This window comes from Oncorhynchus mykiss, chromosome 8 (genome assembly GCF_013265735.2).
Source record: "Oncorhynchus mykiss isolate Arlee chromosome 8, USDA_OmykA_1.1, whole genome shotgun sequence".
Classification (NCBI taxonomy): domain Eukaryota; kingdom Metazoa; phylum Chordata; class Actinopteri; order Salmoniformes; family Salmonidae; genus Oncorhynchus; species Oncorhynchus mykiss.
The window spans coordinates 51,480,989-51,582,688 of NC_048572.1; the positions used below are offsets into that span (position 1 = coordinate 51,480,989).

At 41.7% G+C, this 101,700-nt stretch overlaps 5 protein-coding genes across 6 annotated transcripts; 2 read left to right on the forward strand and 3 right to left on the reverse strand.

Annotated features, from left to right (window-relative positions):
- Nucleotides 1-15,091: 15,091 nt before the first annotated feature.
- Nucleotides 15,092-35,921, reverse strand: mfsd8l2 (major facilitator superfamily domain containing 8-like 2). Its single transcript, XM_021612828.2, has 10 exons — nucleotides 35,125-35,921; nucleotides 34,703-34,888; nucleotides 33,747-34,163; nucleotides 23,228-23,307; nucleotides 22,380-22,695; nucleotides 18,975-19,048; nucleotides 18,459-18,672; nucleotides 17,025-17,147; nucleotides 16,404-16,534; nucleotides 15,092-16,204 (listed from the first exon to the last, which is right to left on the reverse strand). Exons 3-10 carry the CDS (start codon nucleotides 33,775-33,777, stop codon nucleotides 16,124-16,126), a joined length of 1,050 nt encoding a protein of 349 aa, XP_021468503.2. The 5' UTR covers nucleotides 33,778-34,163; nucleotides 34,703-34,888; nucleotides 35,125-35,921; the 3' UTR covers nucleotides 15,092-16,123.
- Nucleotides 29,138-31,514, forward strand: LOC110530050 (apoptosis-associated speck-like protein containing a CARD). Of its 2 annotated transcripts, none has more exons than XM_021612829.1 (3): nucleotides 29,138-29,528; nucleotides 29,797-29,877; nucleotides 30,292-31,514. In XM_021612829.1, exons 1-3 carry the CDS (start codon nucleotides 29,264-29,266, stop codon nucleotides 30,552-30,554), a joined length of 609 nt encoding a protein of 202 aa, XP_021468504.1. In that variant the 5' UTR covers nucleotides 29,138-29,263; the 3' UTR covers nucleotides 30,555-31,514. The 2 variants fall into 2 exon arrangements, with proteins under 2 accessions (XP_021468504.1, XP_021468505.1); XM_021612830.1 differs by having other exon boundaries at nucleotides 29,809-29,877.
- An 8,357-nt stretch (nucleotides 35,922-44,278) lies between the features above and the next one.
- LOC110530051 (NACHT, LRR and PYD domains-containing protein 3) lies at nucleotides 44,279-65,946 on the reverse strand. Its single transcript, XM_021612831.2, has 9 exons — nucleotides 65,163-65,946; nucleotides 60,785-61,068; nucleotides 60,316-60,504; nucleotides 53,482-55,348; nucleotides 51,253-51,423; nucleotides 50,780-50,953; nucleotides 48,874-49,038; nucleotides 48,633-48,676; nucleotides 44,279-46,083 (listed from the first exon to the last, which is right to left on the reverse strand). Exons 2-9 carry the CDS (start codon nucleotides 61,050-61,052, stop codon nucleotides 45,551-45,553), a joined length of 3,411 nt encoding a protein of 1,136 aa, XP_021468506.2. The 5' UTR covers nucleotides 61,053-61,068; nucleotides 65,163-65,946; the 3' UTR covers nucleotides 44,279-45,550.
- A 2,128-nt stretch (nucleotides 65,947-68,074) lies between these two features.
- Nucleotides 68,075-79,804, forward strand: LOC110530929 (calcium-activated potassium channel subunit beta-3). Its single transcript, XM_036986873.1, has 4 exons — nucleotides 68,075-68,160; nucleotides 75,456-75,659; nucleotides 77,198-77,498; nucleotides 78,819-79,804. The coding sequence occupies exons 1-4, from the start codon at nucleotides 68,075-68,077 to the stop codon at nucleotides 79,251-79,253; spliced, it is 1,026 nt and encodes a 341-aa protein (XP_036842768.1). The 3' UTR covers nucleotides 79,254-79,804.
- Nucleotides 79,805-79,811: 7 nt separating this feature from the next.
- On the reverse strand, nucleotides 79,812-101,367 carry LOC110530052 (phosphatidylinositol 4,5-bisphosphate 3-kinase catalytic subunit alpha isoform). Its single transcript, XM_021612832.2, has 21 exons — nucleotides 100,954-101,367; nucleotides 99,586-99,996; nucleotides 99,202-99,411; nucleotides 98,701-98,951; nucleotides 96,410-96,655; nucleotides 96,012-96,097; nucleotides 95,771-95,876; nucleotides 95,107-95,259; nucleotides 94,706-94,840; nucleotides 92,575-92,699; nucleotides 92,259-92,340; nucleotides 86,487-86,651; nucleotides 86,086-86,189; nucleotides 85,644-85,815; nucleotides 85,281-85,387; nucleotides 84,983-85,104; nucleotides 84,730-84,808; nucleotides 83,992-84,162; nucleotides 83,520-83,637; nucleotides 83,112-83,263; nucleotides 79,812-82,809 (listed from the first exon to the last, which is right to left on the reverse strand). Exons 2-21 carry the CDS (start codon nucleotides 99,935-99,937, stop codon nucleotides 82,539-82,541), a joined length of 3,207 nt encoding a protein of 1,068 aa, XP_021468507.1. The 5' UTR covers nucleotides 99,938-99,996; nucleotides 100,954-101,367; the 3' UTR covers nucleotides 79,812-82,538.
- Nucleotides 101,368-101,700: the final 333 nt, after the last annotated feature.

Consider the following 101,700-nt stretch of genomic DNA (forward strand, 5'->3'; position numbering starts at 1 on the left):
TAGCGTGCACTGTGCCCGGCCCGCCACAGGAGTCGCTGGTGCACGATGAGACAAGGATATCCCTACCGGCCAAGCCCTCCCTAACCCGGACGATGCTAGGCCAATTGTGCGTCGCCCCACGGACCTCCCGGTCGCGGCCGGTTACGACAGAGCCTGGGCGCAAACCCAGAGTCTCTGGTGGCACAGCTGGCGCTGCAGCCCTTAACCACTGCGCCACCCGGGAGGCTGAGAGAGGGAGATTTTGTCATTTTTTTCACTTTCTGTTTCACATTTTCAGCTAGAAAATGCAGCTGGCTAGTTTAGTTACTCAAACACCCTGCTCAAACAGAATGATGCTATGTTAGCTGGCTGGCTATGACTATCCAACACAACACTGGAACTCTTCCAAGTCAAGTTAAACTTTTGGTTTTATTAAGATATTACCACTGTGGCCCGCCGGTGGAACTGCTTACTGACTATACACTGTAACATTACTGCATGATTGTAGAGGGTTCACTAACACATTAGTTATATTAGCTATGTTGACTAGGACGTTACTTTAGCTAATATGGAGACAACGATGTAGGCTGTGTGTCGCGGTTATGACATGGTTTGGCTTCGAAAGGTTTGTTCTTCATTGAAGTTCACAAACGAAGTGAAAAGGTGAGAGGAGGAGAGTGCATAGAGGCTAGAATGAGAACAACCTGGCTGCTATGATCAGGGGTGTATTCATTCCGACGATTCTGTTGAAAAAAAAAAACGTTTCTTAAATGGAACCAAACGAAACAGGGATAAAAATACCTGAATTTATAGAAACTCTTGTTTGCAGCTGTTGGACTAATGATTACACCCTAGATAAGCTAGACGCAGGCAAGAGTGTGAAAGGCGGTATTGAATGTGTCACGCTCTGTCATCTCAAATTTTTCTCTCGATCTGTGTGCACCTATGTTGCAAACTTTAATCAATAGGCTAGGTTGTGGCAACCTCATGATGGGTATCGGGAAAATTTGAGTATCATGTAGTAGCCTAAACCTATCGATGTTTCATTGAACTGGGTGAATGGAATGTGAATGACAGTCATCCAACATGCTGTAATATTACTAAGGCCATGCTCTAGAAAAAAATTAGCGTCCTCCCTCATCATAAACAGTGTTTTATGTTGTACACAGAGGATATTTGTGCAGAGTTCTGCTTGCAGAGTCTCAATTTGGTGTTTGTCCCATTTTGTGAATTCTTGGTTGGTGACTGTACCACTGAGCCCTCAAAACCATAAAGGGAAATGGGTTCTATAACTGATTCCCCCCCAAAAATTCAGGTCCTAATTGGTATGTTGAATTTTATGTTCCTTTTGATGGCATAGAAGGCCCTTCTTGCCTTGTCTTTCAGCTCGTTCACAGCTTTGTGGAAGTTACAGTGCCTTGCGAAAGTATTCGGCCCCCTTGAACTTTACGAACTTTTGCCACATTTCAGGCTTAAAACATAAAGATATAAAACTGTATTTTTTTGTGAAGTGAAGTGGAACGACATTTATTGGATATTTCAAACTTTTTTAACAAATCAAAAACTGAAAAATTGGGCGTGCAAAATTATTCAGCCCCTTTACTTTCAGTGCAGCAAACTCTTTCCAGAAGTTCAGTGAGGATCTCTGAATGATCCAATGTTGACCTAATTGACTAATGATGATAAATACAATCCACCTGTGTGTAATCAAGTCTTCGTATAAATGCACCTGCACTGTGATAGTCTCAGAGGTCCGTCAAAAGCGCAGAGAGCATAATGAAGAACAAGGAACACACCAGGCAGGTCCGAGATACTGTTGTGAAGAAGTTTAAAGCTGGATTTGGATACAAAAAGATTTCCCAAGCTTTAAACATCCCAAGGAGCACTGTGCAAGCGATAATATTGAAATGGAAGGAGTATCAGACCACTGCAAATCTACCAAGACCTGGCCGTCCCTCTAAACTTTCAGCTCATACAAGGAGAAGACTGATCAGAGATGCAGCCAAGAGGCCCATGATCACTCTGGATGAACTGCAGAGATCTACAGCTGAGGTGGGAGACTCTGTCCATAGGACAATAATCAGTCGTATATTGCACAAATCTGGCCTTTATGGAAGAGTGGCAAGAAGAAAGCCATTTCTTAAAGATATCCATAAAAAGTGTTGTTTAAAGTTTGCCACAAGCCACCTGGGAGACACACCAAACATGTGGAAGAAGGTGCTCTGGTCAGATGAAACCAAAATTGAACTTTTTGGCAATAATGCAAAACGTTATGTTTGGCGTAAAAGCAACACAGCTGAACACACCATCCCCACTGTCAAACATGGTGGCGGCAGCATCATGGTTTGGGCCTGCTTTTCTTCAGCAGGGACAGGGAAGATGGTTAAAATTGATGGGAAGATGGATGGAGCCAAATACAGGACCATTCTGGAAGAAAACCTGATGGAGTCTGCAAAAGACCTGAGACTGGGACGGAGATTTGTCTTCCAACAAGACAATGATCCAAAACATAAAGCAAAATCTACAATGGAATGGTTCAAAAATAAACATACCCAGGTGTTAGAATGGGCAAGTCAAAGTCCAGACCTGAATCCAATCGAGAATCTGTGGAAAGAACTGAAAACTGCTGTTCACAAATGCTCTCCATCCAACCTCACTGAGCTCGAGCTGTTTTGCAAGTAGGAATGGGAAAACATTTCAGTCTCTCGATGTGCAAAACTGATAGAGACATACCCCAAGCGACTTACAGCTGTAATCGCAGCAAAAGGTGGCGCTACAAAGTATTAACTTAAGGGGGCTGAATAATTTTGCACGCCCAATTTTTCAGTTTTTGATTTGTTAAAAAAGTTTGAAATATCCAATAAATGTTGTTCCACTTCATGATTGTGTCCGACTTGTTGTTGATTCTTCACAAAAAAATACAGTTTTATATCTTTATGTTTGAAGCCTGAAATGTGGCAAAAGGTCGCAAATTTCAAGGGGGCCGAATACTTTCGCAAGGCACTGTACCTGTGGCGCTGATGTTTAGGCCGAGGTATGTATCGTTTTCTCTCTCTCTCTTCATCCGACAACTCACCTCTAAAATGCAATGACACATGACATCAGATCCGTGTGGGAGGGAATAAGTGTTGAAATAGTGTGGTAAAGAATGAGTGTTAAAACAGAATCCCTCCAACTGACTGGATTCATTCTTGACCGTTAAGCTCCCAGTCACCTAAAGTTAATGGTCCAGCCATTACAGGCTGCCTCCCAGCCAGGACAAATCTTTTCACCTTCTGCCGGCATTTTTAACATGCTTCAGATTCACCACAGACAGCAGTCGAGATGTGAACACTGCGATAACAGTACCAACTGAAACCAACAGTAACAATGGGATTACATGGAGTCTTCTCATGTATCCCCTGCAAAAAAAATTTACAAGTACAAACCGAATCTGAGATTTTGTGTGAGAAAAGTTGAGTACGACTGCGATACGACTGCTATACAGTGTTTGACTCTACGGCCTGCATAACATGATTTGTCTGGAATGCGAAGGTCCATCGGTCTGGTAATAGAGAGGTGTCTCCCTGATACAATATCTGCACCCCACAAATGGTACTTTATTCCCATATGGTTCTGCTCAAAAGTAGTGCTCTACAGATGTCGGATCTTAATTTGATCACCATGTTGCAGGAGAACGCAGGAAATGCAGGAAATGTAACACTTGCAGTGTATTGAGGTTGAAAAAGGCTTCTGGAGTTTGTAATTTCCACTTTGGAATTTCAGACTTTATTTTCCCTTACTAAAATGTTTTTTTTTATCAACCCCACAAAAATATCCATTAATTATAGTCCACATAATAATTTAAATGTCCTGTTGCTGCAGCATTATTTTCCCACTGTAGCAAAATCGCTCAAATTAAGATCCTACGTCTGTGAATCGTGAGTAGGTTGCCTTTTGGGAAGCAGCCAATGTCTGCCTTGGTTGGTGAGAAACGGCAGACTAAATGCACAATGGACTAGGAGAAGAGAATGAGCTTGAGGATCTCATGATAAAGCCCACAGTCTCCATAGGGACAATAGAACTGTCATAGCATTTACTCACTTGTGATTAACAGTATTTTGAGAAGCTCTCATTAATAATGCAAAGACAATTACTGAATTACACTTTAATGTCAGATTGTATACTTAGAAAGGGCAGTACGGAAATTCAATGTAGCCCTATACTATTTAATAATGTTATAGACTGACTGGATTCTCATTGTTATTTTATGAGAGGAGGAATTCAGTGATGTGTGTGACTGTGACAAACAGGAGAGATTGAGTGCCAACATTTGTTTGTTGGGCGAACAAATGGTGACAAACGATGGCAAATTGGAGTGGAGCCCCCCCGCTGAGCTATAGTCTGCCAACTGGGATCACAATGGAAGAGGTACGAGGGGAAAATAAACACAGGCACACACACATACACACAATGCTATCCAAATGAAAGGGTGGAGTTGGGGGTGGAGGTGGGGGTGGGGAGGTGGGGGGGTGGGGTTCAATGCAGCATGGCATATATACACACAGCTCTCACACACAATAGAGGATAAAGGGATAAGAGAGCATATTCATTTGAAGGGACAGAGACACACACAACACACACATCGATGCATAAACGCTCACACAGGACCGTCTAATCCCATGTTTAAGATGAAAGAGTGTGTGCTGAAGAGCATATGCCCTAAATCCTATAAATCTATAAAATAGCGACAGATGTCAACAGAGTTCCCTGTGTTTCTGCCTCTGATCTGGAACCCTGGGAAAAATCACGTTCTCTACACCCTCTCATCCAATCCCATTCCCAACTCCCATACCATTCCACGTGGGCAAACTCAGTGAAGTTCAACAATGGGCATAGACTAGATCAGGCCTCTCCAACTCTGTTCCTGGAGAGCTACCCAACTGTAGGTTTTCACTAGGTTTTCAACCCCAGTTGTAACTAACTTGATGAATTAATCTTATAAACCAGCTAATTATTACAATCAAGTGCACTAGAAAAGGGTTGGAATGAAAACCTACAGGATGGTAGCTCTCCATGAATAGGGTTGGAGAGCCCTGGACTAGGTAGATACGGTAGCCAGAACAAACCAATAAAAAAATAGATTCGGAGGAGCTGCAGCCCATTTCTGAAAAGGGGATTCAATGTAATTGTCCAGAAAAAAAACAACGATTTTTAATTTCCCCAGAGATGCGCTTTGCCAACTTTGTTTGCCTGCAGAGACCCGTGTCACGGGAAGTGCCAAGTAGCTATCCGCACATTGTTCCTCTATTGGCGATGCTGTATCTTCTCTCTTCAGACGCCATTAGCATTAATAATGTCTGGCTAATTAGCAAGACGTTTGGGTAACAACCCCTAAGGAAGATTCTGAACAATTCTTTGTGTTCAAATAGTATTTTATGGCATGCCTATTTTTAATGTCTCGAAAATATGTGTGCTGCACCTGATTGAGCTCGCCTGGCAGCCTGGGACAATGGAACCAATGGAATAGTCCTAAAGGTGCAAACCCCAAACCTCGCCCATCTTGCACTGAAGGCAGGCTCGTTCCAATGCTCAAAACTTTCCAAAGAAAACAGATACTATTTGAACCCAGGTCTGCTTTGTTTGTGTATCTATGCTTTATCTACAGGTAACTGCCAAAATAATTAAAACACTTTAGTAAAAAATTTGGGATACAAAGTATATTGAAAGTGATTCCACACAGGTGTGGTTGCTGAGTTAATTAAGCCATTAACATCCCATCACGCTTAGGGTCAAGTATAAAAATGCTGGGCAGACCATTATTTTGGCTACCATGGCTATGCTCCCATAGGATGACAATGTCCCAATCCACAGGGCACGAAATGGTTTGATGAGCATAAAAGAGAGTTCCAGCCACTTGTAGAATCTATACCATGTTGCAAGACACTTTATGTTTGGCGTTCCCTTTGTTTTGGCAGTTACCTGTATATGACTATCAGGGTATCTCTGGCACACAGAGAACATCCACCAGGTCTACCTCGCTCTCCTCCCAGGCCACCAACACAGACAAGTCATTGTGTGTGGGCACAGATGAGATTTGCATGCATGTTAGACTGGATTACACACCCAGGCTCTGAGAACCGGGACCCCTGGGGTCCCGGTTCCCCTCTATTTCCCCTCGCTGGTGAGTTCAGGCCGGGCTAGAAAGACAGCTTCCCTCCCTTCAACGCAGAACTTCAAACGAACCTCAGCTTAATTGGCCCAGAAAACATATCAGATATAACATTAAATTCTCTGAGTTTGGGCTTTTTAGTTATTTTGAGCTGTCTCTGCACTTTATTGAAAGTAGCATTGAGACTTGCTCAAAATGATCATGCTATGCCAACCCTTACAGATCTATACTGATACCCATTAATTCAAGGTTTAGTGGGGAGAATGACAGTGTTGAAGGGGGTAATCCTTGAACTGATATGTATATTAACTACTTTAATCCTTGAACTGAGGATACTGTGTCTGAGAGGGTGGAGATAGGCAGGCCGACAGGGGCACGTAAAGCTCCTTAACTTAAGGATGTCTAGGGCCTTACAGACAACATGGTGCCTGCTACTGAGTACTGTACGTCAAAAGTCCCCTATCTAGTATAATTGAGACAGGAAATGTCAACCAGAATATACAACTTGATTGACATATGCAATTTATGGGATAAAAAAACCTGTAACATGGTTACATGGACGTTTCGGGACATCCTGCTTGAAGATTTGTGAGGAACATGTTTTTTTTGGTGGGTAAATTGTGCCCATTTTACAGTATGAAAAGCAAAATGTTGACTGTTGTCTCAAAGATTTAATGTAATGTGTGGGGTATTTTTGGAGACAAAAGTCGGTCTAGCTTTAAATTACGTGCTGGGCCCAGTCAGGTCTTTGACACATTCACCCACTGTCCTGCTGTAAGACCATTGTAACAGGTTGCAATCCAATCCTGGTCTCCAGCATGGGAACAGAAGAGCGGGAGTCTCAGGTTGGACTACTCCAAATCATCTTGGCTCTGACACACACACACAAGCTTTGCGGGTCCATCAACCCAATTTAAATACCTCTCAGACTTTACAGTAACCTGTGGATCATGAGAGAACCTTCGTAAATCAGCAGAACGTTGATAACCGACTTATTGACGTTTGATTTAGTGTCCTGTAATACTTTGTTTGAAGTAAGCAACCTGCAGCCATTGATAACACATGCAGGCTGAATAATGTAAACACAAATGTGTTAACACTTTAATTATTATTTATTTTTCATTTTACCTTTCAAGTCAGTTAAAATCCAATTCTTATTTACCATGACGTCCTAGGAACAGTGGGTTAACTTCCTTGTTCAGGGGCAGAACGACAGATTTTTACCTTGTCAGCTCAGATCTAGCAACCTTTCAGTTACCAATGCTCTAACCACTAGGCTACCGGCTGCGACACTCGGGAAAAAAATCGGGAAAACTTAGTGAATTATCACAGCTAAATCAAATAAACATTACAGACGTGTTTAAAGTATACATGTCCTTTAATCTTTACATTTTTAAAACAACACAAATACATGAAGTTTCAAAAAGTCCAGTAACGCAATTACATTGAACATTACACAGGGCTGTGAAGAGTGTAGCTTGTTCCTGAGGTGGTGGACGAATGGTTCTTGCCTCTCTGCCTGCTGGAGGTACTGCATGTTGGTCCCATCCTTAAAAGTATCAACTAAGAAAGTTAGCAGATCTGGACAAAGGCATTTCTGTGCTGTGCCAAAAATACTCTAAATGCATAGATGGGAAACTCCATTCGAGTCGTATTATTATATTAATTTACAAATCTCAGGACGTGACGATGAAACTTGGCTGTGTCTAGGGGGATTTTAATTTAGCTGAGCCTGCTAGCTAGCTAAATTTCGTTAGCTAGCTAGCAATTGCTATGAAGTCAACATTTTTTTAAAAATAATGATTGAGGTAGCTATGTAAATCTAACTCAAAACTGAACTACTACAAATGAATATAAATGAAAATAAATAAAGATTAATTGAATAGTTTTTCGCTGTCCAGTGGCACCACAAGTGGGCACATGTGTGCTCACTGCGCTACAGAAATACTGCTAACCATACGACAGTGCAATACACATGGCATGCTCACGGAATTAAAGGGAAACTACACACAAAAAAAGATTTCAACAGATTTTAAAAGGTCCTACCAACATTTTTGCTGTGCACTGTACACTTTGGAGTGTGTGTCATCCAGAAGCACAGCATTTTGGGGAAAGTCAGGTCCAATATTGGCTGTGCACCCAAGAAGGTAAGAGGTTGGGCCATCCTAGACATGTTTTAGAGTAATATAATATATGCAATTTAGCAGACACTTTTATCCAAAGCGACTTACAGTCATGCGTGCACACATTTAAGTATCGGTGAGCCCGCTAATTGAACCCACTATCCTGGTGTTGCAATGCTCCACCAAGATACATGACAAGGTTATAAATGCTTTGTGAAGCTTCATTTTAATAGAATTCATAAAGCTTCTATTAAGCAGTGCTTATGCCACCCGTTATAAAGCACAGGTTTATGCCATATTTGACAAAGTGGGTTATAGCACATTTGACTTAAAGCACATTTGACATCGGTGGTTATGTCACACAGTTATGCCACGTGTATAGAGCATGACATACGGTTATAGATGTTTATGAAGCCTTTATAAGCTGCACGTCATTTCAAACGGGACCCAAAAGTAATATCTCCGATGGGTGAACTCTACACTGACTCACTGAGTTTAGTTTTGTGTAATAGCAGTCCATTCTAGCAGTCTCACACCGTACAGTACTTGCATGACTGTGTACACTTCATACCTGTGTGTATTGCATGCAAGTGTAGCCTACAGTATGGGACCAGTGTCTGTTTATCGCTGTGTCTGTTGTATGCCTGTGTGTTGTGTGTGTGTGTTATTGCACACAAAATATCCCACAATAAAGCACCACATCAGTATAATATATTATTTTCTATGTTCAAATGTATTCGTCCCTCTGAGCATAACCGTGAATAGATAAACGCAGCCTTGTTTAAACGCCAAAAGCCCCGCAGTGCATTGCAGCCCTGAGGATTATGAATGAGAGCGGGCTTATTATTGATCCCTGGGTAACCTATGAAGCGCTAATAATTTGATAATATCCTTCCACACACACTGTTATTAATGACGTTAATGCTCTACTGCGGATAGCTCTACAGAAACATCCACGACCGTGCACTTACTGTAATATCCACTGGGAATTTTGAGGGGAGCTACATTCTCAGTAAAGACTCAATCAAATGCAACATGAGGAACACCGGTCATGCCCCTTTGGATGTTTCGGCTTAATTGATTCTATTCGTATGTCCTGGGGTAAGAGGCTATCGATTTCTGCCGCTTTTGTTTTGACTTTGTTTCCATGGTTGAAACGGTCTTTTGCAGGCAATGTGTCACCTTCTGACCATAGTTCTGTTATTTTATCTTTGTTTTTGTGTGGTCAGGGCGTGAGTTGGGGTGGGCAGTCTGTTTGTTTTTCTATGTTGGTTTTTGAGTTCGGCCTAGTATGGTTCTCAATCAGAGGCAGCTGTCAATTGTTGTCCCTGATTAAGAATGATTCTCAGATAGCCTGGGTTTCACTTTTGGGTTGTGGGTGTTTGTCTTCCGTGTTAGTACCACACGGGACTGTTTCGTTCATTTCACGTTTATTGTTTTGTATTTCGTAGTGTTCAGTTTATGTAGTAAAATAAACATTATGGACACTTACCACGCTGCAAATTGGTCTTCCGATCCTTCTCGCTTCTCCTCCTCATGAGAGGAGGACGAGATCCGTTACACAATGTTGTGAGGTGAGATGGGAGTGCCTGTTACAGGTATGTTTGTTTTTCTTATTAGATACTGTATCTCATCATTGCTGAGGAGTGGGAGGGTTGAGGTGCTGCATCCATCCACAGCGCCTTTGGCTTTTGGAATGAGGTGCTAACATTTTCCTATTTCCTATAGTTGTTCCCTATTTCATACGGCCCACGAGTTGTTCCAGAACATATGACCTGGGCTGGGAATATGTTATGGAGAGAATCTCTAACTAGCGCCCAGAATATTTCCTGGTCAAGACACACGATCAGAAAAATAGGGTTTGATTCCTCTTCTGACATGTTGCGTTACTAGATACAGTACATGCATTAGGCAGAGAGACATGAGTAAAGTTAATATTTACTGGGTAGAACTTGAACACGACTAAAGGTTTAACCCTTCATAGGACATTGTCATAACAGATGCCTTATTCTACATAATATTCTGCATCAAAATACTAGACTACATTTACTTCAGAAAATGACATCCAATCACTGTATTTCACCTCAAAAAGCAACACGACACAGATGTCCAATTCAATCCAATTCTCAATAGGTATACCTACTAATTGGCTGAGCAAAAGGCCTGAATGGATTTCAATTGGCAATGTACTACAAGTAGCAGTATCAATGAACCAGGCGTCCAACCAAACACAGGCTATCCCCCTGGGGTATTAATTTTCACAAAGGCACAGATATGAGTGTATGTGTGTGGAGAGCTGAGCCGGGGAGTGGGTGGAGGCGATTGATTCAATATCTGAGGTTGTGCCGCAGAATACAGATTCAGATTCAGATTCACGCACGCACACACACACACACACACTCAAGCGGCTTATGAGTTAAGGCAAATATACATTTGGTTTGTATTCGTTGATAGTGAGCCATGAACCCTCGCTGCCTCTCTTATTTTCACATTGTAATATAATCATCTGTAGCCTATACTGCAGGGCACTGGTCAATAGAAAATAGATTCATGTGTACAGGATTCCTTCCTTAGCTAAGCCCTTTAAAAGGCACTTTTGTTGCGTTGAATATAGGCTTGTGTGTATATCAAGGCGTATACACTGACTGTACAAATCATTGCTCTTTCCGTGACAGACTGACCAGGTGAATCCAAGTGGAAGCTATGATCACTTATTGGATGTCACTTGTTAAATCCACTTCAATAAGTGTAAATTAATGGGAGGCGACAGGTTAAAGAAGGACTTCTAAGCCTTGAGATAATTAAAACATGGATTGTGTATGTGTTTCATTCAGAGGGTGAATGGGCAAGACAAAATATTTAAATGCCTTTGAATGGGGTATGGTAGTAGGTGCCAGGCGCACTGGTTTGTGTAAAAAACTGCAACGCCACTGGGTTTTCCACGTTCAACAGTTTCCCGTGTGTCAACCAAAGGACATCCAGCCAACTTGACACAACTGTGGGAAGCATTGGAGTCAACATGGGCCAGCATCCCTGTGGAACGCCTTCAACACTTTGTAGAGTCCATGCCCCGACGAATTTAGGCTTTTTATGTGGGCAATATTAGGAAGGTGTTCTTAATGTTTTGTACACTCAATGTAGACATCAATGAATGAAGTAACCATCCAGGCAGACATTTCAAAGATGTCAAATGGATAATCCTGGCTGATCATAATCTCATGTTGTGACCCAACAGTTGATACAGTCACAATATGGATGCTGGCTGACCTGATCATTACATGCTACAAGGATCCTTCTAAGATCTTTGTAAGAACCTAATAAGCTATTGTGATCTTCAATCCTAGACTTCCAACCCGGGGATCCACAGGGTGTGTATGCATTCGTTCCAGCCTTTTACTGACACAGATGAATCAACTAATGGACAGCTTGATGATTAGCTGATTTGGTTGAATCGAGTGTGTTAGTGCTGGGCTGGAACAAAAGCCTGCAAACCATATAAAAAAAATAGGACCAGGGTTCAAGAACACTGGTTTAAGCCAACAACACCACACCATGTATTCGACCAAGAGTGACGGTATGTGACTGCGAGTACTGATGTCTATTTCAAAGCATTTAATAGACAAACCGAATCCAACCAAATCGCATGAATTCACGACAATGTATTCCTAAAGACGCAATCTATCCATCAGTGTATCTTTAAAACACACAGTTCTGTTTCTCTATAGCCAAGACTAAAATGTGAGATGGAATGAATGAAATAGCCCTGGTCTGTTTTTGTCTCTTTCATATTTCTCTTCTGACTCGTTCAATCAATCATCCACGGCCCATTAACAATCATTCCCCAAGACAAATAATATAATCAGGGAAAGGGTCCTACATAGCCTACCACTGTATTTCCAAAGAGATAATTGTAATACATCAGCTGATGTCAAATTATATGCTGTTATTCTTGCAGCTCACTTACCTTTATCTTTGTCAGGTGACTAAAAGCTCATTTACCCTCAGAGCGGATTCGCTCAAGGTAGAATATTCCCGACATGCTCGTTCTAGACACGCCAACATGACTGTAAATCAGTGCTTAGAGACTGGGATAACACTATGTATTAGAAGAGATGTATTCCTAAATGTCTATGAGGAATCAATTGTGTAATTATGGTGTACTAGGTAGTAAACTGCATTTGCATTTTGGTCATTTAGCAGAAGCTTTATCCGAAAGGACTTTACAATCAGTTCCTTCAACAAATGTAGGTAAAACAACCACGTTCAACCATCATTGCTAAAAATGGCTCCATAAATGTACTTAGGCCTACTCCTTTGTTTACACAGTAGTCACATGGTAGTTACTGGGTCATTCTAATTACGCTGATATTAGAGTAGGCGATGTCCTGACACCTGTATGACTGCAATATATGCAGCGATTATGTCATACTGTTCTGTCTTCCCTTTGTCTAGTGTCTCAAATTGTGTAGCAGCTTCATCTGCTGTAAAAACAAATCACTTTCGGTCTGAGCCTCAAATGGCTCTTCCGTGTAGGCCCTTTAATAATTCATAACTCAAGTAACTTTGAGTCCATCAGGGTATATGTAAGATACAGGCACAAGGGCATGGACTTTCCCTTTTTAGTCGTTGTGATTTTCGTCACCTGTAGACTGGAAACAACAACAAATATTTCATCAATCGGATCACAGGATTATAGCCTACACCTATGCATCACTAATTCTTCCAGGTATTATTCAAACTTGAGCAGATTTCCCTCACATTTTTGGGAGAGGAAAGTACAATCTATCTTTAAACTTTTAATGCAGTGGGCTAAATCAGGGTCACACAGAGTGTTTCTTGGTAGTCTTAAACAAATCTACTTTTGTTTCAAAGTATACACATCACACACATGGTTATGGGCTTAGAAAATAAGAAGACGCCTCTACCGTGTCAGGTATAGAGTTGAAGTGTATTACATTTTGAGTTTACGTCCCAATATTAGACTTTTATGTACATCACAGAAGACTGAAATATGAGAAAAGCGTTTGATATAGAAACACTGGGCGTTCAACTGTTTTGTTTAATAAGGTTTATTAACTATGAAATTATGAAAAATATGAATAACATTCCACCCATCAGGCCACTAGAGGGTGATTTGGTCATTTGACCGCAGGAAAGGGCTACAAAAGTTAAATATGGTACCATATCATCTGGGTTCCTGAATTATTTCTGGATTAACTGGATCTATCTGTGTGGATGTATCTGTTTAAAACTAAGGCCCCAAATCTATAAAAAAAGAAACTACGCTGCAGGTTCACTCATAATGTTTATAATACATTTTAAAGGGATAGTTCATGTTTTGGTTTTAGCTTCGAAACAGTGAACTATCCCTTTAAGGACAGGTATGGTTTTGCATCCATGTTCAATGATAATGTCTGAGAGTGGAACAGCTTGTTGGGTGTGTTTTGTTTTTAATGCGGGTAATTACACCTCCAATCGATGATTACAGTGATTACATCCTGATGGAACCTACAGTTTTCCCTCTACGTGCAATTGATCGAATACAGGCCTAAGTTCCATGGTAAATGCATTGATGTGACAATTACAAAACATGATGTTGTTAACAAGGCTAGCTTTTTCTAAAACCAAGAGTTTATCTTTATTCAAAGGTCAAAAACATTGCATGTCCTGAGCAGGGCATAGAAGTACTAGGCCTACAGTAAACACATGGTTGTATAATGCTTGCCTATGTTTCCCCATTTCATGAATACCTCTCCTGACATATGCTAAACACGCCATGCTAGCAGTATTAGAACATTGTAAAGGTTACCGAGCCTTATCTGATTGCATGGTCTAACACAGTGGAAATGGGAGAACATGGGCATTTGTGTACAGCAGGATCTACAGATCCTTGATGGTGCTCCAAGCGTTCTGCAGAACACACAGTGCTCCCTAGTGGCACATTTTGAACAGCTTATGATTAAAGGGATATTTCGGGATAATACTCTATTTCTCCAGAGTCAGATGAACTCATGGATACCATTTTTATGTACCGTATCTGCATCCAGTATGAAGGAAGTTAGAAGTAGTTCAGTGAGCCAATGCTAACTAGCATTAGCGCAACGACTGGAAGTCTATAGTATCTACTAGCTTGCTAGCAGTTACCATAGATGTCAAGTCATTGCGCTAACGCTAGTTAGCGATTGCGCTAACGCTAGTGAGCAACTTCCTTCACACTGCACTCGGAGACATAAAAATGGTATCCACAAGTTCATCTGACTCTGGGGAAGTAGATAAAGGGCTTCCTTGCCAAAATCCTGACGTATCCCTTTAAACAAACTAGGTATTAGACAGTATTTCACTGCAATAGCACCCCTAATTGATGATGCTTGTTTTTGTATTTTTTTATTACTAAACATTTTAGAGTAAATACCAATGTATATGTAAAATTATTTTGTTTGTTGACCATTGTAAATCTTTACAAATGTACATTACGAAGCACATGTTAAAGTATCCAAAATGCAGATAGAAATATGCACTTCCTCTCTACATAGGCAACACAAATGAGTGTCTTCTGTTATGTATTCTGATCTACGGTACCTCTGGGTTGCCTTATTACTAATGCTACTTGCTATTCCATTCTCTTCCTTCCTCCCTATACCCTTGGCTATCTTGAATAGCTATCTACATAAGCACTGATATGAGAGAGGTAAAAATGAGAGGTGAAAGGCACTCCTCCTGGCACAACGGGATCTATTATAAGAAATGAAAGGAAAGATTAAAGGAAGCTAGCATGGGTACATAGTTCAGATATGGAAACACAAATGTTCTCCACCAACAAGTGCACTATAAATAGCGGTTTTGAAAACTTGATTTATTCAACATCAATTACATCATTCCAAAATATTCAAACAGAGAGGAACGGTGCCCCCTTGTGTACATCCGTAATACCATGTTATATATTTATGTATACGTCTTTTGGTAGATATGAAATATTCTATCTACTACAGAAACACTACAAGCAACAATATTTCAAAGAAGTTTGCTAAAATGTGCAAAGATTCATGTTGGGATAGGAAAATGGGCAACACTTTATTTGAATAGTCCATCTGTAGATGCTCTACAGACTCAGTAACGTTTCAACTAACTATGTACTAACCCTGAACCTATTTCTAACCCTAATCTTAACCCTAGCCCTAACCCTAACCTTAGCCCTTATTCTAAACCTAACCCTAACAACAACCTTAGCAAGAAGTATTTATTGCCTTACCTCCCTTAATCCTACCTCATATGCACATGCTGTATACAGATTTTTCTACTCTATTATTGATTGTATGTTTGCTTATCCCATGTGTGACTCTGTGTTGTTGTATGTGTCGAACTGCTTTGCTTAATCTTGGCCAGGTCACAGTTGCAAATGAGAACTTGTTCTCAACTAGCCTACCTGGTTAAATAAAGGTGAAATAAAAACATTTAGAAAGTTGCTTATCAACAGATACTTTGTTGATAGTATGACTGGACTATCCAAATAAAGTGTGAACGTAAAATAGACTCCACAGAGCTTTAAAGTGGGTTGGATTAGCCTCTAGGTCATTGGTTGGATCTCTGCTGCATTGCAGAGTTTAGACACACGCCACCTTTATTGTAATGTGCATTCATTGACCTTCTCATAGTAGTTGGGAGACACACTGTATGTGTCACATCACCTCACCTTTGACCTTTATTAGGGCTTCAGTTGTCATTCAAGTTGACAGCAGGGACGTGTTCAGTAGTGCATACCCGTAGCAATATGCGTTGCAACGGAAACCCAGAAGCTGTGCTCTTATTGGACAAGTTCAGGTCATGCCTCCCCATTTCAAAACATTTTCTCCCTACTGAACATGACTCTTGTCTATTCTCCATTGTCTGAGCTCTGGGCGTGCTGCACTACTTTGGGTTCGACTAGGCGATCATAGGATAGTATCAGCATCACCTGGAAATAACAATCCAACGTTAAATTGTAAAAGTGTACATGCTAGCCACAAAAAGCCTCATCAAATGTGGCTAACATGCGCCACTTGAAAAAGTAGTGAGGTGCTAAATCCTCGTGAATGAAGTTCATAGATTGATAGATCGTAACTTCTTTAACTCTATCATGGGATTGAATAGGCACAGACACTGTGACTACTCACTGTGATCATGAGGAGAAGAGCCAGCATCACTCCAAGCATCAGGTACAAGTTACCGGTCAGTCCTCCAGCCCAGAGAGGCCCCAGGATAGTAGCCAGCCCCCCAACAGAGCGCCTCACGCCTTGACTGAACCCTAGACACCACCAGGAACACACACACAAACACAAAGACAATCCCATTCATTTGAGTGATTAATGACCTCCCCTTCCTGTAAAACAAATGGCCATTTAGTGATAGTTAATGATCATTCCCCTCATCATTCTCAGCATTGCCATGAGTCAAAGCCTCATTGCCTAGGGGGGTGAGTCAAAGAGCCTGATTGACTAAGATTAACTCAACCTTCACACAAGTGCATTGTTGGAACATTTCATTTTCAGAAGATAATAAAACAAAACCAAAGCAACAATATTTCCTTATTTTATTTCAAATCAGTCTTTAATATTAATATTTGTATTCCTTCTCGAAATAACATTTCTAAACATCATCATAAATCAGCACTATGGTGAGTCCAGCTCAATGAACCAATACATGCAATTATCACATTCGCTGACCCAACTGGAATAATACGCTATCAAACTGCTATGTCATGAGTCAAATGGCAGTGATGTAAGTCAGACACCCACCTTGCGTTTTCTCTGCAGTGACTTTGGAGAAGAGAGACACCTGGGACACGGCCACGAAGGGAAGCCCGAGCAGCTGCAGGAACACTCCGATGATGAACGTTGCCAACTCCCAGGAGTACCCGCCTGGACACAGGAAGAGACACAACCACAGTCAGATGGATGATTGTTGGTGAAATGGTTGAAATTCCCTCTAGGAAAAGAGGTGTACAGTGCCTTGCGAAAGTGTTCGGCCCCCTTGAACTTTGCAACCATTTGCCACATTTCAGGCTTCAAACATAAATATATAAAACTGTATTTTTTTGTGAAGAATCAACAACAAGTGGGACACAATCATGAAGTGGAACGACATTTATTGGATATTTCAAACTTTTTTAACAAATCAAAAACTGAAAAATTGGGCGTGCAAAATTATTCAGCCCCTTTACTTTCAGTGCAGCAAACTCTCTCCAGAAGTTCAGTGAGGATCTCTGAATGATCCAATGTTGACCTAAATGACTAATGATAATAAATACAATCCACCTGTGTGTAATCAAGTCTCCGTATAAATGCACCTGCACTGTGATAGTCTCAGAGGTCCGTTAAAAGCGCAGAGAGCATCATGAAGAACAAGGAACACACCAGGCAGGTCCGAGATACTGTTGTGAAGAGGTTGAAAGCCAGATTTGGATACAAAAAGATTTCCCAAGCTTTAAACATCCAAAGGAGCACTGTGCAAGCGATAATATTGAAATGGAAGGAGTATCAGACCACTGCAAATCTACCAAGACCTGGCCGTCCCTCTAAACTTTCAGCTCATACAAGGAGAAGACTGATCAGAGATGCAGCCAAGAGGCCCATGATCACTCTGGATGAACTGCAGAGATCTACAGCTGAGGTGGGAGACTCTGTCCATAGGACAACAATCAGTCGTATATTGCACAAATCTGGCCTTTATGGAAGAGTGGCAAGAAGAAAGCCATTTCTTAAAGATATCCATAAAAAGTGCCGTTTAAAGTTTGCCACAAGCCACCTGGGAGACACACCAAACATGTGGAAGAAGGTGCTGATTCTTGTTGTTGATTCTTCACAAAAAAATACAGTTTTATATCTTTATGTTTGAAGCCTGAAATGTGGCAAACGGTCGCAAAGTTCAAGGGGGCCGAATACTTTCGCAAGGCACTGTATGTGTGTGTGCGTGTTTGTGTGTGTCTGCTTACTTATATGTGTGGTCTTCATGTACCTCCGAGTGGTGGGTTTTATATCACTTACAGACCTATCAATAACACCTTCATAGTCACCTCACCACCCTATCCACCCCAGGAGTCTCACACCAAGCCCAGGTACAGATCTAGGATCAGCATCCCTTCCCCCAATCCTAACCTTAACTTTTAGTGGGGGAAATGTTAAACCAACCCAGGATCAGCCATTAGGTTCACCCTACTCCCACCCACTCACCCTGGGGGTTGGCCAGGAAGATGAGGCACCAGACGCAGGCAACACTGCAGATGACCAGCCCCACGGCCAGCACCACACGGTCTTCCACCTGGCGACTCAGCCCACGCACCAAGAAGAAGCCCAGGATCACCTCAACGCCACACAGGCTGTACATCAGGCTGTTGGCAAGCTCTCCGAAGCCAAAGGAGCGCTGGGTCAGAGGTGTCACCATGGTCTAGAGAGGAAGGGGAAGGGGGACATAAGAAATTACATCACTATGTCAGGGTATTCGCCATAGGGAGAGAGAAGAAAACAGGATATTACATCAGTATTTGTTTACCTCTTTATGGGAAAGAGTTCTCAGTTCCCACTCAATGAACAAGGTGTAACGTCAAAATTATATTGTGAAAAGGTATGAACATGAAAAAGAGCTTTCAGGTCTTGAAATACGGTTAGGGTTAGGCATATGATGTGGTTACGATGCAACAACAAAAAAGATGGCGTCCTTGTTTAGACTGTTGCCGCAGAAGCTCTTACCTCCAGTGCTGTCTGGTTGAAGAGGGTGATGAACTGTGCAGTGAGGAGCACCACCACCTCCTCCCTCAGAAACTCTACAGAAACAGAGAAAGAGAGAGGTAAGAGAATCCATAAAAAATGTTCACCACATATGCAGGCATACTTCAAACTTCCTTGAAAACTTGACGAAGCTGGAAAACCCCTGAATTTTTGTACATTTTTTTCACCTTTATTTAACCAGGTAGGCCAGTTGAGAACAAGTTCTCATTTACAACTGCAACCTGGCCAAGATAAAGCAAAGCAGTACGACAAAAACAGCAATACAGAGTTACACATGAGATAAACAAACATAGTCAATGACACAATAGAAAAATCTATGTAAAGTGTGTGCAAATGTAGTAAGATTAGGGAGGTAAGGCAATAAATAGGCCATAGTGGCAAAATGATTACAATTTAGCATTAACACTGGAGTGATAGATGTGCAGATGATGATGTGCAAGTAGAGATGCTGGGTTGCAAAAGAGCAAAACATTTATAAATAACAATATGGGGATGAGGTATGTTGGGTGTGCTATTTACAGATGGGTTGTGTACAGGTACAGTGATCGGTAAGCTGCTCTGACAGCTGATGCTGTTAAAGTTAGAGAGGGAGATAATAGTCTCCAGCTTTAGTGATTTTGCAATTTGTTCCAGTCATTAGCAGCAGAGAACTGGAAGGAAAGGCGGCCAAAGGAGGTGTTGGCTTTGGGGATGACCAGTGAAATATACCTGCTGGAGTGTGTGCTACGGGTGGGTGTTGCTATGGTGACCAGTGAGTTGAGATAAGGCGGGGCTTTACCTAGCAAAGACTTATAGATGACCTGGAGCCAGTGGGTTTGGCGACGAATATGTAGTGAGTGCCAGCCAACGAGAACATACAAGTCGCAGTGGGGAGTAGTATATGGATGGGGCTTTGGTGACAAAACGGATGGCACTGTGATAGACTACATCCAATTTGCTGAGTAGAGTGTTGGAGGCTATTTTGTAAATGACATCTCCGAAGTCAAGGACCGGTAGGATAGTCAGTTTTACGAGGGTATGTTTGGTAGCATGAGTGAAGGAGGCTTTGTTGCGAAATAGGAAGCCAATTCTAGATTTCATTTTGGATTGGAGATGCTTAATGTGAGTCTGGAAGGAGAGTTTACAGTCTAACCAGACAGCTAGGTATTTGTAGTTGTCCACATATTCTAAGTCAGAACCATCCAGAGCAGTGATGCTAGTCGGGCGGGCAGGTGCGGGAAGCAATCGATTGAAGTGCATGCATTTAGTTTTACTAGTATTTAAAAGCAGTTGGAGGCCATGGAAGGAGTGTTGTACGGCATTGAAGCTTGTTTGGAGGCTTGTTAACACAGTGTCCAAAGAAGGGCCAGATGTATACAGAATGGTGTCAGAGATTGGGATTTGAAATGGTCAACAATCTTTTTGAGGTAGGATAAGAGAGGTAAGGCAATAAGTTTGTTAACTTGGCTTTCGAAGACTTTAGAAAGGCAGGGCAGTGAATAAAACAGACTTAGGGAGGAGGCTTCTGATGCTAACATGCATGAAACCAAGACTTTTACGGTTACAGAAGTCAACAAATGAAAGCGCCTGGGGGCTACAGGGCCTGGGTTAACCCCTACATCACCAGAGGAACAGAGGAGGAGTAGGATAAGGCTACGGCTAAATGCTATAAGATCTGGTCGTCTAGTGCGTTGGGAACAGAGAATAAAAAAGCTGATTTCTGGGTGTGGTAGAATAGATTCAGGGCATAATGTGCATGCAAGGGTATGGTAGGATGTGAGTACAGTGGAGGTAAACCTAGGCATCGAGTGACGATGAGAGAGGTTGTGTCTCTGGAGGCACCAGTTAAGCCAGGTGAGTTCTCCACATGTGTGGGGGGTGAGACAAAAGAGCTGTCTAAGGCATGTTGAGCGGGACTGGGGTCTCGCTCAACATAAAACAATAATAACTAACCCGAAACAGCAGTAGACAAAACATATTGACATTAGGGAGAGGCATGTGTAGCCGAGTGATCATAGGGTCCAATGAGCAGCAATAGGTGAGTCAGGGAGCTGTTCGGTAGTCGCTGCTACGCTAAGCGAGCAGGAGACATGGCGTTCAGAAAGCTAGCGGGCCGGGGCAAGCAGATGGGTCTTCAGTGACATTGCAACAGAAAATCCTGTTGAAATCACATTGGACAATTACGTCGACAGACCAGTCGTGATGGATCGGCGGGGCTCCGTGTCGGCAATAAAGGGTCCAGGCCAATTGGCAAAGAGGTATTGTAGCCCAAGAATTAGCTGGTATACCTCTTTGGCTAGCCGGGAGATGGGCCTAGCTCGAGGCTAGCTGGTGCTTGCTTCGGGACAGAGGCGTTAGCCAGCAATAGCCACTCGGTTGCAGCTAGCTAGCTGCGATGATCCGGTGTAATGGTCCAGAGCTTGCGGCAGGAATCCAGTGATGTGGTAGAGAAAAGCTGTCCGATATGCTCTGGGTTGATATCGCGCTGTGCAGACTGGCAGGTATTGACTGAGCTAAAGCTGGCTGGTGTCCGAGCTAACGGTGAAGTCCACTAGCAGTGGCTAACTGCCTACTAGCTAGTAGCTAGTTAGCTGGCTAGCTTCTGATGTGGGTTCCAGTTATAAAGTGTAAAAATAGCAGATTCGTACCACATTGGGTGAGGCGGGTTGCAGGAAAGTATATTCAGTTCGTAGACGGAAAGTGAGATTAAAATATATACGAAAAATGAAGAAACCGACTATTTACGCGGGACAAGACAAACACACGTCCGACTGCTACGCCATCTTGGAAACTAACAACTAATGAATGAGAATATTTACCAAGTACAAAGTCGATACGCTTTACATTCACAACTCTTCTTCCATCTCCCTCAAACCCACTACAGAATGGGCTAAAGACAGGCAAGCATCAATGATAAAGAATGTTTGCAGCTTTTAGAATTTAGTCTCCCTTTCGCCCACAAAACTCAACACAGGCATAGAGTCAATTAAAGAGGAAGTCCAACACGCATACCACCTTCTCCTTCCAACAATCTACACACACAGAGAGCGACTCAATACGAGTGATCTGACACATACACACACACACACACACAAACACAAGCTGGCACATGAAAGATACTTGAGAGACTGAATCAATACAACTCAACAGACAAGATGGTGAGAAACTACCAATATACACATCTAAAGAGTAGAGAGAGAGTAGAGTATTACTTTATTAATCCCAACTTGGGAAATTGTTTCATCACAGCATGTTTAATCAATTACTTACAATAACACCCCACACAACATTGACCAACACATGATGAAAACTTTTTCAACACATTAGGACATAGTATCCCTGAAATAAGTCTGATTCTGTAGAGCTGTTTTCTATCTCTCCACTCACCTTGACTAGCACTGAAAATTGTGAGGGGGTTTGAGATAGTCGAAGGAGGGGACGAGGAAGAGGTAGAGTAAGGCGGCGAGGGAGGGCACTGTGAAGGGTCCTGGAAATGGTGTATCTCTGAGGAAAGGGTTGTCTCTATCTGGTCGTCCCAGACAGTGCCGTAGGTCTCCAGTGTCTCCTCTGCCCTTACCAGCGGCTCCTCCTCTTCGATCTCTCCCACAGCGATACCCCCCTCTTCGGAGCTGATAGGTGGTATGTCCCAGTACAGGGCCAGCACCACAAACTGGAGCAGGATCCACATCAGACACATGAAGATCTGGAAGAGGGGGAGGAGGGGAGGAGAGGGTGTAGGGGTGCAAGATGGTTGAGATGGTAGAGTAAAATATTTTTATGCCAGCATTTTAATGTGTGTGTGTTGAGGGTGTAGTGTTTAAATGTTTTACAATGTTTTCAAATGTCTCTATTGGTTTGATGAAGTATTTATAAACACAGTGCATTCGGAAAGTATTCAGACCCTTTGACTTTTTCCACATTTTGTTACGTTACAGCCGTATTCTAAAATTGATTAAATTAATCTTGTTCTCATCAATCTACACCCAATACCTAATAACGACAACGTCAAAAGAGGTTTTTAAATAATAACACCTTATTTATTTATACTTTCCGAATGCCCTATAAGTATGCAAGGTCAATAAAATCCTAGTGTACATGTACCCGCTAACTCTGAACAGGAGATTGAAGGTACATGCATGGGAGCTAAACGGATGTTTGTGGTTTAATATTCATGAAGCATAGAGCTGTAGTGGGAGAACCGGAGAGGATAGATTGTCTGGATGCTGGGTGTTTACCCCGGGAGAGGTGTAGTTGTTCACCACAAATGGCCCCAGCTGGAAGTCGCACAGCCTCAGGAACAAATTGAATGCTGGCCCTGCAAAATGGAGGGTCGTATTCATTAGGCATCAAACGGACGAAAACAGACAAAAACAAACAGGGAGGCATTACCTAAACTTAAGATAAGATACACATGTTTTTTGTTGTCGGAGCAGTTTGGGGGTGGGGGTGCTATACATTTGTATCGACAACGGGAGAGGGGGGGCGTTCTGGACCATAGCCGTGGGAAGTAGGGGTGCTGAAACCCCCCCCTGAAAAATCGGAATATATTTTTGAAATAATAATAATAAAATATATTTTTTCACAACAGTAGTGCACTGGGCCTAGTATTAGCAGTATTTTCAGCATCTCGCAGGATTCAATAGTTGGAACTGTCCTCTCTCTTTCTCTTCATTGTCATTCTAATGGAATGCAGAAAGAACAAAACCCTGTCCTCAAACATTTACATCAAAGATGCAAAGTTATGGGCAAGACAGAAAACACCCACATCAAATGAAATATTTTTCTTGATCAAATAACATGGAAAACAACCACATTTTGTGCGGTATTACAAACCACTTCATGTAAATGTACATGACTGTACTGTACATAGGCTGGTCATTTAGGTTTTTACCTAGACGTTCACAATGCAGTAATTGAGTACATTGAGAAATCAAGTGGTTTGTGATGATGCAGCTCAGTTATTAGCGCATGGTGCTTGCAATGCTAGAGTTGTGGGTTCGATTCCCAAGGGGGACCAGTAAGAAAATGTATGCACTCACAACCGTAAGTTGCTCTGGATAAGAGTGTCTACTAAAATGGAAAAGGAATGAATAGACCATTAAAGTTTTCAACATAGAAATACATTGCATTTGCAACGTATTTCAAAAAACTGGAAAGCATATATCAAGCAAGTGTTTTTATTTCCCACAAGTATTATCAGATGAACTGTTTTGTACAGATAATTAACAGACTCAAATTACAAATGCTGGTAAACACTCAAATACATTTAGTTACATTTTTTCCCCACAAAACTTGTGCACTGGGCCTTTACTAGTCCTGTATTAGCAGACCAATATAGACATCTTCAGTGTTGGCAAAAAAAAAAAACTGCATTCACCCAAATCGCAGCACCCCCACCCCTAAACTACTTCCTGCAGCTATGTGTTTGGAACAATGATAACAACACTAAATAAATTATAATTATTGTAACGCTTTAAAAAAAAGCCTTTATTACAGCAAAGACTAAAACCAGTTGCATTCATTCGTGAATGCAATTTCCGAAATGGAACGATTTAGGTCTATTTATAGTTTACGGGAGTTATACAATGGTAGCTTTGATATTTTATTTTAAAACTAAAATGCTATGCTGTGTGATGACATCAACAACAAAATGATTGATTGATACAGTAACCAATATAAGTATTGAAATATAGGCCTAAGTAATGTTCCCTCAAATTTTTTTGGTGCACTGAGCAAATTTCAGATCTGCTGAGTTCAAAGTTGAAGTTGTGAAAATTCTGTGAAACTTCCAGCGTGCTTTTACTGTGAAAACTGAGGCTGTACCCGCTTGAAGTTACAGTTTTAACAGTGGCCAAGTAGGCTACTGTGGCTATTTGATCATAATGTAGACCTACCAGAGTGACCTACCCTAAAAAACAAAATCCGATAACATTTTAACATGGAAATAGCTGTTCTTTCATTCAGCCTACAGCAGCAGCCAATGTGTGGTGTTCGATTTAGGCCTAAATTCCATGAGACTTTTGAAAAAACATGCAGGCTTGACATTAACCTGTTTATCCACTTGTCCTTCAGACAAGAAGGTGACTGAAATTGTTGTATTGTTTCATGCAAGAAACAACTTAACAAAATAAAATTCATTATTATTCCCATACCATTATTACAGAGAATCAGACAAGTTACCCTCTGCTTATTGGCTACTTAGTTTATTAAGGCATGTCTCAAAATACAACACTGCCCCTTTAAGACAAAAAAGCTCTTTACCTTTTCAAAGATGACTAGAGATCTACTCACCTATTGCTGACAACAAATGATCTATAACTGGGCTAATAACTCAATTACTAGCAAAGGATATGAACAAAATGTGCACAGGCGGCAACATGCAGCTCTTGCTTTGATCTCCAAATAAGTGCATCTACTCAATACCACAGCTATAAACACAGTCCAGTTCAAAGTAAATGTTAGAAATCCATATATGGCAATGGTCTGTGTAGTGTATGGGCTGTGTCTGTGTGTTGTAGAGTGCCCCTGGCTATTCGTAAATTCAAAAAACAAGAAAATTGTGCTGTCTGGTTTGCTTAATATAAGGAATTTGAAGTGATTTATATTTATTTTTACTTTTACTTTTGATACTTAAGTATATTTTAGCAATTACATTTCCTTTTGATACTTAAGTATATTTAAAACTAAATACTTCTTTTTACTTTTACTCAAGTAAGATTTTACTAGGTGACTTTCACTTTTTCTTGAGTCATTTTCTATGAAGGTATCTTTACTTTTACTCAAGCATGACAATTGGGTACTTTTTCCACCACTGAATAGAATCCTACTCCGATGCGTTCTGACTACAAAAAACATCTCTTGCATAGTTATTTTTGTTTCGGTATGTAGCATTGAAAGTGGGTAATATTGCGTTGATTTGATCACGATTGCCACAGTAGAGGCAAACTTTGATAGTGTTAACTAACAGGGAAAACTAGAAAGTTGACTGAAGCTCAATCTCGTGCTTCTCTCTGTTGGTTGATAATTCTTCTGGGCTCTGCGCGGCAATCCAGTGGGAACCGTGCGGCAGTCTCTGGGCTCAGGGGCGGAGCCAGAGGGGTGTACGAGGTGGCACTGGACACCCCTGACATCTGATTGGCCACCCCAAAATTGAATTCGCTACTGGCAGTTTGATGCTGATTGATATCTCATTTCACCTCTTGTTGAAAGAAGCATTTATTTTGACATTCGGAGGCGCATTTTTCAAATCGAGGACAAAGAAGAGAGAATGTTAACGTTGGTTGCGAGATACAGAAGAATAAGAATAAGAAGAACATACAGAAGAAGAAGAGAGCATATTTCCACAGCTCCACGAGCTCCTTTCGCGATTGGCGAAAGCATCATATTTGAAATCAGGTTTAGGTTTCCTGAACAACTTTTACGAAAGTTGAGTCGCTGTGTAAGTTAACGGTAGACCTTTGGCTCCATTAACAGACAGTTAATCAGATAAGAGAGATCGGTCCCAATTTAGCCTAACATTATGTTTACATCTGTGCTAGTAATACACGCATATACAGTGCAGTGTCGTAAGTTACAGTATATGAATGTTTAGCTAATGTGGGGTAACTAGTAGGCTACAGCTGTCAAAGGTTCGGCAAGTTAAAATTCAGCGATTTGAAAACCATTAACTCAGTTAATGCAGAGACGTTTTCAAAGAAGAATTGCAAGATAATGCAAGGGGTCCAGTCTCTCAACCCAAAGAGTACAACATTCTTGAATGATGAGCCTCTGTTTGTCTTTGCTCAGACCTTTGAGTCAGATTTAGAGGACCTCAAACATGAGGTTCATCAAACCAAGCGGCTTCTTGATAGGAGAGAGAAAAGTGGAAGGGACAGACCGTCTACTCTCCTTGACTTTGTTGTGTTTCTAAAAATTATAAAGAGGTCTTCCATGATCTATTTCGACTATGTAAGATTTCTGTTACACCAGTCAGCAGTGCTTCTTGCGAGAGAAGCTTCTCAGCTTTAAAACTGATTGAAACCCACCTTAGGACAACAATGGTTAATGATAGGTTAAGTCACCTCGGAATTCTCAGTGTTGAGTCAAGGAGGGCACGCTCCCTCAACATGGATGAGTTTGTGAAACATTTTGCCAGTTCCCACCAGAACCGCAGAATTATCCTGTTTTAAATCTACCTAGGATAATTTGGCACTTAGATGGTCCCTCTGGTCATGATTAAAACCTGCACTCTGTACTAACTAGAACACTGAGATTCTAAAATGATAAATCCAAAGGGTATCATGTCACACAGATTTAATTTGGACTTGATTTGGCCAATTCCAAAGCTTTTCTTTGCAATTCGTTAAAATAATATATATGAGCATAAATATGATACTGTAAGTTTGTGATATTGATGGGCACCAAAATAATTATTTTTCAAGTCCATTTTTGCTTGATACCTGTTATGTCAAATTGCAGTGTGTTTTTTTGTAAATGTACTTTTTTTGTAAATAAACTATGCAATTTATGTAACACACAAATGCTATCTTATCTCTTTAGTGCTTGAGCTTTATATTCTGAAAATATTTTGGGTCTTCAACACTTATAGACCCAGATTATATATTCATGAAAACAGAGTAACCCAAGTCTCTCCTGTGTGTGAGAGAGAGAGGCACTGACTATTCATAGTATGTTAAATAATTCTAGTGAACAGACCCTTCTGGACCACAATGAAGAACTCCGGGTTAAGTGAATTATCACTTCTACCTCTAATCAGCAATTATCAGATTCATTCATCCTCCTTAGATGCCAGGTTAGGGTTACATACTAATTTTCTGTCATGGTCTATGGACCCCCTGAAGTAGCCTTGGCCAACCCATGTATACAACTCTAGTTCCGCCACTGTCTGGGCTACTGCATGGCACTCTCCAGGCTACTTACTACGCGCCCGCGCGCAGTTTAGAGGGAATGTTGGGCCTAAGTAAATTACGGTATTAAGACTAAACAGGATGCGTTCTTAAGGCCTACAGTATAACAGGTGGTTGGTTATACTGGGTTGAATTCAGTTGAAGTGAAACGTTCAGATATGGAATGCTGAAAATAGAAATGTAGCATAGAGTTGAACAGATTCCATATTCTACATGATAGACAATAATATATTCCCATCTGAGCGGTCTGTAATGTTTCACACTCCTGAACAGCCCGCTGATTCGTTGCTGGGAATTATATTGCGGCCGTACAGTAGGACGCAACGTTTTGGAACGTTCAGATATAAATAAGCTATGTAGAACACGAATCACGTCGGATGTATTCATGGCATTTCTATCTTCAACGTTTGACAACATTTGGCTAATTTACATGGCGCTGGTGTTACACTTTTATTACCAAGTGATACAGTAGCCTAGTATCGTTCCATTTGGTTTTAGTGTATGATTTACCACCCATGCTGTTGAACAACGTTTGGATCTGTCCATTTTTATACAAATACTTATCTACCTATTTTATTGCTGACAAAATAAAGCAAAGAGTGACAATGCTTGTTCTGTTCAATATAATGTGTGTGATTCACAGGATTGCAGGGGACAATGTGTCACGCCCTGACCTTAGTTAACTCTGTCTTCGTTATTATTTTGGTTAGGTCAGGGTGTGACGAGGGAGGGTGGGAATGTTAGTCTTGTCTAGGGTTTTTGTATATCCAGGGTGTTTGTAAGTCTAGGTATATGTATATCTATGGTGGCCTGAATTGGTTCCCAATCAGAGGCAGCTGTTTATCGTTGTCTCTCTTGGGTATCCTATTTAGGTTGCCATTTTCCCTTTTGGTTTCCAGGGTTCTTGTCTATGTGTAGTTGCCTGTCAGCACTCGTTTTTGTATAGCGTCACGTTCGTGGTGTTATTTTGTTCAGTGTTCTTTCTTCATTAAAATAAGAATGTATGCATATCACGCTGCGCCTTGGTCTCCTCATTACAACGAACGTGACACAATGTTGTCTGTCAAATGACGTTTGTAAATAAAAACAGTACATTTAAAAATATATATTTTAAAAGGTATAATTGCCTATATACAAAAATAACAGTAAAATATATACTAATAATTAATTGTTTAAATAAATTCAAAATTATATTAAAGGGGTGTGTTGATGGACCTCCCCTTGGCCTATGACGTGATACGGTGCGATGAAGTGGCATATCTTGAAGAGAAGACAGTCAGAGAAGAGAAGATAGGCAACATATAATAGAATACACGTATCTTAATCTCACTAAAACAAGTGTAAATTGCCGTTTGGCATAAAAAAATGCCGAAAACCGTTGGCGATACATTAATTGGTGTCCTTAATGATTTGGGAATGACTAAACTGAAGTGGTTCAGACATAAACTCTGTGAACGCAAGCAGGAGCCAAAAATTCGCAAGGGCAATGTTGAAAATTTGGACCCAATAGACTTGGCAGACCTTCTGACCCGTACTTTCACTGAAGACGGGGCTTTGGATGTGGCTATAGAGGTATTGAGGGCAATTGACTGCCATGACGGCGCAAAGGAACTGACGGATTTCAAGAAAGGTAAATCGAACACAGTAGGAGGCACGTCCATTGGACATTGTAATATATATTTTAAAAATGTCATTTCGTATCTTTGAAGGGTTTAAAAAACACTTCAGTTAACCCAAAAGTATTCTAGAAGAAAACTTTATTAAATAAATAATACACGTGTTTTTAAATTGCATTAAAATGTCTGTATGTAAAACTAAGGAACTTGGCCGTACTACTTTAACTTATGAGCACATTCTATTTGTTCATATTTGTATTCAATTGGTGGTGTCTCATGGAGATTATTTTACAGCTCAAGAATCTTCGGTAATGTCGGGTGCTGCTAAGGGAAGTGCGCTTGGACCAAATAACATTATCAAAGGTAACACTAAAGCGGGTGTTATATAGCCTAATGTTTCAAATACGTTATCAAAATGTATGTTTTACTGTAATTGGTAATGGTGTATGTAGGGACAAATTCAACATGTAAAGTTTTCTACCTTGATGAACAATCACAAAAGTCCTTCCTTTTCATTTCCTCATTAAATTGGTCAGTGAAACTGCTGCCCTCTTCTAAATCTTTAACAGCATTTTCACTCCTCATATTTAATGCTGTCTGAATTACAAAAAGTGCATCATCACGCCTATCCTCCAAATTGCGCACCCTACACGCACACACAAACACGCACTATTAAAGGAGAAGTGTGGAGATATAGGCCCCTATCAAATACATTATGTATGCTTTGCAAGTTCATCACCTTTAATATTCCTAAACCATGTCCTATCTCTACCTTAGACAAACACTTTGTGGATCATCACCGGACGGCCCTGATCGACAGAGTGAGCCAGGTGGCACCCATCTTGGATAGGCTCCTGCAGAGGGGAGTCATCACCTCAAATGCCTACAGTGACGTGAGGGCTGAAAAAACCAAACAGAACAGGATGAGGGAGCTCATAGATGTCCCTCTGAAAGCATCTGGGTCCAAAGGCAAAGATGTGTTCTTAGATATCCTTATGGAACAGGAACCATACCTAATCAGTGAACTGAAGGGGGAATAATGGGGATAGGGGCCACTTGATTTTTTTTTTTAGTGCAAGGGACAAACATTTGATGATAATAATGCACTCTGTTTTACAGTATATTCTTAAACTGGGAAAATGAATTCTCTCCAAAGTCTGCAAAAAAATTAAAACAAATTATATTGACCGCTGTTTTTAAAATTTTCATGAGCAAATACTGTGTCGTGAATTCTAATCATTTAGCTGTTTGGAACTCAACAATAGAAAACATACATGTAGTAACATTGTGTTATGTAGCCTATACAAAGGAGTGCATCTGTGCTTTGGCTACGTAGTTTCTTAAACATAAACAAGCATACGGCCATTTGAATGTAAATGTCTGCTTAACATAAGAGATCCATTGATAGCCTGGTCTCAGATCTGTTTGTCTTGTCAATTAATTGTCATTGTCGGCATGACAAGGAGCGGCAAGGACTGGCATGATGGCACAAACAGACTGATAACCAAGAGTGTATTTTTTAGTTGCATTCGAGTTTCCATTACATTCAGGTATGTCCCTCCGTTTTGTTCCGTCTGCTTTTGTTTGCAACAGTTTCTTCTGTTTGGTTTGGTTTGGTTCCTAGTTAGTGAATACATGCTACCATCCATATATGGCTGTCTATAGAAGTAGGTGGGACAATCATCTATCTTGCAAATGCCGCGTTCACGTGCTGATCGGAACTAGGAAACTGACATTTCCGACTAGCTAACTAACTGGTTGTAGTTATTCACATTCCGCATTCAACCAGTTCGCAAGTTGGAAATGTCAGTTTCCTAGTTTTGACTAGCATGTGAACGTGGCATTAGCCTGTTTTTAAATGTTCCAAAGCTTTCTTCCTTTCACATCATGTTATTTTAGTTTGCGTGTGTGCCAATGCTTTGTTTGAACAAAACAAATTAACATAGAGTACCACAGTATGAGTCATAATACCCATAAAACCTAATGGTCAAACAGGGAAATGGTTCCAATCGTTTTTCCACTATTCACTTTTCCCATAGGGGATTTTAGAAGCACTTAAAATAAGGGTTGTATTTCATGGAGGCTTACTCTGGCGTGACGTTTTGATAACCGTGTAAATCTCTCTAGGACAAGATGACTTTAATCAATATATTCGCCTGTATTTACCCGCACAAAATGAAATGCTAATTAGCTGCTAATTTGGCTATGATAAAGAACTGCAAATGCCATGACGATCTGAACAAGACTTCTGAATCGAGGCAATGGGAAGAATGTTAGCTGAATGTAGTAATGAATAAATTGGCAAAAATTCTTTAAATGAACAATTCTGTGAACTGTCTTGTGCAAGTTTTAAATGGACACAGTACCTGTTAGCAATGGTGTCAGCTAGATATGACGTGCAGGAGCTGGCAGGGATTTGTAGTCTTGCATGATGTCTACTTTGATGCGAATTAGCATTTCCAAAACTGAGAGTATATAGAGCCAAACATAGCCGAGGGCAGTAGTGGTCCTGAGGGTGCTCAAGCACCCCCTAGAAAATAAATAATGATAATAATAAGAAATATATACAGTACCAGTCAAAAGTTTGGACACACCTTCTCATTCAAGGGTTTTTCTATATTTTTACTTTATTTCTACATTGTAGAATAATAGGAAAGACATCAAAACTATGAAATAACACATATGGAATCATGTACAGCTTTGCACAATTTTGGTAGTCACCTGGAATGCATTTCAATTAAAAGGTGTGCCTTGTTAAAAGTTCATTTGTGGAATTTCTTTCCTTAATGCGTTTGAGCCAATCAGTTGTGGTGTGACAAGGGAGGAGTGGTATACAGAAGATATCCCTATTTAGTAAAAGACCAAGCCCATATTATGGAAAGAACAGCTCAAATAAGCAAAGAGAAACGACAGTCTATCATTACTTTTAAGACATCAAGTGCTGTCGCAAAAACCATCAAGCGCTATGATGAAACTGGCTCTCATGAGGACCTCCACAGGAAAGAAGTTACCTCTGCTGCAGAGGATAAGTTCATTAGAGTTACCAGCCTCTAGAAATTGCAGCCCAAATAAATGCTTCACAGAATTCAAGTAACAGACACATCTCAACATCAACTGTTCAGAGGAGACTGTGTGAATCAGGCCTTCATGGTAGAATTTCTGCAAAGAAACCACTACTAAAGGACATCAATAAGAAGAAGAGACTTGCTTGGGCCAAGAAACACGAGCGATGGACATTAGACCGGTGGAAATTTGTCCTTTGGTTTGATGAGTTCAAATTTGAGATTTTTGGTTACAACCACTGTGTCTTTGTGAGACGCAGAGTAGGTAGACGGATGATCTCTGCTTGTGTGGTTCCCACCATGAAGCATAGAGGAGGAGGTGTTATGGTGTGGGGGTGCTTTTCTGGTGACACTGTCGTGATTTATTTAGAATTCAAGCCACACTTAACCAGTATGGCTTCCACAGGATTCTGCAGCGATACGCCATACCATCTGGTTTGTGCTTAGTGGTGTAGGCCGTCATTGTAAATAAGAATTTGTTCTTAACTGACTTTCCTAGTTATATAAAATACATAAATAGTAAGAGTTGTTGCCCTGTCCCTTTCTCTGCAATTGTCATTCTAATGGAACGTTTACATCAAAAGGTGCAAAGTTATGGGCAAAGACACAAAACATCCACATCAAATTAAATATTTTCCTTGATCAAATAACATGGAACCACAACCACCTTTTTGTGCAGTTTGCATTTTCCATCCTTACAAATGACTTAATGTTAATGTACATTACTGTAGACTGGCCATCCAGGTTTGTACCTACAGACTTTCCAGCACCGTGAAGAAAAGCAATGCACAATACATTAATTGAGCACATTGAGACATCAAGTGGTTGTGATGATGTGATTTGATGGTGTGGCTCAGTTGGTAGTACAGCACCCCCAACCTCAAACTACTTCCTGTGGCTATGGGCTGGACAAATCTTTCTGCCTGCACTGGCGCTGCAGACAGATATATCTGCTAATAAAGGACTATTAAAGGCACAGTGCATACTTGTCATTTTCTTTGTATTATTATTATTATTTTTATTATTCCCAATTTTTCTGAATCAGCACCCTTCCCGCGGCTTAGTGTAGTACAGGAAGGTACTTTGACTGAGATTCACATCTGGTCAAAACAGCGGTGCGCCATAGTACTAATAAGATCATGATGGCATATTAGGAAAAAACTGACTGACCAATCAGGAGGCCAGCTTGGCGACATGCCATGATGGCAGCGAAAACACCAGCGCGTTCCTCTGGCCGGGTGCTCCGTGTGAGGAAGCCAAAGATGGAGGAGCCTGCTCCTGCACCAATACCTGGAAGGCATCAACACGTGTATTAAATAGGTCTAGATTGTGTGACCAAATCAAAGGCTGTATGATATCAGGACCGTAACATTGGGATGCCATTCATCTCTCTCTCTATCACTTTCTCACACACACACACACAGACAATTGTAAATAATTCACTTAGCGTTTAAATGAGTGGCTATAGGCCTACAGCACAACAACAGAAAACCACAAACACTCCAGAATTTGTATTTGTCTCACCTGCTACAAGTCGACTGCACAACAACAGCCATTTTGAGTATCCCATAAAATACATGAAGCTACCTAGGGGATAAAATATGTCATTTCACCATTAGTTGTATCATCTGTGGCTTGCACTTAGGACTCTTTTAGTTGGTCTTAGGAATTAATTGCCTACTGATGTTGCCATGAGTTTAAGGTTTTGCACATTCATATTTACTTTATCACAACTTTGCTGCAGTAGGAGGTTGGATAGATTTTTTCATAAACACCACGAAATCTGGAAGCAAGTCTGCCCATATTACTGTAACATTTCCATTTCTAAGGACTGCCATTTCCTCACTCTCCCTGCAACATCACATCAGCAGGCTAGCTGGGAGGGTTGAATGGAATCTGTTTTTCTTTATGACTCAAGTCAATCATCCCTGTTTCAGTTAAATAAATCATGTGGTTCTTTGTTTGCATCCCAAATGGCCAGTATTCCCTATATGGTGCGCTACGTGCACTACTGGTCAAAGTAGTGCACTATGTAGGGAATAGGGTGCCACTTGGGATGCCGACTTCATGTGCCTTGCAACAGCTGGTTCCTGAGCCTGAAAACAATTTGAAGCTGTGAAGCTTACCAACAATCTCAAAAACGTTGGAGTATAGGATGATGGTCTTTGTAGTTCGGGTCCGGTCGGACCAGAGGCCGAACAGTGGGCCTGTCAGCAGCCCACTCAGACTGAACGCAGACAAGCCCAGACCCAGGAAGTATGGAGGTGCCTCCAAAATCTGGAGATACCTCCATATTGTAGGGAGGATGACAGCTGAGAGAGAGAGAGAGAGAGAGACAGAGAGAGAGAGAGAGAGAGAGAGAGAGATGCATTAGACATGTCTCATTTACCATACAAGCCCATTTGAAAAAGCAATATTTTTGTGTTTTTATTATGCATGTTTTAGATTTGAACGTGACAAAAACATACAAATCATATGACAGTCAGTCAGACATTTTTAGTTTCATTGTGGAAATATGTGTACATTTAGGCAGCCGAAACCAACTCACCGTACTCAATGCCACTTAACAGAAATATCAATCCAATAGTGAAAAAAGTACAATTCTTCTTCTGACGATAATCCATCACCTAAAATGACTTCTCTGGCTATGGCACATCAACGTTTGCCTCCTCATATCGTTCAGGGACAAATTTATCAAATTAGATTAAGCAAACAAGAGGATGATGACTCCAATCAAGCCTATTTCCCCTTGGTAAACATTGGAATGTGCTCCACTGTATTTTCGGAATAAAGTTGCATTTGGTCGCTTCGAAACTCTCATTTGCCCCACATGTAGTTGCCCCCACAGGTAGGTACTACAGCATCCTCGACAGCTGGTAAAAACCCGATAGGCCTTATCAGCATATCCCCCAGAGTCTTTTGTCCTCCATGAACCACTATAATCCCATTAGTAAATATCCCAGACGAGCGGCATCACTTCAAATGCCTGAAGGAAAATTCAGTTTGTTTTCAGTCATTGGCAGCAGGTTGACCAAGAATATTGGAGACTGTAGATCACTGCCTAAAGCCTGAGCTCTGCATATGCCACTGCAGGTATAGCCAATGTTCTTCTTCTGCTGTTTTGTGTTACAAGGTGAGGTAAAGCACACAGGACATGATATCTATTATTCATTATAGACAGCTCTCATTTCATTGTAAACACGCCACTCCAGACCAAAATGCATATACACAAGCAATGCTTTAAAATAGCCATCCAGGTTAAGTAAGTGCTACTGTAACCCTAGGCTACTAGCTACAGTATACGTAGAAAATTGCCCTCTTAGTAATGGTTTATGGGTGTAGCGTACAGTATTAGCAGCGATGGCCCCTGAACTGCATGCAACCTCTCCACAAATATACCAGCACAGAAATATGGAATTTACATTTTAGAATGTATACTGAAGTATCTGGGCCCTCATTTGTCAATGTTGCGTAGAAAAGCTTCTAAATGAACTCGTACGAAGAAAATGTAGAATGTTTGCAAGTACAAAAAGTTGGTATTCATCAAATGCTCGTATGCTTGATTTACACACACCTGTAAGTATTTTGCCTTGATAAATCAGACACGTTCTTAAACACTGTGCTAGTGCACGTGGAGTCTCATTTACATAGAGAACCGCCCTAAATGACCATTTATGTCACACTTTTCAAGCTGTCTAACATTTACTGGGGACAATACATCACAATGGTATAAATGTCATACCAAATGAAAGACGGAAGTCTTGGGCACATATTTTGTATTCATTACATCTTCATATCTTATTTCAGTATGGAGTTGTAGACCGTTAAAGAGAGTGTGCCCTTGTGACAAATTGCCCCATCAGCCGGTAAATTGTCACACTATGTCGGGTAAGTTGTCACATTGGATTATCAACAAATAGGAACACAACTTATTAATTGTGAATATTGAACCAAATTCAACTTCATTTAAAGAACTCAAAATAAAAACAATCATGCCTAGAGAATCTGGCAAGTCATGCCTTTCAATCATAGCAATAATGCTGGCAAAGCACACTAAGTGGCACGCCCACTTTACTTTGAAATCGAACGTTCTCTGGCATGCACATACAGTACATTGCAAAAGCATTCACCCCCCTTGGCGTTTTTTCCTATTTTGTTTCATTATAACCTGTAATTTAAATGGATTTTCATTTGGATTTCATGTAATGGACATACACAAAATAGTCCAAATTGGTGAAGTTAAATTTTAAAAAATCACTTGTTCCAAAAAAAAAGAAGGAAAGTGTGGCATACATATTCCCCCCCTTTGCTATGAAGCCCCAAAATAAGATCTGGTGCAACCAATTACCTTCAGAAGTCACACAATTAGTTCAAGTCCACCTGTATGCAAAATAAGTGTCACATGATCTCAGTATACCTGTTCTGAAAGGCCCCAGAGTCTGCAACACCACTAAGCAAGGGGCACCATCAAGCAAGCGACACAATGAAGACCAAGGAGCTCTCCAAACAGGTCAGGGACAAAGTTGTGGAGAGGTACAGATCAGAGTTGGGTTATAAAAAAATATCAGAAACTTTGAACATCCCACAGAACACCATTTAAATCCATTATTAAAAAATGGAAAGAATATGGTACCACAACAAACCTGCCAAGAGAGGACTGCCCACCAAAACTCACAGACCAGGCAAGGAGGGCATTAATCAGAGAGGCAACAAAGAGACCAAAGATAACTCTGAAGGAGCTGCAAAGCTCACAGCGGAGATTGGAGTATCTGTCCATAGGACCACTTTAAGTCGTACACTTCACAGAGCTGGGCTTTATGGAAGAGTGGCCAGAAAAGCCATTGCTTAAAGAAAGAATAAGAAAACATGTTTGGTGTTCGCCAAAAGGCATGTGGAAGACTCTCCAAATATATGGAAGAAGGTACTCTGGTCAGATGAGACTAAAACTGAGCTTTTTGGCCATCAAGGAAACACCTCTCATCCCCCTGAGAACCTCATCCCCTGAGAACACCATCCCCACAGTGAAGCATGGTGGTGGCAGCATCATGCTGTGGGGATGTTTTTCATTGGCAGGGAATGGGAAACTGGTCAGAATTGAAGGAATGATGGATGGCGCTAAATACAGGGAAATTCTTGAGGGAAACCTGTTTCAGTCTTCCAGAGATTTGAGACTGGGAAGGAGTTTCACCTTTCAGCAGTACAATGACCCTAAGCATACTGCTAAAGCAACACTCGAGTGGTTTAAGGGGGAACATTTTAAATGACTTGGATTGGCCTACAGTAGTCAAAGCCCAGACCTCAATTTAATTGACAATCTGTGGTATAACTTAAAGGTTGCTGTACACCAGCGAAACCCATCCAACTTGAAGGAGCTGGAGCAGTTTTGTCTTGAAGAATGGGCAAAAATCCCAATGGCTAGATGTGCCAAGCTTATAGAGACATACCCCAAGTGACTTGCAGCTGTAATTGCTGCAAAAGGTGGCTCTACAAAGTTTTGACTTTGGGGGGTGAATAGGTATGTACACAAGTTTTCTGTTTTTTTTGTTGTTTTATTTCTTGTTTGTTTCACAATAAATATTTTTCATCCTCAAAGTGTTAGGCATGTTGTGTAAATCAAATAATACAAACCCCCCAAAACTCACATTTTAATTCCAGGTTGTAAGGCAACAAAATAGGAAAAATGCCAAGGGAGGGAATACCTTCGCAAGCCACTGTAGATCCACGGTAACTGTTTTGTAACAGCCTATACGACGTATCCATATCTGACTAATCAGATTCATCTTTGGAGTCACAGTTCCGGCACACATATATTGCCTGGCCTGGGGCACACTTCACCTCGCACACTTCCCCCAAGTCTCCTTTGGACGGCTGTTTGAAAAATGGCTCCACACAGACGAGGCTGAAGCACTCCTCTTCGTCTGATGACTCTTATACGATTTTTAGCTGCCGCCTTGTTCTTTGCGGATCCAGATTTAGCTTCAGTTCCCGTTTCTTCGGAAACACCCTTTTGCTACATTGTGCCTTATTCCTTTCCATTTCTAGTGCCTGCTTCACTGGTGTGTTGGTTAGAATTCCTGTTTTAGCGCCATTTTCTTCCTTTTGCAAGCTGGTTTTTCAGGGGCTAGCTTTTGCATATGGCCATAGGTCCTCTGGAGTTGGTAGTCCAATGGCATGGTGCTAGCATAAGAACTGGGCAGGTCTGTGTCTGAGCTCATGCTAGGCAGGGCTGGAATACTGTTGGGGCCTGGCAGGGCTGGAATAGTGTTGGGGCCTGGCAGGTTCTTACTGGGGCCTGGCAGGTTGCTGCTGGGGCCTAGTAGGGTTGGGTTCTGAATAGGGCGATCTGTAACATAGGATGGGGCAAACTCGGTTTCCAGAAATACATCCCTGTTGTAATGCTGTACCCCAGCCACCCTGAATGTTCAAGGGGGTTGCAGCCAGACGATTGGCGATTGCCACAATAAATTGCCCTAACCCTAAATTGACATTGTCTTCCTGGGATTGTTCCTCATCCAGGCATCACACGAGGTGTTGATGTGCCTCTTTAGTGGCCCGTAGACAGACCTGTCTAAGGGTTGAAGCCAATGAGAATAATGGGGTGGGAATGACAGCATAATTATGCCATTTTCTTTGGCATAATTGAGTCCATCAACGGACAGATGAGACTTGTGGTTTTGTCCAAAAGGAGTAAACAGGGCTTCTCCTTTGAGCACTTCGTATGCTCAACGCAATGTTTCAGGAAGTCAACAAAGTGCACATCTTTCATCCACCCAGACCCTCCATTGCTTCCAGGTGGCCCGTGGATCAGGAAATGATCGCGGAAGTTGATACGGGAATATAAAATATGGAGTTATACTATTCCCTGTGACTGAGACAGCACAGGCCAGTGTGACGAAGGTTCCCCTTTCAGCGGAGGTCAGTGACCCTACTTGTTTGAATCCACGTCTGCCCACCACTTTGTCAGTTTTATGTACAGTGGTCACCCCAGTTTCATCAACATTCCATATGTCTCCTGGTCCAAATTAATATCTCTGTAGCATTTCTGCTACATTTTCGAAGAAAGCATTAACATTTTCTCTGAAGCTACTTGCCCTGGCAAGGCTAGTTGCCTCTGGCTTTCTCAGCATCGGCGTAGGGTGCCGCTTTTTTAAGAAGCCTGTCAACCACTCCGAGCTGGCCTTTTCTTCTTCTGCCCACATTGGCGCGAACTTCAGCTGGTGTGCCACAGCTAACTGGTAGGCAAGTCTTTTGACCTCACTTGGCGATAGACCAAAATGAATGTCAGCTGACCTAGTAATATACTGAACAAGCTGCATCTCCAAATCCAGTGAAAAAACCTGCCATGGCTTTGAATAGACAACCACTGTTGTTGGCATGGCTGTCTGACTTTCAACTTCTTCTCTGGTAACCTTTTGACAATACCGAGGCAGAGTACGGTAATTTATGTCAAAATCCTTCGCTGAACTCCTGATTGATTTGTTCTGCAACTTCACCTGCCTCACTGCCTTTAACATTATGCCAGGTGGTGTGCTGCCATTCTTTCTTTTTATAATTTCTAACCTTTCTTTCCTTCCTTCCTTCAAAAACACATTTCCTCATTGCAATTACATTCATTACAGGCTTATTACGCCCACCTCAATGTCTACTATCCTTGTTGCCACAATGCAATTCATAACAGCACACTAAATTCATGTGTGTGTGTGTGTATATACTGTCTCATACAGTAGGCATGTAGAGTTAGTAGATACACACACACACACCAGAGCCTGTCTTGTGTAGTCCAGGGATATGTCTGCTGCTCTAAACTATACGTGTATATATAATAATCCATTTACAGTTACATTTAATACTATTATCAGAGCTGATTACACTTTCGCAATGTTTTTTGAGCATGTTCTCTGTGTCTATGTATAACATGGCAAGTTGTCACATGTGAAGACTTGCCCCAAGGACATGGAGACAACTTGCCCCAAACTCACATGTGTGCTAATGTTGGCTAAATCTCTCAAGGTTAGCTCAGCATAGGACTGCAGCTAAAGTATCAAAATACACATTATTGTCTCAGTGCAAAATTATAATTTTGAACATTCATACAACGTTTTATTTCATAAAATGTAAAGGGACAATTGTTTTACTTTTGAAGGGGAACATTTTGAAACTTGTGCTCACCTCAGATTAGAGTGACCTTGACCACAAGTGAACAGGAAGTTGAGCATAGAACTTGTAGTCATGCAAAGTAGCTATTTGATTTGAGATAGAGCCTCTAGTGTTGGAGGTATGAACAGTTTGTATGACCAACTTACCTCGCTCTCCCCTATGCAACGGCCTGAGAGACATAAATCAATCATTGAAAGAACTTGTTGATTGTGTCAAAAATGTGAGACAAATTCTGGTGCAATGTAAATGTGTTTTCCTTTTCAATTTGATTACAATATTTGGAAGAACAGATACAGTGGGGAGAACAAGTATTTGATACGCTGCCGATTTTGCAGGTTTTCCTACTTACAAAGCATGTAGAGGTCTGTAATTTTTTTAATCATAGGTACACTTCAACTGTGAGAGATGGAATCTAAAACAAAAATCCAGAAAATCACATTGTATGATCTTTAAGTAATTCATTTCCATTTTATTGCATGACATAAGTATTTGATCACCTACCAACCAGTAAGAATTCCAGCTGTCACAGACCTGTTAGTTTTTCTTTAAGAAGCCCTCCTGTTCTCCACTCATTACCTGTATTAACTGCACCTGTTTGAACTCGTTACCTGTATAAAAGACACCTGTCCACACACTCAATCAAACAGACTTCAACCTCTCCACAATGGCCAAGACCAGAGAGGGTGTAAGGACATCAGGGATAAAATTGTAGACCTGCACAAGGCTGGGATGGGCTACAGGACAATAGGCAAGCAGCTTGGTGAGAAGGCAACAACTGTTGGCGCAATTATTAGAAAATGGAAGAAGTTCAAGATGACGGTCAATCACCCTCGGTCTGGGGCTCCATGCAAGATCTCACCTCATGGGGCATCAATGATCATGAGGAAGGTGAGGGATCAGCCCAGAACTACACGGCAGGACCTGGTCAATGACCTGAAGAGAGCTGGGACCACAGTCTCAAAGAAAACCATTAGTAACACACTACTCCGTCATGGATTAAAATGCTGCAGCGCACGCAAGGTCCCCCTGCTCAAGCCAGCGCATGTCCAGGCCCGTCTGAAGTTTGCCATTGACCATCTGAATGATCCAGAGGAGGAATGGGAGAAGGTCATGTGGTCTGATGAGACAAAAATAGAGCTTTTTTGTCTAAACTCCACTCGCTGTGTTTGGAGGAAGAAGAAGGATGAGTACAACCCCAAGAACACCATCCCAACCGTGAAGCATGGAGGTGGAAACATCATTCTTTGGGGATGCTTTTCTGCAAAGGGGGCAGGACGACTGCACCGTATTGAGGGGAGGATGGATGGGGCCATATATCACGAGATCTTGGCCAACAACCTCCTTCCCTCAGTAAGAGCATTGAAGATGGGTCGTGGCTGGGTCTTCTAGCATGACAACGACCCGAAACACACAGCCAGGGCAACTAAGGAGTGACTCCGTAAGAAGCATCTCAAGGTCCTGGAGTGGCCTAGCCAGTCTCCAGACCTGAACCCAATAGAAAATCTTTGGAGGGAGCTGAAAGTCCGTATTGCCCAGCGACAGCCCCAAAACCTGAATGATCTGGAGAAGATCTGTATATAGGAGTGGGCCAAAATCTCTGCTGCAGTGTGTGCAAACCTGGTCAAGAACTACAGGAAATGTATGATCTCTGTAATTGCAAACAAAGGTTTCTGTACCAAATATTAAGTTCTGCTTTTCTGATGTATCAAATACTTCTGTCATGCAATAAAATGCAAATTAATTACTTAAAAATCATACAATGTGATTTTCTGGATTTTTTATTTTAGATTCTGTCTCTCACAGTTGAAGTGTACCTATGATAAAAATGACAGACCTCTACATGCTTTGTAAGTAGGAAAACCTGCAAAATTGGTAGTGTATCAAATAGTTGTTCTCCCCACTGTACCTATAACCGTTGTATGATATTGACTCTTGTCCTCAGTGCCAGAGCTATGGGTAGTGGGAAACACTCCCTGTGAGGCATGGGCTCATCAGGACTGGGTGGATCATTCAATGGAATGCGATTTTTGATTGCAATGTCGTGGAGCACACTGCAAGCCTGGACAATGTAGCAAACCTAAAAAGGAATTTGCAGGCTTTATTTCATTCAAGTAATGGCATGTGAAGGAATGTCACTTCAGAGGCAAACCTTGCTAGGCTGGTATTGCAGTGTGCCTCCTGTCCCAGACAAGCTCAGACAACATCCTTTCGGCAGGCCTATGGTGCTCTCCACTGTTCTTGTGCGTGGGCTTGCTTGTAACTTGCCTCTTGTTGGTTTGTGTGGAGTCATCCGCCATGTTTTCAATGGGTAGCCCCGGTCTCATGCAGTTATGAACACAACATTCCGATATTGTTTCCCAGTAGATGTCTAACATGGCAAATAAAACATGTCACTTACCAATAAGCCGTCTATCCTCAACAGCTCCTTCCTGGAGGTTAAGGCCGACTGAACTGTTCTGCACAATGAATGAATAATGTGTCCCACCTGGCCACTACCTTCAACAAAGCCCAATGTGAATCACAGATGACCCTGCATGTTGACGAAGTTGAATTTGTTCAATGATGGTGCTTTTATTGCGATGTGGGTGCAGTCAATTGCTCCAATGACATTGGGAAATTCAGCTACGGTATGGAAATCCCTTTTCACTCTGGCCTGTTGCACAGCAGTGTACGGAAACTGTATGTATTGTGGGGGTCAATGAAATAATGCCATGAAGGACTGCAGGCAATACTCTGCTCATGGTTGGTTGTGAAATGCCAGACCAATCCGCAATCTCCCGTTGGAATGTTCCAGTGGCCAGAAATCCCGGGGTGGAGAGGACTTGGCTATGCCCCGGGATGGCATTGGTGCATTTCGTCTCCCTTTCTAATACTGGAGAGAGTTGGTTGCAGAGATACAATAAAATATGCTTTGGAAAAAAAAATCTACTAATACGCCAAGCATCTCTCTCAGCACAAAAAAATCTGCATGTTCATTGAAAACCGGCTCCTTGCGTAATGCAGCTTGTGCCAGATCCTCCAGCAATGCTAGATTTGCCATTTTGGACCAAGTCACAATGCATCAGTGTTGCCTTTTTTTATATTCATATATTATATAACTAAATTGCCTCCAACCTTACATTCCACTCCAGGTTTAAATGGATTCATGTTTATGAATTCAATAGCACTCCTGAGAACTATTAGTAGCTTAAGTGTCTATAAAAGAAATGCATGAATAAACTATTAATGTATTATATTTTTCCTTTCATAGTTGATGATTTGGTCCAGCATGCCAAGCCTTTCTCCATTTGGTGGATGCTATTTCATTAGCAGTTTGACTTTTCTACCACAAGGTGCTGTGCGTACGCACGGTCAAGAGTGTGCGTCAACATTAAGCACACTTCTCAAGTGTAAGTACAATTTGATCAATCCCACACTTTGATTCGAAACGAACGCACGCGTGGTTTACCAATGTTTCTGTTCGGATGCAACATTGATAAATGAAGGCCCAGGTACCTTCTCCAGGATATATAAATGTAGTTCATATAAGAGTCAAACACTTCACATGGTGGTCAAACATGTCATAAAATACCTTTTTAATTCACATGATGGTCAAACATTTTTTTGTTGTAATACAAACACTCCCAATATCAAACTATAGGTTTTACTCTTCCATCAGGCTCAGTTCACTATTGGACATAGGCCTACTGTACTGTAGGCTAATATGTTATTGGGTTGACGATGTGTTAAATATCACATTTTAGTCATTTAGCAGAGGTTCTTATCCAGAGCTACTTACAGTAGTGCGTTCACACATTTTTCATACTGGTCCCCTGTGGGAGTCAAACCCACAACCCTGGCATTGCAAGTGCCAGGCTGTACCAACTGAACCAACACGGGATACATTCACAAGCTGGCGTGGACCAATGCCCTGGGTTTGTTGGATTAAACAAACATAATTTAAACAGATGTCCATTTTTTCCCTTTTCACATAATATACCTTTTTAGTATAGGAAAATCACAAAAAATGAATTGCTAAAAGGTATGCTTACGAAACTCCTGATGTTGCGGTCATATAAACTGTGGTGAGACAGTTACCATCTTCATTTGAGACCGTTTGCTACAGCAGGAAAAGATTCCTGCAGCAACAGGGAATGTGAATTGGGAAAGGTGAATTGAACATTTTTCTAGGGGTTGATGATATGTCAAATTCCAGACTTTAGAAGCCTCTTTAAAACTCACTACAAGTTCGCATTTTCTGCTGTGCAGTAAAATTCTCAGCAGCAAGTGATCAAATTAAGATCCTACACCTGTACATCTTTTCAGTTTATTTCAAGTGTGACATCTTCAAATAACATAATAGTATAATCACAGTGATCCCAGTATATACAGCGGCAACTGTTAGAATGACAGAATAAACAATACTTACACTCTTACAACAGTTAATATCAATAAATACTGAAATAATATCTCCAAGGGTCTCAAGTCTTTCAGATATAGTTTTTTGTTCGTCACTAGTGTTCTGAGTGTAACCAGTAGCACTACTTAAGAGTTGTAGCAGTCTGTCTGTGTATTTCTCTTACCAGTAACCGGTTGACTTTACTCTGTAGTTGGGTTGCAATCCTGGTGTCTGTAATATACTGTATCTCCAGTGTCATGTTGAATTTGTGATAATCCTTGACACAGATACCAAGTCCATGCCAAAAAAAGGTACCATGAAAATTCCATTCAGTGTAATTGAGTTCAAACAGAAGCAGAGTTTCACAAAACACTCTACGAATAACATTATTTACAAACGCCAATAATAACAAGAAAGCCGCTGTCCTAAAGCAAAGTTTTTACCTCAGAGTTACTGAGGAGCCACTCCCAACATAAAACCCTGGGTAGAGGGGCTCAGTGAATTTGGTGTGGAATGTGTGCAGGTGTGTCCGTATGTTAGAGGAGACTCTGCAGAAGGACAGAATGCCGGCCTGCCAGTCCAGATACACTCCTACTCTGTAGTAAGGGGAGGATTGGACAGGAAACTCAGTGCAGTTATTATTGTGCCAGGTGGTGTTGCTGTGATTAGAGGACTCCAAACTCCAAGACTTACGATTGTATCCAAGCACACAGTCTTTACGCCCTCCTGTCCTGCTGATTCCTTTATATGCCATTCCTATAACAGCCCATTCCCCATTCCAATCTGCCTCCCAGTAACAGGGGCCTGGCCCAGATAGACCCTCTCTACACAGCACCTGTTCGCAGTTCCCAAATCTCTCTGGGTGATCAGGATACCGCTGCTTCTCATCCACCCATGTCACCTTTCTGTTCCCCTCAGACAGAGAGAGGCGTCTGTGTGCTGTGTTTGGGTCCAGTGTGAGATTACGTGCATCTGAATGGGGAGATGAAGACATAACTGATCACATTTCATCAAATTATCCAACAATTGGGGGGGAGCAACTAAGAAAAAAACTCCAAAGCTTAAATGTCCAAGTTGGCTGGACTTAAAATGTAGAAAAATATCGAGATGACATGGAATACTCCATTAACTCAATGATTTTTTTTTTTGTTGCTAAATGTTGGTTGAATTAAACAATTGTTGTCTGAACTTAAATATCGAACATTTTCGTTCTAACAGTAATGGCGAGTTAAGTTTGCTGAGACCAACTTAAAATATTGTTGGCCTAAAATACATATTTCCTAGTGTGAATTTCAGGAAGTTACATTTTACTTAATTGTATTACTTGTCAGGGACCGGTTTACAATTAAAGCATACATTTCAGAGGCTGAAATTATGCATTAAAACCAGATATAGCTAAAAAAAAAATGTATTTGTTCTCCCCATTAGTGAGATTGTTTATACCTGTTTCATCTGGTCTGTGATTCATATAAGCATATCCAAATTAACTCACTGTCTGGTCCATCAACTGGATCATGACTGAAACTAGAAAGGAGTCAAAGTGGAACATTCCAACAGTCCCATGAGCAAATCAATTTAACTTTTCCCCAACTATCCACAATGTTTTGGTCAACCTAAAATATGAATTTCATAAAATACAAAAAGTTGGGTAAATCAAAGAGGCTGTGGAACTAGTTACAAAATCTTTTTGAGTTGGGCCACCTCAGTTATTTTTGTTTTTTTTACAGTGTATGATTATCTATCATGCCCAGTGGTGTAGCGGAGGTTAAAACGCACATAAACACCGTTAACCCACCTTTTTACTCACCCGAACGGCGATCATCGTTTACCTACTTATTGTTTTGGCACTACATCCCTGATCCTACCTCCATTATCAAAGTTTGAATTTGTGGGACATTTTCACGCTGGGAGAAATTTTACAGCGTGACGTCACAGTCAGAACGATTGGGAACTATTCCACGCTGGGAAGATTTTTACATGGGACAGGGTGTCATGTAAAAATCTTCCGCGCATGAAGTAGTTCCCAATCGGTCTGATTGTGACGTCATGCGGTAAGATTTTCTCCCAGCGTGAAAATGTTCCCAGTTCAATAACTGCTGAGCTCGTGAGGATATTTCTCTCACACCCTCCCTCGATCTCGAAAAAGTGTTTTGCGGGCACGAAGCATTCGCTTCACACATCTGATTATTGACTCTACAGTTATTATGCAATTACTGATTGCCATTAGGCTACAATGGTTTGTTGAGCAATTACGAAAACCATTGCCATCAGAACCTATCCTATTTTTAAGACACGCTGATATTGTCTATAGTGAAACATTGCATACAAAATAGCATAAGAAAACACTTGGAATATATAATACAAACACTTAAATCCATAATGGGCTACATAACATTTCTACTCTTGATGGGAAAACTGTATTGTGCAAAAAAAAGTAATATGACTTTGAATAGCCATTAAATAATTTAAGCGCACCCTCTCCCTCCCCTACCAGAGGACCTGAGCCCTGGGACCATGCCTCAGGACTACCTGGCCTGATGACTCCTTGCTGTCCCCGGGCCACCTGGTCGTGCTGCTGCTCCAGTTTCAACGGTTCTGCCTGCGGCTATGGAATCCTGACCTGTTCACTGGATGTGCTATCTTGTCCCAGACTTGCTGTTTTCGACTCTCTCTCTCTCTCTCTACCGCACCTGCTGTCTCTAACTCTGAACACTCGGCTATGAAAAGCCAACTGACATTTACTCCTGAGGTGCTGACCTGTTGCACCCTCTACAACCACTGTGGTTTATTATTATTTGACCATGCTGGTCATCTATGAACATCTTGGCCATGTACTGTTATAATCTCAACCCGGCACAGCCAGAAGAGGACTGGCCACCCCTCAGAGCCTGGTTCTTCTCTAGGTTTCTTCCTAGGTTCCTGCCTTTCAAAGGAGTTTTTCCTAGCCACTGTGCTTCTACATCTGCATTGCTTGCTGTTTGGGGTTTAAAGCTGGGTTTCTGTATAGCACTTTGACATTGGCTGATGTAAAAAGGGCTTTATAAATACATTTGATTGATACAGTGGGCTATTTAGCCTATATTCTGGAATAACTTTCAGCACTGGGCAGCTCCTGTGATGACAGTTACGTTTCACTTTGTAGCGAGTGCACTGCATGTTGTTTTGGGAAACGGGTATGACATCTTCGGACGTTATTGTTTTTACAATGCATCGTTTGAAATTAGTCTCACGAGTGTTTTAATCTTTATCGGGAAACCAGCCCTGATCATTTGAACATGTCTTTTCATGGCTTTGAGGGGAAAAAAATATTCCATCATTTATATATCTCTTAGTGTCCAGGAAAAAAAATGTAGTAGGTCTACAACATAGATGGCTGTCTTTCACTTCACTTTGACCAGTTAAAATGTTTTATTCAGATGTTTTCTGAGCTGATGGACACAAGTGTACAAAATAAAATTATACACTTCTGTTATGGACATGAATGGGATAAAAGTTTATTCATCCCAGCAATCAACACTCACATTTAATTTGACCTGGTTGGGTTGCGAAATCTCCAGATCCCATGCTGTAGGAAAAACAAAACAAATGAATAACATGCACACACACAAATACACACAAATTAATGCAAGCATGTGCATTATGGACACTGCAGCAGAGACAAAGAAAGAGCTTTAAACACAACTTCACTAACTTATCTGGTCTGTTCCCACACTGGTTACTGGATGTTTGGCTACCAATAAATGAGAAAATGGTACAACATACTTGAGTTTCTCCAGTTTACAGCAGGGATCCTCTAATATAGCAGAGAGCAGATTCACTCCTGAGTGATTGTAGCTCAAGTCCAGCTCTCTCAGGTGTGAGGGGTTTGACCTCAGAGCTGAGGCCAGAGAAGCACAGCCTTTCTTTGCGACTCCACAGAATGACAACCTGCAAGAGTTTATCATGAGTTCACATCCTCTAGTGGAGAAAATGGTAGCTGTGTATGTCTTCCTCAATCACTTAAAATGTGACATTTGTATTTTTTTTTTTAAATACATGGTAAAAAAAAATATTATTAAATACATTAGAATTTAATAAATATTGCATCTTAATTTATGACAATCTTCTTTATGCAATTCGGTACATGGCATTTGGAAAGTATTCAAATCCCTTCCCTTTTTCCACATTTTGTTACGTTACAGCCTTATTCTAAAATTGATTAAATAAAACCGTTTTCCTCAATCTACACACAATACCCCATAAGTTTTTTTTGTGTGCAGGTTTACTACAAATAAAAAACAGATACCTTATTTACATAAGTATTCAGACCCTTTGCTATGAGACTTGAAATTGAGCTCCGGTGCATTCTGTTTCCATTGAGCATCCTTTATGTTTCTACAACTTGATTGGAGTCCACATGTGGTAAATTCAATTGATTGGACATGATTTGGAAAGGCACACACCTGTCTATATAAGCCCCCACAGTTGATAGTGCATGTCAGAGCAAAAACCAAGCCAGGATTGTGTCGAGAGACAGATATGGGGACGGGTAACAACATTTCTGCAGCATTAAATGTCCCCAAGAACACCGTGGCCTCCATCACTCTTTAAATGGAAGAAGTTTGGAACCACCAAAACTCTTCCTAGAGCTGGCCGCCCGGCCAAACTGAGCAATTGGGGGGAGAAGGGCCTTGGTCAGGGAGGTGACCAAGAACCCGATGGTCCCTCTGACAAAGCTCCAGAGTTCCTCTGTGTAGATGGAAGAACCTTCCAGAAGGATAACCATCTCTGCAGCACTCCACCTATCAGGCCTTTATGGTAGAGTGGCCAGACGGAAACTGCTCCTCAGTAAAAAGGCACATGACAGCCCGCTTGGAATTCGCCAAAAGGCACCTAAAGAACTCTCAGACCATGAAAAACAAGATTATCTGGACTGATGATACCAAGATTGAACTATTTGGCCTGAATGCTAAGCATCACGTCTGGAAGAAACCTGGCACCATCCCTACTGTGAAACATGGGTGGTGGCAGCATCATGCTGTGGGGATGTTTTTCAGCGGCAGGGACTAGAAGACTAGTCAGGATCGAGGGAAAGATGAACGGAGCAAAGTACAGAGAGATCCTTGATGAAAACCTGCTCCAGAGCGCTCAGGACCTCAGACTCGGGCGAAGGTTCACCTTCCAACAGGACAACAACCCTAAGCACACGTCCAAGACAAAGCAGGAGTGACTTTGGGACAAGTTTCTGAAAGTCCTTGAGCGGCCCAGCCTGATCCCAGACTTGAACACGACCAAACATCTCTGGAGAGACCTGAAAATAGCTGTGCAGCGATGCGCGCCCCCCCCCCCATCCTCTCAAACCAGCTTGAGAGGATCTACAGAGAAAAATGTGAGAAACTCCCCAAATACAGGTGTGTCAAGGGTCTGAATACTTATGTAAATGTGATATTTCCGTTTTTTATTTTCTACTTTTGCTAACATTTCAAAACCTGTTTTTGCTTTGTTATTATGGGGTATTGTGTGTAGATTTGATTAGGGAAAAATACTATTTAATCCATTTTAGAATAAGGCTGATACGTAACAAAAATGTAGAAAAAGTTTCAATTCAGCTGACATATTAGTCCGATATTGTCCTCTATACATACGGTTGATAACATAAGAACTAGTTAACTAATGCAGGAATACTGACCTCAGTGTCTCAAGTTTACAGTGTGGACTCTCCAGTCCCGCTGAGAGCAGTTCTGCTCCTGAATTCCGCAGGTCATTGTCACTCAGGTCCAGCTCTCTCAGGTTTGAAGAGTTTGACATTAGAACTGAGGCCAGATAAGCACAGCCTTTCGCTGTGACTCCACAAAATGACAACCTGCAGAGTGTATCATGAGTTTAAAATAGTTTAGTAGTGAAAGTGGGAAATGGAAGCTTTGTATGTCTTCCTCAATCTCTTAAAATATGATAATTATTGATCACATTATTACATATAAGTAATACAATTGTATACTGTACAATATATTTGAAATCAATCTTTCTCTTATGTAGTTAAGTAGCCTAACTATGACATTTCAATTTGGCTGAGGTCAAACACATTAGTCTGATATTGTTGAAAGGGGAATAAATGTGGATTTGAAGAACTATCCAAATGTGAACTAATACAGGAAAACTAACCTGAGTGTCTCAAGTTTACAGTGCGAATTATCCAGTCCAACAGCGAGCAGCTTCACTCCTGAATCTGTCAGCAGGTTGTTGTCACTCAGGTCCAGCTCTCTCAGGTGGGAGAAGTTGAGAGCTGAGGCTAAAGCTTCACAGCATCTCTCTGTGAGGTTACATCCATTCAGCCTATGAAAGGTAAAAAATACTCATTTATCACAGTTACACAAATCTAGTGAACAAGTAGCTTATATTTTGATAAAATTGGGAAAATAATGACCATTGGAAAGTTTAATTCCAAAACGCTATATATCCATTTGATTTTTAGATTTGATTTGATTGTTTAAAGAAATTATGAGAGTGGTGTTTTTTTCCCCACTATCTAATCATTGTTGTTCAATGACAGAAATGTATTTGTTTAAACTCTATCAGATAGACAAATCATGTTTTTTTGGCAAAATGCTACAGTGGCTTCAGAAAGTATTCACACCCCTGGATTTTTTCCACATTTTGTTGTGTTACAGCCTGAATTTAAAATGGATTAAATGTAGATTTTTTTGGGGTCACTGGCCTACACACACACACACACACACACACAATACCCCATGATGTCGAAGTGGAATTATGTTTTTAGAAAGTTTTACAAATTAATAAATGAAAAGCTGAAATGTCTTGAGTCAATAAGTATTCAGCCCCTTTGTTATGGCAAACCTAAATAAGTTCAGGAGTAAAAAAATGCTTAACAAGTCACATAAGTTGCATGGACTCACTCTGTGTGCAATAATATTGTTTAGCATTATTTTTGAATGACTACCTCATCTCTGTACCCCACACATACAATTATCTGTAAGGTCCCTCAGTCGAGCACTGAATTTCAAACGGATTCAACCACAACAACCAGGGAGGTTTTCCAACGCCTTGCAAAAAACGGCACCAATTGGTTGATGGGTAAAAAGAAAACATTGGAGAGAAAAAAGCAGCCATTTACTATCCCTTTGAGCATGGTGAAGTTATACATTACACTTTGGATGGTGTATCAATACACCCAGTCACCACAAAGATACATGCGTTCTTCCTAACTCAGTTGCCGGAGAGGGAGGAAACTGAGGCCAAAGGTGACTTTAAAACAGTTAGAGTTTAATGGTTGTGATAGGAGGAAACTGAGGATGGATCAACAACATTGTAGTTACTCCACAATACTAACCTAATTGACAGTGAGAAGAAGGAAGCCTGTACAGAATAAAAAATATTCCACTCTCCATATTTTCAAGCTTAGTGGTGGCAGCATTATGGTATGGGTTTTGCGGACAGGGAAGTTTTGCAGGATAAAACATAAACGGAATGAAGCTAAGCACAGGCTAAATCCGAGAGGAAAAGCTGGTTGTCTGCTTTCCACTAGACACTGAGATCAATTCACCTTTCAACAGGACAATAACCTAAAACACAAGGCCAAATTTACACGGGGGTTGCTTATCAAGAAGACCGTGAGTGTTCCTTGAGTGGCTGAGTATTTTTTTACTTAAATCTACTTGAAAATCTATGGAAAGAGCTTGAAGAATTTTGAAAATAATAAATGGGCAAATGTTGCACAATCCAGGTGTGGAAAATTCTTACCCAGAAAGACTCACAAGCTGTAATTGCTGCCAAAGGTGCTTTTACAAACTATTGACTTAGGGGTGTGAATACTTATATAAATACTTGTATTTTATTTTTAATAAATGTGCACAGGCTAAATCTGCTAGGATTTAGCCTGTGCTTAGCTCTATTCCGTTTCTTTCCGTTGTGGACCCCAGGAAGAGTAGCTGAGTAGAAAATGGGGATCTTAATAAATACCAAAAAAATATAAAATATTTCAAAAAGCATATTTTCATGCTTTCTGTAAAACATTTACATTTTTACATTTTAGTCATTTAGCAGATGCTCTTATTCAGAGTGACTTGCAACAAGTGCATTCATCTTAAGACCACATGGAATGGAATGTTTGTATCCTGTATGATTGACTATACAGTCAAACATACAGGTCACGAACATTCCATTCCATCTAAACAATGGATATCTAAAATCTATGAATGAAAAATTTGAGAACAGTAATATTTTCCACACACATTAAGGTACCCATAAGCAATCATTGATGACAAAAACACATGTGAAATTGGTGGATATAGCATTTTGGAAATAAACTCTTCACATGTATAATATAATTGCATTTTGACTGACCATTTTTAATATAGTATGTTTTCAACTCACAGAGATGTTCTGGAGGTTTTGACGACTGGCAACAGTCTCAGAAGCCCCTTTTCTGATCTGGAGTATTTCTTCAGATCAAACACAACCAGCTCCTCTTCTGAAGTCAACAAAACAAAGACCAGAGCTGACCACTGTGCAGGTGAGAGTTCTTCTCTGGAGACATTTCCTGAGCTCAGGTAGTTTTGGATCTCCTTCACCAGTGAATGGTCATTTAGTTCATTTAGACAGTGGAACAGATTGATGCACTTCTCTGGAGAGTGATTTTTTCTGATCTTCCTCTTTATGTACTTGACTGTTTTCTCATGGCACTGAGAGCTGCTTCTCGTGCTCCTTGTCGGTGTCAGTAGGCCGTGTAAGTGAGACTGATTGGACTCTAGTGAGAGGCCCAGAAGGAAGCGGAGGAACAGGTCCAGGTGTCCATTCTTACCCCGTAAGGCTTTATCCACAGCACTCTTGTGAAAGGTGAAGGCAGATTTGAATGTAAACTTCCTAAGAATGTTTCTGATGGTGGAAAGTTCTTTGTTCATTAGGTTTACATTGTTGTTGTTGAATGATAAAAAGACATACAACGCAGCCAGAAACTCCTGGATGCTCAGATGCACAAAGCAGTACACCTTCTCCTGGAACGGCCCATAATCCTCTCTGAAGAGCTGTGTTAACACTCCCAAGCGAACCGAAGCTTCTCTGGCACTAATGCCAAACTCTTGCAGATCTGACTCATAGAAAATTAGGTTGCCATTTTTTAGCTGTTGAAAAGCCAGTTTTCCAAGTGCCATAATGCTCTCTTTATCCCAGTGTGGCTCTCCCTCGCCTTTCTCATTATATTTCTCATTCATCTGTTTAGCATGAAACACCAGTAAACCAAGGAATAATTGAGTCAGAGTCTTTGGTATTTCTCCATTCGTATCTGTGCTCAATATGCGCTCCAGAACTGTAGCTGCGATCCAACAGAAGACTGGTATGTGGCACATGATGTGGAGACTCCTTGATGTCTTAATGTGTGAGATGATTCTGTTTGCCAGATTCTCATCACTGAACCTCTTCCTGAAGTACTCCTCCTTCTGTGGGTCATTGAACCCTCGTACTTCTGTCACCTGGTCAACACACCCAGAAGGAATCTGATTGGATGCTGCAGGTCTGGAGGTTATCCAGAGGCGAGCAGAGGGAAGCAGATTCCCATTGATGAGGGATTTCAGAAGCACATCCACTAAGGTTGGCTCTGTAGCTTTATCCCAGCTATCATTCTTCTTGTAGTCTAGAGGCAATCGACACTCATCTAGACCATCAAGGACAAATAGAACTTTGTACCTGCTCTCATTGTAGTTTGGGTTTCCTGAGTCTTGTAATTTTGTGAAAACCTGATAGAGAAATTCCTTCTCAATCACTTTTGCCTCTCTGATGCATTCATGAACAAGATCCACTAAACTCAGCATTTTCTTCCGCACCAAATTTAGCTCTCGAAAAGGCAGTGAAAATATGAACTGGATATCTTGATTTGCTTTTCCTTCAGCCCAGTCCAAAATGAACTTAAGTACAGAGAATGTTTTTCCAATGCCAGCGACTCCCTTTGTCAGCACAGTTCTGGTAGGTTTGTCTTGTCCAGTTACAAATGTAAAGATGTTATTGCATTCGATCAACCTTTCTTCTGTCGCTGCTGGTGTGATGGATGCGATCTCAATCTGTCTTACCTCGTGTTCATTATTGACCTCTTCACTTCCACCCTCTGTGATGTAGAGTTCTGTGTAGATCTTATTGAGAAGTGTTTTCTTTCCCTGTTTTGGCACCCCCTCAAATACATGCTGAATCTTCTCCTTCAGTTTGTATTGGAATTTACGCCGGTACTTCTCAACATCTTCATACGAAGGACCTGACAATGGATATACAATTACAGTTTAAGATTAGGTATAATCAAGGTTTGATTGTATTTAGCGACTAAATTATTAGTCCCTCTGATTTTGCGAAGCCAAAGAGGTGTTTATTTTAATAAAGTTATTGTTTAAGTGGCTTAATAATTGAACAGTGCACAAAAATTGCGACTGTGATTCCTGAAATGCAGCGCTTGTTGGAGTATTTTTTTAAATGTATTCTGAAATTATACTTCAGTTGCATTGTTTGCTAGCTGGTTAGCTAGCTCATTGGCCACAATTGGAAAATCTTGCTAACGCTAGCTAGCAAGTTAATATAACTTATTCTCTCGATGTATGTTAGCCAGATAAGTTCGTTGTATCTGAATATAACTCAACTGCTGTCAACATCAGAATAAGATTTGCAAGCACTAGTTAGGTCCAGAAGTGGTTAACAGCTTTGACTGAATGCTGACAGTGCATTCAGAGCCATCCAGTGGCTAGCCAAACTACAGAATTGTGTGTTGTAACGTAACTAAATTTCGGGAGGAAAGACCACACATGAAACAATTTACATTTCCTCCCCTTTTGACAATCAAACAATTTAGAAATCCTTGTCAGGGCTGGACTACCCCATTTGGGGCCCCCGGACACAGACCTCCAGGGCCCCCCCCTTTTAGGAAAACATATACAGTGGGGCAAAAAAGTATTTAGTCAGCCACCAATTGTTAAAGTTCTCCCACTTAAAAAGATGAGAGGCCTGTAATTTATCATAGGTACACTTCAACTATGATAGACAAAATGAGAAAAAAAATCCAGAAAATCACATTGTAGGATTTTTTATTAATTTATTTGCAAATTATGGTGGACAACTTTTGTTATTGACCAAATACTTATTTATCTCAATACTTTGTTATATACCCTTTGTTGGCAATGACAGAGGTCAAACGTTTTCTGTAAGTCTTCACAAGGTTTTCACACACTGTTGCTGGTATTTTGGCCCATTCCTCCATGCAGATCTCCTCTAGAGCAGTGATGTTTTGGGGCTGTTGCTGGGCAACACAGACTTTCAACTACCTCCAAAGATTTTCTATGGCCTTGAGATCTGGAGACTGGCTAGGCCACTCCAGGACCTTGAAATTCTTCTTAGGGAGCCGCTCCTTCGTTGCCTGGGCGGTGTGTTTGAGATCATTGTCATGCTGAAAGACCCAGCCACGTTTCATCTTCAATGCCCTTGCTGATGGAAGGAGGTTTTCACTCAAAATCTCACAATACATGGCCCCATTCATTCTTTTCTTTACACGGATCAGTCGTCCTGGTCCCTTTGCAAAAAAAACAGCCCCAAAGCATGATGTTTCCACCCCCATGCTTCACAGTAGGTAAGGTGTTCTTTGGATGCAACTCAGCATTCTTTGTCCTCCACACACGACGATTTAAGTTTTTACCAAAAAGTTATATTTTGAGATCCCCAGATCGAGGGAGATTATCAGTGGTCTTGTATGTCTTCCATTTCCAAATAATTACTCCCACAGTTGATTTCTTCAAACCAAGCTGCTTACCTATTGCAGATTCAGTCTTCCCAGCCTGGTGCAGGTCTACAATTTTGTTTCTGTTGTCCTTTGACAGCTCTTTGGTCTTGGCCATAGTGGAGTTTGGAGTGTGACTGTTTGAGGTTGTGGACAGGTGTCTTTTATACTGATAACAAGTTCAAACAGGTGCCATTAATACAGGTAACGAGTGGAGGACAGAGGAGACTCTTAAAGAAGAAGTTACTGGTCTGTGAGAGCCAGAAATCTTGCTAGTTTGTCGGTGACCAAATACTTACTTTCCACCATAATTTGCAAATAAATTCATAAAAAATCCTACAATGTGATTTTCTGGATTTTTTCCTCTAATTTTGTCTGTCATAGTTGAAGTGTACCTATGATGAAAATTACAGGCCTCATCTTTTTAAGCGGGAGAACTTGCACAATTGGTGGCTGACTAAATACTTTTTTGCCCCACTGTATTTATTTGGAAAACAGCTAACTTCCTTCATTTCAACATATTTTGCAAAAATGTGCAGTTTATAAAGTTACAGTGCCTTGCGAAAGTATTCGGCCCCCTTGAACTTTGCGACCTTTTGCCACATTTCAGGCTTCAAACATAAAGATATAAAACTGTATTTTTTTGTGAAGAATCAACAACAAGTGGGACACAATCATGAAGTGGAACGACATTTATTGGATATTTCAAACTTTTTTAACAAATCACAAACTGAAAAATTGGGCGTGCAAAATTATTCAGCCCCCTTAAGTTAATACTTTGTAGCGCCACCTTTTGCTGCGATTACAGCTGTAAGTCGCTTGGGGTATGTCTCTATCAGTTTTGCACATCGAGAGACTGACATTTTTTCCCATTCCTCCTTGCAAAACAGCTCGAGCTCAGTGAGGTTGGATGGAGAGCATTTGTGAACAGCAGTTTTCAGTTCTTTCCACAGATTCTCGATTGGATTCAGGTCTGGACTTTGACTTGGCCATTCTAACACCTGGATATGTTTATTTTTGAACCATTCCATTGTAGATTTTGCTTTATGTTTTGGATCATTGTCTTGTTGGAAGACAAATCTCCGTCCCAGTCTCAGGTCTTTTGCAGACTCCATCAGGTTTTCTTCCAGAATGGTCCTGTATTTGTCTCCATCCATCTTCCCATCAATTTTAACCATCTTCCCTGTCCCTGCTGAAGAAAAGCAGGCCCAAACTATGATGCTGCCACCACCATGTTTGACAGTGGGGATGGTGTGAGCTGTGTTGCTTTTACGCCAAACATAACGTTTTGCATTGTTGCCAAAAAGTTCAATTTTGGTTTCATCTGACCAGAGCACCTTCTTCCACATGTTTGGTGTGTCTCCCAGGTGGCTTGTGGCAAACTTTAAACAACACACCCAATTTTTCAGTTTTTGATTTGTTAAAGAAGTTTGAAATATCCAATAAATGTCGTTCCACTTCATGATTGTGTCCCACTTGTTGTTGATTCTTCACAAAAAAATACAGTTTTATATCTTTATGTTTGAAGCCTGAAATGTGGCAAAAGGTCGCAAAGTTCAAGGGGGCCGAATACTTTAGCAAGGCACTGTATTCTACACATTTTGTAATGAGGCTAAGATTTTATTTGCAGTTTTAAAGCTAATGTGTTTTATAGCTCATCTCATTCTATTCATGTTTTGCCATAGGCCTGAGAGACATTTTTGCATCTGGCACGTCCGCGGCTCCTTTTCAAGAGTGCACCAGCATGCTCTCCCGAGCGCATTTCTCTACTATTCACGGCCCTTCCCCGAACGCACCAGCACATCTCCCGGGCACACGCAAGCCGCATGCCCTGCTCCTCGGTGGACCCGAGAGGCCAGGCCGCCTACCATTGCAGCGGAGTCTCGGCTATTCATCCATCGTTGGTCAAGTAAATCATCTTGATGCAGAATCTAATCTGTTCTAAGAATTTCTCACCACAATCCCATATTCTCTTTCATATTAATGTTTGATAAAAGCTCTGCTGTTTTGCACATTTCATTATGCCATTCATTTAAGTATTGTCCAGGGTCACATTTACAACAGCCCACATGAGGGCAGCCACATATTGTTGGATTATGCTAATTTCAGCCAATCATATATTGTCCACCATACTATTTAGACTCAGACTGGCATTCTGCCATCATTATGTCCTGCCATTGTTTTTCTGTCTCTTGTTATCTTGCTCTATCCCTCCATTTTCTTCCACTAAACTACTTCTCCCTCTTTCCCATTGGTTTACTATAGCTGCCCTTCCTACCCGGTGATACAACTACATCCACCTCCCCGCATGTTGCCCACCAACCTGGGAGACACCATGCTCCCGAGGTCCACCATGATGTCATTCCCTGCCACCTCCACTGCTGTATAGTCATTCCACAACCACCAACTCAGCCCAAACCAGCTCCGGACATGGTTTCTCACTCCACAGATTACAACCTGTCATCCAACACAGAGTTCACGTCCCTGCAGCTTCCCGATGCCCCAGTAGTACGACTCTCCCTGAACCGAACCTCCCAGCTTCAGCTGCTTACATCCACAACACCGCCAAGCCACCATACAACACAGCAACTTCCTCTGCCCCACTGTCCCAACCATCTCCTTTTTTGGCTGCAGTCCACCAGCAAATCATGCAGCAAAACCTCCACGTACCAAAGCTTCCCTGATCTTCGGCCATTGTCGGGATTCCTACCAGGATTCCCTTGCATGACACAGTCACCATTCATACCCAAGCCCACGGTTCCGCCACAACCAGATGCTATCGCAGTCCGACAATCTCATACGATCATACTGACGTCCTCACATCACATCGGATTAGCCATGACGCGTTTCTCCAATCAAATCGTTTGCTCAATCTACACGTCTCCGAACTCATTCCTCTGACAGTGCAAATTGGATACCAAAAATTGCAAATTGCCTTCCAAAATGTCAGAATTGTCGCAGCAGAGCAAATCATTTTGCCCGCAAATGTATTTTTAAAAAACGCTGCGAAATCCTGGAGGGACTGATTTATTATTAAGGACAGAATACAAGCTTCAGATGCGTGGGGCCAAAAGAAACTGTAATCCATGGTTTGGTTTTCTATAACAGCCACTACAAACTTCAGCTAACTTTAGCCACCGCTAGTTATACATCAATGGAAGTGATTTGGCCATGAAATTATTAACAGGCACTGCATACCCCTATCACTCCCATAGATATTGTCGTAGCAGTGGTGAAAGTTAGCTGAAGTTTGTAGTGGCTGTTTAAAGAGAATTGAAGCATACATTTAAAAAAATCCTAGCCCATAGTTCCTCACCCTGGAAGCAGTCTATCTAATATTAAATTGTAAAATACAACCCTTTAATGCGACATTCTGGGAATACAAACATTTTTTTTTTTTTAAATGAGAAGACATATAGTTGTATTGAATGCCTCTCTCCATAGTGAGATTTTATGTTATTTACCATCATCTGTAGAGTTAACAGTAGTGAGTTTATGTTCCTTAACATGGTCTCCAGGCTCAGTGTGGTTGGAGAGATCTGCAGAAGCATCCTGAACATCCTGAACTGGTACGGTGCTTGTGTTCAGGTTGGGCCTGGTTGGTGTGGCTGATACTCCTGCTGTGGCTTGGTGTTCTGTCCCTGACATTGGAACTAGATAAAACAAAAATGTATATGCATTGATGTATTGACCAGTCAAGGGAGGTCTGCATTTGTTTTATTTTGGAGGGACTAAATAATGTATGATAAAGTGTTCCTCCAAAGAAAGGGGTAGTGGGGGTGCAATTAAAGAAAATATATTCCCCTCCTTAAATAACTCTTAGTCGGCAAACACGTCTGGTTTCAATCAAATGTGCATTTTAGAATGATTCATGAATGATTCTCAAGCATACAGTATGAATCCTGAGCTATTTTTAGTCTGTCTTTAACTTACCAGCTAGATCATTCCGTTTAATCTTTTGCAGAATATGGTGTGTCATCTCCAGAGCACCAGCTTCCCTATAGGTATGCACCATCTGATCCACTGTGTCCTCTCTTTTAGCATTTTCCAGCCTGCTAACTGGGATGGGAGATGAGCCACCCGAAACAGGCTGCTTCAGGTACCACTGAAATGACTTCAACTCCTCACTGGTCAGTTGTTGTAGAATAGCTAGCAACCGCTCTGGGACAGGTGTGGGTGGAGCAGGTGATGAGGTGTCCATTTTAGATCACTTGACACTATTAAGCAACAGAACAAGTAAAATGTGTATATAACGTTCACACAAAACACAACACTAGGCCCCTGTCAATTGTGTTAATCTGCTGTTGATACGGCATTATTGGAGGACAGAATAGTTTGGGGGAGCATGTCTTTGGCAATTGAATGAGGGGCGCTATTTAAAAATGGGGATGGATAGCCAACTTGAACAATCTAAATTAAGTATGCAGCAGTGGCGGTTGGTGCCATTTTTTGGGGGGATCATGGCCTTATTTCTATTACAGCATATTGGATGACTATCATTTACATTTACTTATCATTTATTGAACTCATTAGCCTGAATGCCAAGCGTCATGTCTGGAGGAAACCTGGCACCATTCCTACTGTGAAGCATGGTGGTGGCAGCATCATGCTGTGGGAATGTTTTTCAGCGGCAGGGACTGGGAGACTAGTCGGGATTGAGGGAAAGATGAACGGAGCAAAGTACAGAGAGATCCTTGATGAAAACCTGCTCCAGAGCAGTGTCACCTTCCACCTGGACAACGGCCCTAAGCACACAGCCAAGACAACACAGGAGTGGCTTTGGGACAAGCCTATGAATGTCCTTGAGTTGCCCAGCCAGAGCCCGGATTTGAACCCGATCTAACATCTCTGGAGAGACCTGAAGATAGCTGTGCAGCGACGCTCACCATCGAACCTGACAGAGCTTGAGAGGATCTGCAGAGATGCATCAGAGAAACTGCCCACATACAGGTGTGCCAAACTTGTAGCGTCATACCTAAGAAGACTCAAGGCTATAATCTCTGCTAAAGATGCTTCAACAAAGTACTGAGTAAAGTGTCTGAATACTTTTTGTTTTACATTTGCAAGTGTTTAAAAAATAATAATTAAATTGGGTATTGTGTATAGATTGATGAAGATTTATTCATCAGTCCCCTGGGAATGCACAGTACCCAGAGGATGACAGAAACTAGCTGTCCTCCGGTTACACCATGGTGCTACCCCAGAGAGTACTGTTGAGGCTACTGAAAACCTTCATTGCAAAACAGTATGTTTTAATCAATTATTTGAGGAGGTGAATATATACTTAAAGTGTTATAATAACCATGTATATCTCTCTCGAACAAGGGGACTTTTATCAAAATATTTGGCTATATACACTAACGGTCAAAAGTTGACACTATTCTACATTGTAGAATAATAGTGAAGACATCACAACTATGAAATAACACATATGGAATCATGTAGTAACCAAAAAAGTGTTAGAACATTTGTTTATTTTAGATTCTTCAAAGAGCCACCCTTTGCCTTGATGACAGCTTTGCACACTCTTGGTATTCTCTCAACCAGCTTCACCTGGAATGCTTTTCCAACAGTCTTGAAGGAGTTCCCACGTATGCTGAGCACTTGTTGGCTGCTTTTCCTTCATTCTGCGGTCCGACTCATCCCAAAACCATCTCAATTTGGTTTATTTGGGCTGCAATTGTGGAGGCCAGGTCATCTGATACAGCACTCCATCACTCGCCTTCTTGGTAAAATAGCCCTTACACAGCCTGGAGGTGTGTTGGGTCATTGTCCTGTTGAAAAAATAAAGATAGTCCCACTAAGCGCAAACCAGATGGGATGGTGTTTGAATTCTAAATAAATCACAAACAATGTCACCAGCAAGCACCCCCACACCATAACACCTCCTTCTCCATGCTTTATGGTAGAAAATACACATGCGGAGATCATCCGTTCACCCACACTGCGTCTCACAAAGACACGCCGGTTGGAACCAAAAATCCCCAATTTGGACTCCAGATCAAAGGACACATTTCCACTGGTCTAATGTCCATTGCTTGTGTTTCTTAGCCCAAGCAAGTCTCTTCTTCTTGTTGGTGTCCTTTAGTGGTGGTTTCTTTGCAGGAATTCAACCATGAAGGCCTGATTCACAGTCTCTTCTGAACAGTTGACGTTGAGATGTGTTACTTGAACTCTGAAGCATTTATTTGGGCTGCAATTTGAGGCTGGTAACTCTAATGAACTTATCCTTTGCAGCAGAGGTAACTCTGGGTCTTCCATTCATGTTGCGGTCCTCATGAGAGCCAGTTTCATCATAGCGCTTGATGGGTTTTGCGACTGCACTTGCAGAAACGTTCAAAGTTCTTGAAATGTTCCGTATTGACTGACCTTCATGTCTTAAAAGTAATAATGGACTGTCGTTTCTCTTTGCTTATTTGAGCTGTTCTTGCCATAATATGGACTTAGCCCTATTTTGGTAAAATACCATCTTCTGTATACCCCCCTACCTTGTCACAACACAAGTGATTGGCTCAAACGCATTAAGAAGGAAAGAGTTTCCACAAATTAACTTAAGAAGGCACACCCGTTAATTTAAATGCATTCCAGGTTACTACCTCATGAAAGCTGGTTGAGAAAATGCCAAGAGTGTGCAAAGCTGTAATCAAGGCAAAGGGTGGCTATTGATTTGTTTAACACTTTTTTGGTTACTACATGATTCCATATGTGTTATTTCATAGTTTGTCTTCACTATTATTCTCCAATGTAGAAAATAGTAAAAATAAAGAAAAACCCTTGAAAGAGTAGGTGTTCTAAAACTTTTGACCGGTAGTTTATATAGCCAAAATATATTGATAAAAGTCCCCTTGTCCGAGAGAGACTTACATGGTTATTAAAAAATACTAAGTATATATTCAAGCCGCCAAATAATTGATTAAAACACACTGTTTTGAAATGAAGGTTTACAGTAGCCTTAACCGCACTCTCTGGGGTAGCACCATGGTATAGCCGGAGGACAGCTAGTTTCCGTCATCCTCTGGGTACCGTGCATTTGGAAAGTATTCAGACCCCTTGACTTTTTACACATTTTGTTACGTTACAACCTTATCCTAAAATGGACCAAAAAAATATATTTCATCAATCTACACACAATACCCGATAAATTAAAAACATTTTTGCAAATGTAAAAATAATATATCAACTTTACATAGGTATTCAGACACTTTACTCAGTACTTTGTTGAAGCATCTTTGGCAGAGATTACAGCCACAAGTCTTCTTGGGTATGACGCTACAAGCTTGGCACACCTGTATGTGGGGAGTTTCTCTGATGCAGATCCTCACAAGTTCTGTCAGGTTCGATGGAGAGCGTCGCTGCACAGCAATTTTCAGGTCTCTCCAGAGATGTTCTAGCGAGTTCAAATCCGGGCTCTGTCTGGGCAACTCAAGGACATTCAGAGACTTGTCATAGTTTTTATGTTTTCACTATTATTCTACAATGTAGAAAATAGTTTACAAAATAAAGAAAAACCCTTGAATGAGTGGTGTTCTAAAACTTTTGAAAGGTAGTGTAGGTCAGACACTTCAGAACAAACTTCCTTTAGATTTTTTTTTTGTGGGGGGGACTATCTGTTGTTCCATGTAGTGAATCTGTTACTCAATGCGTTTGTATGGACTAAAAGCATTAATGCCCCCCCCCCCCCAAAAAAAAATATATTTTTTTTTTTACATTGTTACATTGTATACCACCCCCACCCGGCTTAGACAAAGCTTGGACTGTAATGGTTAACAGTTTAAGGAACAAAGAGTAACAAAGAGTAAGATGGTAAAATCCAGCTCTCACTTTAAGAAGCAGTACTACTCACCCTGAAATGGAACTCAACTACTGACAAACACTTGAATCGTATCATATTTAGCGGAAACATACCAGTTTTAGCTTTCAGGAATGGGGTCATATAGCTAATAGCCCAAACCGTTCAAATGCTAGGTCGCAGCCAGTGAAACTGAGAGGAATTCAAGGGGGTTTGGGGGATTTGTCCGCGATTTCGGGGCCATGGGGTGACGAACAAATAACACATATGTAAATGGGGTGACGAACAAATAACACATATGTAAAGCTCTGACTTTGACTTTCGATTGACTTACATCTAAAGTTAAAAATGTTCCATTCAGTAGTGGTTCACTTTCTTGTCAGGTAATATTGAGTAACCTTTTATTAAATCGGGGAAATGTGAGCAGGGTTCCACAATATGAATCAATAATATGTACAAATAAATATTTAAGTATTACCTCTGTCTTGCTCTGTTAAAATAGTAAAATTCAAGTTTACTTACTTCATTCTCTCTTCTCTTTAAAGCAGCATATTCTGCCTCGGTTCTCTAAAATAACCACACGGACAGGAAACTACTATAATCAGGAAGCTTTAAAGTTGCCTTGTCATGAGTTTTAGGGGGTTCTCACACTTGGTTCTATTCATCCAATTTTTGAGAACGTTATTAAGAGTATTTCTAATTTTCTTGATTTCTTGTCAGCCCATATGTAGGAGAGTTAAAAGGGTTATTCCATCAATCTTCAAATGATTAGAATAGTACACAACACAGAACAGAACAACCAGGTTGAGGATCAATGGCCCAAACCTGCGAACAGGAATATTCCAAGTTCAGACAGAAGGGTGGAGTCAGATCGTTATGATCACCAGGAACTTTAATTTTGGTTTCTCATTTCAATTGTTGCTCAACTAGTGCTGCTGGTTGATGTTAAATAGGCAGCTACAGTAACTGGATGATATTAACAACTTCGGTTTTTATTTCATTAAATGTATTTTATTTCATCTGGGTGCCTACGTTACCTACTAACACCCTGGTACTACCCGTAGCTCCCATTCTCATCAGTCCGAGAAAACACAGAAAGGTGTGTTGCAGATTACTCCTGTGTAGAAGTCCATAACGTGAAATAAATAAAGCATCCCAGGGTTAATGCTATAGGTACTGTTATAAGGGGGTGTGAGACTATTGAAACATGTAACGTTCATCGTTGTTATTGATATAGTTTTACAGTGCTAAAAAGTATTGCTATTGCTAGCTAGCACGCCTTTCTGTGGTGCAGATGGTTAGCAGAGCTGCCGAGTTATGCTAGCGTTGCATTGTGGGAGGTGCAGTTTTGCCCTCTAGGACTAGGAACAGTGGGTTAACTGCCTTGTTCAGGGGCAGAACAACATATTTTTACCTTGTCAGCTCTGGGATTCGATTTAGCAACCTTTCAGTTACTAACTCATCACTCTAACCACTAGGCTACCTGCCGCAACTTGCCAGATGGTACATTGGAGACTGATGTGTTCCTGTCCTGTCTTTTCATAATACTATTGCAGGTATGGTTCTATTGTCTAAGAATTAATATTATACTTTCTTTGTATTAAGGATTGTTTATTTTATTCTATACGTTATGGCTTTATGTATGAATGTGATTGTTTTCTCGGACTCGCACACTGACAGAGAAAGAACAACTTGTCAGATGGTACATTGGAGACTGATGTGTTCCTGTCCTGTCTTTTCATAATACGATTGTAGAGAAAGATCTACATAAAAGCCCCAAAAAAGACAGCCGTGGTGTAGCTCTTCATTTCTTGGTTTTTATGTGGTACATCTGAAGACCGCTACACATAAATACATATGAAATAAGTCACTGGTGAGTTGTTTTGTTTTCCATGGGTGATACAGTAGATCATATGAATATAAACGGAGCATACAAAACATTAAAAACACCTGGTCTTTCCATGACATGGGACTGACCAGGTGAATCCAGGTTGGGTTGCGATTTGGGTTGCGATTTGTGAAAGAAGGATTTTTAAGCCTTGAGACAATTAAGACATGGATTGAATATGTGTGCCATTCAGAGGGTGAACGGGCAAAACTAAAAATGTAAGTGCCATTTGAACGGGGTATAGTAGTAGGTGCCAGGGGCACTGATTTGTGTCAAGAACTGCAACAATGCTGGGTATTTACGCTCAACAGCGTGAACAGAGTCCATGCCCCGACGAATCAACAAATCAAGGCTGTTCTGAGGGCAAGGGGGGTAGCAACTCAATATTAGGAAGGTGTCCTAAAAATTGTCAAAGACCCCAGCCACCCCAGTCATAGACTGTTCTCTCTACTACCGCATGGCAAGCGGTTCTGGAGTGCCAAGTCTAGGACAAAAAGGCTTCTCAACAGTTTTTACCCCCAAGCCATAAGACTCCTGCACAGGTAATCAAATGGCTACCCGGACTATTTGCATTGTGTCCCACACACCACCTGCCAACCCCTCTTTTACACTACTGCTACTCTCTGTTCATCATATATGCATAGTCACTTTAACTGTATGTACATACTACCTCAATCAGCCTGACTAACCGGTGTCTGTATGTAGCCTCACTACTTTTATAGCCTCGCTACTGTATGTAGCCTGTCTTTTTACTGTTGTTTTATTTCTTTACCTACCTATTGTTCACCTAATACCTTTTTTGCACTATTGGTTAGCATTTCACTGTAAGGTCTACCTACACCTGTTCTATTCGGCGCACGTGACAGATAAACTTGGATTTGATTTGATTCCTAATGTTTGGTATACTCAGTGTATATATTTAGATTGTCATTGGATCAGATTTTCTGTGACACACAATAGCACCAGCTACATGTAATACTGAACTAAATTAGCGTATACCTCTTTCCATAACAATGAGCTTATCATGGACAACAAGGTGTGGTGCTGCTAGCTTTGGGTCCAATGGGAGATCATTAGCATCTTACCTGGCTGTTTCTATAGAAACTCCTGGGAGCAGGTGGAGAGGAGAGGGGAGGATGTTTTACGCTCACCTCTAGCCTTGGCGAACGGCAAACACAGGGAATTCCCTCCAGTATATCTCTGTCAGTACATAGAGCCGTCATCATACAGTCATCATGCTGCTTCATTAAAGAGTAGAGCTGAGGAGAAGATATGAGAATATGCTGTAGGACCATTGGAAAAGCTACTACAGTGTTTTCTCAACCTTTTTTAGTGCCAAGTACCGGCAAGCTAGATCGTTTCCTCCTTTGGGGAAAACGTACATTTAAACTAGCACAAAAAAAAGACAAAATCACCGTCAGCTAGCTGAACATCTCAGGGACTGCTGAGCATCATACCGGGGACCGGAGCTGGTACTTGGGCCAGAGGTTGACAAACACTGGGCAACCAGACTACAGGAAGTTGTTGGAGTGTTTGAAAAGCAGGAATGTTCTTGAACACAGCCTCACCTCGGAAGTCTTTTAGCGTCCCCATTAGCATCAACCTGCAGGGTGCACGGAGGCGACAGACACGGTAAGACACAGGTTAGCTAGACTGATCCCAGATCTGTTGGTGCTGTCTTGCCAATGACCCTAAGAGTTGACAAGATCTGTAAGTAATCCCTAACTTGGTCCCAGATAGGTTAGGGATGACCTAAATAATGTTTTTGAATTTAATTGAAGAATCAATGGGTGGGGATTTCTGAAACTGGAAGGTGGGTGAGCAAAACTGTATATCAAAGCTTCCTTTCTGCAAGTGAGACTTCCCATTACAGGGAAAACAAATACAATTCCTAGAAAGTGTTTTCGAGTGGTGGTTCTGTCTATCCTAATGTGCTCAAGCGATTATTTACACTCTACTTTACATCCCACAAGTTACAAGGTAATGTAAAGGAACACAGAGTACATCAAACGTCTCTCGCAGTAATCATTCTGATGACCCCAGTTGATAAGATTAGAGCAGAGGTTCCCAAACTTTATTGCGTCGGGGACCCCCTTTGTGATTGCAAATTCATTAGGGACCCCCCTCATATCAGAACAATAGATAAAAGATAAAGATGACAATACCATACACAGTTTTACCATGACTTCTGCATTGCATGGCCGGACTAATCAAGTATTTTCTTGCAGTTTTAGTTCATTATGTTCCAAACATAATTATGGGGAATTTAGTGTGTGTGCCTATGTGTACAGAAGCCCTAGAAGCCCAAGGCAAAACATATCAAATAAAAGTAGACTCTTTGAGTCTATCCCAAACCTTAAAGGGCAATTCTGCCACTTTTCAACCTTTTCAACCTGATCGTCAGGTTGAAGCTGATCTTCCTCGCAGTGGCAGACCACGTGTAACAACACCTGCACAGGATCGGTACATCAGAACATCACACCTGCGGGACAGGTACAGGATGGCAACAACAACTGCCCGAGTTACACCAGGAACGCACAATCCCTCCATCAGTGCTCAGACTGTTCGCAATAGGCTGAGAGAGGCTGGACTGAGGGCTTGTAGGCCTGTTGTAAGGCAGGTCCTCACCAGACATCCCCGGCAACAACATCGCCTATGGGCACAAACCCAATGTCGCTGGACCAGACAGGACTGGCAGAAAGTGCTCTTCACTGACGAGTTGCGGTTTTGTATCATCAGGGGTGATGGCGGATTCGCATTTATCGTCGAAGGAATGAGCGTTACACTGAGGCCTGTACTCTGGAGTGGGATCGATTTGGAGGTGGAGGGTCCGTCATGGTCTGGGGCGGTGTGTCACAGCATCATCGGACTGAGCTTGTTGTCATTGCCTGCAATCTCAACACTGTGCGTTACAGGGAAGACATCCTCCTCCCTCATGTAGTACCCTTCCTGCAGGCTCATCCTGACATGAACCTCCAGCATGACAATGCCACCAGCTCGTTCTGTGCGTGATTTCCTGCAAGACAGGAATGTCAGTGTTCTGCCATGGCCAGCGAAGAGCCCGGATCTAAAACCTATTGAGCACGTCTGGGACCTGTTGGATCAGAGGGTGAGGGCTAGGGCCATGCAGCTGTTGACCACACCATATACTGACTGTTACTTTTTATTTTGACCCCCCCATTTGTTCAGGGACACATTATTCCATTTCTGTTAGTCACATGTCTGTGGAACATGTTCAGTTTATGTCTCAGTTGTTGAATCTTGTTATGTTCATACAAATATTTGCACATGTTAAATTTGCTGAAAATAAACGCAGTTGACAGTGAGAGGACGTTTCTTTTTTTGCTGAGTTTATGTGAAAACGGCGCATTTCTACGTTTTGTAGTTCAAAAGTTCTACCCGATGACATCATCAAAAGTTATTTTTTTTTGTTAAACAGTGATTTTTAAACACCGAGAATCAAGGTGTTGTAGAGAGCAAGAAAATACTCTTCCTCTGGCTAGAAACGTGTACTTTTAATCCTACCCTGGGATGTCACAGAGAAGCATTTAAAAAGAAAATGTAAGCATTTTTTATCTATTTAACCACAGATCATAAAAACACGCCCGTTCTCACATACAGTGCATTCAGAAAGTATTCAGACCCCTTGACTTTTTCCACACTTTGTTACGTTATAGACTTATTCTAAAATGGATTCAAAAAAAATTGCTCATCAATAAATTTCTTCTACCAGGTGAGTTGACTGAGAACACATTCTCATTTGCAGCAATGACCTGGGGAATAGTTACAGGGGAGAGGTGGGGAATGAGTGAGCCAATTGTAAACTGGGGATTATTAGTTGACTGTGATGGTTTGAGGGCCAGATTGGGAATTTACACAGGACACCAGGGTTAACACCCCTACTCTTACAATAAGTGCCATGGGATCTTTAATGACCTCAGAGAATCAGGACACCCGTTTAACATCCCATCCGAGAGACAGCACCTTACAGAGGGCATTGGGATATTTTTTTTAGACCAGAGGAAAGAGTGCCTCCTACTGACCCTCCAACACCAATTCCAGCAGCATCTGGTCTCCCATCCAGGGACTGACCAGGACCAACCCTGCTTAGCTTCAGAAGCAAGCCAGCAGTGGTATGCAGGGTGGTATGATGCTGGCAATATCTAGACACAATAACCCATGTTTTTTAGAAATGTTTGCAAATGTATACAAAATTTAAGACTGAAATATCACACTTACATAAGTATTCAGACCCTTTACTCTGTACTTTGTTGAAGCACCTTTGGCAGCGATTACAGCCGACGCTACAAGCTTGGCACACCTGTATTTGGGGAGTTTCTTCTCTCCAGATCCTCTCAAGCTCTGTCAGGTTGGATGGGGAGCGATGCTGCACAGCTATTCTCAGGTCTCTCTGGAGATGTTTGATCGGGTTCAACCCCGGGCTCTGGCTGAGCCACTCTAGGACATTCAGAGACTTGTCCCGATGCCACTCCTGTGTTGTGTGCTTAGGGTCGTTGTCCTGTTGGAAGGTGAACCTTTGCCCCAGTCTGAGGTCCTGAGCGCTCTGGAGCATGTTTTCATCAAGGATCTCTCTGTACTTTTATCCATTCACCTTTCCCTCAACCCTGACTAGTCTCCCAATTTTAAAAATGTCTCTCTCCAGAAATAAGTCTCACTGTTGCCGCCTGCTACCGACCCCCCTCAGCTCCCAGCTGTGCCCTAGACACCATTTGTGAATTGATCGCCCCCCATCTAGCTTCAGAGTTTGTTCTGTTAGGTGACCTAAACTGGGATATGCTTAACACCCCGGCAGTCCTACAATCTAAGCTATATGCCCTCAATCTCACACAAATCATCAAGGAACCCACCAGGTACAACCCTAAATCTGTAAACAAGGGCACCCTCATAGACGTTATCTTGACCAACTGGCCCTCCAAATACACCTCCGCTGTCTTCAACCAGGATCTCAGCGATCACTGCCTCACTGCCTCATTACCCAGGCCTTGCCCGGGTATCCTGGAAGGATATTGACCTCATCCCGTCAGTTGAGGATGCCTGGTCATTCTTTAAAAGTAACTTCCTCACCATCTTAGATAAGCATGCTCTGTTCAAAAAATGCAGAACTAAGAACAGATATAGCCCTTGCTTCACTCCAGACCTGACTGCCCTTGACCAGCACAAAAACATCCTGTGGTGGACTGCAATAGCATCGAATAGTCCCCGCAATATGCAACTGTTCAGGGAAGTCTGTCAGTCAGGAAAGCAAAGGCCAGCTTCTTCAAGCATAAATTTGCATCCTGTAGCTCAGAACTCCAAAAAGTTCTGGGACACTGTAAAGTCCATGGAGAACAAGAGCACCTCCTCCCAGCTGCCCACTGCACTGAGTCCAGGTAACACGGTCACCACCGATAAATCCATGAGTTTCGAAAACTCTAACAAGCATTTCTCAACGGCTGGCCATGCCTTTCTTCTGGCTACTCCAACCTCGGCCAACAGCTCCCCCCCCAATCCAGATAGCAGATGATCTGAAAGAGCTGCAAAACCTGGACCCGTACAAATGAGCTGGGCTTGACAATCTGGACCCTTTATTTCTGAAACTATCCGCCGCCATTGTCGCAACCCCTATTACCAGCCTGTTCAACCTCTCTTTCATATCGTCTGAGATCCCCAAGGATTGGAAAGCTGCCGCAGTCATCCCCCTCTTCAAAGGGGGAGACACCCTGGACCCAAACTGTTACAGACCTATATCCATCCTGCCCTGCCTATCTAAGGTCTTCGAAAGCCAAGTCAACAAACAGATCACTGACCATCTCGAATCCCACAATTCTCCGCTGTGCAATCTGGTTTCCGAGCCGGTCACGGGTGCACCTCAGCCACGCTCAAGGTACTAAACTATATAACCGCTATCGATAAAAGACAGTACTGTGCAGCCGTCTTCATCGACCTGGCCAAGGCTTTCGACTCTGTCAATCACCATATTCTTATCGGCAGACTCAGTAGCCTCGGTTTTCCAATGACTGCCTTGCCTGGTTCACCAACTACTTTGCAGACAGAGTTCAGTGTGTCAAATCGGAGGGCATGTTGTCCGGTCCTCTGGCAGTCTCTATGGGGGTGCCACAGGGTTCAATTCTCGGGCCGACTCTTTTCTCTGTATATATCAATGATGTTGCTCTTGCTGCGGGCGATTCCCTGATCCACCTCTACGCAGACGACACCATTCTGTATACTTCTGGCCCTTCCTTGGACACTGTGCTATCTAACTGCTCTTAAACGCTAGTAAAACCAAATGCATGCTTTTCAACCGTTCGCTGCCTGCACCCGCACGCCCGACTAGCATCACCACCCTGGATGGCTCCGACCTAAAATATGTGGACATCTATAAGTACCTAGGTGTCTGGCTAGACTGTAAACTCTCCTTCCAGACTCATATCAAACATCTCCAATCTAAAATCAAATCTAGAGTCGGCTTTCTATTCCGCAACAAAGCCTCCTTCACTCACGCTGCCAAACTTACCCTAGTAAAGATGACTATCCTACCGATCCTCGACTTCGGCGATGTCATCTACAAAATAGCTTCCAATACTCTACTCAGCAAACTGGATGCAGTTTATCACAGTGCCATCCGTTTTGTTACTAAAGCACCTTATACCACCCACCACTGCGACCTGTATCCTCTAGTCGGCTGGCCCTCGCTACATATTCGTCGCCAGACCCACTGGCTCCAGGTCATCTACAAGTCCATGCTAGGTAAAGCTCCGCCTTATCTCAGTTCACTGGTCACGATGGCAACACCCACCCATAGCACGCGCTCCAGCAGGTGTATCTCACTGATCATCCCTAAAGCCAACACCTCCTTTGGCCGCCTTTCCTTCCAATTCTCTGCTGCCTGTGACTGGAACGACTTGCAAAAATCGCTGAAGTTGCAGACTTTTATCTCCCTCACCAACTTCAAACATCTGCTATCTGAGCAGCTAACCGATCGCTGCAGCTGTACATAGTCCATCGGTAAATAGTCCACCCAATTTACCTACCCATCCACATACTGTTTATATGTATTTACTTTTCTGCTCTTTTGCACACCAGTATCTCTACCTGCACATGACCATCTGATAATTTATCACTACAGTGTTAATCTGCAAAATTGTAATTATCCGCCTACCTCCTCTAGCCTTTTGCACACAATGTATATAGACTCTTTTTTCTTTTTTTCTACTGTGTTATTGACTTGTTTATTGTTTACTCCATGTGTAACTCTGTGTTGTTGTCTGTTCACACTGCTATGCTTTATCTTGGCCAGGTCACAGTTGTAAATGAGAACTTGTTCTCAACTAGCCTACCTGGTTAAATAAAGGTGAAATAATTTTTTTTTTTTTTAAATCAGACCAGAGAATCTTGTTTCTCATGGTCTGTTAGTCCTTTAGGTGCCTTTTGGCAACTGCAAGCGGGCTGTCATGTGCCTTTTTACTGAGGAGTGGCTTCCGTCTGGCAATTCTACCATAAAGGCCTGATTGGTGGAGTACTGCAGAGAAGGTTGTCCTTCTGGAAGGTTCTCCCATCTCCACAGAGGCACTATAGAGCTCTGTCAGAGTGACCATCGGGTTGTTGGTTACCTGCTTGACCAAGGCCCTTCTCCTCCGATTGCTCAGTTTGGTAAGGCAGGGCTCTAGGAAAAGTTTTGGTGGTTACAAACTTCTTCCATTTAAGATTGATGGAGGCCACTGTGTTCTCGGGAACCTTCAATGCTGCAGAAATCCTTTGGTACCCTTCCCCAGATCTGTTCCTTGACACAATCCTGTCTCGGAGCTCTATGGACAATTCCTTCAACCTCATGGCTTGGTTTTTTGCTCTGACATGCACTGTCAACTGTGGGACCTTGTATAGACAGGTGTGTTCCTTTCCAATCAATTGAATTTACCACAGGTGGACTCCAATCAACAAACATCTCAAGGATGATCAATGGAAACAGGATGCACCGGAGATCAATTTTGAGTCTCAGAGCAAAGGGTCTGAATACTTATGTAAATAAGGTATTTCTGTTATTTATTTTTTAAGACATTTGCAAAGATTTGTAAAAACCTGTTTTCGCTTTGTCATTATGGGATATTGTGTGTAGATTGATAAGGGGAAAAAATATGTAATACATTTTAGCATAAGGCTGTAACTTAACAAAATGTGGAAAAAGTCAAGGGGTCTGAATACTTTCCGAATGCGCTGTATGTAGACACTGGTTTGGTGCTGGAGATAATTAATATTTTATTTTATTTTACCTTTATTTAACTAGGCAAGTCAGTTAAGAACAAATTCAAATTTTCAATGACGCCCTAGGAACAGTGGGTTAACTGCCTTGTTCAAATATGAAGTTGACAAGTGGCAGAATTGCCCTTTTAAGCCTTGAATCAAAGTTTATTGGTCGTGTATATAGATTTGTAGATGCATAGGTTTTGTTAATATCCAATAGTTCAGTGCCATCTAGCAATACAATAACAATACACGCATAATCCAAATAGTTTACCAATATCAGAACGAGCAATGTCAAAGTCCGGAATATATACACTGAGTGTACAAAACATTAAGAACACCTGCTTTTCCCATGACAGACTGACCAGGTGAAAGCTATGATCCCTTATTGATGTCACTGGTTAAATCCAAAAGGACTTATTTTCCACCATAATTTGCTAATAAATTCATTAAAAATCCTACAATGTGATTTTCTGGATTTTTTCCCTCATTTTGTCTGTCATAGTTGAAGTGTACCTATGATGAGAATTACAGGCCTCTCTCATCTTTTTAAGTGGGAGAACTTGCACAATCGGTGGCTGACTAAATACTTTTTTGCCCCACTGTATGTGTGTTCATTCATGAGCGTGTGTGTTCATTTGCGTGTGTGCATTCATTCATGTGCATGTATGTGTGTGCCTATGACAAAGGGAGATCCTCCACCCTTTGGCGGCGAGGGAGCAGGTGTGGCGGAGAGGAGGGTACGGGCGCGGAGGGGAGAGGGCCAAGGCTCAGGTGACGGCCTCCAGTGTGGGGGAGGACAGAGCCATGCTCATGGGCTTCAGCATGATGGCCTTCTCTGTGCTCATGTACTTTCTGATCGGGATCACTCTGGTTAAACCCCACCTAAACAGGTAAGGTAGGCCTCTGTCAATAAGACGTTTATATATGGAGCAGAATCCCTATCTGGTGAGTGGACACAGAGAGCTGGTGGTTTTGTACACTTACAATAGGTTATGTTTCTAAGAATCAATCATATGATTCTAAGAATCAAAATCATCTGGGCTGAATTCGTAGGAGATGACTGTACTGTACCTTATGATCATCTTCAAAGTGAAGAATTTGAGTTAATACAAGATGGCTTATAATGTAAGATAACTTCAGTAACACTACTGTAGGTGTCCTTGTGCATGCATTCATAACGCCTTTATAACAGCTATAGAAAACATAACATTTGTCATAAGTTGTCAGGAATTGTTGTAACTAGTTATGAGAATCCCCACATGATGTTATAAATAGTTATAATTGGTGTTATAGGTGATATTTCATACTGTTGTCATATGCTCTAAGGGAAACTGTTAATAACAACTGCTATTACATAGTCTGCATGAAAACGTATGTCATATGTTATTATTACATGCTACTCATAGTCTACATACAAGGTATTATATCACGTTATTAATTAATTTACCAACCTCTGTGTCACATTACATTGAATGGAATAATGGGCATCATAACCATGTCATATACCCTTATAAAGTGTGCACAGACACTAAGTAAATTGACATTCATTTGAGGTGTTATAAAACCGTTATGATTTTGCTTATACCATAGGATGAGTTGAGAGTATTACAAAACATAACCATTTAAAGAATCTCTAAGACATATGGGCAAAGGGGAGTATAGATGTACTTATGATTTGTATTTATTTTGACAACGAGACAACCACCAGTATATGACAACAGTATGAACAGTCATCAATAAACCAATTATAACTTGTTTTATAAAATTATGTGGAGTTCCTCAGAACTAGTTATGACAACTTATAACAGCTTATGACAAATGTTGTGTTATATAGCTGTTATAAAGGTGTTGTGAATGCATGCATAAGGACAGCTACAATGTTACCATAACTTCTCATCAGTGGTGGAAAAAGTACCCAATTGTCATACTTGAGTAAAAGTAAAAATACCTTAACAGAAGATGACTCAAGTAAAAGTAAACACCACCCAGTAAAATACTACTTGAGTAAAAGTATTTGGTCTGAAATGTAATTAAGTGTCAAAAGTAAAAGTATAAATCATTTCAAATTCCTTATATTAAGCAAACCTGAAGGCACAATTTTCTTGTTTGTAAAATGTATGGATAGCTGGGGCGCACTCAGACGCCATTTACAAATAAAGCGTTTGTGTTTAGTGAGTCCTCCAGATCAGAGGCAGTAGGGATGACCAGGGATGTTCTCTTAATACTGTAAGTGTGTGAATTGGGCCATTTTCCTGTCCTGCTAAGCAGTCAAAATTGAACTAGTAGTTTTGGGTGTCAGGTAAAATTTATGAAGTAAAAAGTACATTTTCTTTCGGAATGTAGTGAGGTAAAATTAAAAGTAGTAAAAAATATAAATAGTAGAGTACAGATACTTATAAAAAAACTACTGAAGCGGTACTTTTTAAAGTATTTTTTACTTAAGTACTTTACACAACTGCTTCTCATCAACTGCTGATGGTTTCAGTGACTGGCATGAGGAGGCCAGCTGCTTGCTGGTCCAGGTTGATGTTCTGGATGAGTGGGCCGACTGCAGAGGGGTCAGCACTGCCCCATGCCTGAGGGTTCTGGTCAACCTCAGTACCTCTGGACAGAAGGCTCGCCTACACTACGATGAAGAGTCTGTACTCCTCAACCCTGAGGTACAGTTGAAGTCGGAAGTTTACATACACCTTAGCCAAATACATTTAAACTCAGTTTTTCACAATTCCTGACATTTAATCCTAGTAAAAATTCCCTGTCGTAGGTCAGTTAGGATCACCACTTTATTTTAAGATTGTGAAATGTCAGAATAATAGTAGAGAGAATGCTTTATTTCAGCTTTTATTTCTTTCATCACATTCCCAGTAGGTCATAAGTTTACATACACTCAATTAGCATTTAGTAGCATTGCCTTTAAATAGTTTAACTTGGGTAACCTTTCCACAAGCTTCCCACAATAAGTTGGGTGAATTTTGTACCATTCCTCCTGACAGAGCTGGAGTAACTGAGTCAGGTTTGTAGGCCTTCTTGCTCGCACACACTTTTTCAGTTCTCCCAACAAATGTTCTATGGGATTGAGGTCAGGGCTTGTGATGGCCACTCCAATACTTTGACTTTGTTGTCCTTAAGCCATTTTGCCACAACTTTGGAAGTATGCTTGGGGTCATTGTCCATTTGGAAAACCCATTTGTGACCAAGCTTTAACTTCCTGACTGATGTCTTGAGATGTTGCTTCAATATATCCACATAATTTTCCATCTTCATGATGCCATCTATTTTGTGAAGTGCACCAGTCCCTTCTGCAGCAAAGCACCCCCACAACATGATGCTGCCATCCCTGTGCTCACGGTTGAGATGGTGTTCTTTGGCTTGCAAGCCTCCCCCTTTTTCCTCCAAACATAATGATGGTCATTATGGCTAAAAAGTTATATTTCTGTTTCATCAGACCAGAGGACATGGCTCTAAAAAGTACAATCTTTGTCCCGATGTGCAGTTGCAAACCGTAGTCTGTTTTTTTTTATGGCGGTTTTGGAGCAGTGGCTTCTTCCCTGCTGAGCGCCATTTCAGGTTATGTCGATATAGTACTCGTTTTAATGTGGATATAGATACTTTTGAACCTGTTTCCATTACATCACTTTCTGGAATTTTCCAAGCATTTTAAAGGCACAGACAACTTAGTGTATGTAAACTTCTGACCCACTGGAATTGTGATAGAGTGAAATTATAAGTGAAATAATCTGTAAACAATTGTTGGAAAAATTACTTGTGTCATGCACAAAGTAGATGACCTAACTGACTTGCCAAAACTATAGTTTGTCAACAAGAAATTTGTGGAGTGGTTGATAAATGAGTTTTAATGACTCCAACCTAAGTGTATGTAAATTTCCAACATCAACTGTAGAATAAAGGCCACCAGTGACTGAATGTCGCTAATATGAGAAATTTGCTTCGGTCATTAAGGAGAAGCTTCCATCCAGAGTGACTGGTGTCTAGCTTATGTGCATTAGTCATGCGTGCAAGTCATGATATATATCAGACTTAGATAATATAAACAAAATATGTATACTATTTTTCCCTTATCATTGCAGTGTTTCTACATACCCAAATGTCAAGTAGACAGGAAAGTCCTTGTGGGCGAAGTGCAGAAAATCCAAAACACTTTGGAGGAGACACAAGGCAGTGAGTTGCGTTGTCTTTCCGACCCCAGAAAATACCCAGAGGACACCATTTTGAAGAGGAAGTACACGTTAGGCCTTGCCCTGTGGTCTCTGCTGTGGCCCAGCTTGATGCTGGGTGGGGGAGCGCTACTGGTGGGCCTGGTGAAGCTCAACCAGAGACTGGCACACCTCTGTACGGAGCTGGGTAATGAGGTAGCAGGGGGTAGGTTGACAACGATGACAAATACCCAAGGCAAACTCTATCAGCTCCTTAGGTGGTCTGGCTCTGGACAGCACTCACCTATGCAGGATGACTCAGTGAAGTGATAGCTGACAGTGGCTGTGTTCCAATATGCAATAAGTGTACTACAATGTGTATTGAATGTATCCAGTGAAAGGACATGGAGATAACATACTGTGTAGGTGATCCCCACTGTAAGGAAGGGAGTCTATGGGTTGATGTAGTAGGAAATGGAAATAACTACATTATCCACCTTGTCCTGGATTTTTTTTTAAATCTATGCACAAGGGCTGCAGGGAATCCCACTGTATGACTGAATAGTAGTGGAGGCTGGCTCATAATAATGTCTGGAACTGAGCGAATGGAATACCATTCTAGCCATTACCACTAGCCCCTTCTCCCCAATTAAGGTGGCACCAACCACCTGTGCTGAATAAGCTGACTTGAAGGTACCTTTTTCCTAGTATGGTTAGTCAAAGCAGGTACTCTAATCAACTAGCCGCATTTCTCTGTCAATATATGGGGACGAGGTTAGATATTACTGAAACGATGTAGGATTAACTGAGTTTTTATATTGTCCTTTTTAATTATCATGGTAAGATGGTAAGAGGCAAATAAGAAATTAAATGCATTGGTTCTCAAAATATGACAGGGATACAGAAATTTTTTATTTGTATTAAACAGTACAATGAGTGAATGAATACAGGGTTATTTCCAGACATGGTAAAATGAATGAGTATGAAAGATTAATTAGTGCATACTACAGGTCAAACAATATTTACAAAGATGAATAGCTAGATAAGAATATCAGCTTTAAAAACATGCAGGATAGCTTTTCACCATTGTGCTTTTACACTGTACTCAGTCAGAGCAGCAGACCTTCAGTGAAACTCCACTAGATACATTTCCCTCCTTCATTCATTCGTCACTCGTTTCTCATTTCAACGACAACAAGCTGTCTACTGGGGTGTAAAAGGATGTATTATGCATAAGTCCAATGTTTTTGGGAGGGTTAGCGATTATATTTTGAGTTTGTCTACATTTAGAATACAAAAATATATTACCTCTAGAGTTATTCAAGGAAAGTGATTTGCACAAAGTAGCAGTTCTCTTCATGGTGTGCCATTGTACCTCACCAGTAACAAAAAAAGGTAATTAACATGAACTTCAAGTAAACACTAGTAAGAGAAAAGGATGACATTTCCCACAACAAAAATGAAAAGAAACATTTATGATAGCTCTTGCATAGTGTATGTACTATGGGTATTGTAGTTGTCTCGTTTTGACTGGGTCCTGCCCAACAGTCTGTAACCTGTACAGAAACACACACAGTAAATCATTTGGTGAAGCTGGCATACAACTGACTAATAACCTAGCTCTATGCAATGAGCAAACTGCAGGATCCACACTTACAAGGGAAGTTGTCGGGGAAGGGAACAGAAAAAGACACTTGAAGGGAAAACCACATTCACATCAGTAAAAAAAAAAAAAAAAAAAAAAAAAAAAAAAAAAACTTTACTGTATAGGGAGTTCATATGAAAAGAGAATGCTGAGGAAGTCTGGAATAGTGTCTAATCTATACATACTTGAATTTTATAAAGACAGGGTGAAACAAATTCCAATTCAGTTAAAAAAAAATGGTTTCAAACGCTTCCTAAAATGTCTGTTTAGATGTTTCACTGATAGTTTTCCGACCTGTGGGTTGTTTCTTTTCATTAGTTTCCTAAAGTGAAAGGCAGGGTACAATAGCCTTTTTTCAGTTCTTCCAGAGTCACCCTGTTAGGGAAGAGAAGTGATACTGTCACAGTGCATAATTGTACATTTGTCTTCTGTGTACTGTCTGTACATAGTTGAGACACCCTTAATGCGGTGTATATGCACAATTCAGAGATACTCCCATCTCTTGACCCTACTTTGCCTTGACACCAGTATTACAAGTCTATAGTACAGTACATAAATATCACAATTTGCATAGTGTAACAGCACGGCATTCTATAACATTGCACATCCTTTTCGCCCCCCCCCCCCTTTCCCTTTAAAAACAAAGCAACCAATAAAAACAGAACGAGGATGAATTTGAATATCTATTTCATCTGGGCGTCGCAAAAGGACTTTACAGTTCTTTTCTGTCGGTCATCCAAAACGTCTGCGTTGCAGCCAACGGTGCTGGACGGCAGCCATTTTGCACCTGAATGCTCCACACGCGTCGTAACACTGACAAACAAATACAAATGTTAGAGATCAGTGCTACACAGAAGATACACAGGGATTGGAATAGTAGTGACTCATTCCCACGGTAAGACCGATAACTAAGCTGTCGGGGGTGTGTGTGTGTGTGTGTGTATGGGTGGGTGAGATATATATATATATTTTAGTACTTTGGCTCAGTAGAAAATAAAGACTCAGAATAATATGTGCACAGTATGGATACGAGACCATTGGGATACTTCTGTACAAAATGTCATACTTGAGGTCACGAAACATGACTGTTTCAATCTGAGGGGACACTGTAATCGTCACTTGAGATCAAACATGGGTCAGAAAGTTCTGCTTGCTAGCCTTAAAATTGACAGCAGATGATGAACGGACATCCTCGTGTCTGTTAACCATGCACCACTGGGATTTAACAATGCTGGTGGTATTCTGGGTAGTGTTCATTGGGCTCCAAGCGGAAGAAAACAGACTGCCATGATTTGTCCAATAAGAAACAATTGTTCACTTTCTGTTGCATGCCCTAATGAACATGACCCTGGGCAGGCCTTCATGGTGTCCTGGCATGCTAGCAGAATGTAGGCTAGAGATCCACTCTGTCCATAGTAAACTAGTGGATGGGGTACGCTATTTAGGGATGCACAATATCGGATGACAATCTTTTTTTTCTTTCTTTTTAAAATCGGCCCGCATATCAGTAGACGTGATATATTGGCCGATAAAGCAATAGATCACCCTTCATATCACTATCGACTGATAATAAAATAGAGATCAGCCGTCATCAAATTGTTTGTAATCATGATTGGTCCCCTAAATTTACAAGGAGAAAACTTTATGGCCATATTGCAATACCAATACGGGAAAAATAACGGCCCAAAAATATGATTATCGTATCAGCCCATAATTTCCCCCATCGGTGCATCCCTAATATCCAGTTGGCACACTTCTAACGGATGGGTTCATAAGTTAGCGGATGATTTAGAGACCCGTTCTAGCCTTTCACTTCATCCAACAGCTCTATCCATTCATATCTATATTCATGGGCGCTAGCCCAGTCTGCTCTGCCATCTCTGCTCATGGCGAGCTTAGCTAGCGGATGGTGTCGAGATCCGCCCTTGTCCTCTCTGCGTTGCTGTGGCTCTCCAGGCCTATGGAACCTCTCAGTTCATGGCGTGCTGGCGGATGGTGTGGAAGATCCAGTCCATTTTGGTGGTCCAGCCGCCGTGGTGTGCGTCATTCATCTGCTTCATGAAGTAGTCCAGGGCCTCCTGCTCCGTCTTGTCCAGGGCAAGGGTCTTACGGATGTAGGCGATGTCGTCGAACGACTGCAGCTCGGGCATGCCGGAGCCCAGCATCATAGAGAACAGGTTGATGAAGAGGTTGGCGTGCTGCCGGATGGCCAAGTAGGCCTTGTAGCACATCTCCTGAAACCTGGGGGAGTGGGAGGACATTTGTGAACCTAGCTGGGTTAGGAAGCATGTGTTTTTGTGCTAATAACTGTGCTTCAAAATGGCCCCTGAGGGGATTAATAACATTGTAATGTATTACCAGTAGAGCAATGATATCATTCTATATCACAATTTCAGGTTCAGATCAATTAAAAGCTAAATGTAGTCAGAGTTCCCCCATGTAGCCTTTTTTAAAAACACTGCCTTGCACTTCAGAGTAGTGAATCTAATCCCTAATATTCACTGATAGGAAAGTTAACATTAACAAAAATACAGATACTGTACCTCTCAAACTCCCTGGTTTTTGTGCACTCCTGGGTTCCTTTGCTGATAACGATTAAGAAGTCCTGTGTCAAGACAAAAGGCACCCGCTCTCGCTTGTAGCCAAACTTCTTCTTCTTGTGATCCAGGAAATGGCCAAAGTCGATGTGGAATAGCTGCAAGGAGAAAAGACAAAACAAAGAGCATCACAAAAACTGCTGACAGGCCTCCTATAACCAGGGAACGTCAAGAGAAAGAAAAAAAAACATGTCTTTGTAGGGTTGCAAAATTCCAGTAATTTTCCCATAGATCCTGGTGGAGGATTCCCATATTTCCTATGTAATTCCAGAAATCTTCATATCAGGATTTCTGGAAAACTAGGTAATTTAGGGAAACATATTAGAATTTTGCAACCCTGAGTCTGTGAAGTACCTGTCCATCATCTTTGACCATGATGTTGCTGTTGTGTCGGTCACCGATCCCCAGGATGAAGGTGGCTACGCAGTATCCCGCACACGACCGTGTGAACAAGTCAATGGCCTGGTCATACCTGGACACATGTCAATGGGTATATGTCATTAGACCAAAGACATGAAACTACAACAATCCTGTTGAAGCTAAAGAAAGACATCCATAAGGCATTTTATAAGAATACAGTACATTCCACTTATAAGCAATTCGTGGATACTTTTGCCCTTTCAAGGATTAACCCCCCCCATGTGACAGTCTATTCCTTAATATACACCCAATATTTCTAACCACATAATCTAGCATGACAAAGCGTTTAGCAGCTAGCATAGCTTAGAAGAACACCATGTAGAAGTAGGAATGAAGGCCTACTGGTCATGCATTCTAAGACGTATGCTATGCTGTTGTGGCTATTGGAACGTAGCCTAGTGCTCACATCTCTCCCCTGTTCTTGTCCTTGAGCCACTGGTGCAGCGTGTGGCTGTTGAACTGCAGCGCCCCCTTCAGGCCTCCTTTACACTGGATCTGCATGATGGTGTGGGAGTTCCTCACCACCTCGATCAGGCCCACGCAGTCGCCGATGGACAGGCAGCCGTACGGCAACATCCTGGGGACAAAAACAACCAAATAGGATGACCGGTAGGTCTACCATGGCTACAGTCTTTCATCGATACATTATTCATCTACCAGTCATTCCATCTAGATAGACATGCATAGATTCCTTCGGTTCAATCAGAAGTGCATCCTGACGGTCAATCCACCAACGGAGATTGGGATGTGATCAGTACAATATGATACAGATCTAAGAAATATTACTCCTAATCTGGAAGTAACAATTCATTTCCCTGATTAATTTAACTAGGCAAGTCAGTTAAGAACAAATTCGTATTTACAATGACGGCCTACCTATGGAAGCTATACATTCACTCCCTTCAAAAATCAACCCGACTTTCAATCGACCTACATTCCGCCGTTTCGTATCTCATTTAGGCTACACTAGCTTCCAGTTCAGAGTTGACATTATTAGCTCCTACGGAAAGTCATGGACTCAATGTTTAACGGATCAGACGAGTCACTCCTAATTTTAGGCTCCTGCCATCAAGGAAAAGAACATGAAGGGTGTAATGGACTATTTATGCGTGCTGCTGCGTTAAGCGGATACAGAGACTAGTACCTGAGATCAAGCCCCTGGTTCTGCCAGATGTTCTCCATTATCCTAATGATCTGCAGAGTCAGCATGTCCTGCCTCAGATCTGAAGGAGAGGTGAGAGTGAAATAGCAAGATGAGGAGTCTAAGCTTTGATCACACTAATGCAATATGAATCGGTGCCAGGGCAAAATGGGATTCAGTAAGCATGTTTATTGTCTAGTGTGTCCATTGTGAGTCAAGGGGGTGGGGCGATTAGTTTTGCATTAGCAAAATGTACCGTCTCCATTTTTGAAGATGATCTCGTTGCTCTGGAAGAGCAGCTCTGACATCATGTCGGGATTCTCCCAGTTGAGCCACAGAGGCCGTTTGGCCGATGACATCATCCGGCACTCTTCCAAGCTGAAAGAGATGGCAAACGTATCAACACAGACTCAGAATAACGTTAAGAAAACATTTTGAACACAGTACAGCCTGTCATTAAACCGGAATTTCACAGGACACATTTCTTGGTTTCTTTCTTTAAACATTCAGAAGAATATGTGGACGTTCGTGGTTAAGTCTACTGTGAGTAGTACCGGAGGTTTCCCAGCTGGTGAGCTGGGTTGAGCGGAGAGGTGAAGCTCTGTAGGGCATCCATGTAGTCAGGCCTTTTCATCTGCTCCACCAAGAACTTCATCTGAACCTGAGGGCAGAGAGAGAGCGAGAGAGCACACGCTTCACTTTACTGCAAGTGTAGGGAGTCCATAGTCCTGAAGACCAAGGAGGCCTTTATAGCAGTTCCACACTCCTTTTTGCTTAGTATCTAGTTTGCTTACAAGTAGTTGCTTACAATCTTGTTGTAAGTAAGAGAAAAACATGATCACAAAAAAGACTGATCAATTGAGGCTTCCATATTAGGGTGGGAAGTGGAAAGGCCTTGATCACGTCGCAAACGTTACCTTCTGGGCCTCGTCCTTCTTCTCCTGCTTGAGGAGGTCTGTGAGGTTGATGAGCTTCTCCATGGCCTCCACCTGTCTGCTCAGGTGCTTCAGGTACATGCCACAGGCCCGGCAGTAGGACTCCAGCAGCAGACCAAAACGTTGGCTCACTGTCTTGTTGTGCATCTCAGACCTGGAGGCAGAGAGAACAACTTATGCGATTGTGCACCCCTATACAAATGTACTAGCAAGACTTTTCTCAATCAATGTAACCTCTGTAAGCCTTTTCTTTACGTAAACCTTAAAATGCAGAAATTAAGCATGTTCTACAAGATTTTACACCAGCAGAATGGAATTCTGACTGCCTAAGGCAAATTCAAGCAATCCACAACACACACATTTGGTTTCATAAACACCATAAGGCTAGTGGACTAGTATGGAAACAAACAGAAATCAAACTCACTTGAGATGCCAAAAGAAGAAATGGCCTATCCTCTGATTGGTCAAAGCCTTCTTCAGCAGAAAGCGGGCCAGTGGGTTATCGAGGTACTGCTCGTACTTCAGAACCTGGTGGCCAGAAATACAGTATGTTCAGAACACACACCCAAATAAAATGCATCTGATAGGATTAGAAGCCACCATGTAAAAGAAAGCGGTTAGCCTGAGGGGTCATATTGAATTCTTTATGTGGTGTCAAATAATTAAAACACTGTCAAACGTAGGTGTCAAAGCCATTCAAAAACACATCAAGCTGACAGTCAGTGACAGACATGTTGAATCCAAGAATGGTATGTGAATAGAATAGACAAGCCACACCCCATCTCTTGATTCATTACAGACGAAGAGTGGGTCTTATTATTGTACCTGGACCAGCTGAATGAGGTATTGAGAGAGTCTGTCGTCCGTTAAGTATTTTTCAAGGCACTTCACAGCAAAGTCTCGGATCATGGGATCGGGGAAGTTGCAGTCCAGCAACTCCATGGCTTGTTCTGGCTTTATGGCTGGCCAGTCCTTTAAAAGGCAATACATCTGGAACAAAGATTAAAAAAATTGGAAAAGTATATAAATTGAAATCAAAGTCAGAGGAACAAACTGGAAAACAAAACGGATGACATGACCGTCAAAAATGGCATCCAATGGTTAAATGAGAAAACTGTGGGTGTGTTCGTAAATTCACTCTGGCTACGCTTGTAAATTCACTCCAGCTATCTACTCCAATTTCAGAGCACTCATCTGAGTGTGCCAAAGTACAGATTAACTGATGAATTTACAAATGTGCAACACCCGTTGAAGATGACCAGTGTCAGTAAACATCAGCATAAAAACATAATTAAATTGTTGCCAGCAGCACAGTGACCGTAACCAAGATTCTAGATAACATGAAAACAGCCTAACCAGCTCTGCTAGGGCGAGTCAAATTGTCAGAGTGAGGTGTCCTCATTTGTGTCTGGAAGTAGCTAGCAAGCCAGCCAACATTAGCTTGGGGGCTAGACTGCCGTTGTAAGGTAAGAACGCTTGGATCAACCTTACTCCGCGCTCTGAACGCTCAGAGTGAAACGCTCTTAATTTACAGACAGACAATCTGACAACACTCTGAAATTACAAATGCCCAGAGTGCAATCTAAATTTACCAACACACCCTGTATTAAATTAATGTACACTGAACTAAAATATAAACGCAACACATAAAACATCCCAGAGTGGATTATGAATGGATTATCTTGGCAAAGGTGATATTTTAGAGAAATGTGCATATATAAACTTATATATGCACATTTCTCTAAAATATCACCTTTGCCAAGATAATCCATTCATCTGGCAGGTGTGGCATATCAAGAAGCTGACTAATTAAACAGCATGATCATTACACTGCTCCAACTTGTGCTGGAGACAATAAAAGGCCACTAAAATGTGCAGTTGTGTCACAATGCCAGATGTCTCAAGTTGAGGGAGCGTGCGACTGGCATGTCCACCAGAGCTGTTGCCAGAGAATTGAATGTTAATTTCTCTACCATAAGCCTCCTCCAACATCATTTTAGATTATTTGGCAGTACGGCCAACTGGCCTCACAAACGCAGACCACGTGTAACCACGCCAGCCCAGGACCGCAACATTCGGCTTCTTCACCTGGGGGATCGTCTGAGACCAGTCACCCGGACTGATGATGAAACTGTGGGTTTGCACAACCAAAGAATTTCTGCACCAACTGTCAGAAACCGACTCAGGGAAGCTTATCTGTGTGCTCATTGTCCTCACCAGGGTCTTGACCTGACTGCAGTTTGGCGTTGTAACCAACTTCAGTGGAAAAATACTTACCTTTGATGGCCACTTGCATGCTGGAAAAGTGTGCTCGTCACAGATGAATCCCGATTTCAACTGTACTGGGCAGATGGTGTGTATGGCGTTGTGTGGGCGAGCGGTTTGATGATGTCAACGTTGTGAACAAGAGTATCCTACAGTGGCGGTGGTGTTATGTATGGGCAGGCATAAGCTACGGACAACGAACACAATTGCATTTTATCGATGGCAATTTGACTGCAGAGATACTGTGACGAGATCCTGAGGCCCATTGTCGTGCCATCCAACTGCCCCCCATCACCTCATGTTTCAGCATGATAATGCACAGCCCCATGTCGCAAGGATCTGTACACAATTCCTGGAAGCTGAAAATTGGTAAATCCGACCACAACTCTATCCTCCTGATTACGGCTTACAAGCTAAAATTAAAGCAGGAAGTACCAGTGACTCGGTCTATATTTTTTTTTTTTAAGTGTTCAGATGAAGCAGATGCTAAACTACAGGACTGTTTTGCTATCACAGACTGGACCATGTTCCTGGATTCTTCCGATGGCATTGAGGAGTACACCACAGTCACTGGCTTTATCAATAAGTGCATCGAGGACGTCGTCCCCACAGTGACAGTACATACCCCTACCAGAAGCCATGGATTACAGGCAACATTCGCACTGAGCTAAAGGGTAGAGCTGCCGCTTTCAAGATGCGGGACTCTAACCCGGAAGCTTACAAGAAATCCTGCTATGCCCTGTGACGAAGAATCAAACAGACAAAGCGTCAAGAGGGCTAAGATTGAATCATACTACACTGGCTCCGACGATCGTCTTATGTGGCAGGGCTCGGAAACTATTACAGACTACAAAGGGAAGCACAGCCACGAGCTGCCCAGTGACACGAGCCTACCAGACGAGCTTAATCACTTCTATGCTTGCGTCGAGGCAAGCAACACGGAGGCATGCATGAGAGCATCAGCTGTTCCGGACGACTGTGTGATCAAGCTCTCTGTAGCCAACGTGAGTAAGTAAGTGCTTTGAAAGGATGGTAATGGCTCACATTAACACCATTATCCCAGAAACCCTAGACCCACTCCAATTTGCATACCGCCCAAACAGATCCATGCAATCTCTATTGCACTCAACACTGCCCTTTCCCACCTGGACAAAAACAACAACTGTGTGAGAATGCTATTCATTGACTACAGCTCAGCGTTCAACACCATAGTACCCTCAAAGCTCATCACTAAGCTAAGGATCCTGGGACTAAACACCTCCCTCTGCAACTGGATCCTGGACTTCCTGACGGGCCGCCCCCAGGTGGTGAGGGTAGGTAGCAACACATCTGCCACGCTGATCCTCAACACTGGAGCTCCCCAGGAGTGCGTGCCCAGGCCCCTCCTGTACTCCCTGTTCACCCATGACTGCATGGCCAGGCATGACTCCAACTCCGTCATTAAGGTTGCAGACGACACAACAGTGGTAGGCCTGATCAACGAAGAGAGCCTATAGGGAGGTCAGAGACCTGGCGGTGCCAGAATAACAACCTATCCCTCAATGTAACCAAGGCTAAGGAGATGATTGTGGACTACAGGAAAAGGAGGACCGAGCATGCCCCCATTCTCATTGACGGGGCTGTAGTGGAGCAGGTTGAGAGCTTCAAGTTCCTTGGTGTCCACATCAACAACAAACTATAATGGTCCAAACACACCAAGACTGACGTGAAGAGGGCACGACAAAGCCTATTACCCCTAAGGAAACTAAAAAGATTTGGCATGGGTCCTGAGATCCTCAAAAGGTTCTACAGCTGGTTGCATCACTGCCTGGTACGGCAATTGCTCGGCCTCTACAAGGCACTACAGAGGGTAGTGTGTACGGCCCAGTACCTCACTGGGGTGAAGCTGCCTGTCATCCAGGACCTCAACACGAGGCGGTGTCAGAGGAAGGACCTAAAAATTGTCAAAGACCCCAGCCACCTCAGTCATAGGTTGTTCTCTCTACTACCGCATGGAAAGACGTACCGGAGTGCCATGTCTAGGACAAAAAAGCTTCTCAACAGTTTTTACCCCCAAGCCATAAGACTCCTGAACAGGTAATCAAATGGCTACCCAGACTATTTGCATTGTGTGGCCCCCCAACCCCTCTTTTTACACTGCTGCTACTCTGTTTATCATATATGCAGTCACTTTAACTATACATTCATGTACAGTGAGGGAAAAAATTATTTGATCCCCTGCTGATTTTGTACATTTGCCCACGGACAAAGAAATGATCAATCTAAAATGTTAATGGTAGGTTTAGTTGAACAGTGAGAGACAGAATAACCAAAAAAATCCAGAAAAGCTCATGTCAAAAATGTTATAAATTGATTTGCATTTTAATGAAGGAAATAAGTATTTGACCCCTCTGCAAAACATGAGTTAGTACTTGGTGGCAAAACCCTTGTTGGCAATCAGAGGTCAGACGTTTCTTGTAGTTGGCCACCAGGTTTGCACACATCTCAGGAGGGATTTTGTCCCACTCCTCTTTGCAGATCTTCTCCAAGTCATTAAGGTTGAGGCTGACGTTTGGCAACTCAAACCTTCAGCTCTCTCCACAGATTTTCTATGGGATTAAGGTCTGGAAACTGGCTAGGCCACTCCAGGACCTTGTGCTTCTTCTTGAGCCACTCCTTTGGTTGCCTTGGCCGTGTGTTTTGGGTCATTGTCATGCTGGAATACCCATCCACGACCCATTTTCAATGCCCTGGCTGAGGGAAGGAGGTTTTTGCCCAAGATTTGACGGTACATGGCCCCGTCCATCGTCCCTTTGATGCGGTGAATTTGTCCTGTCCCCTTAGCAGAAAAACACCCCCAAAGCATAATGTTTCCACCGCCATGTTTGATGGTGTTCTTGGGGTCATAGCCAGCATTCCTCCCCCTCCAAACACGGCGAGTTGAGTTGATGCCAAAGAGCTCCATTTTGGTCTCATCTGACCACAACACTTTCACCCAGTTGTCCTCCGACTCATTCAGATGTTCATTGGCAAACTTCAGACGGGCATGTATATGTGCTTTCTTGTGCAGGGGGACCTTGCGGGCGCTGCAGGATTTCAGTCCTTCACAGCGTAGTGTGTTACCAATTGTTTTCTTGGTGACTATGGTCCCAGCTGCCTTGAGATCATTGACAAGATCCTCCCGCGTAGTTCTGGGCTGTTCCTCACCGTTCTCATGATCATTGCAACTCCACGAGGTGAGATCTTGCATGGAGCCCCAGGCCGAGGGAGATTGACAGTTATTTTGTGTTTCTTCCATTTGCGAATAATCGCATCAAATGTTGTCACCTTCTCACCAAGCTGCTTGGCGATGGTCTCGTAGCCCATTCTAGCTTTGTGTAGGTCTACAATCTTGTCCCTGACATCCTTGGAGAGCTCTTTGGTCTTGGCCATGGTGGAGAGTTTGGAATCTGATTGATTGATTCTGTGGACAGGTGTCTTTTACACAGGAGGAGGAGCACTCCCTTTAAGAGTGTGCTCTTAATCTCAGCTCGTTACCTGTATAAAAAAGACCCCTGGGAGCCAGAAATCTTTGATTGAGAGGGGGTCAAATACTTACTTCCCTCATTAAAATGCAAATCAATTTATAACATTTTTGACATGCGTTTTTCTGGATTTTTGTTATTCTGTCGCTCACTGTTCAAATAAACCTACCGTTAAAATTATAGACTGATCATTTCTTTGTCAGTGGGCAAACGTATCAAATCAGCAGGGGATCAAATACTTTTTTCCCCCTCACTGTACATACTACCTCAATTGGGCCGACAAACCAGTGCTTCCGCACATTGGCTAACCGGGCTATCTGCATTGTGTCCCACCCACCACCCCCACTTTTACGCTACTGCTACTCTCTGTTCATCATATATGCATAGTCACTTTAACCATATCTACATACTACCTCAAATCAACCTGACTAACAGGTGTCTGTATGTTTGCCTCGCTACTTTTATAGCCTTGCTACTGTATATAGCCTGTCTTTTTACTGTTTTATTTCTTTACTTACCTATTTTTCACCTAAAACCTTTTTTGCACTGTTGGTTAGAGCCTGTAAGTAAGCATTTCACTGTAAGGTTGTTGTATTCTGCGCACGTGACAAATAAACTTTGATTTGACTGGTTTTCCACACCCCTACTTAAAGGATAGCTGTATTCGCAGTCATGTGAAATGCATAGATTAGGGCCCAATTTATTTAAATGGACCGTTTTCTTTATATGAACTGTAATTGTTGTGTTTATATTTTTGTTCAGTGTATATCAAATGTCCCCTTGCCATGGTAGGCTATAAAGACAGCAATTGAAACAAGAGACTGTTTACCTGTGCAACCTCATCCCTGGAGTTCCATTTCACTGCCAGGAGAATCTTGGGCAGTATCTCCGGGATACTGACACAGTAATGTCTACAGTAAGAGAAAAATAGCAAAAATTTGAATGTAGAAAATTGCTTTCCTCCATTAAGATCACACACTTCTCAAATCATGAGCAGCACACATATTATTATAACCAGTACCTTGAGCAAGTAACCAAACTATTTCAGGTGTAAGAAATGTTGGATAAATCTTACATGGGTTTTGTTTATGCTTTTTTCATAATATAAATATATGTATTTGTTGATAAAGCACACAGAGTAATACCTGTGCCTCCAGAGGAAGTCCTTCTCCTGCTCAGTTATTTCAGACAGTGGGTCTCTGTTACACACCAGGCGCAGCTGTTCGTTGTCGCTGTCCGTCAGAGGGTTGTCCCTTGCCAGTCTGTTACTCTGCAATAGAGAACATTATGATGCTTATTAAAACTACAGTACTGGTGGAAAGCAGGGTCACGTTCAATAATCACTCAGTTGTAAAAGGTTTCGCAATAGAAAACGAAACCTGAGTTGATATTGGACACACCGGTTCACACCTGGTTCAAAGCATTTTGTTCATGTTTTGTGCCTCATGAACATGTCACCAGTGTCTCCTGGGGCATCTCTAGTAGACACACACACACACACAACTTGTCAACAGCATTAACCCTTTGACATGTACGATCACATTTGTGATAATTGTTGAGTGGTCCCTGCAGCGTACCGTTGCAAATATGTGATTGAAACAGTAGCAACCAAACGTATGTTGTAACAAACACATCTAACCAGTATTGTTGTCTGAAAAGCATCTAAATAATGTTGTGTACTGATGGGAAATAAAAGGTCTTTACAACTTTATCCCTAAATGTGAACTTCAGCCAATCATACGGAACACATCCACAGTCATTACATAAACCAGTATAAATAACAGGTTTTGCTGAAAGAAAAAAAAAGCCACTAACTTAACAGCTAGACTTGTTTACAATGTACCACATCTCTGGTAAGCACAAGGGACTAATATTGTTTAGAAAAGAGATGCGTGGGAGCTAAGCTATCAGCAGCTAAATTCTTTATGATGGCAGCCATGTTGGTTTATGTTTGACAAGCGAAAACTCCCTAATCCGAGAATGCCTTTGTTTATTTGCATCTTGTAGTCAAAGTCAAAGATGGCTGCTCCCATTGCCTGAAAAATATGAACTTATTTGTAATGTTCTGAAAAGTGGCCAAACTGTTTGATGTAAAACATTATCACCTCACAGATCATCACTACAAATACAAGCTAGCCTAACTGTAGCGCGAAAGTTAAACACGGATGAAACCCTTTTTAGGGAGGGGGTTTATGATGCAGGAAATATTACTATGATGAGGACTTTATCAATAAAAGGGGGGCAAACACAGAAGTTCATAATAAATAAATAAAAACCCTGAGGTACCATAGATACAATCGGATGCCACATTCATGGGAACTCTGAAATCTCAGTCATCCGATTTTAGTGCATTGAAGACAACTGTTAACTTAGGGGGGAGCTCAGGCTGGGAAAAATGCCAACTCTGAATTCCAACTCGGAACTCAGGCCTCTTTCTAGAGCTCAGACTTTCCGACCTGAATATCACTGACGTCACGATTTGACCACATATTTTTCAGAGTTCCATCAGTCAAGTGAACTATCCCATCACCTCGTTTAAAAAAAAAAAAATGTATAACATCTTTGGTCTGACAACCAGAATGCATTGTATAATGGCAACGAACATGGTGCCACACATAGCTGGCAAATAGCTTAGCGCATCATAATAAGAACAACCATTCAACAAAAAAAAAGCATTTTACACACATCATGTGTCCATTACAATCTATGCAAGAATCAGAATGCATGATTTGTCACCAGTACCTGAAAACATACAGTACCAGTCAAAAGTTGACACACCTACTCATTCAAGGGTTTCTTTATTTTTACTATTTTCTACATTGTAGAATAATAGTGAAGACATCAAAACTATGAAATAACACATTGAATCATCTATTAAATTTTTTTTAAACACAAAGCTTCAAACATAAATTGTCAACAACAGTGAAATGGGCTACTTCTTTTGTGAATTAATAAAGAGGCGGAACACACCTCAACTGTTAGAAAATTAAACCTGTCCAAAAATGATTTAATTGACATAGCCTATAGATAATTAGTAGGCAGCGTGCCTTGGTTTGAGGGCAGCACGGGTTAACTGTCCTGCTGTGTAACAATCACATTTTGTAACAGTGAGTACATTCAGACATCACGAGCATAACATTTTTTTTTTTTAAATACACTTGTGCGACTGTTACACAAGATATTTGGAACTCATACGTGAAAAGGTTAAATCATTACAACAGATTAACATACAATGTCAATATTGACTTAAACCAAACAAAAACACTTGGGACTTACCAAACCGGTGTGGCAATAGTTGAAGCCCAGCTCCCGGGATATGTTCCAGTTGGCGTGCTCCTCGATGGCCGGCATGTCGGGGAACTTCACTGGGTTACTGAAGTGGTCAAACTCCAGCTCCAGGCAAGGGGTTTCCTGTGGGCCCAGAGCAATATAATGGAAAGGTCATTTGGGGTCATCCAAAAGGGCTTATGAGAACAACGGCACCATATTATTGTGGGATTAACTTGTGTGTCAATGAGTAATTAATAAAGATGGATAAGAGGCTTAGACAGTGAGAGGGGAGATGCAGATTATTTCTAACTGTAGCTCTGTGTGTGTGTGTGTGTGTTAGATCCAATGCATGTCTTTCCATATGCGTGTGTAGCTAGCTAGCTAGCTAGCCAGCCAACACCTCAGACCTTGTTCGGATTGGAGCCGGTGACTCCGATAGCATTGAGCAGGTCTTCCAGGCCATGGGGCACGGGCCATAGGTTGAGGGCCATCTTTCCAGCCACCAGCGTATGGGTGTAATCAAACAGGTTGATGTTTCCCCAGGCTAGTGGACAGTGCTCCTGCAGCAACATTAGCACAATGAGGGATTGTAGTCAATGTATGGAGTTGCATTGAAATTGGGATCAATGTAAATCGAGGTTAAAAATGTATAAAGAGGATATAGAATCCCAAGCTATACAAGTACGAGATTGAAAGCTATTGTTGTGCAAAGAAAAACGCATGTGACACACAAGTAGGATTTGTCAAAGCCAGGAAAGTGAGTGGTACTGTTCATATCAATTACACTACCCAAACACCCAATTCATTTACTTTTTCCACATCTCCATGTATTCCCCAATCATTATTAATCTACACCAGGGATCGCAAACTGACTGGCGGCCCGGAGGTCACATCAGGCCCAAAAGCTGTTTCCCTCCAGCCTCCATGACAACAGTAACAACGACATTAACTCAAAATACCTGGGGGCCAAAGACCTGATTTACACTATTGATACTTTGGTCAAACCAAAGTAACTATTTTCTGTCAGAAACAACAAATTCCTGAAACCGGTGGGCAGGAGGGAGAGCTCACCTCTTTGGCCCCCTTCCTCCCTTTCACAGAACAGATTGACAGACAGAGTCGGGCAGCGCGGGGGATGTCTGGAATGTACATGTCGTAGTTCAGCCACTCGTTCCACCTTGGATGTACAACAAAAACATTATCTCAAACAGACATCTCTATGAAGCTAACATTAAGTAGGCTACACTACAGTATGTGATTTAGCAAGTACTTCATTAAGAAAGTAATTTATTATGGATGCAGGATGGCATACCTGGGGTTTGAGCATGGCACGCGCTGAGTGTTCACGTTGTCACACAGCTGCTCCCCACCGTGGTAAATCCCAGTCCGGACGTAGATCTAAATCAATAGCAGAGACACACATGAATAATTTACATAGATGTCTTTGACAGAAAACCTTTATTGCACTACTAAAAACAACAATGACATCCAGAACATTTGGGCCCCAAACGTGATCTAAAATGTAGTTCCATTCTCCACGAGGACATGCACTGAACAGAAGTGACAACCGGGATCAGTGAGGATTGTTTTGGGGGAAACAGGGAGGTTCTTCTTGAACTTGTTTAATAAGAACATGGGTTTTTGTTTTCCGTTGCAAAACATTTTGATACGCCCTAGTGAACACCACCCAAAGGTCCTCAAGTACAGTACCTTGTCAATGTCCCTGATGTTGACATTGACGTAGGTGGCACACAGTATCCTTATCCTCAGAGTGCCGTTGATGGTCCACAGAGACTTGGTGGCCGTCTCGCCGTTCATGTAGGGAGTGGCCGTGGAGATGCGGCGGGCATACGAGGGCATGGTAAAGGTATCGATGGGCAGCTGTGAGTACAGGCTGTCCTTTGCCATTAGCATGAGGTTGGGCATGCGCCCCAGCATGATGCAACTCCTCACGTACTGGGAAGGAAAGGCAATAGACATTAGACGCTACACCAAGCGAGAGGTATTAAACATGCAAAGAATGGAAAACATTGTTTTGCACAGTTGCTATTACCTATGTAACATTGCTTGCTAGTAGAGGTCGACCGATTAATCGGAATGGACGACTAATTAGGGCCGATTTCAAGTTTTCATAACAATCGGAAATCTGCATTTTTGGACACAGATTTGGCCGATTTGTTTTTACACCTTTTTTAACTAGGCAAGTCAGTTAAGAACACATTCTTCTTTTCAATGACGGCCTCGGAACAGTGGGTTAACTGCCTGTTCAGGGGCAGAACGACAGATTTTTACCTTGTCAGCTCCGGGATTCGATCTTGCAACCTTTCTGTTACTAGTCCAGCGCTCTAACCACCTGCCTCACGAGGAGCCCGCCTGTTACGCGAATGCAGTAAGAGGTAAGTTGCTAGCTAGCATTAAACTTATCTTATAAAAAACAATCATAATCACTAGTTATAACTACACATGGTTGATGATAACTAGTTTATCTAGCGTGTCCTGCGTTGCATATAATCGATGCAACGCAGGGGGATGATTTAACAAAACCATAAACACCAATGCCTTTCTTAAAATCAATACACAGAAGTATATATTTTTAAACCTGCATATTTAGATAAATGAAATCCAGGTTAGTAGGCAATATTAACCAGGTGAAATTGTGTCACTTCTCTTGCGTTCATTTTGCACGCAGAGTTAGGGTATATGCAACAGTTTGGGCCGCCTGACTCGTTGCGAACTAATTTGCCAGAATTTTACGTAATTATGACATAACATTGAAGGTTGTGCAATGTAACAGGAATATTTAGACTGATGGATGCCACCCGTTAGATAAAATACGGAACGATTCCGTACTTCACTGAAAGAATAAACGTTTTGTTATCGAAATGACAGTTTCAGGATATGACCATATTAATGACCAAAGGCTCGCATTTCTGTGTGTTACATTATAATTAAGTCTATGATTTGATATAGCAGTCTGACTGAGCGATGGTAGGCACCAGCAGGCTTGTAAGCATTCATTCAAACAGCACTTTTGTGCGTTTTGCCAGCAGCTCTTCCCTGTGCTTCAAGCATTGCGCTGTTTATGTCTTCATGCCTATCAACTCCCAAGATTAGGCTGGTGTAACCGATGTGAAATGGCTAGCTAGTTAGCGGGGTGCGCGCTAATAGCGTTTCAAACGTTACTTGCTCTGAGACTTGGAGTAGTTGTTCCCCTTGCTCTGCATGGTTAATGCTGCTTCGAGGGTGGCTGTTGTCGAAGTGTTCCTGGTTCGAGCCCAGGTAGGGGCGAGGAGAGGGACAGAAGCTATACTGTTACACTGGCAATACTAAAGTGCCTATAAGAACATCCAATAGTCAAAGGTATATGAAATGCAAACGGTATAGAGATATAGTCCTATAAATACTATAACTACAACCTAAAACCTCTTACCTTGGAATATTGAAGTCTCATGTTAAAAGGAACCACCAGCTTTCATATGTTCTGAGCAAGGAACTTTTACATGGCACATATTGCACTTTTACATCTCCAACACTTTGTTTTTGCATTATTTAAACCAAATTGAACATGTTTCATTATTTATTTGAGGCTAAATAGATTTGTATTGATGTATTATATTAAGTTAAAATAAGTGTTCATTCAGTACTGTTGTAATTGTCATTATACCAACTAAATAAATAAACATGTCAGATTAATCGGTATCGGCTTTTTTGGGTCCTCCAATAATCGGTATCGGCGAAAAATTACACTCTGTCGACCTCTACTAGCTAGTCATTGGACAGTCATTCAAACATGCTACAGACAGGATTCAAAGAAAGAATGTCCCCAACATTCTTTTTCAAAGACAAAGTTTCAAATCACAGACTGTCGTCAAAAAAAGCCTTATTTGGGAATTTCTTCTTTCGATTCGCTCAAAAAACACACAGGCAAGAGACTAACTACAGATGTTTGAATGTATCCCTATTCAAGATATGGAGTAGGCATCAGAGCAGTGTGTGTTTACCTTGTATTGACTCAGGGGGTATTTCTCCAGCAGATACTCGTCGCAGCCGCACACCTTGAGGATGTACTTGCCCTGATACTCCTGCACGCACATCTTGAGCTGCTCGTGGGACAGCAGCATGCTACGTGTCTTCTTGCGGATGGCCTCTGCGATCACGTGCTCCGGCACGCAGTCATGGTTGATCTTCAGCGTGTACTTCTGCTTGTCGTTGCTCGGTGACACGATGACCCATATGACCACTATGATTTGACCTGGAGGGAAAGAGGAATAAACGTGTTATTAAAGTATCATAACGTGGTAAGCCAAGTAAATGTAAGTTCAAGTCTTCCACCATCCACCCCGAAACATCACACGTCACCAAACATGTATTTAAAACAAGTGGATGGTGGTTCTGTCAATGCTTACAATAGGCTATTTTGATACAAATTTAGGCTGTACGTGGCTGTGCTATTTTCCCTTTGCCACAGACCCCAAAACTTAATTGTGTCTCCCATGTCCTACCTTTGTCAAGCTTATTGAAGATGTGCTTAGGTAGTTCTACTGACGACTCTACATTGGGAGGGTAGACGTACAACGCTCTACTGATGGGTCCGTTCGTGTCTCGGAGGTCCACAGACTCCTTGCAGACATTTAATATGTTCCTTCTAAAGTCCTGGACCTCTGCGTCCTTGACCAGGTCAAACTCACATATCGGCATTCCTATGGCAAAACCTGCACAAAAAAACAAAAAAATTAATGCACTTCTACAGCTACATTTTATCAAGCTTTATCCTCTCAGTATTCATGAAATTTGAGGGCTTGATTTGAAAACGGCCTGAGGTCACACCATTCTCAGTGTGCTTATGCGACGTCAGTGACTTTGTATAAAGAATACAAGAGACATACCAATTTCTCGGTTGAGTATTTTCTCCTCTCGGTTGCCTACTGGCTCGATGACTTTCAGGAAGGCCTGAAAAAGCCTTAGGTCACACAGTCTCCTCGTCTCATCGTAGAACTCCTCTCTCTCAGCCTCTTGGGTAACGCTGACAAAGATGTAGGAGGTCTCCTCCTGTAGGAGGTGGTGGAGCGGATACTTCCTGGCCTCCTTGAAGAGTTCGTGTTTCACTGAAATGAGTGTGGCCTCACGTGTGCACTCCAATGTCAGAATCATCCCATTGGGGAGAAGGCAGTCCACCATGATGCTTGGGGGCATCAAGTGCATGCCCCATAGTTCCCCCGAAGATGGCCTGGGAGGCATGGTGGTCGGGTCGGCTGCTCCTCACTATGCTAATAATTACAATGAGTTGGGTCTACCAGCTGGAGAGAGAGAGGCAATTACATAAGATGCAGTGACCCATTTATAAAATGTCCATTCTGCATGAGATAGTTAGCTACTAAATATGTTTAATGAGAGCAGAGGCATTGAGTGCAAGTGCTCACTAATAACTATCATATTATAGCAGGCAGTTGCTTACACTACATTATAAAATAATAAGTTATATTGTTCATTGTCCAAAAAAAATGGAACTGCATGGGGACAGCTCAAGCAGGAAACTACAGTTCCTCTTGGACAGATGTTGCTCGAAGAAAATATTTTACATAACAATAGACAATTTGATAGCTACGTGGAGAGGTTGACAGGTCACTCACTGTGTAATCTGACAAACTAACAGTGGTGAAGCGAAGTGTCACAAGTTGTGGAACAGGAAGACTGTAGTTAGCTAGTTAATGAAGTAGCTACCTAGCATGCTAACTAACAGTTAGCGGTTTAGAGAATGTTGTAACATCATTAATTCTGTCCTATGGGTATATTAGGATGGCACACGTTTGAGAACTAACCGGCAATTGTTATTTGCTCACTAGAATGCATCTATAGCTAGTGAGTGACAGGGTTAAACTTAGCTAACTAAAACACCGGTGCCGCTAGCTAGCTAACAAACCGCTACGTTAGCCATTAGCAAGCTAGTTGTTTGTGCAGACTTAGCTAGGCTAGCTGGCACAAGCTCAATGTCCAATGTCAATGCCTCATCATATTTACAACTAGCCGTGTTGTCGTCTCGTTAAATTATGTATTTATTAGTTATGATTGTCTTTTGACACCATTTTCTATTTTATAACAAAATACCTGGCATTTGCAGGCAAATATTAGTTTGGTTATCGTCTCGCTCAAGTAACGCCCTGTTTTCAGTCATAACATGCAACTTTCTCCCGAGAACAGCTAGCAAATGAGGCAACTGTGAGCTAGCTAGCTAAACAAACCATATTCCTTCCTACCCGTTCTAGACCTCTCGCCCTCAGTCGTAGCGCTGGCTTGCTACTCCATCCAAATGTCGGGACAGTCCGGTTTCTCAACAAAGACGTCTTTCGCTGTCAATATGAATGTTTTCCCAATTAATAAGTCCATTACATTCCATGTCGTGATGCCCAGCTGAATATCGAAAAAACGTCATTTTGATTGCTCGCAAGCCGCTGGTCAGAGAGCTTAATGTTCGTTTGACAAAGCTGCCTGCCTGGCGGTTTCCACTAGCTTCTATAGCCACAAAATCCAAATTGACAAAAGAAGATATATACAGCTGTTTGGTCTTAATATAAGGTTAGGGTTGAACATAAGGTTGGCAGTGTGGTTTAGGTTAGGATTAGGTTTAGGTTTAAAATACAATTTTAAGAATATACATTTTTAGAAATGGGCGGGGTTTAGGACTTTGTGGCTATAGAAACTAGTGACGACCATGGCATCGGGCTTTTGACCTCGGAAGACATGATGCATAGAATGTTCTTTCTGTCTTCTATTCAAACAATTTATGCCATCTCACCAACAGCATTTTAAACATTTGACATACTATTAAAAAGTGTTAAAACACTAACAAATATTTGTAAGAAAACACAGTCCTGAAATAAAAGCGTTATATTCTGACAGGATTGCAACAAATCAAGTTTTTAAAAAAATGCATGAGTACCATAAATATGGAGATATAAGACAGGGGTAACCAACAGTAGTTGGTAGCCAGGGATGGTAAACAG

Excerpts from the sequence above, each read along its gene's own strand:
- LOC110530050 (XM_021612829.1), top strand. The coding sequence starts at position 29,264 with ATGCCGAAAACCGTTGGCGATACATTAATTGGTGTCCTTAATGATTTG. Across the intron at positions 29,529-29,796 it reads ACTGACGGATTTCAAGAAAG|ATTATTTTACAGCTCAAGAA; the intron begins GTAAATCGAACA and ends TGTCTCATGGAG. Across the intron at positions 29,878-30,291 it reads ACCAAATAACATTATCAAAG|ACAAACACTTTGTGGATCAT; the intron begins GTAACACTAAAG and ends TCTCTACCTTAG.
- mfsd8l2 (XM_021612828.2), bottom strand. The coding sequence starts at position 33,777 with ATGGCATGTCGCCAAGCTGGCCTCCTGATTG. Across the intron at positions 22,696-23,227 it reads ACAACTACACCTCTCCCGGG|ATCTTCATGTGTCTGATGTG; the intron begins GTAAACACCCAG and ends CCCCTCTTCCAG. Across the intron at positions 17,148-18,458 it reads CTTCCTGGCCAACCCCCAGG|GCGGGTACTCCTGGGAGTTG; the intron begins GTGAGTGGGTGG and ends TCCTGTGTCCAG.
- LOC110530051 (XM_021612831.2), bottom strand. The coding sequence starts at position 61,052 with ATGGACACCTCATCACCTGCTCCACCCACACCTGTCCCAGAGCGGTTG. Across the intron at positions 51,424-53,481 it reads AAAACCTCCAGAACATCTCT|GCTGAATGGATGTAACCTCA; the intron begins GTGAGTTGAAAA and ends TACCTTTCATAG. Across the intron at positions 48,677-48,873 it reads TGTAAACTGGAGAAACTCAA|CATGGGATCTGGAGATTTCG; the intron begins GTATGTTGTACC and ends TTTTTCCTACAG.
- LOC110530929 (XM_036986873.1), top strand. The coding sequence starts at position 68,075 with ATGTTCTTGAACACAGCCTCACCTCGGAAGTCTTTTAGCGTCCCCATT. Across the intron at positions 68,161-75,455 it reads GCACGGAGGCGACAGACACG|GGAGATCCTCCACCCTTTGG; the intron begins GTAAGACACAGG and ends CCTATGACAAAG. Across the intron at positions 75,660-77,197 it reads GTTAAACCCCACCTAAACAG|TATTTTTTACTTAAGTACTT; the intron begins GTAAGGTAGGCC and ends TACTTTTTAAAG.
- LOC110530052 (XM_021612832.2), bottom strand. The coding sequence starts at position 99,937 with ATGCCTCCCAGGCCATCTTCGGGGGAACTATGGGGCATGCACTTGATG. Across the intron at positions 99,412-99,585 it reads AATACTCAACCGAGAAATTG|GTTTTGCCATAGGAATGCCG; the intron begins GTATGTCTCTTG and ends TTTTTTGTGCAG. Across the intron at positions 95,260-95,770 it reads GGAGGAAGGGGGCCAAAGAG|GAGCACTGTCCACTAGCCTG; the intron begins GTGAGCTCTCCC and ends ATGTTGCTGCAG.